Source organism: Coptis chinensis, chromosome 7 (genome assembly GCF_015680905.1).
Source record: "Coptis chinensis isolate HL-2020 chromosome 7, ASM1568090v1, whole genome shotgun sequence".
Taxonomy (NCBI): domain Eukaryota; kingdom Viridiplantae; phylum Streptophyta; class Magnoliopsida; order Ranunculales; family Ranunculaceae; genus Coptis; species Coptis chinensis.
This window is the reverse complement of record NC_141462.1, coordinates 76,450,083-76,594,261: the sequence shown is the minus strand read 5'-3', so window position 1 is coordinate 76,594,261 and position 144,179 is coordinate 76,450,083. Positions and strand designations below refer to the sequence as shown.

At 37.3% G+C, this 144,179-nt stretch overlaps 9 protein-coding genes, 2 long non-coding RNA genes and 1 pseudogene across 22 annotated transcripts; 6 read left to right on the top strand and 6 right to left on the bottom strand.

Moving 5' to 3' along the window:
- Nucleotides 1-27,877: 27,877 nt before the first annotated feature.
- Nucleotides 27,878-29,921, bottom strand: LOC147488985 (uncharacterized). Its single transcript, XR_015203287.1, has 3 exons — nucleotides 29,877-29,921; nucleotides 29,562-29,640; nucleotides 27,878-28,004 (listed from the first exon to the last, which is right to left on the bottom strand). It is a non-coding gene; the product is annotated as an uncharacterized LOC147488985 (long non-coding RNA).
- Nucleotides 29,922-48,948: 19,027 nt separating this feature from the next.
- On the bottom strand, nucleotides 48,949-49,947 carry LOC147488984 (uncharacterized). The gene has a single exon (XM_086574537.1). It carries the CDS (start codon nucleotides 49,945-49,947, stop codon nucleotides 48,949-48,951), a length of 999 nt encoding a protein of 332 aa, XP_086430663.1.
- Nucleotides 49,948-50,714: 767 nt separating this feature from the next.
- Nucleotides 50,715-67,342, bottom strand: LOC147488979 (uncharacterized). 2 transcript variants are annotated; one of them, XM_086573333.1, is made up of 7 exons: nucleotides 67,070-67,342; nucleotides 66,535-66,933; nucleotides 66,248-66,447; nucleotides 53,230-53,306; nucleotides 52,015-52,116; nucleotides 51,274-51,472; nucleotides 50,715-51,157 (listed from the first exon to the last, which is right to left on the bottom strand). In XM_086573333.1, exons 3-6 carry the CDS (start codon nucleotides 66,419-66,421, stop codon nucleotides 51,373-51,375), a joined length of 453 nt encoding a protein of 150 aa, XP_086429459.1. In that variant the 5' UTR covers nucleotides 66,422-66,447; nucleotides 66,535-66,933; nucleotides 67,070-67,342; the 3' UTR covers nucleotides 50,715-51,157; nucleotides 51,274-51,372. The 2 variants fall into 2 exon arrangements, with proteins under 2 accessions (XP_086429459.1, XP_086429458.1); XM_086573332.1 differs by having other exon boundaries at nucleotides 67,074-67,342.
- On the top strand, nucleotides 53,313-55,815 carry LOC147488983 (uncharacterized). Of its 9 annotated transcripts, XM_086573335.1 has the most exons (4): nucleotides 53,334-53,612; nucleotides 53,702-53,823; nucleotides 54,758-54,818; nucleotides 55,246-55,815. In XM_086573335.1, the coding sequence occupies exons 2-4, from the start codon at nucleotides 53,757-53,759 to the stop codon at nucleotides 55,463-55,465; spliced, it is 348 nt and encodes a 115-aa protein (XP_086429461.1). In that variant the 5' UTR covers nucleotides 53,334-53,612; nucleotides 53,702-53,756; the 3' UTR covers nucleotides 55,466-55,815. The 9 variants fall into 9 exon arrangements, 3 of the variants coding, with proteins under 3 accessions (XP_086429461.1, XP_086429460.1, XP_086429462.1); XR_015202569.1 differs by having other exon boundaries at nucleotides 53,325-53,823; nucleotides 54,758-54,811; nucleotides 55,249-55,815; XR_015202564.1 differs by having other exon boundaries at nucleotides 53,325-53,823; nucleotides 54,758-54,811; nucleotides 55,191-55,815.
- Nucleotides 56,393-57,106, top strand: LOC147488982 (SEC12-like protein 1 pseudogene; annotated as a pseudogene).
- LOC147488981 (protein FAR-RED IMPAIRED RESPONSE 1-like) lies at nucleotides 59,113-60,358 on the top strand. Its single transcript, XM_086571027.1, has 3 exons — nucleotides 59,113-60,101; nucleotides 60,187-60,257; nucleotides 60,342-60,358. Exons 1-3 carry the CDS (start codon nucleotides 59,134-59,136, stop codon nucleotides 60,356-60,358), a joined length of 1,056 nt encoding a protein of 351 aa, XP_086427153.1. The 5' UTR covers nucleotides 59,113-59,133.
- Nucleotides 61,800-64,043, bottom strand: LOC147488980 (uncharacterized). The gene is made up of 3 exons (XM_086572244.1): nucleotides 63,635-64,043; nucleotides 63,239-63,419; nucleotides 61,800-63,142 (listed from the first exon to the last, which is right to left on the bottom strand). Exons 1-3 carry the CDS (start codon nucleotides 63,781-63,783, stop codon nucleotides 63,116-63,118), a joined length of 357 nt encoding a protein of 118 aa, XP_086428370.1. The 5' UTR covers nucleotides 63,784-64,043; the 3' UTR covers nucleotides 61,800-63,115.
- Nucleotides 67,343-85,063: 17,721 nt separating the features above from the next.
- On the bottom strand, nucleotides 85,064-89,334 carry LOC147488978 (uncharacterized). Its single transcript, XR_015202422.1, has 4 exons — nucleotides 89,063-89,334; nucleotides 88,945-88,981; nucleotides 87,419-87,561; nucleotides 85,064-85,525 (listed from the first exon to the last, which is right to left on the bottom strand). It is a non-coding gene; the product is annotated as an uncharacterized LOC147488978 (long non-coding RNA).
- Nucleotides 89,335-90,137: 803 nt separating this feature from the next.
- On the top strand, nucleotides 90,138-99,570 carry IREG2 (iron regulated 2). Of its 2 annotated transcripts, XM_086570433.1 has the most exons (9): nucleotides 90,138-90,711; nucleotides 94,615-94,765; nucleotides 95,429-95,625; nucleotides 95,811-96,296; nucleotides 96,523-96,694; nucleotides 97,716-97,853; nucleotides 98,030-98,140; nucleotides 98,471-98,631; nucleotides 99,298-99,570. In XM_086570433.1, coding segments are annotated over exons 1-9 (1,740 nt in total). In that variant the 5' UTR covers nucleotides 90,138-90,388; the 3' UTR covers nucleotides 99,299-99,570. The 2 variants fall into 2 exon arrangements, with proteins under 2 accessions (XP_086426559.1, XP_086426558.1); XM_086570432.1 differs by lacking the exon at nucleotides 99,298-99,570 and having other exon boundaries at nucleotides 98,471-98,854.
- Nucleotides 99,571-99,587: 17 nt separating this feature from the next.
- On the top strand, nucleotides 99,588-101,585 carry LOC147488976 (copper transport protein CCH-like). 2 transcript variants are annotated; one of them, XM_086570435.1, is made up of 4 exons: nucleotides 99,594-100,015; nucleotides 100,100-100,158; nucleotides 100,300-100,375; nucleotides 101,090-101,585. In XM_086570435.1, the coding sequence occupies exons 2-4, from the start codon at nucleotides 100,150-100,152 to the stop codon at nucleotides 101,236-101,238; spliced, it is 234 nt and encodes a 77-aa protein (XP_086426561.1). In that variant the 5' UTR covers nucleotides 99,594-100,015; nucleotides 100,100-100,149; the 3' UTR covers nucleotides 101,239-101,585. The 2 variants fall into 2 exon arrangements, with proteins under 2 accessions (XP_086426560.1, XP_086426561.1); XM_086570434.1 differs by having other exon boundaries at nucleotides 99,588-100,158.
- Nucleotides 101,586-121,365: 19,780 nt separating this feature from the next.
- On the top strand, nucleotides 121,366-124,279 carry LOC147488975 (WRKY transcription factor WRKY24-like). The gene is given in 7 exon segments (XM_086570699.1): nucleotides 121,366-121,813; nucleotides 122,143-122,325; nucleotides 122,431-122,998; nucleotides 123,001-123,085; nucleotides 123,209-123,370; nucleotides 123,676-124,048; nucleotides 124,051-124,279. Coding segments are annotated over 7 exon segments (1,800 nt in total). The 5' UTR covers nucleotides 121,366-121,453; the 3' UTR covers nucleotides 124,120-124,279.
- Nucleotides 124,280-127,289: 3,010 nt separating this feature from the next.
- Nucleotides 127,290-128,058, bottom strand: LOC147488974 (protein EARLY RESPONSIVE TO DEHYDRATION 15-like). Its single transcript, XM_086570700.1, has 2 exons — nucleotides 127,707-128,058; nucleotides 127,290-127,623 (listed from the first exon to the last, which is right to left on the bottom strand). Exons 1-2 carry the CDS (start codon nucleotides 127,954-127,956, stop codon nucleotides 127,460-127,462), a joined length of 414 nt encoding a protein of 137 aa, XP_086426826.1. The 5' UTR covers nucleotides 127,957-128,058; the 3' UTR covers nucleotides 127,290-127,459.
- Between the last annotated feature and the right edge of the window lie 16,121 nt (nucleotides 128,059-144,179).

Sequence of the window (144,179 nt, the reverse complement as noted above, 5' to 3'; positions counted from 1 at the left end):
ATATTATGTCTCTATGGGGTTTTATAGTACAGTTTTGGGTGCTTATCACACCACCCCCAAACAACACTTTGCTTGTCCTTAAGCAAAGAAGAGACATTAAAATAGATAAGTGGCCAAAATTGTGCATTCTAAGTTAATTCTCGTTTCGCAAAGTGTGATTGCATTGATCGTATGCAATAAGGCCTTAAACCACTGAGAATTCCCTAGTAGACGAGTTATAGCCTCATGAGAGTTTTCTAGAGAAGATACTCATAAACTTCATTTATACTACAACGACTCAGTAACAAAAACTTGTTTCCTAAATTAATCTCAGATATCTATACATCTCCTTAGTGGGGAACGAGGATTAATTCCTTTGAAACTCATGTTAATATGCATTCAATAATTAAAACATCTACATATGAACATGCATACAGTGAACTTTACATTGAACTGCACAAACAAGGCCGTTTCTGGATCCTTTGGAGAGCGTACCTAAATGGGTTCTCATAGGTATGTGTCGAAACACAAATTCGCTCATAATTTTTCCACTCAGGTTTCGCTAACTCCAGTGTGCAGTGAGCACACATTTCCTCACATACTTGATGACAATTAGAGGAGCCGAGGTTGATCAATCATATCTACTACTTATTATCACACCATCTTACTCCTAATTGAGCTAGAAGTCTTTATTAGGTATTATGGGGCTTAGGTGGTAGTATAGAAGAAAATGGAAGTAGAAGATAAAAAATGATAAGTATGAGAAAATAAGGTCTTCAAGATATTTACACTCAAGAAATCATTGTTTTCTTTTCCTGCTTCTACCTGAGTTTTCCTACTTTGCTCTTAAGCCTTTGTACTTATTTCATTTTTTTTTAATTTTTTTTTCAAGGCTTAAGAAACATGATTCTATTTTTTTTCTTTCATGAAGCAGGTAACTAACTTTTATTTGGGACAAGTGTTTCTCTTTATTTTTCTATATTTCATCCTATTTCTCATACTCATAATTTAGGTAGGTTCTTTATTTGGGGTTAATAGATGGGTAATGAATTTTTGGTGAAAGTGAAAGGTTTGATGAAAGACTCAGTGGAGTGACTAGCGGTAAAATTTGTAACAGGTAAGACTTTTTACCTATGTCGATCCAAAAAAGGCCTAAATTCTCGCCTAGGGTTCAGATGATGATCAAGTAAGTAGACGCTTGATTTTCTCTATTCAGAAAAACTACTCCTCTGTGTCATTACTCACAAATCACTTATATCGAGGCTTTTGGTTAGATTCTCACAAGATTGATAGTTTAAGTAGACTAACCGTGGGTTCCAGAAACTTACTGCTATGTACAATCGATGATACCCAGTGCATGAAAAGATGTAAAAACTATTGCGTACGTATTATCTTAAGTTTCTTAAAAATGAATCCTAATTCTAATGCTAATGTGAGACTTCTAGACAATTTTCATCATTGAAAAGGAAACAAGACTTTGTCACTAAGTACATTTACTAACAAGAAAATAAAAACTATATACAACCTACAAGTTGCCTAATTTTTGCTACAAGTTTAAAGCACCCCCAAACTGAATGATGCTTAGTCCTCGAAGTAAAAATAGATAAAGAAATGAATTACCTGAGTAAAACAAAGTAAAACAATAGCACACTATATACAACTATATACAATTAGATATATGTACAATTCCCTACTCAAGTTTACCATCCAAGATGTGGTGATGGTCTAGTGTCTTCTTTAGTGAAATGCATTTCCTTAGCATCGCGCCAAAAGATAATGTTTTGCCAAATGGTGGCCTATTCTTGTTCACCGGATTCGTTCAAATGTTTCAACATCTTTTCATCGTCTGGATAACAACGAACATGTCTCAAGTATCGTGCAGGATGTTTCTATTGCATAAACCTTAATGAACGAATGACTTTGTTTGTCGGGCACATAGAATCTACCTTAACCCTACCATGAAAAAAGTAGCTAAAACCGTGGGAAATGTGTCTTCATTATTCGGCAAGCGGTTACAGGTAAAAGTATATACTGATACCAAACAGTGTGAGCTCATTTCAGATTGGAGATAACACAGTTTAAGATATCAAAGAATGTATGACCTTGAGCAAGCGCATTGAAGACTACATAGGTAGCATCATTGGCAGTCGAAAAATGTCAATCTCCCATGATGTTCAGAAGGACAAACAACATCGCATTCCCCACATTCATGGTCATGCTGGCTAAGGGAATGGTGATGTCTGGCCATCTGCCTAGTTTAGTTCATTCGTCTTTAATTTCAAGACCATCACTGTATGCTGCGCGAAAAGCAGGCCATGAAAATGAACGAGTAGAGTTTTGAAAAATGTATGGCCATGTTGTTGTTGGCTCGTGATATGGAAGGTCCAAACTTAGGGCAAGCGTTGGCTCAGAAAAGATATGGTGTGTGCCACCAACTTGAATTGTGAATCTGTCTAAGAAAAAGCCGTGAGCAGTGTTGAATGCTGGTGTTTCTCCCATATTGGCATAAAAGTAGGCTGCAAAACTTGGAGAATAAGTTTGGTCAGGGAGAAGAACAAGGGAAGACCACCCGATGTTAGTGATGTAATCACGGAAATGAAGGCTATACACATTGGAATCCATCATAGCCTGAAAGGATTGCTAAGGAATGAGTTTCGGAGATGCCATGCTTGATGAAGATGCTACGTGTGATGAAGAAGCTATATGTGATGGAGTAGAGCGATGGGTAATGCAAAGATTCCTAACAGACTATCAATCAGTGTACGTGAGGAAACGTCCAAAATGAAGTATTCACGTTGCGAATAACAACGTGAGAGTCCTATCGGAAGGAAATCAAGTATGTCGCCCACGCTTAATGGATAAAGATGTGTATGTAGAAACGTGTCTAATAAAGTTTGACTGGATGGATGATAGAGTATGGAAGAAGATCGACCCCTCAGAATCAAATTTAAAATAACATGTTAAAATTTGATTATTAGATATAACAACGTGAATTATGACAATCCTAGTAGGTCTAGCTTACAAATATAACAACAAAATTAATTAAAGGAGCACACGACGAAAAACTTAATTAACAATAATTTTTTTTTTTTGTTTTGTTTTTGTTTTGGGAAGTTGAGTTTTGTAAAAACAGAACGCAACCTTTTTTTTTTTTTTTAAATTTAGGAAGAAAATCATGGATCACGATGATGATGAGGATTATGATAGGGATGTAGATCGTGGACAACACTATTCAGTTCCTCAATTTGTTGGCTGAGCTGAAGTTAAAGGTCCCCCTGGTTGCTAGAGAGCGTAGTTTGATTCTCTATTAGGAGAGTGTGATTTTCCAAGGACTGAGAGTGAGTTTCCAAGATTGCCTCCTGATCAACATCATGCATTGCTTGACGTTCTTGGAAATCCATAAGATTTTTTATGATGATTTCCTGACATGCGTGTAATGCCCGCATGCCTTGGTGAAGAAAATTAATGCCATCCATAGGATTAAAAATGTTCTGCATGGCACTTTCATCAAAGAAATGTTCAGAGTATGAGCTTTGGTCTTCTTGTTTATCTGGCAGAGTATTTGGAGTCTAAAAACCAGTGGCGCATTCTGTGTGAATTACAGTAAGGCCCGCTTTTTGAAGAGGTATTTCTGGATAAAAAGGTGGATAACCCCAACGCATCATAATTTTCGTGACTAAAGTAGGCAGAGGTGCTAACATTTTTTTAGGCCTGGTAATCAAGTTCCAGAGATATTGAATTATGCAAAAGTCATCCCTATGATTCTACATAATCCAAAGTAGGTGGAGTTGAGGTTTTGTCACTTCAGTTGATGATGATGTACCTGCCACATTATGTCCTAACCAGTGGAGCACAACTCGTTGATTCTGTTTCAAGGAGCGTTGAAGAATAACGTGATAAAGCGTGGTCCGATTTACCGAGATACAATGGGTCTGTAGTATTTGTTTGACAGTATCAAATGGTGACTCTTGAATATGGAACTCCAGGTTATTCATTGGAATTTGAAGTATGTCGGAGATAATTTTCTTAGTCAATTCAAATCGTTGTCCATGGGAATGGAAATAGAATTTACCATGTTCAAGTCCGCTAAATTGGTAGAACATCAAAACCAATTCACTGGAATAAACAGCTTCCGAATGATATAGAAGAGGTATCCATCCTCGACGTACAATTTCGGTGTCAAAATATGGAGAAAACAGGCCGTCATCAAAAAAATTCAAAAAAAAAATTCTCGGGCACTATCTTTCGTGGTTGATCCATTTGAAAGAATAAGTGAGGGAAGGATAGTGGAGAATTCGTGAAATGAAAATGGCTAAAAAGAAGAGATTTATAGCCAATATATGAGTCTGTACGAATCATAATGCCACTTGCAGTTAGATACAGAATTAATATGTGAAAACACTAGTGAACCATGTGGTGTTGGTACGCATAATTATGTAACATCAACTATATGGGTATCCATAGTATGTCTTTTCATGTCGGATGTCCAAAACAATTAACGAGGTAGTAAATTGATAGAAAATACGGAGGAAGGTTTCACATGGCAGTTAGACCTACACGTAATTTCAGAATTGATGATCATACCTCAATAATGGAAGATGGATAGAATAATCGAGTTGCATCTTGCGACAATTGTTTTAGGTGTACCGTGATAGTGTGCACGATCTTTTTATGAACACAATGAGTTTAGATTGAATTATTTTTCGAAGTTATTGATTTTTCTTCCGCGGTTATGGATTTGATAATTTTTATGTTTATGATAAGGTGAAAATAATGATTAATACACACAAATATTAAATAAGGGACTTCTCCATTTAATATCGTAACCTGTACCAATGGTTTGAGAATTATTTAACACACCATAGTAATATACAAAGCGACAAAGGAAAGAGAAATGTAGGTTACATAGATCTAGATATTCCTCGAAAAGATGTTATGCATGATTAGCGGTATTACAATGATAAATACCGCTATCGATAAGCGACGTGAATGCCTCATCACGTTGCTCCTTTTCCAATATCTCGATCGGATTCATTATGTTGAAGAAGATGAGAATATGTGAAGATGAAGTTGTGGAGAGTGAGAGAATGGGATGAGTGAAGGGTGATGAGGATTGTCGGAATTTATAGGCTTAAAATCGACCGCTTGATATCCGACCGGATTGGGATATCCGGCCGGTTGGGATATCCGACTATTTGGATATATGACTGTTGGGCCTAGTGAATAATTCCAATTGAGTTACTATATGAAGCAGTCCGTTGGGCCTAAAGAGTAGGTCCAATGCATACAGGAATATATGTGAGGAAATGGGAGAGGCTGACGCGTGGGTTGTCTCGCGTGATTGATTTATTAGTTGGACTCATGATTTGGGTCGGGTTTGAAATTTTGGCCCAAGCCCAAATTAATTCTGAAAATTCCCATTATGTCCCGAAACTTCAAACGCGGAATTTTGATTCGTTTTAAGTCCAAATTGAAATTAATGAGGTGCCAAAACTATCGATTAGATACAAAATGCCATCCACGGAATATGGCAAAGGCACATTCAACCTTTTGCATTTTTATTTTTATTTGGGGGTTTGTACAAATTTACAAGGGGGATGAATGTGTCAACAACACCGACTTCAAGAAGAAAACCATTACAAAGAAAATTAGGGGCTGTCGCCATGTCACCGAGTGAACCCAATCCAGCCGATCCGGATTTAACCTTTATGTTTTGGGGGCCTAGGGTTCAGGATGGTACCATCCCCGACCAATGTGCAATGGTCTAATAATAATATTACCCTTAGTACATATGGTATATTTCGGATTCAGACCCGAACCGCAATCAAATAGAAAATTGCTAGGGGTTGGCCCGGTGAAATCCATTGCCCGCGTCTTAACTAGGGAACATCCGATGGTGCACAACACCTACTCTCTTTGTGCACAATATATGCTTAGTACAAAGGTGAAAATAAAAGACACCCAGTATATACATGTTGAGTCTTTTAACGCCGATCCTCAAGACGGAAGGTGGTTTTTTTAACGCCGATCCTCAAGATTTAATGTGAGTCTTTTTAATGTCAAATCCTCAAGACCTAATCCCAACCTCGTGGGAGCAATGGGTCGTCGACGAAGTTTTTCCCCGCTGAGCTGGTGTCATAAAAAAATATACCTTATACCGGCTCATATCGGATAGTAATTTAAGGCCTGGACAGAAAGGTGTTTGACAATTCATACACCACCCCATCCTTCGCGCACGTCGCTTTCAAGCAAAAGTACTATGACCATTACCTATTCAAGATGGGTGAAATTTACACCAAATGATGAGTTAGAGTTCGCGAGGAAGAGAATAGAAAAGGGAAGAGAATGAAGGAGTTGAAATTTTTGGTACCCATTGTTTACCAGAAGGCACATTTGCTCGATTATTAGAAGATATTTATACTTAGTTCAAGTAGAGTTTTGAGGATTAAGGTTTCAAGCGTTTGCAACCACACACTCTAGAAGATTTGAAAGAAGAAAATAGAAGAGGCCCCGCTAATTTAATGGCGACTTCCCGCCTTAAACACATGGAAGGAAATATACCAAATAATCTTTTAGTCTCTCAGATCGGATCTTTTAGAAGTGTCTCTTCAACATCCGGAGAGTGCAACTCATAATAATATTTAAAGCGTTGGCCATTTACTTGAAATTCTCTATCATCATTTAAATTTTTTCACGAGATAGCCCCATAAGGGGTGACAACAGAGACAATGAAATGACCAGATCATCGTGTTTTTAATTTTTCTAAAAAATGTGTAATCTCAAGTTGTACAACAAAACTTTTTAACCAATTTTGAAATCTTTTCTTAATATGTGATTGTCATGCACTCTTTTCATGTTGGCTTTATATGACTTCCCCAGAGATCACGCACATCAATCTCAAGTTCCTCAAGCTCAATTAACCGCAATTTTGCTTCTCACCCGCATTGGTATTATAATTTAGGCTTTTGATGGCCCATAGAGCACGATGCTCAAGTTCAACCAGCAGATGGCAATGTTTTCCAAAAACGAGGTGGTAAGGGGACATGTCTATAGGTGTCTTAAAAGCCGCTCAGATGCCCATAAGGCATCGATAATCCTGAGACCATCTTTTCTAGATGGATTAATTGTTTTTCTAAAATAGATTTAATCTCTATTAGAAACTTCGACTTGGCCATCGGTTCGAGGATGATATGGAGTTGCCACTTTGTGAGTGACTCCATATTTCTTTACTAATAATTCAAAAAATTTATTACAAAAATGTTTTCCCCCATCACTTATGATAGCTTTGAGAACACCAAATCGAGAGAAAATATTTTCCTTTACAAACAAAACTACAGTTTTATGATCATTAGCACGACATGCCATTGTCTCAATCCATTTTAACACGTAGTCAACAGCTACCAGTATGTATAGAAAGCCATGAGAATTTGGAAAAGGACCCATGAAGTCGATGCCCCCAAACATCAAAAATTTCCACAATTAAAATTAGATTTGGGCGGCATCATATTGCGTTGAGATATCCCTAGTCTGTTGGAGTGCATGCTTTGCAATGCTCATGTGCATCTTTAAACAGCGTTGGCCAATAAAATCCACATTGTAGAACCTTGGCTGCAGTTTTCTTACCACTGAAATGACCACCACAAGATTAGTCATGGCAGTAGGATAACACGCCATCAGGTTCCTACCGGAAATGCAATGACATATCGCTTGGTCAAAACAATACTTGAAGAGGTAGGGATCATCCCGTGATATAAAATTTCATGTGGATAAAAACTTTTTCCCCGCTCAGACGAAGTCTAAGATGAAGGAACCTCCTCGGTAACTAGGTAGTTTACTATATCGTAAGTATCAAGGAGATGAAAAACGGAATACAAGTGTTCATCCGAAATGAATCCGTGACGATGGGTTAAGCATCATTATCGACATCATTGACAAGTCGTGATAAATGGTTTGTAAACCACATTCTCGCAACCTTTTTATCTCTAATTTTAGAGTAAACTCTTGCAAGAGAAAGATCCAGCGGATCAACCTCTGCTTTTGCATCTTTTTTCGCTAATAGGTAACGGCACCGCATGGTCAGTGTAGACTATTGTGGAAGAACCAACTAGGTAAGGATGAAACTTATCCGTGGCATATACAACCGCGAAACTCTTTCTTAGTGGTGGTATAGTTACATTGAGCTTCATTAAGAGTTTTACTAGCGTAGTAAATGACAATTGACTTGTTCTTCTCACGATGCCCTAGACATCTCCAATAGCTTAATCAATCACTGGGCCACACATTAATTCAAAAGGTTTAGACTAATCGTGGTTGAATTATAGGAGTCAGTCAGGGGCAGATTTTAAGGTCTCAAAGGCTTGTTTGCAATTGAAAGTGAAGTCAAATACGACATCTTTGAGCAGGAGATTTGTTAAAGGTCGAAAGCAACCTTTGAGAAATCTTGAATAAATCTCTTATAGAATCCTGCGGTCCTAAAAATACACGTGATGTCGCGAACCGATTTTGGTATATGTGGAAGCAATTTTTCAATCTTAGCTTTATCGACTTCGATTTCGGGTCATTTGAAACAATATGACCTAGAACTATTCCTTTTGTAACCATAAAATGAAAATTTTCCCAATTAAGAACAAGATTTTTCTCTTCACAACGTACTAAAACTTTTTCAAGATTTGATAGATGCCTATCGAAAGAATTACCATATATTGTGAAATCGTCCATAAAGACTTCCATAAACGCTCAATCATATCATCGAAAATGTGAAGCATACCGATAAGAGCCCAAAACTGTAGTTTTAACCCTTTAACAATATCGCTTTGACCAATTATGTGATTAATAAGTAAAGAGTTAGTAATCGCTATCATGGTTCTTATGTATTTAGTGCATTATTTAATAATATGTGTATAAATGCGCCCTTTTATGAGATAAAGGAGCAATGGCTGGTTCATAAGAAGTTTTGTGATTAAATGCCAAGATTCAAGGAGAAAAAGCCTTTTAAAGCCTGGTCAAAGCTAAAAAGGTCAAGTCAACATGGGCAGAAATAGCGCACAAAAGTCAAAAACTTCCAAAGGCCAGATCTTTGGACTCAAACTTTGAATTAGGCCTACCTTATGTCAAAACAACTGGCTTAGAAAGAGCTTTCCAATGGTCCAAGTCTTGACCTAATTAGAGGAGCAAAAGTGGGAAAAAAAATCTGTGGAAGTCAAATCCAATTGAAAATGCCTCAGGATCGAAGAAATTGGGTTTTTGGCTCGATTTTCCGGCCCAAAACATGGCTCCTCAGCCCATGCACAAAAAAGTGAATCTGGTCTTCTCTTCTCCATTTGTATGGAGAAGACTTAGCTATTAAGAATAGTGAGATCTAGATTATAAAATTAGGTTAGACTCCATTAATTAGTTCCAATAGCTTGTTTTAGATCTAGTTTTTACCTTAAATTAATTAGTGTTAGAACAAAGTAGATTATTATTTAGAATCACTATGAGTTTTATAATAAAGTATTAGTTTTCATTTCAATTTAGTTATTGATTAAATTCTTATTTAGTTTTAGTTGTTTTAAATTCATAAATTAGGTTGTCTTCATTTTTATTCTTAGACTATTGTTAAAATTAGATTTATAAAGTATGACTTGTTATTATTGTTCTTGTGTTTGGAATAATAGTATAATGATATTAGGCTGAAACCTCCATTAGAGGAGGTTAAGGAAGCCATGTGAGGATGATTACTTGTTAGAATAGTTGTTATTTAGAATAGAAATTTCACATCTCATTACTCTCACCATTGTTTTTCAGGTTTGTTCAATTGAATTTGTTTAAGTCTTGAAAGTTAAGAGTGAACGACTGTACTCTATATATATTGCATGAATATATATGAGAGTAGGAAATAAAATCTTTGATACCGTAAGAAATAAGTTAGAGTAGTAATCTAGTTTAGTTTTTACTGGTTATCAAATGGCTTCCATCGCCATCTTAGTCCTCGTTCAAGACAAGAATTCAATTGCTTAAATTCAAAGGGCAATCCCCCATTCTCTACCCACCCACCCTTTTCATTTTTCTTTCTTTTTTTCTCATATTTTCGTTATTGTTCACTATTTTAAGCACAAAGCCTCCGCCTCCCTTCTCAGATAATGAATCATAGCAAAGAATACTGCGGTAAAGGTATTTTTAAATTTCCAAAATTCTAAAAAATTTCAGGTATAATATCTAAGGTGTTATTGATTTACTGGAATATTTTCAGAATTTTTCTAATTGTCTTACCTTGTGAACAAATACGATCTTTACATTTCTGCATTTCAGTTTTCAAACCGTAAGTTCTTGAAAAACAGACGAGTAAGGTTACTTAGGCAGTTCCAAAAATTCTAAACTTTTTACAGGAGTATATATCCTAAGTCAGGAGTTTTCAATAAAAATTTAACAAGCTTTTTATTTGTTTTGACCTCCTAACTAGTGGAGTGTTTCCAGTGTGTTTCTGGAGTTTTGCAAACACTTAATTTCAGGAACAACAGCCGATAAGGAAAGTTTGTAGAACTCCAATTGCTCTAAAAGTTTTACAGGAATACCCATGATCTGTCAAGAGTCCTCAGTAAAATTTTGGTTATTTTGGTCTTTGTTTTGATTGGTTAACCATTCCGTTGTTTGTATTGTGTCCGAAAATTGTTTCACAAACTTTGAAGATCAGTAGAAGGACTTTCATAGCTCCGATTGATCTGAAATTTTACAGGCTACTTTATAGATGTCTTAGAAAACTACTATAAAAATTTCATATTTTTTGGAGCGCGCCCCGCGCCCTAGATAGCCTATTTTTTAGCGCAACCCGCGCCTAAAACACTAGACATCATCCAAGGTTGAGCGCGCCCCATGCCCAACCAAAGCAAAGTTTGAGCCTCCGCGACTCGCCGCCTAGAACTCGAGTTTGACCTCGAAAGTGCCGCCCACCCAAGGCTAATTTCAAAGCGCAAACCCCGCTTAAGTGCATGTTCCTCGAAAGAAGGTCGGAGCGCACTTCGCCTAAGTGCATGTTCCTCGAAAGCAAGGCCGAGTGCACCCCCGCTACCTACCCAAAGTTAAAAGTGACCCTCGCCCTCTTGTACCAGCCCGATTTTTCATTGTGTTAGTTCAAGATTTCATTTCTTCAAGTTATTTAGTGTTTCTAACATCATACAAACACCGAGATCACGATACAAGACGTTATTCAAACACGAGCAAGAAGGCATTGTGTACTCCTTCTTCCACTTCGCCTCTTCATGGAGGAGTTTTAATTCTAGTATAATCAGGCTTGTTTTTCGTGAGACATAAATACCACACTTATCTAGAATTTCACACACTACACCTGCATCAATGGCTAAAAAAATAAGAGACTCATCTCTCGATTTTATAAAGCCCTAAATGATGGCCCTAAGTCGCATCGCTCTTGCACCTAGTGGGGATTTTTGAATTCCCCCAATATATTTAACTTGTTATCGGGTTTTTCATGGTTTAGACCACGAAGCCTTACTAAAGATACGCGCGTAGGGATAGAACAAGTTCTCACTACATTCTATCATCCTGGGGCGAAGTCCGACTGTTAAACTTAAGGTATTTTTTTTCACCCTAGCCTTACAAGGCAAGGCCTTGGTTAATCGCCCAAATCCCAAACTCTCAGGCACTCATGGGATCAACTTGTTCAATTGTTCATGGAACAGTTTTACCCACCACTAAAGACAGATGAAAATGCTTCACAAGATTCATTTCTTCCGCCGTAATCCTCATGACTCTTTTTCGAGGCCCGAATCATTTCACCGATTTTCTTATGAATGCTCGCGATCATAATCTCCATAAAAGACACGCTTTGTTCGCGGCTTTCAAAGCGGCTTTCACATCGCCATAAGGAGGTTCTAGATATCATGACTTGGGGGTAGTTTTCTTAGTAAAGGAGCCTAGAGGCTTATACATTCTTAGAATATCAATCTAAGAGGAACAACAATCGGGGAGGTAACAACTCTTCCCGCCCACTCTTTCTTCCGAGGTTAAACTCGATTCGAAGCTTAAAACTCTTATCGATGCCCTCACTAAAAAGGTAGATGTCATCTCCGTTAAACGACAACCCACTCCTGTCATGAACATTAAATCTACTCGTTGTAATGTTTGTTTTAGTCTCGAAAGCATTCCGACTTATATCATTCCTCTTTGTCTATGCACAACCACCACATTACAAACCATCAAACTTCCACCAGCTTAACTCAACCTCAAGGACAAGGAAACTTAGGTGACTTAATAGAGATTTAGTGCCCATGACCTTAATTATCAACATCAAGACATGAATGCTCAACAAGCCTTAATTCCAGTTCAACCATCTACAAATGAAATAGTAAGGACATTGTTAGAGAAACAAAATCAAATTATGCAACAAAACTCCAACTTGATGAAAGATCAAAGATGATCAAAACTCTAATATGATGAAACAAATGATGCAAATAATGCAGTATTTGTGCCAAAAGGTTATTGACATGTCTCCTAACCAAAATAATAACCAAACAAAGGTGAGTTTCTGTGTCAAGCAAAGGCCTAATCCTAAGTCAACAAACACCGCTAAAATAAAAGTATTCAAGTAATGGTAATATAACCCTCAGGGGACCCATAAGCAGTCACTACCCTTCATTCAAGGAGAGTAGTTGATAACAAAGTAGTTATGCCTAAAGACCATCCGCAAAACGTAAACCTAAAATAAAACCATATCAATAATCGCCATAGAAATTGATGATCCTACACCTAGAGGTTCCAATATGGACACCTAGATGGAAAACGCTAGAGAGACAAAGCAAAGACTAATAATATTGCTAAATATATAGATAAATCACCATATCCCCAAAGAGACTAGTTATGTCTAAAAAGGACTAAAAATTTTGATGAGATAGGGAAGTTGTTTAAAAATCGACTATAAACCTACCTTTTCTAGATGCTATAAAAAGTCCCACCGACACGCTTAAGTTTCTAAAAGAGTTGGCACCAAGAAGAGGAAAACCAACATAACCCATGAAGCATTCTTAACTGAACAATATCCTCTTTATCCTAACATAACGGAATTGTTAAGACAAGGACCCGGTCGCCCCATCAGACAATGCACCTTAGGTGATATCTTCATAACAACTGCAGATTATTAGACCTAGATTTGAAAAGTGTTAACTTACTCCCTTTTATTTATATAAACAACTGGGTCTAACAAAACTTCAACCAACCAAAATGACTTTGCAGTAAAATGATCGCTCTATTAAGCATCCCAAGTGGTGTAGTTGAAAACATTCTCAAGCATCGGCAAGATTTTTACTATCCAAATTTAACTTTGTTATTCTCGACACAGGGTTGCTCATGATTCTATTCCCATCATCTTAGGGCCCTTTCTTGGCAACTACCAATGCCCAAATCAATTGCCGGGATGCTCAATGACTCTTTCTTTGGAAATTTTTCTGTATAAGTTAATATGTTTAGACAAAAGCAGAGACAACTAGGTTTTCCCGTAGAAGGTGAAGTTAAGTCTATTGAGAGTTTGGTATATCATATTGGTGTTTCCCGACGATCTCTCGCCCCTACACTAGTAGATACCCTTATTATGGAAGAAGACAAAGATCACAATTTTGAATCCCTTGAACATAACCGAACTAGAGAAAGAATTTTCCACCCTGCCTTCGACACTACAAGAGATGGAGTAAAACCTCACAATGTATTTCCAGATACATGAATTCCTCAAAGATAGAGATGAATACCATAATTATATGGATGCTAATAACCTAGATGAGGAATTCGACGAAGTTTCTAAGAGCCCGTGGATGACTCACCCTCTTAAGACTGCCTAGAGCACCACCCTACCACCAACTACCCGAGCTAATCCCTCACAGAATCCAATCATTCTTGGGTTTTTTTTCTTTCTAACACTTATCCACATTCCAAGTATCTTCCACAACCATCTATTTTCTCACGATCATTCACTTGAACATCTTTTTTGTTCAAAAGAAAAGAAGAAACTTTATGCTCGATTCGGTTCTAGATCCATTAGAATTCACTTCCATTATACTAAGTCATGCCATAGGAAATCTTCGTGCTTAATTTGCTTTAATGGTGCATCCCGTGTTAACTATTTATGAAAAGATCCACAATTATTTAGATTATTGATATATAAGAAACCGTGATGTTAATACATATATATCACATTAAGCATGTGGAATCTGACTTTAAAAAGACCCAAGTTTTGTAATAATACCAACTTTCGAGCATATAGGCCAAACAAAAATTTTCAAACTTAAAAAGAGTTTTAATTTTGTTTGGGGTGCATGATTTTGGTATTTCATTTCAAATCTTTTGCCAATTCCCTTTGCTTGTCATGTTTACTCCAAAGATAGTTCTGTTAGTTCAGACGTGAACAGTTTAATCAGGTTTCATGTTATCATATCATTTTTACAATATTTCTGTTATAGGGTAATCCGCCAATTTTTGCCACGCTTCTATGGTAAATTATTTCCTTATCTCTTTACACTTTTAGGACAAAACATTCGGGATTATTTGTGGGTGGATAGAAACATTTGCAAAAAAATAAGCACTTTTAGGATGTAAATTATGCACTTTCTTTAAAAAAAAAAAATTAAAAATTAAAAATCATAAATATTGTTTATACTAAGCACTTAGTGATAATGGTATTGTTCCTCTCCATGATGATATTAGTCTAGAAATTCAATGAGTTTTGAATTAGATTTAATTTTGAAACATAGATTAATATGTAGGTAATAGTCTATGATCTTTCAAACAAACATCTCAGATGGCGACATCTTTGACAGATTTGACAAAGATTTTTCTAAGACGTTTTAGAGTAATACTTAATACATATCCTATGAGCATCTAGCCTAAAAGCCTCATAAGAATCAAATATCTCGGAATAATGACACGCGGAGAAGTAAATTCGAAAAGAGAAATCACACATCTACTTGCTTGATCACCACACCATATCCCAAGCCAGAATTTAGGTTCTCTTTGGATTGATATAGCCGTAAATTCACACCTATATGAAATTTATTATCCGCTAGTCAGCCTTAATCGAGTTTTTCATTAGCCTTTTCACAAAACCACAAATTCTTTACCCAATAAAACAAAGAAAAAAAAATCAACCTACCTATCCGATAAGTCCGAGAAATAGGATGAGTGAAGAAAATATAAGAGAAATGTAAAACAAAAATTAGTTAAGTTTCAAAAGAAAAAAAAGTTTCCATCTAAAGAAAATAAAATAAAACTCTAAAAATAGAATAGAATGAGTCAAAAAGCCAAAATAAAAGGCTAAGGATGGAAACAAAGTGTGTAAAAGAACAAGGTTTTCTTTTTTTAGTTACATAATACGAAGACCCTACTTTTCGTGACTTGTGTTTGAATATCCATTTCCTTCTTTTCTTTAATCCAACACCTACACCCTCGCATCACCTATCAAAGACCCCTAACTTAATTAGAATAAGCCGGTGTGATACAGTAAGTGGCAGCATGTGTTGACGGCCCTCGCTTCCTTAAATTATCATCAGATTATGAGGAAACGTGGTGCCTACCGTGACAATCGGAGTTAGCAAACTTGAATGGAAAAATCAAAGTGTTATGTGTTTTGACACATTCCCCGTGGAGAACCTACTTAGGCACGCTTACCCAAAAGTCTTCAGAACGGATCTTCCATTGCAGATTTCATATCATAGTCATGTATAGTTGTTTTTCTTAAGATGACGGATTGTTGTTGCATGTATTAGTTTAAATTTTGAATGATCATTCTTTGTTTAAATACTACAGATGTATGTATCATCGAGACATAAATATGAAACAATAGTTTTATTTCTTAGTCGCATGTAAGATGAAGTTTGTGAGCATCTTCACTGGAAAACTCTCATGAGGTTAGAAACTTGTCCACTAGGGAATTGCTAGTGGTTTAAGCGTCTTTGTCCATAGTGGTCAATCCAACGCGACTCGGCTTAAACGAGATTAGTTAACTCTATTTTTAGTCACTTATTCTATCTTCATATTTGCTCGAGGATCGCAAAATGCTATTTGGGGTGGTTTGATAAGAGCCCAAAACAGCTTTTAACCCCTTTAACAACACGCTTTTGACCAATTATGTGATTAATAAGAGTTAGTAATCGCTTATCGTGTTCTTAGGTATTTCTTGCATCGAGTGAATACGTAAGCAAATGCGCCTTTTGCAAAGATAAAGAGCAAGGGTTGGTTGCTAAGAAGTTCTGTGACAAAGCCAAGATTCAAGGAGAAAAGTCTTTTTAAAGCCCCGGCCAAAGGGAAAAGTCAAGTCAACATAGGCAAAACAAATGCGATAAAGCCAGAAAACTTCCGGTCGATATTTGACCCCAAACCTCTAATTGGGGCCTACTTTATGTCAAACAACTTGCCTCGAAAGAGTTTTCCAATGGTCCAAGCCTTGACCCAATCAGAGGAGCAAAAGTGGCAAAAAGTCCGTGGAAGTCAATCTAGGGCTGAGGCGCCTCAAGGACCAACTAAATTGGTTTCGCCCATTTTTCGCCCAAAACATGGCTCCTCAGCCCAAGCACGAAAAAGTGGATCTGGTCTCCTCCATTTGTATGGGAGAAGACTTAGCCTTAAGGATAGTGAGATCTAGATTAGGAAAATTAGGTTAGACTCCATTAATTAGTTTCAATAGCTTTGTTTTAGGATCTAGTTTTTTCAATTCAATTAGTGTTAGAACAAAGTGAGATTATTATTTAGAATCACTATTAGTTTTATAATAAAGTATTAGTTTTCATTTCAATTTAGTTATTGATTAAATTCCCATTTAAGTTTTAGTTATTTTAAATTCATAAATTAGGGTTGTTCTATTTTATTCTTAGACTATTGTTAAAATTAGATTTTATAAAATTTAAATTAAGTTATTAAATTATGACTTGTTATTATTGTTGTGTTTGGGAATGATAGTATAATGATATTAACGAAATAAGCACAATAACGCGAAAACAAATAGCCAAGACCGCATGAAAATGCGGACTTAATTCGGGTTTACAAGTTTTTTCATAAAGATCGTTGTTTAGCCGAAGTTGTTGAGACTACTCAGAAATCCAACCCGCTACACAAATACTAACATCGCGATGGTTACCCTAATTAGCACGGGAACCAGCTTGCTCAAGAGTATAGTATAACAACACAAGAAAAACGAATCGCCGGTTACCCCAGAAACCGGTTTTATATACAAAGATATAAGCCGACAAGAAACAAAACAAGATAAATTCACAGCCGCTTCCATGGGCACCCATACCGTCGCCAGTTCAAACGCTTCATCAACCTCAGCAGCCTTCCCTCCACTTCGACATCGATATCCCGGCCCTTTTAAACTCATCAACAAGATCAAATAGATTCCAGCTTCGGACACCACGGTTTCGGTATGATCAAGGAAGACCTTAATCGCCCCACCGACGTCTCCTCGTGACTGCTCCACTATGGTAACGGACGGCAATGCGGATGCATGTTCCTCCTTCAAAGCCTTGTACTCCATTTCCAGATCTCCGTGAAATCCGCAAGATTCGATCGTCATCGCCTTTAGTAGCGCCCCCGCAATTTTCTTCACAAGTATAGGTATAATCGTTGACTCCCACTTCCACAAGTATGCACGAACGTTACGCTTCAAATTTCCTTCTAACTTCCCGGATCTTCGGCCTTTGTCTTCGCAAGATCTTCGATGAGTCGAGCTTCATGTGCCTTCCGGACCCTTCGAGCTCATCACGCTCCATCTTGGCCGCGTCCCGCGTTTTTTTTTCAGCCGGCCAAAAGATTGACTCCTATCCGTTTCAAGCCGAATGCGTAATCTCTTTCAACTTTTGAAACCGACCGGAAGCCGCCACAAGGCACACACGCAAAATTTCAAAGCAAACGAATAGAGGTTAACATGCTATACTAACGGACGATAATTCTCATTACCCGGACATTATCGCTGATTTCCATCCGGACGATGGTATCCGCTTAGCTTCTCATCAAGTTCCTTGCGGTTCCCATCCGAGCGATCTCGTTTCGAAAAGCGGGCCGCCTTACGACTGGCTTTCGACTAAGCCGCAGATCGGTGCGCTTATTATTTTGTCCTCCGTTGTTTCGTCCAGTATAACAAATTGAGCCTCCGGCTCATCATCGCCACCACAACCGCTTTTCCACTTTCGCTTTACGGGGAGCCTTCGCCTTTCACCGGATCGGGTTCCCCGATTTGTCGAGGCGGACTAGATCCCGCGACCGAAGGTGGCTAAGTCCATGACTCGCCAGACGCCACCGACCACGCCCACCGCCACCACCACCTCCTCCACGAACCCTCCCCTAACGATGTCGCGATCACTTTTTAGCTCCATTGCGGCTCTGCTCCGCTTCAGCTCTTCTCTTCTCCGGCTACCCTCGAGGAGGAAAATAAAACTACGATCTCTAACTCCACAGAGCATCAATGGTCGATCCTCGGGATAAAAGCTTCGAAGCTACCTACCCGCGCCAGCTCCAACAACAAGACGCCTCCAGACGCCTAGCGCCCGTCTCGGTCCTCCCGTGTTATCGGATCACTTGTACGCTTCTCCATCACCCTTCGCGTCCGACTTAGAGCCCGCCTTTTTGCACCTTCCTTCTCCCCGATCGCAGCACCTCCTTTTTCCTCAAAGAAATGAGCAAACTCCGAAGCTTAGCTTTTTGTTCCCGGACTCAGCGTGCGAACCTTTCTATCTCCCCACGATCGATTCGAGTCGCGCGGGGAATATCCGCAAACAAAACAAAGAGATGAACCAGTTAAGAGGAGCAGTGGCTCACCCACTAAACAACAAAGAGGAAGCCAATCCTACCCAATCGCTAGACTACACATCCTAGTTCGCGAACCTACATCCACCGCATTAGTTGCCCACTAGCAACAGCCGCCCTCGTCCAGCCTCATTGCTTACACCATCGCTAACCGCAGAACGCGTCGGCATGGTTTGCAAGCTAAAGTTCAGATTACGGACCGCCTCATTACGTAATGCTCTATTATGTCGGACACACCTATGTGGAATTCCCACTCGCATTTAACAGATTGAACACCCCGAATAGTCGCGGTGTTGCTAACGACCGACATGGAGACTTCCCCAATAGCTCAAGAAGTCACAAACTAATTTCGAGCGGTAGGTAGATGAACGCTCTCCGACCTTCACATATGATTACTCCACCATTCGAGGCTTGTACCCCTCACTACGAACATTTTCACTCAACCTAGGTTCGATATATTTCAGGTCGGGCACATTAATCCCATAATTTTGCTCGCTTTCGCTCGGAAACGAAGCTGGCAGCCGGTGATTTACAGCTCTTAGGGGTGGGTCACCTGCTGACGTCATCCTCCTCGACCGTGACGTACTAGCCACCTCATCCTCGACCCGGATCGGCTATTAACCTCCTCTACCCTAACTTCTTCTTCCACTTCTGAGTCCGATCATCACGGGGCCGCTCAACGAATCCTCATCCTCTTCTTCATACTCTCCACAACTCAGTGAAACCTCCCGTACCTCTTCCGAACGAGTGTCATCAGAATCCGACATTGTAATATCACCTTATTCTCGAATCACCAAACCCTAAACCCTATAACCTAACACTGACCTACCAACTTAATAAACCCTACTGGAACGAGAAGAAAGCAAAGCGAAAATGAAAAGCAAAACAAGAAGCGAAGCACTCACCGCAAATCCCCTCGCCATGCGTTTTGCGGAAGAAACCTCGAAATGCCTTTTTGGTTGCCTCAATTTTGATTTTGCACAACCGCTGTTGTTCAGTTCCCAAGAAGTTATGATTACGCCTATGATATAGCCCACTGCGGTCCAAGGAACCGTTTTTCGACTTCGAATACCGCGGGCGACACGATTCTTTTCCAACCGCTATGATTACGTCGCGTGCTTGCAACACGCCAAAATTTCTTTCCGCCCGTTTCCAACTCGGCGGCATCCAAAACGAGCGATCTCCATAGCTCGTTCATCGTCACCCAAGGGTGGCGTCTTTCTCTCAGACGGTCGCTGATGAACCCAGACCATTCTACCGAGGGGGTTGGGGGAGCAATATCCCCACTAAGGAACATTGCAGTTTAAACACAAGCGACCAACGATCAATTTCAACCTCAAGACCGATCGTGAGCAACTCCTTACAAATAGGTGTGTTTTGCACGGCGCGCCAGTTAGCGACCTCAACGATCGACCTCCAAGACCGATCTTCGACTAATTTTACAAGTAGATGGTACGAACGAAGATACTTCAAAGACGAACACTTGGCCGTGAGATTTAACGCGCCCACGGATGTAATCATTGCAAAATCTTATTTGCATTTCCCACCACCGAAATAGGGACTACCGCGCCAACTCCCAATCGAGTATGACTCACACCAAAACCACTCAAAGACTCATTCACGATCCTCGCCCTACATTTGTACATAAAGGGTACACGCGTAATGCGGAAGGATCTCCACCCCGAGAATCCTATAAATACCATCTACTTGGAACTACGCCGGACTGATTCTTCTCTCCCCAACAAAAGGAAAAACGAGAAGATCGTGTGAGGAGAGGCTCCACAATACCGATTCGGTCCCCTCAAAGTTCAAACCCATCTCGTTCTTCTCAAGAATCGAGAAAGCTAAAACGCTCCTTTACTGGGGATGTGGAATATGCCCGAACTTTTCAGACCCAAATCAAAAGACAAAATTCCGCGGGTAGTGGTAAGCCAATGCAACGAACCGTTCATCGATGCAGATGTTGTGTCTCTCGCAGCAGTATACTTTTGGAACATTCTCTAATTTTCTCCAAGATTTAGAACCTAGTGTGAACACTTGGGCCTCCGTTATATTATATCACTTATATGATCACCATCTTGAACCCGGTTGAAATATTGCACCACCTTGAATTGATTAGTAGAGACAACAAAACCGAATCTTTGGGGCAAGGTAAGCAAACGTAGGTATAAGTAGAGAAGGTGAAATAAGCTCTGGCAGTTTTACAAATTCTCGTGTAGCGGGATTGCGGATGTACGTTTGAGTTGGTATGTGTAATAAATAAATCGGAAGCCGGGCATATTAGTCCATTTTCAAAAGTTTTGTAAACCACTCATGCACAAAACGTTCGGACAAACTAAATCGACCTTTGTTGTGGTGTTGGTGATAAAAGGCGTGTATCCGCTTTTTATAGGCATAAGTGCGCTTATTTCGTTTTCGGATGGTGTTAAGAAGGGGGGGATTCGGGTCCTGTTTATCAAGTTCCACAATATAAGGAGTTAATTCGCAGCAATAAGGTATGAAGAAAAAAGTGGATTTGGTATCTGCTTGGGTTGCTCTATTAAAGTGCATGGCAGCTAATCCGGGTCTATCTATTATATTACGCCATTCCTTACACACTGACCTGAATCGAAGAACGGATTTGAAAGGAAACATTGCAAGTGTAAAGGTGTGTTTTGGGTTTCTTGTTGGGACCGGGTTCGCTTCTGAGCGAACTGCCTACGTATCCTCTTGTTGGTTTTCCCTTTTCCTTTCTTTCTTTCTTTCCTTCTGGGGAGAGAGGAATCAGGCCCGACGTAGTTCAATCAGGTGGTATTTATAGGCTTAGGGAAATGTCCATCTAGAAGACATGTGTGTCTATGGTACACGTGTAAGGTGGAGATCGTGAATGAGTGTTGAGCTGGTTCTATTATAAGTCATGTGCTGATTGGGTGTTGGCGAGGTTACCCCTATTTCCCGGGGATGGGTAATGATTACCCCGATGGTGATCATTACAGGCGTTCGCCATGTGCTTTCATCGAAATATCTTAATCCTCCTTTCTCGTGAGGGTCGATTCTTGGAGGTCGCTGCATTGAAGTTATGCGGGGTGTTCTTGAGGGAGCTGCTCACAGTTCGCTCTTAAGGGTCGATGTCCTGAGTTTGCTTACGTTGCACGCATGCATGATAAGATATTGCTCCCCTACAGCAAGTATATCTGTGACTGTCTCGCTTGGAAGGTGATCCATTGTGGGCGCAGTTGCAACTTCAAAGTTATGAAGGATAAGATCGACTGAGGATGTTTGTGTATCAGTATGTGGCTGATAAGGGGGCTAATGAGTTGTATATATAGAGAGGAGAAAACCGAAGACGAACTGGAATAGAAGTCCAATTCAATTAAGCAAACCAAACCTACTGTCTCTATTATTATTATTATTAATGTTATTTTTTCATGGTTAACAAAGAATTTAGAATGAAAGTATGGATCGAATTCTCCTATAACTACAATTTCCTAAGTAGAAGTAGGAGACCAAGAGTTTTATTTATCTCATATTATCTTATCTTATAAAAGGGTACCCCGAAAGGTTTGCCCCAATTTCTAATTTGCTTTCCATTAGAAGGGTAATTAAGTAAAAAGAAAAACTATTCGAGAAACAGAAACAATTTCGCGCTGTATCCCAAATAAAAGAGAAGGAAACATAACTCCAGAAAACCTCGATCTCTTTCACCCGGTCGTTCTCTTTCACCATATCTGTCATAACTCTCCCTTTTTCACTAAATTATTTCGGTCCTACACTCATATATATATATATATATATTTTTTTTAGGTTCCTACTATCAGTGTTATCAGTGTTTTTATTTGTTATGCTTAAGGTTCCTACTAGATAGATACTAGTAAACGGGCACGTGCGTTGCACGTGCTAGGAAAGAAAATTTGGGAAAAAGAATGAACGCATGTAAATTAGAATAGTTAATTAAAAAGTTCAACAAAGAAAAAACACTTCAATACGCTAGTTGTATTCTTTGTTTAATTTGATTTTTGATGATGTACCATCAGTTCTCTTTTTTTTGTTGGTTTAAATAAGTAGGTAGCTTGGATAGAGAGAATTTGTAGCTAACTTAAATATTTACTTATTTATCTAGAAACGATTACATTTGGAAACAATTAGAAAAAATGCATTGGACACTGTTAATATTTGGAGTGAATATGTGGAGTGAATTGAATGTGTAAATAATAGTTTTCCGGAAGATGGTTGTGGCAAGAGTACAATTTAAAAGCTTTCAATATAATGCGGATTTTATTTCATGTGTATGGAGATTGAATGATTCAAATGACGGAGTGTTATTTTTTTCAATCCATCTGTATGGAGACGATAAAAGGAAGAAATTATAGATGCTAGCTAGTTGCATCGCTGAATTCTTACATTGGTTATTGGTCCACATTCTGACAATGTTATTAGCACCCAACTCCACATCCAGAACTTTGTTAGGTTTTGGGCTTCAACTTGATTAACATAATGCAATTGAATGTTGGTTCTTTGAGAGTTAAATTAAGTTTAATGATTGAGTATGTAGTTAGCAGCAGGTGTAGAGTGCACGATGAAGGAGTGCAGAGGCATTATAAGCGTGATCCATTGTGCATAATCACTATGTTATGCCTAGATGATTATAGAAACATTTTGTCAAGCGGCAACAATTTGATTATAGAAACACCCATAATACAGACTGGTGTACTGGGAAAAATTGTAGTGTTCTTCGTAAAAAAATAAATTGTTGGACTGATATTAAAAACTCTAATATTGCTTCCATTAGATGGAACTTTTGTATGTTAGAGGTGCCATGTTGAATAAAAACCTCATCTACAAATGTCTTAAAACGAGGTTATCTTCCATACATTGGTTTCTTATCATTTAGTACTTTGGAGTCAAAATAAAAAGTCTCCATGTTCAACAAAATTTTCACCATAGATATAACTTGACTATCTTTTGATTCCATGACTGAAGAAAATTTAAGGCAACAGAAAACAATAGTATAAAAAGTAAGTTTATTTATAGTAGTGCAAAAAATAAACAAACTACATCACACTTACACATGCAAGAAGAAAATAATGAGATTGGAACCTAAAAGCTTATTGGCAATTCTTTTTTTTTATGCACTTTCTATTCCCTAGGGCATAAAACAAAGAAGTAAACAATGGATATTTTCAACCTGTTTATGTTTTATATTTTGATTTTCGATATAACTATGACAAAAGTGAGAGACTCCAAGTTTTTTATGGGAGTTCTGATTAATCTTGGAACGAAAGTGAGAGAGGTTATGATTCCTTTACGGCTTGAAAGGTTTCATGGTGTTGAAAGAACTCTTCACCTACATGTAAATGGTCAATGTATTCTTCATTGTAACAATAAAACAATAAAGTTGAAGTATTCAAGATGACAGATGTTGAAGGAGATGGAGATGGATTTTTTTTTTACTGCTGTTAGATTTGAGAAGGTCTTTGAGCTAATGAAATGAGATGAAGAGTTCATGTTGTTCAGATGAGTATTTATAGGATTTGAGAACGGCGGTTGGTTTTACTTTTGTGAGTTAAAACGTGTAGCATAGCAGCCAGTCTTTGCTTGCAGTGCTGTCAAAATTTTGAACAATTCTTTATCTCTATTGGTGTCTTCAAATGAAACGGGTAAGAAACGAGAGGATAGCTGGATAGGGTGATGTATAAATTTGACTTCAACCTCTATGTATGTTAACTGCCAATGAAGACGCGTCTCAAAGGGAATGAATTCTAGTTAAACCAACTTAAGTCCAAAAACATACAATCTAATGAAAACATAGGCATAGCAACTAACGAACGTACACTTTTTTTTTTTTTTTTGTGTTAAAATTAGAAGGGAAAAATGTTGGTGGTAAAAAACCAGCAGGGCAGCTTTTAAACTGTTTGAAACTATTGTTGAAAATTATACAATGAAGGTGATATTTTAAACTGCTTGACCTTTCAAGCCGTTTCAATTGATAGCCGACCTTTTACAATGAAGAATTCTTAATGAGAGTATGCATATCACATTACTACAAAAGTGACCTATTGATGCACCAAAACAAAAGAGCTTTCAATTCACCTCAAGTGGTATGTAAGTGTTTCTTCGGTTTCCCAACATTAATGCACGGCAGAAAAACGCAACTCAATATTTCGATGTTTAACAAAATAATCATACACTGTGACTGTTACTTCAGCAGGTTCATCCCCATTTTCATCCCTCCTCTGCTTCAATAAGAATCTACAAAGGCACATCAAAATATATAAAATGCTGAAGCTTAATCAAGATAGATTATCAAGTACACAACAATATCAAACGGTCTGTACAATTTTCACATTGTTTGATCAAGAAGTTCATAAAATAAAGCTCATTAAGAGCTTGCGTTTGTTGATTGCAAGGAAGCTTATTCAATCCAGTGATTTTGTTCTCCATATTAGAGGGACTTGCCTTTATCCTTAGATTTTTGAGTGTTCTCTTAGCTTGTTAACAAAGACAAAAACCAAAGGCATTAAAGTGGCAAGATACTGTTAACCACTCACCAGATAATGAAAAACAACCAAGGTTACGTTTTCCCAGTCAATCTGATACGGATCCCTCACATTCTGGTTGGCAATTAGGAAGTCTACTACAGTTCCAGGTTGTACAATCATAGTAGTTTATACATCAACAATTTTCAACTTAATCAATGAGAAATATGAAGAGATAGGAATGAGATACAATAAAATCCTTTTGACCATTACTCTCAAAAGGATTTTCAACTTAGTTATGCCTGTTTTTTTAAACTGGTGTCAAAAGGCGGAGAACCCAAGATTTAACATTGAAATCCAATCAAAAACAGTAATTAGATACATAACTAATAAACATTCAAACTTAATTACCAACTAATTGGAACAGTCTAGTAAACATATTGAGTTTTTTCTATAAAAACTATCACACACAAATTAATATAATAATATTTTAGAGTTCAAAGCAACACAATAAAAAGCAAACCAGGTAACCAACTAACTTAATTGAATGGGATAACAATGGAACAAACAACGTTAATGTGGTTATAGTCTACTTGGGTTTACGCCTAAATATTCGCTTTAAACTTTTTCCGCAATTACCCAATTACTTTGCCTAAAACTGCTCTATGGACTATTAGCTTTCATAGTTCATCTCATGTGTACCCCAAATTCTGATCCAACACATCCAAGTATCAAACACTCTCATATAGCTAAAGCTATATAATTTTTAAGTGAAAATCTTTGTTTATCAAACCCCAATGAAAGTACCCATTAACATTGAAACTAAGACTACCAAAATGTTCTTAATATACTAATATAGTCTAATAAGATAATATATATCTTCAATTCCAAACTGAATCCAACATAGAGAGGAAGGATCATCTTACAGTTTTTTTGGGTATAACACCATTATACAAGAGCTAAAATTGTATCTTGGTGTGTCTCAATTCCAACCGGCGACACTGTATCAAGTCATATAAGGTGGATCATATCTAAAGCACTTGTCCTCCGAAGTCACTGGAAATTATATCTAAAGAGTAAAATGAAAGGAACCAATTATTTTGTACATAGAAAGAGAAAGGAATTGAACCTAACCTCTTAGTTATGAGTTTGTCTACGGAGACTGCGGTCATCAGCCAATGTTCTCATATTTGGTAGCATGGACATATTTTCCTCCATGTTTGAAGCTAATATTGTTCACTAACACAAAGAGAGTGAACAATATAATAGCTTCTATTGACAAATAGAGATACATTAAGTAAGCACTTCATACCATAACCGAACAAATTAATTGACACCATTGGACAAAATAAACAGGCAATATTAATTAACTTAAGCATGCAAACCGTACACAAAAAACCCATGTATTTGTCGTTTATAAGCTATAGTTTGTGTACAGACATATTAAACCTCACTTTTTTAATTAAACATTAAAGAGTAGTACATCTGGAAGGTCAATTGATTGATCGAACAATTGACTTTTAAGAAAAGGTTTTTACTCAGCAACATTAGTAAAGATATGACAACTTATGTAGAAACAAACTTGCAACAACCAAATACACCAGTACACCACCAGCATATTTAATCGGATTTAAACTGCACAATGTACAAAAGAAGCCTCTAACCTCTGAAGCTGCAATTGAACTCAAAAGCGAACTATGAATAGAAGTCATATTGATCTTGTTTGGCTTTCTGAATTTAGAAACGACCGGTCCTAGAACTGACGCATGAGATTATCGTACGATTTCCAATCAACCAACTATCTATTCTCCACTTGCTAAGTGCATGTTTTCCAATGAATCATTATCCTCTTTGAATTTGATATGCATCCTTTTTATTATGATTTCGAGGTTTGATCAACAACATTTCGAAGATGGACCCATATTCCTATCTGGTTAACTCACAATATTTTTCTATAAGTCTTTTCTGTGTAACTAATTCAATTTTAACCCTAAAAAATATTTTCCTTATGGTTACATGAAATCCAACATCATAAGCATAATGAATCCTTAAAAATAAAATGCATGTTAGAAAAAAAAAAAAAGTAAAACTAAATAATCTTTTAATAAGAAAGGCCATGACAGAGTAGTAGAGTTGTACCTTCAGTTTGGTTTATATGCCGGTGATAAGAAAATATAGGCAAAAAAAGCTTTATTGAATTAAAGAAGAAATAATAGCACTTGCACAAATAGGTTTGACTTTTGGGAGCTAACCTATTGCTGATCACGCAATGCTCTGAAGAAAAATATATCTGCTGTAAATAAAATCCAATCAAGTTCGCGATTTGCCTAAGGGTACCCGCAACATAAAAGTACTTTAATGTTATTTGGAGTTCATATTCAACCCAACACTCTCCACATTGATATAAATGTCAAGGCATAGCAATAGATTACATGTGCATATCTAGCTTGATGGAGAAATCCTCTCTTTTAACCACTATGAAGATGCAGCACATCTTTGCATTCCAATCCTTGCAGCCACAATTTGCCAGCCAAGCGCCTGTAGGACACGAAAAATTGAACAGCCAGCAAATGTTTGTTACCAGATGTCGAGCATATATACAGCTAGGATAAAAAGCAATTGGATGATATCGGTACATTTTCAAAAGTTTTTTTTTAAAGTAACATTATCTGGTATTGGCTATCACTGGCATTGCAAGGAATGCTGACACATGGAAAGCCATTAAAAACACTTATCTCGGACTTCAAAGAATGAAGCTTTGGGCATTCAATAACACCAACTGTAGGCCCATGATATCTGTCATAAGAAAATATGTGTGTTACAAACAGATTGAGCATGTACGATAAAACATAAAAGCATATCAACGGGCTATGTGAGTCATGATCATATATGTTATCTGCCAAAATGATATTGAAACAATTCAGTGTCTGCACAGTAAGCAAGAATTATTTAAGAATGTGACATCAAAGATCAACAAAGATAATACCACTGATATCCATTCCTTTCGCACCATGGGCAAAACCACCTAAGTAAGCTCATTAGGTGGCATTCCCATATCAGCATCATAAACAAATTGAAGGACACGGTAAGAAGTATTATGTAGCAAATAAATTAATTGTTTAAAACTGAAATCTACTACAACCCATTGGCTCGAATCCCAAAAAAATGGGAGCAAAGGACTTACATGCGCAGCACCATTGTTGCAAATGTATGGGCAATAATATCAAAGACAACTACCAATCAAAATTCTATACACACAACATATATAACATGCACATAAATCTAACAGACATGATATAAAAGATGCTGAACAGTAGAAACCGCAATAAAACTCGACATTTCTCTTAAAATATGAGTGAGAATATATTAATGACTTGGCTTGTTGTACCAGCCCTTTTAGAGCATGGTCAGAGTGCTCTAACCAAAGTTAATGCTTCCATACTCCATAGAAACGGTGCGAGTATAGCTAAACAATATGCGAGGCGCGGGCGCGCTCTAATTGTGCTTGAATAGAGCGCGTGCGTGCTCTGCACTCTGACATACATAAACAACTTCTAATATTTTCCAGCAAGACAAACCAATAAATAAAGTCAAGGAAAAAAAATTAGAACAGGATGACAGACATGAAAGTGGATAGAAACGATATCGCTGTACTGGACACAATAAAAGAGGACGCGAGGAAATTCAACGCGCAACACATTATTGCTTCAAGTTTTGATGAATTTGAATTAGAGGTTAGTATTCACAACTGAAAAAAGATAACAATGAAAAGAGAGGAAGAAATTAGTTTTAAATAGAGGGGATAATAAGACACTGACTTTCAAGAGAGAAGAACAATACCTGAGCGGATTATAGAGGAGAAGAACTAATGTTGAGATTCGAGAGAGATAGAGTGGTTAGGCTTGAGGAAACGAAGGGTTTTGACTCTTGGGATAACTATAGTTTTTTATAAACTTTAATTCTATAAATGAAAAAATTCTAGAGTTGGGATGTTTCACGTGCTCGAGTATGAAATTTTTTAAGAATTTTGAGGAATCTGAAATAAATTGATCAGGAACTTCATGAATAAACAGGGCAAAAATATGAAACCAATCAACTGTAGTCATTCAGAGCCCAAGCAGCAAATCTTTGATAATTTAATGACAATTATTGATGAAGCACCAACAGCCTTGCAACAGCAAATATGCTATTTGAACTTATAATTCATTTCTACAGTTTGATTCTTTGATCATAATGAGAATTCTCTTTATTAACTGCAGTTTCAGTGATATCACAATAATTGAATAATATAAAGAACTATTACTGCAGTTTCAGTGATATCATAATAATTCATAATAAGTATGGGAAACAAACCTGCAAGAAGGTCGCGCTTATCAACACTATAACTGAAACCAGTTCCATTGGGCTGGTCGACATACAAAAGGTTTGATGCCTGCATCACGAGTAGAATTTATGTTGAGATTGTTGGTGTACAGGACTATCACAATGCATTACATGGATGTATGCTTGATAGATCTTCGCAGCGACAGATTTTTTAATAGAAAAACAGGCAAGGATCTCTACTTTATCAAGAACCTAATTTCTATGCCCTGAGTCCTTACTATCATTTATTCTACAGTATGCCCAGCAGATAAAGTGAACCAAGAAATTAGACACAAATGATCATACCTTATCCCAACCATAGTGAAAGGTCCATTTTCATAGAAAAATGCCCATTTCACTACTACATCCTGGCGCCCATTCAACCATATAACCAAAGGATCCTTTTGCTGTTTCGGTGATTCAAAGAAGAAGTAAAACATCCTACAAAATTCAAGGGACCGCAACAGCTTCGAGGGAAAAATATATGAAACACAGGAATGATACAATCTGTGTTTACTAATATAATCGCAACCCTCTTCCTACAGAACCATTATAGAGCATACAATGATCTAGCGAATTCATTAGCAATTGTTTTTTTGTCGTTGAATATTTTGGTCTAATTAAATAAGTAGGTTGGACAGAGAAAGAAAATGTTGCTAGCTAAAAAAAGGCCATTTTTTTAAAAAAATTTAGAAACGTTCACATTTAAGTCGGATATAATATGTGGATTGAATCGAATGTGTAAATAATAGCTTTCGATAAGATGGCTATGTGGCAAGATTGAATGATTCAAATGATGGAGGGTTGAATTTTTTCAATCCATTTGTATGGAGGCGCATAGAACTGATAGAAGTAAGAAATTATTGATTCTAGCTGCTTCGTTGAATTACATCTAGAGTAAGCGGCATATCACTGGGACTGATCGATTCCAAATATTTCAAGTTAGTACTCAATAGCTGTATCAGAAGCTAGATAGAAACGAGCTAAAATTCAAAACACAATGTATGATTGGTCTGACAACCAAATAACACCCTAAAAAAATAAGAACATAACAAAATTTAAATGCTAATTGATAGTTAGACGTTATCAAAGAAGAATAAAACTAAGAGGATAAAAAGAAGAATATAAACATCGCCTCTTCCATCTCAGTTGACAGAAATGTGAATGAAGTAATGAACCAATTTTCTAGAATACAAAAAGAATGAAAAATTGAAAAATCGAAAACAAAAAGTAATCAAGGACTAAGTGCTTAACAATTTGCGGTGCAAAAATTAACAATCACAAAAGTAAAGAGTTCAGTAGTTTTACCCATTTTATATGGCGAGTTCAAAACCCCTGCCACGAAGAAAAATGAAAGGGATTGTTCTGAAATTGGAACAATCCCAAAATTAAAGTTAGAACCATGTAAAAAGAAATCCAAATAGAAATAAGTCTTGCATTTAAAAATGGGAAATTGGGAATTAAATTATTAAAGGTTGTAAGTCTTCATTGTAAAAAATAAAAATGGGAAAGGGAAATTGGGAAGTGAGCGAAGAAAGTGAGTTTTTTTTCTCAGATAAAAGTTGAGAAAGGAGAAAAAGAATTACCTGTTATCTCGACAAAAATTAGATATAAAAGACTCGGCACGCCATTGTATCTCTTAAGTTGGGAATGGGAAGTTAAAAACTGAACAGTGTTTATCGTTTTGATATTTTCTTTTTGCCGTGGAAGAAAAACGGCAGTCGGCTGTTAGGTGATTACGGAAAGACGACTGTTTAGAATTAATTATATTGTAATTACCAATTTGCCTTTTAACTTAAAGCCATTCCGAGAATTTCGTGGGTGAAATTTTCGGGTAGCCTTTTCATTTAAAAGATTGGACCAAATGATGAAAACTGTTGTTGCCAAAACCAAAATATGAAAAAATTCCATATAAAAACCCACATGCTAAAATTCAATGGAGGAACATAATTCACTCGTCGAACTCTCAAACATTTGGTCGAAAGCATTATTAGTCATTGTCAATGTTCCGAGATAATCAAAACTTAATAATTGAGTACTACCAAAACAAAGCTTAGTACTGGTATTTTATCTTTTTCTTGCATAAACACAAAATCCACTTCAATTCAATTCTACTTAATACCATTTCCAAATAAACGAAGTTTTGCGAAAAGTACCGAAGCCTCATAAGTAGATCTGAACTATGTTTCTTCTCAAACCGATGATTCCTATAACCTTGGAAACAGAGAATTGTATCAAAGAATAATCGGCTGGTTTCAGAATTTTTCTGATTCTTTGTAAAATCTGAAAACGGTGTTGAAACGGTGCAAAAAATTAGTGTGGTTTCCTACAAATTGGAAAAAGAGAATTGTATTGAAGAGTTTTATTTACTCACTTGCATTTATAACGAAGCAAAGAATGCCACCGGAATAATCGACTGGTCATCTTCATAGAATTGGTTGTGCAATCATGCGTGAATGTTTGAGAGAAATAGTTTCATACTTTCATGTCTTGTCATGGTCATTTGTATTGAGGGTCACCGCAGCTTCTGTTGCTATACTCTAAGAATGTCCACGAAAAGCAATTATTGTAGGGGTTACCCGCAATCTATGCTTTGAATCTTACAAACACTCCATCATATCAAGCAAATGATACTCGGTTTGTGTCCCTCTTGACTTGAATGAAACCAGAATGAATGAAAATGCTAGTTATTCATAAATCACAGGATAGTGACACCACGAAAAGAAAATATAGGATATGGAGTAATTAGAATATAAAGAATTAGTAGTGGGATATATGGGAGAGATTTACATGAATTAGTATCAGCTATGAAAAAGGACCAATGATGTATTATACGAAATTGATGGACATTACACTGCATAAATGTATTCGTAGTTGTCTTAGTCTAGGAGTGCACATCAACACCGTACTCAATGTTTTTAAGTCAGAAATAAATAAACTACTAATAAGAAATTAAGAGAAACTAAAATAAAATTTTCATAAATATTCAAAACCCCTGCCACGAAGAAAAATGAAAGGGATTGTTCTGAAATTGGAACAATCCCAAAATTAAAGTTAGAACCATGTAAAAAGAAATCCAAATAGAAATAAGTCTTGCATTTAAAAATGGGAAATTGGGAATTAAATTATTAAAGGTTGTAAGTCTTCATTGTAAAAAATAAAAATGGGAAAGGGAAATTGGGAAGTGAGCGAGCGAGTGAGTTTTTCTTTTCTCAGATAAAAGTTGAGAAAGGAGAAAAAGAATTACCTGTTATCTCGACAAAAAATTAGATATAAAAGACTCGTCGCCATTGTATCTCTTAAGTTGGGAATGGGAAGTTAAAAACTGAACAGGTGTTTATCGTTTTGATATTTTCTTTCGCCGTGGAAGAAAAACGGTGCGGCTGTTAGGTGATTACGGAAAGACGCACTGTTTAGAATTAATTATATTGTAATTACCAATTTGCCTTTTAACTTAAAGCCATTCCGAGAATTTCGTGGGTGAAATTTTCGGGTAGCCTTTTCATTTAAAAGATTGGACCAAATGATGAAAACTGTTGTTGCCAAAACCAAAATATGAAAAAATTCCATATAAAAACCCACATGCTAAAATTCAATGGAGGAACATAATTCACTCGTCGAACTCTCAAACATTTGGTCGAAAGCATTATTAGTCATTGTCAATGTTCCGAGATAATCCTTAAGGTTCCTACTAGATAGATATTAGTCGAAAAGTGATATAACCGAATCAATGGAATCATGAATTGTACACTGGTGGGAATTACAAAAAAATCTGCGTTTGAGCACACTATTTTCAACTGATTCTCACCGTTCAATTTGTCGAGTGATTTTTTGCTCCCAAGCTCCAAGCGAAACAGGAACCAGCCACGTGTCTACTAAAAAGAGATTGACAGTTATCAAATTCCTTCCTTTGAACAAATTTTCTGATTTGCCCCCACTAAAAATAGAAATAAATAAAAAGAAAAAGAATTAAAAAAATCTCATTGTAAAATATATATAGGAGTTCTTCCCATCATTAGCTAAAGATTTTTTTTTTTTTTTTTTTTTTTTTTAGTTTGAAAGAAGTGTCACTAGTTCAGCACTTCAAGTTTTTTTTTCCTTTTTTTTTCCTTAACAATTAAGACCAAAAACTAGATTTTGTAACTGGTTAAGTTTTTTTCTTTTATTTTTTTAAAGTTGGGGGTAAATCAGGAAGCATATATTAAGGTGGAAATTTGATAACTGTTGACCCCTTTTCAGTGGACACTTGGTTGGTTCCTGTTTCCCTTGGAGCTCTTGGAGAAAATCCTGCTTGGAGCAAAAAATCACTCCAATTTGTCTTCGAACGATTGACTAAGTATTTCAAGGTGATATGGTTTATTTTTCTTCATTTTTTGATAATCATCAAATTTATATCTCGCCTACGACAAAATTGTTGTTTTTTTGTATTTAGTTTCCTTTAATATTCTTTGTTTCCTATTGTAAAATTTTAAATTCTATGTTATAAATTCAATGTTTCGTGTTATAAAATTCTTAATGCATTGATCACTTCTACAGAGAATTGTCCTAAGTTTAAAAATGCTTTCATCACTATTGTGTCTTGATTGACATATTTCTTCCAATTCTATGCTCACCAGTCATGTTAATATTTTTCAATTTAAAAAAAGAATTGTGGAACCTTGACCAATGACCACACTGAATAATATGGTTTTGTTATAAACGAAAAAAAATCATTCCTCCTACTCAATTTCCATAACCTCCTAAGACAAAATTGTTGTTTTTTTGTATTTAGTTTCCTTTAATATACTTTGTTTCCTACCGTAAAATTTTAACCAGGGAGTGAATTTCAAGGACAAAAATGCCGAAAAAGTAACTCTCAAGGACCGGGTAGATAAAAGTTCAAATATACCCTTGACGCGAAATAAAAAACGGATCGGGTAGATGAAATATCAAGTATACCCCTGACTCGAAATAATTAACGGCCCGGCCCAGACGAAACGACCTGGTGTATTTAGTTAGTATGAACATTGAATGTTCATAGTCTTTGGGTATGAACATTGATTGGGTATGAACATTCAATGTTCATAGTCATTTGGGTATGAACATTCGATGTTCATAGTCCTTGGGTATAAACATTCAATGTTCATAGTGAACATTCAATATTCATAGTCCTTTGGGTATAAACATTCAATGTTCACAGTCCTTGGGTATGAATATTGATTGGGTATGAACATTCGATGTTCATAGTCTTTGGATATGAACATTCAATGTTCACAGTCCTTGGGTATGAATATTGATTGGGTATGAACATTGAATGGGTATGAACATTCGATGTTTATAGTCCTTGGATATGAACATTCAATGTTCATAGTGAACATTCAATGTTCATAGTCTTTGGGTATGAACATTCAATGTTCATAGTCCTTGGTCCTTTGGGTATGAACATTCAATGTTCATAGTCTTTGGGTATGAACATTGATTGGGTATGAACATTGAATGTTCATAGTCCTTTTGGTATGAACATTGAATGTTCACTATGAACATTGAATGTTCATACATCAATATATTGTATAAGGTACATTCACCTATTTGGATATGAACAATCATTGTTCATACACTAGCAGAAGGTATGAACACTCATTGTTCATAGTAAAATGACAGAAAGGGTAAAATTGGAAAATATGTATTTTAAATCTGGGTCATTTGTCCTTGAGGGTTATTTTCACGAAAGGGTATATCTGGCATTTAAAAAAAGTAAAATGGCCAGGCCAACTTATTTTGTCCTTGAGGGTTACTAAATTTGAAATCGTGGGTTCGTGAGTTACTAATTGTTAGAATTTGTCCTTGTGAGTTACTCACCAAAAACCGTGTCCTCTAGACTTCATTTTCTCCAAAATTGGGTGTTAGGCCCAATTTCTTGAATTTTAAATTCTATGTTATAAATTCAATATTTCATGTTATAAAATTCTTAATGCATTGATCACTTATACAGAGATTGTCTTGAGTTTAAAACTGCTTTCATCACTATTGTGTCTTGTGTAAAGGCTCGATTTGGTGTAAATATTTACAGGTCTTGATCGGGGAGGGGAATGTGGATTGTATTTGGTTTTTATTGAGTTCGCGTTAGATGCAAGCTGCCTACGTATCAAGTTCTTTAGCCAAACGTGAATCAAGTCAGACGTAGTTCCTCTTCTCTTTATATAGGTAAGATGTCCGCGCTTCCTGCTCTCCCGCGTCAGGTCAAGTTCAAGACTTGAGGTCATTTAATGAGCCATGATGGCGAGTTGTGGTGGAGTAATGGAGTGGGCATCTGGAGCTCCGGTCTTGATGGTGACAGCTGTGGTATTCGTTACTATCCGTTACTGCATGAGCAAGTGTGGACCTTCTGGAGGTCGCTGTAATAGTCGAACTGGTAGGACGATCTCTCTGAAGAGATCATGCTTTTGGTTCGAGTTGTTACGAAGCGATCTGGATTCGCATGGTGCAATGAAGCGGCCTGAAAGAGTGCTTGGTGAAGATCGGTTGGTAGCTTCACTTGTGCTGGACACGTGTATAATACTCATAGGATGTGGGTATTAGTTCCTCACACAACCCCCTCTCAGTAAGGTGTTATGTTTGGCAGAGCGAGCTGCTAAAAGAGTTTGATAGCAAGTGTATGGCACATGCGGGGATGTGAGTCGTTTTAACCAGGAATAGTAACCGCTTGTTTTGTGGAGATTTGAAAAGTCACTGCATAAGAGGACGTGTTGGTCTAGGGTTAATGTAAAGATTACACGCGTTGGGAACTGGACGAGTTTCTTGTATAAGACGCTTTTGGAGAGCTGAGAAGCTGCTGGCATCTTGATTTCTTCAGAGTTTTGAAGAGTATCAGGTTAGTTCTCTGCCATTTTTCTTTTCTCATTTGCTCTGTTGGGTAGGATTAGATACATCTTTGGTGTCTGTAAAGAGAAAAAAGTAAACCATGTCTGATTTGGATGATACTCGGTCTGACGAGTTGGTAGAAGAATCGTTAGGGTGGATTCAGAGTCTGTTATTGTTGTTTCAAGTAGTTCGGGCCCTAATGAAGCTTCATGTTCTAGTGGTTTACCTCCTACGATCGTAGGTACACGTGCGGTAAATAGGTTTGTAGAGTTGAGGGAGGCATATGATATAAACATGAGCGACCTGGAACTGCATGACCTGAGTTATGTGGAGAACGTCTTTAGTACAAAGTTCATTCCGAGGGGTTATGGGGTAGTTATTTGTGAGGGGCAACTGAGAGCTGGGATGAGGTTGCCATTGTCTAAGTTAACTTGTGAGTTTTTGAATTTTTGTGAGAAAGCACCCTGCCAATTCGTTGGCAATACTTGGCGTTTGTTTAGGGTTTTTGACATGTTGAACGATAGTGGTGATTATCGTATTAAGGTCCCTGATGTTGTTGAGCACTTTGTTGTGAAGCGTTTTCATGCCAATAACTTTAGTTTGTAGACCTTAGCTAGGAAGTCTAGCACTCTGGATGTGGTTAGTAATTAACCCTGGGAAAAGAGGCCGCTACTGGTGATTGGGAACTTGTAACGCCCGTATTTAAAATACCTATTTATTTATTAATTAATTAATTTATTTATTTATTTAAAATTCGCTGGATTGGATTTGGGATATGTGGGCCTGGTTTCTGGGCCCGAGTCTGTATTGGGCTTAGGTTTCAAACCCAAGTATATATTCATATTCTGGAGAATAGGGTTCTTAGATAATAAAATATAATAAAAATGGAGGCAGAGATAGAAACTGGATTGCTAGAGTGTTGGAGCTCGACGATTCGAACTATGATGAATTCGTAGGAGCTGTTAATACACGTGAGTAGTTATATTTTAAATATATTTCACCGAATCTACTGAAAAAGCTTTACTGTCAGAGTTTTGTTTCCGCTCAATATATTTTTATGGTTCTCATTACTGTCGATTTCTTTTCTGTTGACATACTGTATTGTGATTCTGTTTTGGTGTGTTATGGTTCTGTTTTAGTACTGTATATTATTTCGGGTTAACTGCCTTTACCATGTTGATTATTGTTTTAAGAACCAAGCTGTCTCCGGAGAACTTGTCCAAATCCAACGATAAAGATTGAGAAATTAATCGATTAGGGATTTATGTAATTAACTTTGTAGATCTAGATATTCAAGATGCGTTTTCGCGTTTTGGTTTGATGGCGAGTTGGTGTTGTCGGGTTGGGAGATCAGTGGTTAAACTGTCGGGTTTGAAATCGATGGTTTACTGTCGGGTTGTATGAGAAGATTGTAGTGTTGGATGGACAGTGTGTGTGTGTGTGAAGGTAAATGTGGTTGGATTGGTTATATTGGGAGGTTTGAATGCGGATTTGGGTGGGTCATTGAAGCTCGTTTCAAGCTTTGAACAGCGCTTAATGGCGTCGAGAAAAAAGGAACGAAATCCTATTGACTTGTTTGAACTCTTTTAGTTGGGATGGGTTGTTGGTGATTGGGTCGTGTAGTGAGGTGGTGCTGCTGAAGCTCCGGAGGAGCGTTAATGGCGGTGCGAATTCTAGATCTAGTTTTGAAGAAAAATATGGATTGAATGATTTGAGGATTTGGCGTTTATTAAAGTTGGTTGGGTTTTGATGGGGAGTCGAACCGATGTGATGAGGAGGTGAGGAGTGGTGGCCGGCGCGCGAGCTAGTGCTGGTGGTGGCTGATGGAGAAGATGACACTGTTGGTCGGTTTGGGCCTTGGGGCTTGGGCCTTAGGTGGTTTAGTTGCTGGGCCGAGATTTCTATTTTTGGTTGGGCCGGACCACATAGTTGCTTTGGGCCATTTTTCTATTTCTTTTGTTTTGGGCCAAACTAAGTAGAGTGTTGGGCCAGTTTCTATTTTCTTTGGTTTGGGCTAGATTATATTTTTATTTTGGGCCGACCCATTTGAATTAGAATGGGTCAAGGTGAGCCTTTAAATGTTTAGACTTTTGGGGCTGGGTTCTAAGGTTTGGGTTTGGACTTGGCTAGTTGGGTCCGAACCATTACCTTAGTCATGAGCTCTTGAGCCATGCACCTTTGACCTTAGCCATGAACCATGGCTATGACCCTGAACCTGTTGAACATGGAAATGACGTGTTGAGTTTGACTTTGACCATTGACCGTTGGCTGTTGACCATTGACTGTGGAATGTTGACTTTTTCCAGTTTTTCACATATTTAAGAATATGAACAAATGTAGTAATAAAATATTGTTGGAAATTGTATAACTTTGTTTGTCATTATCTAATTAAGATTTGACGTAAGTAGTGTGTAAAGCATATAAATATTGGCACGTAACAAGGGGAAAATTCTTATAAAACTTAGATATATACGTTTTTATGAGAATTAAATTATATACAGACTTAGATTCATGGACTTTAGTATTGGGCTTTGAGGGTGACTTGAGTTCACATAAATATATTGAACGAATACATTACATGATTGAGTACTATTATGAGTTGCTACTTAAATGAATGGTAGTATTTATGAAGGCTTGAGATATTCCATATGGTGTAGTGTAATAATATATGATCGCACGTGAAATAATAAGTTTCGAGATTTGATATAGAGATACTTGGATATCGGGCAATGAATAGTATTGGCGTGATAATGTGGATTGTATTATAACGAAACGTTGAGCTTGAGAGACAATTAAGTATAATGGCATGAGATAGAATAAGAATTATTCGAGATATAAAGGTATAACACCGAATAAATTACGAATGAACGAAAATCCTAGAACCTAGCTACCACAACTCATGTGATTTGCCTTTGTGATGGTATGTGATATGATTGGCTCTTCGGCGTTCGCTGAATCTGAATGGCCCTTCTGGTGTAAGTAATTTGATTGGCCCTTCTGGCATTTCAGTGAATCTGAATGGCCTTTCGGGCGTAGCCGAATAGTGGCAGTACTTACATAATGGCTTTCGTGTGAGGGTTACCTGGTGTGCGGCATCCCGCCCAGGGTAGTTACGTACGGAGTGGTTCATTATGTAAGGGGAGGCATGTGGATGTACATGTTCGGCGTTGGGAAGCGATTGTGGTAGCCAGGGAAACTAGGTAAGACATAGTTACGACGTGATTTTAGGTACACGCAAAGAAAACCTTAATTAATATAATTATGGTAATATGTTGGTTAATGATATATCTTTAGATAGATGATTGTATATGGTTTTCGCGAGGGGGTGGGTCAAACCGATTACTTGTGCGCAGACGACCCCACTCAGAATTGAGCATGAAATCGCGGTAAGTATAGAATATGCTTGACTGGTTATTAGTTTAGTTAGAACCTAAGGCGCCTCGTGGAGGAACTAAATGCCTTTTTATTATGCGTATGGTTTGTTGTGTGGTTAGTGAGAAGTTAAGGCACCTCAGTAGAGGAACTAACTGCCTTATGGATTGTGTATATATATGTATAAGTATATGTTGTATTTTAGAGCTACTCACACCAGCATTGTTTATAATGCTGACCCGATTTGCATGTTTGCTTATCGGGTATGTTCATTTAATGAACATAGTTGATAAGTCTTGACAGGTTTCATGTTGAAGAAGGTTGGTTGCTGCTTGTGGTTTGCATTAGCGTCGCATTCAGGATATGTTTTGTTTTCCCTTAAGGTGTAATAGATTTTTAGTTGAGACAAATGTTGTTTTATATTTTCAGTTGTATTTATAACTAAAGAGGGTTGAAAGGAGATTTATAACTTAATCAGTTTTGTGAATTTTGTAATGAAGAGGACTTTTGTTAATTTGAAATTTTTATTGGTTTTTAATTATCCGCGTATTTAAACTGATTATGGGTTTTTGGGAGTGGAGAGTACATCACACCTCGAAAATCAAAGAGTCGGGAACAAATATTGTTTTTCCAAATTCTGTCGAAATTCGGGGTGTGACAGAACTACTGTGTGGGTGGAAATAGTGTAAACACTAGGGTTTGTAATTTTGCTGGTACGTTTGAGTGTACTGTGTTTTGTTTTGATGTACTAATGTCGAATTTTGATTATGATACGCTTTTGTTTTGTTTGTGCAAAAGTCATTATTACGAGGCGTACTAAGCGTGGGGAGATCGAGAAATTTGCCCGTCATAGTGCTGAGAAACAGGAGAGGTTGCCCAAGGTAGTGAACTATTTTGTTGAGAAGGGAGGTCGGGAGATTAGGTTTAAGAGGAGGAAGCAAAAGAAGAGAGCTCATGGTCTGATTGATAGCAATTCGTCTTTGAATTCGAGTATGGATAGAGAAGATAGCGGCGTCATGACAAGAGATCGGAGGCAAGGAACCGGGGTCGGGGTGGTCAAGGACGAGTTGGTGGAGGCGCGGGTGCCTCTAGATCTGGTGGTGTGTCAACTAGGCATCCTAAGAGAAGAAGCGGTGGTGAAGGGCTTGACTTAGCGCCTAGGGAGAGGATTAGGGAGGGCTCCCCGCTGGAATTAGAGGATATTAGCTTTGTTGATCATGGGCCGAGTAGCTCGGTGAAGAGGAAGGTCGATAACTTCGGACCCCGTGGTTGCTAAGTTGGCGGGGATCGCTGACGCTCGTGGATTGTAGTGGGGGCATGGCGGTTGAGCGATCTACAGGGAAGGGGGAGGTCGGAGCTCAAAGGTCGATGCAAAGAAGTCTCGACCTTAAGCGGGCTTGACCTTGAAAATTTTGAAAAAGGTATGATCGAAGTTTGGTTGAAATGGGTGGTAAGGGGAAGGTCGCCGCTAGGGGACGGTGGTAAAGGCGACCTCGTGAGGAGAGGGGGTGACAACTTGGATCGCCACCTCGTCTATGTTAATGAGAAGGCAGGGGAAGGAAGCAAGCAGAGTTAAAAGGTCGGACTAAATGGATCGGCACCCATTGCTAGTTGTCTCTTGGATGGAGTTGTGTTGGATGGTGACAGGAAAGAGCTAGACGCTAAAGATTTGGAGGATAATATGAGGACCATGGACATGGCCCATTGCTTGGTAAACATTTAATCCTTATAATGCTCTTTTTGCCTTATGGCTAGAACTAATATTTATATTTCCTATGCAGCTGCTCGCTGGGTACCAAAAATTGAAGCAAATAGTTCAAATCAGCGAGGGTGAAAAGGGCGAGTTGGAGAAGGTGAAAGAAGAATTGGCTAATGTTCAGGTCGTTCAGGAGGCGGAGAAGAAGGAACTGGAGGAGCTCAAGAAGATGTATAACAGTGCCATTCTGGAGAGGTCGGTGATGGGCAACTCTATGGAAGAGCTGAAAGAGAAGTTGGCTACTGTGACAGAGTATGCCAAGACATGCAAAAGGGTTGCTCAGAGGGCTCGGCCGGGCTTCTTACAGTTTATTGTCAAGATTATGAATTTAACTGGAGCGACGCATTTCAATTGAATGAAGAGCATGAAAGTGGGGCTCGAGGTACAAGTGTGATTGACGTACCTAGAGATGCTAGTAATACTCCATCTGCCAGTACTGCGGTTGAGCGAACTGATGGGCCAGTCGACATTCTGGAGCCCACTGTTGCTGGTGATTTGGAGCCTTTACGTATTGAGGTATTGAGCAATCTTGTCTGATTTCTTCTTCTTGTTTAAGTGTTGTGAGGATTTTTTATGTGAATCACTTGGTAAGTATACACTAGAACTGGTTTCTTGGGAATGTCCAGGCAGTTTGCTTTATTATGGTTGTGGCATGGGCCCAATACATTAAGAGTTGGTTTCCTGGGGTGACCTGGGCAGTTCACTTTATTATTTGCGTTTTTGTTTTGATACTTGCATGAACTGGTTTCCCGGAATGTTCTGGGTAGTTCGGGATGGTTATGCTTGCATTCTAACCGAGTTGGTTTTATGGGATGTTCGGACAGCTCGGTTAGTTTATGAACTGGGTTCCTGAGTTTGTTCAGGCAGTTGACATTTTGCTTTTATAAAACGCATGCTTATTTTGCTTCCGTCTTTGCCTTCTGTTTTGAATGCAATTGTTTGTTGTTTTGATATCCAACCTTGAGTTGAAACTAGATGTGTATGTTTGTACATTCTAAGGAGATGGTGGCTCTAGGGAGTTCTGTAGTTACTTTTTAGGTCAAGGTAGTGTTGTGGCTCGAGAGAGCGTGTTGCTCTAGTGAGAGGGCTGTTCTAGTGAGTGTTCTTCCCTGAGTGTATCTTAGATGTACATGCCTCTACTTAGTGAGAAGTGGTGGGCTATGTAGTCCTAGAGCTCGAGTGAGCGTTTTACTCTAGAGAACGTTCTGCGCTGAATTGATCATAGAAGTGTACATCCTCAATTAGTGAGAAGTATTTTAGTTATGTAGCCTTTGAGCTCGAGTGAGCGTTTTTCTCTAGAGAACGTTCTGCGCTGAATTGATCCTAGAAGTATAGGTCCTCAATTAGCAAGAAGTATTTGAGTTATGTAGCCCTTGAGCTTGAGTGAGCGTTTGAGCTCGAGTGAGTATTTTGCTCTAGAGAGCGAGTTGCGCGTCTACCTGTGGATTTTGAGAGACTGCTGGGTGTTGATACAAACAAGGAATGTATGCATAGTGATAAGAGTAAGAACTCATGTAAGTAAAATCATTTATTGATAAAATTTCTTTAACAAGTAAGTATTCCAAGGACGTGGTAATGCTTGACCGTCCTGAGTTTTCATCCATATGCTCCATTGCTAATTACTCGCTCCACTATGTAAGGGCTTTCTCATGTTAGTGCCAACTTCGAGTCGTCATTAGTCTTTTTCAAGACTAGGTCGCCAGGTTGAAAACTTCAAGGATTTACTCGTTTGTTGAAGGACTTCCTCAGAGTCTGGTGGTAAGTTGCCACTCGAATAGCGGCTAGGTCGCGGTGTTCTTCCAGCAGGTCGACTTCTCGAGTGAGAATAGAGTTGTTCTGCCCATATTCAACGATCTCTGATTAAGTCGTTGTAATTGTCAACTTGGAAGGAATGACAGCATTTATGCCATAACATAGTGCGAACGGTGACTCACCTGTACTAGAGCGACTTGTCGTCTTGTAAGCCTATAGAATGTTCTCCAACTGCATTGGCCATTGGCTTTTGTTCTTTTCAATCTTTTTCTTCAAGTTCTCCGAAATTGCCTTGTTACTTGCTTCTGCTTGATCGTTGCTTTGAGCGTACTTGGGAGTGGAGAACACATGCACGATTTTCCATTTTGCCAAGAACTCCTTGAATATTTTACCCTTGAACTGGGAGCCATTGTCCATGACCAGCGTGTGGGGTAGACCGAACCTGGTGATTATGTTGGTCCATATGAAGTTCCTGACATTGGACTCTTTGACATGAGCCAAGGGGATCGCTTCCACCCATTTGGTGAAGTAATCAGTTGCAACTAGGACGAACCGAAAGTCTGTGTTTTTCTGTGGAATGAATGGACCCATGATATCCATGCCCCACATATGAAATGGCCAAGGGCTGGAAATGTTGATTAGCTCGCGAGCTGGCTGAATGATGTTGTGGCTAAATGTTTGGCACTTGATGCATTTCAGTACATACTTTTTGGTATCAATCTGTATTCTTGGCCAGAAGTATCCTTGGGAGATCATTTTGTGTGCCAAAGAGCGACCTCCTACGTGATTACCGCATTCTCCCTCATGGATCTCTGCGAAAATCATCTAACCTTGGTCTAGGCTTATGCATCTCAGATGTGGTCCTCCAACAGATTTTCTGAAAAGTTTGTCGTTTACTAGGCAGTAGCGACCTAATTGGTATTAGACATGTCTGGCCTTGGTGCGATCTTCCAATATTTTCCCTAGATGGATATAATCTATGATAGGTTGCATCTATGTTTAACTCATCTCGGTGTTAGAGAGTGGGCGTAGGTCGCTAATTTCTAGGACGTGTTCTGTTTGGTAAGTAGGACGGTCAATTACTTTGATGAGCAATTGCCTGGGGTCGCAGTTCAGTGTTTGGGTAGCGAGGTAAACTAAACTGTCGGCGTGGCAATTCTCTTCCCTTAGGAAATGGTGGATGGAGGCTTTCTTGAAAGTAGGAAGAATTTGATGCACAATTTGAAGGTATTTAGAGAGGTTATCTTCATTGGTGGCGTACTCTTTGGCGATCTGGCGAACTATCAGATTGTGAATCGCTGAATACCTTCATCTCCTGGATATTTAGTTGCAGCGCCATTCAGAGTCCCATGATCAGGGTTTCGTACTTAGCTATTGGAGGTCGCAAAGTCGATACGAACTGACTTTTCGACCATAGTGCCATCTGGTGACATTAAGACTACCCCGATTCCGCTTCCACCTGGATTGCTAGCTCCATCCGATCCATGAAGAGTGACCAGACTGAGTTGTCTAGTGGCTTAGTGGACGTGTTGTCCTCCTGTGGTTCCCAGTTTAGATCGTCAACTGGGAAGTCGGCAAGAAAATCAGCAACGACCTGTCTTTTTTGAGAAGTTCTCGGTGTGAACTCAATGTGATGTTCGCCAAATTCTTCTGCCCATATGGCCATGTGAGTTGTCTTGCTGGTTGTGAGGATAAACTTTTTCAATGGGAGTTCGGTGAGCACTTTTATTGGGTGTGCCTAGAAGTACGGTATGAATTTTCATGTTGAGTATAGCAATGCTAGAACGACTTTTTCGAGGTGGGAGTAGTTTTTCTCAACTGGCAACAGGGTTTTGCTTGTGAAGTAGATCGGCTTTTCTATAGTATTAATGCAAGAAGAAAGTACGCATAACCCCGCAACACTATAAAGTTCGATGTTTCTGGGGCATAGCACAAATTGAGGATTATAGTTAAAACCGTATAAGTAACTCAACTTCAGTCTCTGTAACATACTTCCTTGACCCTTTGTAAAGAGATCTTTATTATGATCAAGTGATAAGTCCTTTTCACAGGCCACCTCCACAAAATTGCGAGCATTGCTAGCATACAAGTCATGATAATGACATGCTCTATTTTGAACAAGAAGATAATGCCAATGAACGTTCGCATAACAGTGTTGACATAAACAGTTAATACCAATCTTGCTTCAGCAAACACATAGCGTACAATCTAAAACTAGTGGCTAAACTGCCCAGTAAGATGGTGAGGATCTGGGTCACAACTACTGTCCACATCGACCAACCATAGTCCGAAGTCCCTCCACAAAATTCTAAGGCAAGATATCTAAACGCAGCTTTTTTTTTTTTGCACGCAAGTAAGGAATAGTATTAGGAATAAAAGAATGTGTTACAGAGAGATAAAAAGATTACATTTCATCTGACTTAACAGAATCTAAAATAGGATCGAAAGGGGCACTCCACTCTTGGGACAAAACCTGGTCGAATGTCACTCCAAACAGCTTGTCTATTATCAAGAGTTGAAGCATGCCTTGCTGCAGCGTCAGCTCAAAAGTTAGCCAGCGAAAGGTATGGGTTATTAAGCCAAGAGCTAAGTTTCGAAGTGGCTATTTTCCATCTTGCTCTGATCTTCCATGGCGTGTTCTCTCCCATAAGGCTTTGAGCCACAGCCAATGAATCACATTCTATCCATAACTTCAGCCATCCTCTACGCACGGCATGTTCTGCTGCCAAGATGATTGCCCAATATTCTGCTTCAAAGTTTGTTACTACTCCAAGCCCTTGTGCAAGAACACCTAGTATCTGATTTTCTTTATCCCTAAAGAGAACACCCGCACCTCCATTACCTGGGTTGCCAATAGAGGAGCCGTCGGTGTTGGCTTTTATCTCCTCGTCTTCTGGCAGGATCCACTTGATTTCTTTGATTATAGGAACTACTGCAGGGTTGCAAGTGACTCCCAATCTGTGAAGGAATGCCAGTTCATGCACAGTATTATGCATAGTGGCATTGGACAGCCACGATGCTATTTTCACTTCCTTAAGAATATCTCTTTTGAATCGATCTTTGTTGAAAGTATGCATATCCCGGCAACAACATTAAGTTCAACATTTCTGCATAGTACAAATTGAGGATTATAGTTAAAACCGTACAAGTAAGCTTCCTTCCGTACAAATTGAGGATTATAGTTAAAACCGTTCAACTTCAGTCGTTGTAACATGCTTCCTTCACCTTTCGTAAATAGATCCTTATTATGATCTAGTGATAAATTTTTTTCACAGATGACAACCACAACACAGATCCAAAACACTACCAGCAGTGCCAGCATACAAGACAAGATTATGATATGTTCTATAACGAACAAGAAGATAAGACCTGTGCGGATCTGTATATAGATGTTGACTACAACAGTCACCACCAAAATGCTCCAGGCGACCATGTTTCTGATACATTCAGAATTTTGATTGATTCCAAGAGAAGGCATGAGAAAACCCATTGCTATACATATGAAGGTAGATCCAGTAAGCTTAGATAACTGGTCCTCAGCACTAGGCATAGGGGTTGTCAGATCCACAGGGATTTTTGAGGCTATAGACAGAAGGGTTAATGTGACCGAAGTTAAGTCTGCGAACAATCTGCATGGTAACCATCTCCTTCTATGCCGAAGGCCAGAGAGAATATCAGATAGCATGGCCAGGAAACATAGTGAAGATGCTGCTACAATGTACAGGCCAATAATAGGGACAGGAGAAGAATACTTGGAGTCATCCCTCTCTATTTCGACGCACCCACGCTTTGCCAACATTCTTGGTTGTTCTGTCATACAATCTAGAGTGGCATTCCATTTATTTTGCCAAATCACTTTGCTTTTATCCAGTTACTAGTTTTCAAGTCAAGCACAAAGACTTGCTAATGATCACATTCACATTACAGATTAAATTTGCACCAAGTAATATCATTTCTCGTGCAGGACACTGGACAAATAATCTGTTGGATCTTGAATCGGTTGTATGTCATGGACTCATGCCTAACAAGGTAATAACCATGGTTGTAATCTTAAGATCACGCCTTGTATTTTCCGAAGTCCTCTCAAAATGACAAGATTATTTCACATGAAAATGACATATTTTTTGGTTGTACCCCCTATAGGAAGACAACGTACGTTAACAGTTTCAGATAAGAATTCAAAATTTAATGGTACTACGCTAATCTAATAAGATTTTTAAAATAACTTGACCTTGGAGCTCTCGTCCTAAGTCTATATGAGATATACTTATGAGCTTCATAACAGATTCTCACTAAATGAAACATGTTTGGTAAGTGACAATTATAAACCCAATATTAAATACTCCGTATGAGATAAATAACTATTCTCACTGGCTATCACTTTGCTTAATTTCTCTAGTGAAAATAGCCATTCTTAGCTGATAATTTAGAAGAAATTAGATGGATTGACAGGTCGAGGGATTGATTTTGGCGTTTTGGATACACCATTTCGTAGGCCTTCCTAAGGAGAACTTACACATCCAAGGTTGTATGGAGTGGATTGTCATTGGTGCGGTACGAGTTAATCACTTTTAGCAAATCCCATTCGTGGATCAGTGGATGGTAATGCAAAGAAATAAAAGAACAAATATTGAATTATAATTGACTGGAAAAAGAATTAAAGCACCATACTACATTTTTTCTATTCACTATCTATTTGAATCACGACATCATCACCGGTGGGGAAGGTAAGCTATATCGACATCATAATATAAACTCGCTTCTCTTTCAATTTGACGAGTAGTGGAAGATCGAGTAGTAATCAAACTCGAGATATCACACCCAGCCGGGAAAGACCAATGAATTTGATCTTCAAATGATTCAATTTTGCAAAGGATTCCCAAGGAACGTCTTACCCTGTCGTCGAACTCTTCAGCAGGGCTCTCACTTACTTCTTTGTATAATGCATGTGGAAGTTGAGGCAGAAATGTGTACAGCATATTCACAAACAACAGTTCAATATAGTTATATAGATCTTCGATAGATGAGTAGTCATGGTCATTGCTGATGAAGTCCACAATGATGCCTACTTCATCCCATACAAAATCTGAAGGCAATGCAGTTTTCAGTTCTTTGATGATAGCAAGTGAGCGATTCAAGTCAAACTGAGATTGCGGTGTCTCTTGATGGGGAAGAGCGCTGCTGAAGTCCTTGCCCATCCATACAGCTCTTGCTAGTGTAGACTTTTTCCTGTTCCTGAAACTCATTGGTTTTATTCTATCTTCAATAAAATGAATGATTTCATTCGCTTCACTGTATGCTTGTACTAAAGATCCGCTAAGTTCGGATGGTATAGAAACTTGGGCAATTCTTGCAAGCAGTACCATAGTAAGAGAGGACACTTCTAGACCTTGATCTTCTAGTTCTATGGGTTGCACTCTGTGAGAAAGGAGTTGGGAAAGATGATTTGGAGACACGCTTTTGTTCATCTCCATACATCTCTTCATGTCCTTTACACTTTTCATCAGTACCCATTCCTGCAACCTCAACTCACCTTCATGAATCAGATGTTTATATTCGTCTATGTCTTCATCGTCTTTATACTTTTGCTTGAGGCATAGACCAAACAAGAACTCTAGAACTTTAAGCAGTGTCTTAATTGGAATTAAGAGGATAGAATTAAGCAAGATCACAAACATCAACATTGTGGAAAATAACACCATGCCACAATAATCCTTTTCGATTCATTTTCAATAAAGGATTCTTAAGTATCACAAACCTTGCTTCGGCATACACATAGTCATCACTCTCATCCAACTCCACGCATTTAGACAAGGCGTACAATCTAAAGCTAGTTGCTGAACTACCTAGTAAGATGGTCAGGATCTGGGTTACGACTACTACTCCCATTGACCAACCATAGTCAGAACTCCCGCCACAAATTTCCAAAGTAAAATATCTAACCGCAGGTAGTATTAATGCAAGTGAAGAAAGTACGCATAACCCCGCAACAATATATAGTTCGATGTTTCTGCATAGCACAAATTGAGGATTATAGTTAAAACCGTACAAGCAACTCAACTTCAGTCTCTGTAACATACTTCCTTGACCCTTTGTAAAGAGATCTTTATTATGATCAAGTGATAAGTCCTTTTCACAGGCCACCACCACAAAACAGATCCACAAAATTGCGAGCATTGCTAGCATAAAAGTCATGATAATGAAATGCTCTATTCTGAACAAAAAGATAATGCCAGTGAACGTTTGCATAGCAGTGTTGACATAAACAGTTAATACCAAAATGCTCAAAGCGACCATGTTTGTAAATGATTCAGAATTTGTACTGATTCCAAGAGAAGGCATGAAAAAGCCCATAGCTATGCATATGAAGACATTCCCAGTAAGCTTTGAAATCTGGTCCTCAACACTAGGCATAATTGTTGTTAAATCTACTGGGATTTTTGAAGCTATGGACAAGAGAGTCAATGTGAGTGAATTAAGTGAGAACATTCTACATGGTAACCATCGTTTTCTATGACGAAGACCAGACAGAACATCGTAAAGCATAGCCAGGAAACACACCAAAGATGCGGCTGCAATGTACAAGCCAATTATAGGCACAGGATAAGAATACCTGGAATCATCTACCACTACCTTGATGCAGCCATGCTTTCCCATCGTTCTAGGTTGGTTAGTCAGACAATCTAGCTGAGTGACTTTCAATTTATCTTGCCAGATGACTTGGTTTGATTGTTTTCTTTTAGTCAGGTCAAGCACAAGACTTGCAAATGGTCACATACACATCAGATGTCCGCATTTTTAGTGATCCTTTTAGTTAAGGACAAATGATTCGTTGTAATCTTGGTTATATTTGGTGGCATGTCACGCCGAACAAGGTAGTCACACTTAATTTTTAACATCATGCCTAGTTTTTTCAGAAATCTAATAACAAAGACAACATTCCAAATGAAAATGGCAACATCATTTTGCTGTATTTCATCATCTTATGGTCACAACTCAGTGAACTCACAACTAACCAGACCTTGGAGCTCTCGTCCTAACTGTTTTTGAGATACTGAATCCCACAGGAAACAACAACTGATTTAAAGCTACTACCAAACCTACCAACGATTCAGTTTTACAAAGGATGCCTTAGAACTCTATCATCAAACTCTTTGACAGGGCTATCATACTTCCTTTTATGAAGCACGCGGACAACAACTTTCCATACATAAAATTTCAAGTTATGAGAAAGTGAGTGCTCACAAGTCACAACTAGCAACCATAATTCCATAAACAGATCTGTACGAAAATGCAGTTTTTAGCTCTTTAACAGAGTGCCCTAATCTGTGGATCTTTCTAAAGGTTCGCAAAGAGGGATGCTAAAGGCTTAACCTGATCTAACTAATCCAAGTCCAAAAGAATATGGTTTCCCAAAAAAAACATTTTAAAAAATCCGAGTCCTATTTTCATTCATCAATGTGAACATTCAAGTGAAGCTTACAAGTATACTTGGATTTTCTTAAAACGTTGTGTATCAAACCAGACATATCATCCAAACTCAAAGTAACAACTAAAAAATATCCTTTGATCATCTGCCCTTCTCTTTTGGATTGTGTGGGAATGTGGTCTAAACGTCATTATAAGCACCGGGCACTTGGCAGTATCATTAAGTCAGACTGCAAATGCATTTCTTGACAGTATCTTACTAATCTAGATAGTATCTAATTCTAAGCACCAGGCTTCAAAATAAAACACTCCAGAAAGTTAAGCGGCTGGGAATAGGCTTTCTACAGGCTTTAATGGAGGACGGCAGAGAAGAAACACCTTTCCCGATGCCCTTTAACTTGGCTTCTGCCCAACCTTGGCCTATCCTGTATGCCTCGACCTGTCATCACATTAACAAGTCTTGTGACCAAAATCACCTTTTCTTGAAAGGGAAGATAAATTATAAAATATGAGTAAGTATATCATAGTGATAGAAGTCTTGGTGTAGATTAATACAGTATCAACCATGTTGTTGCCCTCATTCTTCCCTCCAATAGCATAAATTGTCTCTCCGATGACCGGCGGGAGGCGCCATAAAGTATCCCCTAGGTTGCTTCATTCCATCGCCTTCCAGCCATGCCATGAGCCCATCCGAGGATCAAAAACTTCAATGCTAGGAATATATGAATGTTCATTATAACCACCCAAAGCATATCTGCATTTAAAATCATCCATCAAATAGTTTTCCCCACAATGAGCCAAGACAGGATAACCAAAACACTAACACATCATAATACGGTCATGTGATTTTTGAATGAGCACATGCATTTATTTTATTTTTATATTCTATGAGATCAAGAAAGCTCACATTAGGCAAAATGAGCTAGTTATAAATACCATCCTATATTTCCCAAGATGCAGCATGAGCTAATACATAAGATTATAATGTACAAGTCTCGAAACAGATTCTGGTGGCTTGCGCTTAGGCTGTTCTCACCATGTAAATTTTCCTTCGACCTCTTTAAACTGAGGACAGGAGTATCAACTGCAAATATTCGAAATGAAACCCTAGTGGCCTAACATTTTCACTATCACCATTATAGAGTTGGCTGAGTGATGCCCAAGGACCAATATGTACAACGTTGAACCGGGATAGGGGTTGACAATAATGTATGACTGGGGACAACACTATCAGGATTTGCAATAAAGAGACATTCTCATTAGTTACTTTTAAAATAGGAAACAACATGAGCTTACAATTTTCCATGAAAAACAGTCAAGGTGTGACTCCCCCTGCACATGTTCATACTTTGAAGTTTGGACCAGGAAGCTTCCCTATGATCAAATCGTTCAGCCGATCTGCAACAGTAAAGGATTGAGTTAATTAGTAGGATGGATCTCCCATTCTCCCAAGTAATGGCGATGTTTCCGCTTGATTAATATTTAAATTTGATATATAAACAGGTGGAACTTTTTCTCCCACCATTTTCTAGTTCTACAGATTGCTTTGCTTTTTCTGCCTTGCTTGTAAATATAGCATTCTATTTAAAGGTAGCAAACTGACAATAACCTCAGAATTTTTAAGGTGGGTTTAACATAAAATCCAATTCCTCGGATGTCTAACGCCAGAAAGAGAAGGTAAAATTTTGTATGCCCTCCTATTCATTATGATATGGTAGAAAATCCATAAATTGGGGGTATAAACAGAAACAATGATAATGTTCGAATTGAAAACTGCATTAAATGAAGCACCAACTTGATGCCATGGGGTTGTGACCTACTCTCATTCACTTTCTATGTTCTATCCTTCTATGTAATGTTAGGTTTCCGCACACTGCCATGGGATCACACGCTTTATATGGCTGTCTTTCTATGTAAATTGTAATGTTAGTGTCGGATCTCACTAGTACTGATATTATCCTTATTTAATTATCCAAAGACAAGTGCGAAAAAAGGCATTGAAGGCCGGATGCACTTGGAGAAATAAACGAAGATGGGGGCGTGCAAAGCCCAAGTAAGACAACACATGCTGACACGTCCCACCATCCCTCACCTAGACTGAATGAGATAAAAAAAATACAAAGGTGATTTGTACTTGAGAGAGAGAGATGTGCACACACATGCACAAACACAGCCTCATGCTCTCATTTGCCAAATGAGTCGAGAGGAGATTTTTCGGAGGTCTATCTGTTCTAAATGAAGATACATATTTTACAAGAAGAAAAAAAAAATCAGCGCAAGCGAACATTAATCAGCTTACTAAAAGAGTTGAAAAGTTTTATAAACAATCCATTTAATAACCAGAAATGGAGCTGGTAGCAATTTTAAGATGAGCTAATTTTTTCAAGCAATGAACATGGTGGGTATCTTCCAAGGTCCCTAATAACGTCGTTGGTAGAGAAGGTCTGGAAACTTCAGTGAACTTAAAAGACATAAACTATCTAGAAGCTGGGGGAAAAGAAAGGGGCTTACTTCAAGTATGTGTTTCCATCATATCCGACCACAACATAAAGTGCACCATCAAGCTCTGCAGCAGCAGAAGAAAAATGCTGCAAAAGTGGAAGAAACATCTTATTTAGGCTGTGTTTGATAGCCCCATTTGTCATGGCAAATGCAAATAAATGGCACTATTCACTTGTTTGGCACTGTTTGATGTGTTTTTTGAGTCATGGCAAATTTTTTTTGGATTTGCCACAAATTGTCATTTGCCATGATTTTGGTGGCAAAATTTACTCTGGGGGAGCTGAAGTAAATTTTGCCACGACAATTTTGTACACAAATTTGTCATGATTTGCCACCAATCAAAAATGAAAAAGGAAAAAGCCTGATAATATTTCACTCTCTCCCCCTTTCTGGTTCGCAGTCTCTCTCTCAATAATCTCTCTTTATCTATATAAAAAAAAAATAATCTCTCTTTAATTGATATCGAACGTTGGTGTCGTAGGTGTAATCGTTCTGATCTCATTGGCGTTGTCGTTCGTAAACTATGCGGCGAAGTAATGGGAATTGTTGTAAACTTTCTGCTTACAAAATTGGGGTTTCTGGTTTCACCTTTGTTGCTATCTGGTATATTTTCTTTTACCTTACTTTTTTTCCCATGAAAAGTTAATTTTTTTTAGTTATGGGTGTTTTGAGCTATGGTGTATCCGTGTATGTTGCAGTGTTGAGATTTTTGTGCTTCTTCAAATGGAATGATAATGAAGTATTGTGAAACCACAATTAACTGTGATATATTTAAAGATTTGTTGATTAATTAGTAGTTAATGCATATTAGAGAGGATTAAAAATGCCTTAGAGGGAATGTATTGCCGCTGGTAGTGATTTATTATTGTTCAAGTCATGTTACTATAAGAGCATGTTTAATGATTGAGTTGTAAAGAATACATGTCAAACAATAGAAAGCCTAGATTTTTAATCTCTTGCGTTTGAGGGAAGAGCACAGCTGAAATATCGAGCGAAATAAGCATAAGATTTCTAGAAGAGCTTCTCCTATGCTTTCGGCTGTAAAGAACACATTACACAACGACAAACAAAAGAAACACTCTTTATTAAATCTCTTTTTGTGTTTAGGACCTTCAGACTCCATGGCTAATGGCAAGTTGCTTGAAAAGCTAAGTACAGTGTGGTTTGTTTAGATTCTCTTTAGAATTGTGAGAAATACCAAGCTTCTTTATCTGGAAGCTGATTTATTTGTATGAACTCAGCCATATATTCAAAACTGCTGACGCTCCTTTTTTCCATTTATATTATCTAATTCTTGATATATAGGCTACTCTTGACTACGCTCTTAGCTGTAGCATATTCTAGAAACTCAATGGGTAAGAAAAAACACTTGAGGCTTACCCTTTGACAATCGTATCAGGGCCCTGGGTTTTCCCAAGGCGATAAGCCTTTGCGCTTTGGCTTACTTTTTGAGGCTTACACTTGTTATTGAAGCACCTGCCTTAGGCTATAGCCTCACTATAGCCTCACTTTGTGTATGTGTGTTTGCTGCTTCCAGGTGCGTTGCCTCTGGCTGCTGCTGCTGCTTCCAGGTGCGCTGGTGGTGCAGTGGGTACTAGGTAGTGTATTGGTTAAGAGAAGTAGAATCATGAAAAAAAAAATGATACTAATTGGATACATTGCATTTGTTAAGAGAAGTAGAATCATGAAATTTATAGTAATATGAATTTTCTTTTCCTACTTTGCTGGAAACTTCCCATCACTCGCAAGCTTTTCTCAAAATTTTCGGATAATTGCATGTATTGGTAAAGATATTTCTTGTTTTATACTAGGATTTAGAGTGATGATTTTGGTGCACCTTGAATAATGGACTTGTAACGATTAGCAAGGCGATGCATTTCTGAATTTGTTTCTATAACTTTCTTAACTAGTCATTGTTTTGAGATGTTGAGATGTTGTGTTGATCTTTTTACAATTAAACTTGTGTTGAGATGTTGCAACTGGGAATTTGACTGGGCTATCCATTTGAACTGGAAAAATAACCAGTAGTTGTGGACTGGTGAGTGTGTGTAAGTGTGTGCTGTGGTGCTGTTGCTGCTGGGTGGAGTGTGTCTGGTGCTACTGCAGCTGCTGTTGTTGCTTGTTGTGCGTTGCTGTTGCTGGGTGGAGTGTGTGCTGGGTATTGTTGCCTGCTGGGTGCTGCTGCTACTGTTGTTGGGTGTTGTGCGCTGCTGTTGCTGTTGTTGTTGTTGCTGTTTCTGGGTAGAGTGTGTGCTGGGTGCTGCTGCGTGTTGTGTGCTGGGTGCTGGGTGCTGCTGCTGGGTGGAGTGTGTGCTGGGTGCTGCAGTAGTTGCAACTAGTAGATTACTACCTAACGGATCTTTAGCTCAAATGGTAGAGCACTTGGGAGATTGCATCTTCATGTATCCCAAGGTGGTGGTGGTTCAAATCCACCAAGATCCTTCATTCATTGGTCTTTTATTATGTAACAATGTTGTTAATGGATAAAATTATATGGTTGAATATGTTTTTAGTACTATTTTGCACAATAGTACATAAAAATTATTTAGTATTGTGTATGTTATCGTTGGTAGATTGTTGAGAAGTTTGCCGAGAGTGATCTTGTTTATATATATATATATATATATATATATATATATATATATATATACAGCCCCGCTCTTAAGCGGATGTACTTAAACGGACTTTATCTAAATATTGAAATTTCACGAAATAAAATCCACGGTCTTTCAAAACCCAAAATCTCTCTCTCGATCTCTCTCTCTCTTATTCTCTATCCCATCTCTTTCGTTAGAACATTCCTCTCTCCCTCCTAGCACTCTCTTTCTCTTTATATCTCCTGTTTTTCTGTTTATCTCCTTCTCATCTTATAGCAAGTCCTAAACAAAAAAAAAGAGAAGCACAACACAAGTTTTATCGCCAGATTGTGATAGGAGAGTCGCAATTTTTATTTTTATTTACCGCAGGTAACATTACATATGTGATCATTTACTAAATTGTATGTGCTCGTTGTCATTTCCTTAACTATTATGTTTATTATAAGTTATGTCATCTCTTCGTGCAACATCACTAATAAATCATCACAACAGCGATAGTTTGTACATGAAGGCCAAAACAATAATAAAGCACTTAGCATAAAATATATTGGTGGGATGCCGGTGTAGGTGTTTGAATGACCATTGGTGGGGAGGATGGGCATCTCAGAATATTTGAATGGCCAAACTGCGTATTCTTCTTGGCGTACTTAAAGAACACAAATCTGTCGGAGACATTGATTTTAGCCTAGACACGAGTTCTTAGCCGACCTCTCTCGACGGTTCTACACGCAGTATGGAAGATAGATGATGGTGTTCCATTGACATCTTTGACTTTCATAACTCAGATGAGAAGATTGAATGTTGTCGTTTCTTAAAGGATGGGAGCAAGCCATTCCTATTTTGCACCGTTCAAAAGGGTGACAAAGTAGTAAGTGCAGTTTGGGATATCAATACTTGGAACAGAATTGGGCACAAGAGGCTACTTAGAAAGCCTGCCGCTATCCTATCCATCAGCTGGGACGGGAAATATCTTGCATTGGGTAGCAAAGATGGTGATTTATTTGTTGTTGAAGTAAAGAAGATGGAAATCTCCCATTGTAGTAAGAGGCTTCACCCTCGGTATTTTTGCATATCATCACTTGAATTTTGTCCCTAGTGAAAGACTAATGCTTTCCACTTCTAGTCAATGGGGAGGCATGGTGACCAAATTAAGTGTACCCTTGACCGGAAAGAGTGGCAGATTTATATGGTCTTTGTTGGGACTCTTTCTGGCGTCGGCTATCTTGTTTTATATTTTCTTCGAATTTAGACTCATTTTGAAATTTCCCTCTTGGACATCAATCTACTAGACCCAAGTTTGAAGTTGTTTTTGTTGATCTCCATTCGGAGGATCGAATGTTTGGGGGCCTTTGGACCTTTAGATATCGACATTAAACAAAGATTGAAACTATTGCCGCTGATCCCCGGTTTTTGAGTGGATCGAATTATCGCGTGGGTCGGTGGGTGGTTAGATTTTTAGATTTGTAACATTTACACAAGTTCTGGGGCTAATGTTTGATTTTAGGATCGAACTTGGATGTGAGATGCGAGTTATGGTATAAAAAGATATCTTCTTTGCATGGAGGAAAAAAAAAAAGTGTAGGTGTTTGGCGTCCATGTCATATGGCTACCACATGAGCAAATGTCCGGATCGCATCATTACCCTGGATCGGGGAAGAGCTCGTCTTTGTGATAGGTCCTTGAAACGAGTGTGGTGCTGTCTTGGTGCTTCTTACATGATATTCAATTTTCTGGATAAAAACTATATCATTTTGTATTAGCTTTACATATTGGTCCTCTCATTTTCGGTCATGTAATTATTCTATTCCTACATTGTTTTATGCATTGCTTGTCGATGTCGACAATTTTTTTTATAATTTCAATTGTTCTGTTATTCCGCTTATTCAAACTTGGGTTTGTTATATATTTTTTTTCTAGGCTATATTGAGATGGAAAATGAGGATTTCGAAATTGAGAGTGGGAGTGTATGTGGGAAACCCAATCACATTTACAATCCCCAAGTATCATATGATACCAAACCTAGAAAAGAACAGGAGTTTGAATCACTTGATGATGTCTACAGTTTCTACAATAATTATGCCAAAGCCGCTGGATTCAGTGTTCGTAGTTGGTCTGAAAGGAAGAAAGATGGTGAATGTGTAAGAAAGGAATATGTGTGTTACAAGCAAGGAAAAAGTTCAGAAATAGCGGACGTTGATACAAAAAGGCGTCGGGGCAATGTAAAAGAAGATTGTAAAGCAAAAGTTGCTGTGACGAAGTCAAACTCTGGTACATTTGTTGTTACTGTATTTGTTGAAGGGCATTCTCACCCGTTGTCGACCCTTGAAGAGTACATCTTCTAAGATCTCACCGTGGTGTTTCGGTGCCCAAAATGTTTAACACAACAACTTGGCATGGTAAACATACCACAACATCAATGATTCAGTCTTCTTGGAGTTCGGTCGGGGGAGGGATAGAAAATATTGGTTTCACGACGAAAGATTTAAATAACCAAGAAAGGGACAAGCGTAATAAGATGAAAGGCCATGATGGAGATATGTTTTATGAGTTTTAGAATTGGAACAAGGGAGGAATCCTTCTTTCATTTTTAAAATTGAGACAAACGATGAAGCAGAGAATTACACGTTGTTTTTGGCTGATGCAACCTCGAGGCGAGCATACAAATTTTATGGAGATGTGGTTATCTTTGATACTACCTACAACACTAATCGATATGGCTTGATTCTTGCACGCTGTTTGGGGTTAATAATCATGGTCGACAGATTGTTTTGCTTGTTCATTTTATGTGATGAGACCACGAGAATCATTTATTTGGTTGTTCAACCAATTTTTAGAAGCTATGCCGAGGCAATCCCCAAAGATGATTATTACAGATCAAGATCCAAAGAATGACAAAAGCCATTTCTCAAACTCTTCCAACCACTTTTCACGGGTTTTTATTTATTTATTTATTTTTATAATTAATTTGCAGATGTTTTTTTTTTTATTTGTTTTACATGCTAAAGTTTTGGGTACTCTGTCAGCGAAGTATTGCGGTTGGCACATCTCGATGAAATTTTCGATGAAAATAGATTCATTATATATAGTAAGTACTACACTGAGTTTTCAAACTGCATTTGGGGATCTGAGATGAAAGATGAGTTTGACTTGAAGTGGAATGGTATTCTTCAGAAGAGTGGTTTACATGAGAACAAGTGGTTGGAGTCGATGTAATGAAATCCGATCACAATGGGTGCCCGCACATGTGAATCACATCTTCTCTGCAGGTATGTCAAGTAGTCAACAATGAGCGGAAAGCGCTCATTCATTTTTCAAAATGTATGTTTCAAAAGAAAATTCTTTGGTAGATTTTATGGTTCAGTTTGGTAGGGGACTTGTGCGCCAACGTCATGAAGAATTAATGGCAGATAACAAAGATATGATTGAGAAACCAAAAATGAAAATGCCCCATAGCTTTTTGGTACACATGGTTGATGTTTATACACATGAGTTATTCTTTAAATTTCAAGATGAGTTATGGGAGAGCTTGAATTATAGATTTGTACTTGTTAGTGAGAATGAGAAGTGTTGCGTTTATAAGGTTCATAGAAAAATGGCGGCCGAAAAGTCTAGAGTGCGGGAAATTTCTTATCAAAAAGATTTAGATTTTGCTTCATGCACTTGTAAAAAGTTTGAGAGCTTAGGGGTCCCTTGTAGGCATATTTTAGCTTATTTGAATAAGATGCATGATTTTGATAAGTTGCCGAATCAATACATTTTGAAGAGATGGTGTAAAACTGCAAAGTCAGGGGCAGTCATTGATGATGGTGGAATGGAGGTTCAAGATGATAAATTATACATCATGAAGCGGAATGAATTGATTCAAATGTCAACACTTGTAGTTGATAAATCCCTCGAAAGTGAAGAAGCAACTAAAGTGTTTACAGATGCTTTAAGTGGTGCACTTGAAAAAATTAATAAGTTGGTTGGTTGTGATACAAGTGTAGCAACACCACATGAGAAAAGTAGTCAAGCGTTTGGTTGTGATACAAGTGTAGGAGTTTCTGGAGCAAAGAGTTCTAATTTGGCAATTAATTATCATGAACCGAGTCAAGCAAGACCAAAAGGATGTGGAAAAAGACTTAAAGGAGATAAAGAGAAAGCACTCAAAAAGGCACAAAAATATAAAAGGAGACGGTGCAATGGATGTAATATGGTTGGAGTGTCACACGATAAAAGGAATTGTCCGGAGCTTAAAAAGAAGGGTAAAGAAGAGCTAAACAATGAAGAAGAGCTAAACAATGGGTAAGAAATGCAAAATTTTACTTTCTTTCTTTTTATTCCTATTAGAGTATTCACAAATTCTTTTCTTATGTTAATTGACTTGCAGTGAAAAAACTTGCTTGTACGACAAGGACGCAACTTACTCTACCACAGATGATGATTCTTATTCATCTTCGGGTAAATATACATTTTTAATTATTTTTTTATATGTATGCTTATTGTATTTTCATAGCTTTGAATATTCATATGTTTTTGCTGTAGGAATGTCACTTGATTAAAAAAGTTGCACATAATTAGATTTTGAAGGTCGCATTGCAAAAGGTTCTTGCCATTTCACGGGTACTTTAGGTTTGGATTATATGGAGGGTGTATGTCGTCGAGAACAGATGTGGAATTGTGGAATAGGGAGGATCATAAGAGATCCCGATGGAGAGTAGTGTTAGCTTACACTAGAGCTAGTGGTCCAAGGTGCATCATATATCGGGAACTTCGGTCTGAGGGTGTCGGTTACAACCACTGAAGGTGGAAGTGGCGTTGGATTCTATGAGGGCTGTTAACATCTTGAAGAAACAAGAAAGGGAATTATAGGATTTTGATTTGCTCATGCGTTACATATTGCTGTTAACATTTTTTTATTTTTTGTAATCCAATGTATTTACTGCAAACATTTCAACCATTTTATACTTGTATAGTTGCAGCGCCATTTTGGGTATTTGGAACGTCTTAATTATTCAATCGATCCCTATGGAGACGCCTGTGTTTCCAGCAGCGCAAGGTCAATTTTTCTCAATCGCCTGATGACATACTCGTATTACGTACTTAAATGTGTACAAAGACAATTTGGAAAGCTGTCATGATCATGGTTAAGTAGTCTCATAGGCGACAAAGTTGTATTACAATTTTGTCACAACAACTACGCAAGACCGAGTATCATACCTGTCCATTTTTGTTATCATCCTTTCCTTCCACACTGTGTTTCTCATAAAAATATCATGTGGTTTGACATACAAGTTGCAAACTGTTATCTGGTGAAAGAAAAGTGTGAATGAAATGATGGTTTTAATTGACAACAAGAATCTTAACATACTGACGAACTCCCCAATTCAACCCAAACCAAACCAATTTGCGTACATGAAATTCTGTAGAGAAATAATAATAGAAGAATACCCTTTGATTCCTGGGGCATAACCATGTTTAAGAGGAAAAGGTAGAAAAAGAAAAAGGAAACTAAACCAAAAATAAAACAAACAATTTTCCAGGACTAAGGAAGTTAAGTTGTCCTTCATCCATTTGCTACCGGTGCATCATTAGAAGCACTTCCTATGAACAATTGATGGCCCAGATTCATCATACTCGGCTTTTTGCAATCCACATCTGCAAGAAATTCAACATTTACTAGTAAAACACCGTCCACCAAGAGAGGCGTGATGTAAAATGAAAGAGGCGATTACTCTTTGGAAAGTGCCGAGATGCCAAAATAGAACCTCCAATCCACACTGTACTTCCTCTCGGGAGGAGCCACAACCTTGATCTTCATCTTTGCTTGGAGCAACGCCAATCCAAGCACACTCGAGCTTTTCCTGTTAGACCATCAGTAACTGTTACTTCAATCGTTTCCTTCTGAACTTCAGATCGATAACTAAGACATTACACCGCTAAACCATAGACATAACATAGAGAATGACACAAGCAATCGATTTAGTTGCTTACGGTTGTCCGACCACCGGCATAAAGAGAAACAACAGCCTGGATAGCAACATACATGGCAAGAGCATTGAAAGTCTCAAACATGATTTGGGTCATCTTTCCACTAATAATGTTTGATTATCAATCAAAACAAATTACAGGAACCCCACCTCCATGCAGCATTCAACCATATTCTGGCTGAAATGCCGGTATAGTCTAGCACATGTCCAACTATCACATATGTTGCTAGTTGACACTCTTATGAAAGTCCCAATTCACCCTCAACCTTCTGATAAGTGACTCAACATTATACTTCTATAATCACTAATCCAGATTACCAGGAAAAAGAAAAAAAGCTTGATCCCACATTCCCACTTCTCTAAATATGCTATTCTAGATGATCATAGCCATACAATATTGAATATTTGGAGATTAACAAAAGCTCAAATAATGTTTAAAGTGTAAGTGGGCAATATATTTTAATGTCCCATATTTAAAAATGAGGTAAACTTAACAATCTTAGGCTCTAAGCTCGGTGAAATCCAATAGATTTTCACGATCCACAAATGCTAGTACAGTTAGAAGAAAATCAAGGGACAACAGCACATGATCATTTTTGTTTTCTTTATAGTGGATGGGGATTAATGTAAACTGATGTCATTACAATTATATTTGTCTTCCCTCCACCAATCTCTCACTCAGACCCATAAGCTAGCTAAGCTTCCTCCTAGATTTGAGAGAGTGAGAGATGGCAGTTCTTGGGATCACAAAGTGCCAACTGTTTTATGCAATCAAGTTACTAGTCTTGCTTCAAATCAAAGTCATTTCCTACCAATACAAAGTTGGAGATTTAGATGCTTGGGGCATTCCCACTTCAGCCAATAAAAATGTCTACACTATTTGGCCCAAGAAACATAACTTCCAGCTTGGAGATTCACCATGTAAGTTCTCACTCTTTAGCTACTCCTAAGAGAATCAGCAAATACTAAGGGACAAAGATACCACATTGAGTTCACACAAACAACCAGAGCACTGAGACTATCTTCTGAACTACGGATTGCCAGACATTGTAATAAATTTGACGAGTGTATTAATCGGGGATAAAAAAAATGATAGGCAAATACGACCTAATTGAAATTGATCAATGAGAATGATGTGTTTCCATTCACCCAAGGAAGCAGACCCTTTGAAAAACACGATCTCTTGCCGACTCACAACTGGTTCTGGAATCATATTCAGAAGCAATATTACACAGCAATAAAGCAAAAAGCATACCTTCAAATTGTTGAAATGATTGATATTAATCTTGATGATGCTACTTCTGTGAATTTACTCCTATCAACCATCAGTTATGCTGACAACAAATTTGAAGGTTTCTGCAAAGTAAGAAATGCACTAGAAATAGTTAAGAAATCAATACTTAAGGATAGGATCAGCAACACCAAGTTTCCGCCAAAGGTAAGTGGTTTCACATTGGAAAGTGCCGGAGATTGTTTGGTCAAAATCGATTTCCCACTCTTAGTGCCATGTGATTTGATTGTCAGGTGTTCGGAAACTGCTAATTGTGCAATAATTCTTGCAAGCGGATCTCCAATTTCTGCAAACGGCTGATACACACTGGCAATCGATGAAATCAAGGTGCCATAGAATGTCCTGTTGGAGTAATGAGAAGGCTTACTTCATGGAAAAAGTTGTACCGTTTCGTATATGCATAATTGACACTAAAATACACAAGATCAGTTGAACTAGCAAAATATTTCAAAAGCAACTGCAGGCTCAAGTTCAGGGGAGCAATAACCAACTTAAGCCTCCAATGGTTCCAGACGGTAAAAGAAGACAGAAAATCATAACTAGTGATTGATACATACACTTCAGAAAAGGCGGGAGAGAATTTTGGGAGTGCTCTTGGGAAACCACCTATCATGTTGTTTTCAGGCGAAGAATCATAGAAAGGAAACGGATTTGGTGGCTTCTGAAGTTGTATTTCACCCTGGAGCATCTTCACCACACTGCTCATGTCAGGTCTATTTTGGTGCTTTAGTTGAGTACACCATAACGCAACTTTACATAATTTCTCTACATTTGCTTTATCTTTTTCGCCGATACTACATTCCTATAATAATTTGGTTTTTTTTTGGGTAAAACCACTATATATCCTTTGCTTCTTTTACGATTGTAGGTTTCAGTTGGAGTGAAGATGGAAGAAGAGAAGTTAGTTTATGTGGAAAGAGATGGGATAGAGAATAAGAGAGAGAGAGATCGAGAGAGAGATTTTGGGTTTTGAAAGACCGTGGATTTTATTTCGTGAAATTTCAATATTTAGATAAAGTCCGTTTAAGTACATCCGCTTAAGAGCGGGGCTACTGTTGCTGGGTGTTGTGCGGGGCTACTGTTGCTGGGTGTTGTCCGCTTGAAAGACCGTGGATTTATAGAATTTCAATATATATTGTGGTATATATATTTATTTATTTATTTTTATTTTTATTTTTATTTTTATTTTTATTTTTTTCTTTTCTTTTTCTTATATTTCATTGAGTTTGAAAACAAAAAAAAAACTAAAAGTTGAAATACTACTTGCCGTGGGAAAAAACCATGCAAATAAAACCATATACAAATAAAATAAATTTACAAATAAGAGAAGCTATCATTTTTAAATCTTAAATATTTTAAAAACACGAAAAAAATGAAATATTTGCCGCGGCAAATTTGGACAATCAAACAGCTGTAAATAGTTGCAAATCAGGACAAATGATATTTACCACAATATCATCAAACAGTGGTAATTTAAATTTGCCACAAGTTATTTGTAATTGTCACATTACAAATTTGCTAGTGGCAAATAGTGACAAAATTTGCCTTTGCCACAGCTCCAATCAAACATAGCTTTATATTCATGGTCAAACAAGAATTGAAGCATAACTACACAGGATTGTGTCTACACAAGCTATGCATAACTCTTGGAAAATAAGAAATTGAAAAAAAAAAAATCTTGTATGTTATAAATAAAACAATTCAGCATATAATTGTAGTAGTGAAAACTCGAAGTGATAATTCCCAAGGGACAGAAACTATTAAAGAAAGAAAGGGGTGCATCTTTTGGCATTTTCGTTCAAGTAAATGTAAATGTAAATGTTCCATGAGATTGCCAGAGGCCCACTGGTCAAGAATTGGGTTCAAGCACACTCTCACCTAGGTATTCCCACAAATAATTAGTCTTCAGACAAATCAAAGAGCAAGTGGTATAAAAAAAAATTCCTCTAATCAAATGATTGGAGTGTATATATATATATCTATGTGTCGAAGCAATAATACATACGAATTTCAAGAATAGCAAGTTCTATAAATTCTTGATGCGTGTTATACACACAGGAAGAATAAAAATACTCATAGTTGTACACTGATACATTGAAAAGAAAAAATTAGTGTCTTCAAATGTTCAAGACAGGTCGAAAATATAAATCGCTTTAGATGTCTGGAATGCAACATATGTATGAAACATGAAAAGACAAAGATTAACAGTCATGATCATAAAACATAAGAAAAGTCAGAGTTGTTAAGTGTATATCTTTCTCATATGATATTTTGTCAACATGTTTCCCCTTGTACAAGGTAGTCATGTGTTATTTAACTCGTAAACACAATAGAACATAAACGAAAAGGAGGCCTCTAAGAAAAGACTACAAACCAACCCGAAACTGAAGCTCCCCTGTTACTTAAGAATCCCACTCATGGATGAAACCCTTGGGATAGAAGTGAATAAGGTGCTTCTTTGCATTATATAATAAGGTGCATCTACTTCTTTATGAAACATATAATTTTCTAGATTTCGAACCTTTAGGCAATAGCAGAAGTCCCTTTACATGGCAAAGAAAGGGTATGGAAAAAATGTTTATGATAACAAAAGTTATTGCACCAACACCTATAAGATCACATAATTTTGGCACAAAAAGCTAATTTTGACTCTAATTGGCAAAATGGAGTGGGACAAACACGAGTCCTGTCAAATCTAAAACATACAAACAAATTAGGTACTTATTTGCTTTCACTTTTAATGTATTGTTTGTGTGTATGTGTATGTGTGCAACTGTGTTTCTTCTTCTACCATTTGCATTGCAGGGCAAGGGTTATGGTTTGAGAAAATTGAGCTTTAATTAGCTCTCCGTTCATTCACAAGGGTCCAACAGATGTATGAAGAACATAGCTTGGTCTTCCGAGCAAGACTTGCTAACTTATAGCACACTATACATGTATTTCACATACATATTTTGATCCTCAGACAAGACATGTTACCAGGGTACACTATTGAAGTATTGAGTAGCCTAAAAATATGTTAACGTGTGGGTACAGCATGCTTAGCCGTCTTGGCTGTTGTGTGGGGCAACCACCCTACCTAGATCATTGTACAAAAGAAAAAAAACGTACTTCATCATATTCCAATACAATAATCAGTCACGTTCAACAAAAATAGTAGATAAATATACCTGTTGTAGCATCGATTGGGAAGGAGTCCGCTTTTCAGAAGTTGGGTCAAACATTTCAACCTCCTTAAAACACTCTATGCCATTTCCACCACCGATTGCATATATCCTATTACCCAAAGAAGCACTTGCTAGACATCCTTTTTTCTCACGTAATTTAGGACACGAGAACCACATGTTACTCAACAGATCATAGCATTCAACTTCAAAAACATAAAACATAAGTGTCACTTCCTTGCAAAGCAGGAAAACAGAGAATGTGGGAGCTGGAAAAAGAGCAAAAGTAGTACCTGTATCATCAATGTCCAATTCACACAGTAGCAAAAGAAGTACACGTCTAGGATACTAGAGCAAATGATTGTTAGGTAAGAAAAATATGTCAAGAATGTAACCTATAAGCAATCCACTCATTTTTCCATAGACAATAAAGTTTTTCAAAGTTCGATAATACTGTAAAGGTTAGCAATAATTGGAGTTACAGCATAAGGACCAATAGTGTATCCAATTTCAGATGCTGCGAACTCAACTACCAATTAGGGAACTGAAAAAAAAACACAAAGCTATACAGCTATACTTTTAACAGTAAGAAAGTTTATAAAGATATTTAATATGTTTGAGCAGAAGTACCAGGTCCTTCTGTTATGGTGGTTCAGAGAAAAAGCCTTTACCCCTGCCAGTTCTTGCTTCAACTACAGACAACATTTGATAACCAAAAAGTTGGTTAGCCAGCTAAAGAGTGAGTATTGAAGTAGAAGAAGAAATATTAAATAAAATAAAAATGATACAGGAAGTCAGGAAACAAAGAGCATCAAGAGAGTTTCATACTTACTCAGATTGCGAAGGTGTTGTAGGAGAATGTTTATCCGAAAACATCTATGCTTTCCTCTGAATTTGATTTTTCCCTTTCAAAAGCCAATTGTTTAAGCTTAGTGAAAATGTGTTCCTCTTCATCTTCAGTAGCTTCTCTATCTAATTGTATTGTTGACGTCATCCTGAAGTCCCTTCATCTTCATCCCAACAAGACGGAGTAGATGAGCTTTCTTCCTCCCAACTAGCCTCAGAAACACTATACTTTTTATCATCCGCCTCACAAGTCTGTTTTTTCAAATATATATATATGAGGGCTTTTTTGGCCAATGGGCCATGAAAGTTTGAGGCCTTTTTTACACCCATACGTTGCATTGCTTGGCTATAAAGTTTGCTTACACCCAACGGGAATTTTCTCTCTTCTCCACCTCTGATTCAAGTAATCAGTAAAACCCCCTTTCACCCACTATCACCCCTCACAAACCAATAATTCGCCATGAGTACATCACCTACTTCTGACCCAAACCCTCAACCACCACCTTCACCTTCACCTCAACCACTAAAATACCCAAGAAAACGAGGAAGAACACTTAATTTCAGGTTATGATAAGAGGATTACGATCATGCAAGAAATTGATACAATAGCAAGAAACAAGAAACAAAGAAGAAAGGAAAACAAAGATGAGGAGGATGAATTTAAAAGGAATGCCAAGAATGGCAATGCATCATATCCGAGGGCAGCCTACCTTGAGAACTTACCTTGTGATATACTTGAAGAATTTTCGGTTTTACTGTCTCACAAAGAGTTGGCGAGGTTCAGATCCATTTCAAGAAGTTGCCTCCAAATGGTAGACAGCCTCTCTTTTCGCACCAGACACTTGATGTCCTGCAGAGAGTTGTGTGTAATTGTTGAGGGTTCAGTAAAAAACAGATTTGGATTATATCTCGTCTCATATGGCACCCTAATGGAGACCTTACATCACCCTGGAAGCAGTGAGCTCAAGGTCTATGGAATGGTGGAGGAGAAGTTACTCCTCGCAAACAAGAACACTGACGCAATTCAACTATGCGACATGATTACTGGGGACGTAACTGCTACAGGGTGTACCAAGGGGCCTTGGTATTCCCTGTGATCGAAAGGGTAGTACAAAAGTGCTAAGGGTATTTAAGCAACCAAGATCCCGATATTTTCGCTATGAGATCTTAGATCTTGTAACTGGTGAATGGGGATCTCCAGTTTTGGTCAAGCATGAATTTCTGGTTCGAGAGGCACTGGTATTCAATAGCCTTGTGTACAGTGGCGGCCCTGAGGCAAAGTGAACCCAATCAGTTGCTTTGGGCCACCAAACTAAAACAAAAAATAGGGGCTACACTATTATCGGCACAAAACAATAAACTTTCCAATAAAGAGTTTTAGTTGCCACTTATTTATGACAAAAAAAAATAAACCAACCATATTTAAGAAAAAAATAAACACACGATTTCAATTAATCCCTCAATACTTGAGAACCCAACTTCTTATATTAAACTCTTTGACATTACTTACCCCACTCGTTACAAACAATAAAAAAAAAAAACAGAAAACATTAAACCAACTCACAATTAAAAAACCCAAACTTTTATCTATATTTAAAAAAACAAATAAAACTTTTATGTCAAATAACAAAATCATTTCACTCGCTCTCTCTTGGATTATATTGAATAACACAAGTTTAAAAAAAATGATAACATTAACGCATATAGGGCCACATTCTATTGTCTAGTTTTAGGCCACCAAGATGTCAGGGTCGGCACTGCTTGTGTATTTTATAGTTTCTTCCAACAAACGCGAACTACATGTTCTCTGCGTAGATACTATATCAGGAGGACATTCTGTTAAAACAACAGATGTGAAATGCACATACTACGATTGCATACTGATATAACTCTAGGGGGTGGGGTCATCTGCATATGCGCGAAGAGGAAGAGACTTATTGAAATAATCAGAATGAGTGATTCTTTTATTCTGGAACAGTTGCCAGGGGTGAAAACGAGAGAAAACAAGATAGCAGCTGTTCGTTTCATCTACGGATGAATTACTCATACATTTTTGTAATGTACTTTGGCATTCATAAGTTCAACACGTGGGCTCTACACACTCAGTGAGACAAACTCAATCATAGTATTTACTATAGAGTCATGCTTCATCCGTTGAGCTGCACAACCCCTCCAACAAAAGGTATCAACAGGCAGGAAGAAGATGAAGAGGAGCTAGTGATGAGTTGTGGAAAATGAGATTCTAGATACGAGTGTGGAACACAGGTCTCGTGGGTCTACATTGGGTATAATGAGCAGCAGATCAAGGTTTCTATATTCTGTAGTGTAGATCAGTTTTCTCATGTATGTGATTCTTCAGTAAGTGAGTTGAACTATAGTTTCACTGTGGTTGAGTGGTCCAATTAATTTAGTTTGTTTTGATTTTGACTCCTTTACTTTGTTGGATCCTTTTATACATATTTTGAAAGATATCAGATAATGTTTTCCACTTTATCCATTTTATTGAGAACAAACGGCATGCAATGATAGCCTAAACAACTTAAAACGAGCAATGTGAGTAGAAGTGTGTTCAGACGCATCTACAATTATTTGCAGGAATTCAGACTTTTCATGCACAGAACAATGTGTGATCTACCACAGCTCTCTACTACTCCCATCTACCATAACCCTAAGGCAGCCATAAATTTGCGCATCTTATTTTGTAACCAATCAGTCAGATAAACATTAATTTGCCCATTTATCTCTAGAGCTCAGCAAGAAGGGCCGAGATCTTGGAAGCAGTTATGATATTCCTGACTGCAATAATAAGTGCCGTCTCTTTCAGTATATGACAAGTCCATAACCTGAATTGCTAAACAGAGAAAGCAAATGTCTTCCCTTTGTGTTGCGCTTGTTGGGCCAGTAAAGTATACGACAAGAATTACATTAGTTCACCAAACTCTACAACTGAAAATCCTCAAAATTGATATAGTAAGAGATGTTCCATCAAATGTCATTACCAATCATTGTCCTCTATAAAAGGTAATTACATTACCACTCTGAAGTCTCAACCATGTATGTAATTGTTATCTATACAATGCAAAGGTGTTAGAATATGATTTCGGTGGTTATATATATGATGATGTATTCTTCTCCAAGATGGAGGCAATATATAAAGGGATTACAATCCTAAACAGGAGGAAACAATCTTACAAAGAAAGAAACTAAATCTATCTTATGAATAAGGAAACTAAATCATCTTGTATACTATAATAAGATCAATCTACTATTTACAGCTCATGTTGACACTCCCCCTCAAGTTGAGGCATAGATGTCTATCATGCCCAACTTGTCAATTATACCATGGAACATCTTTTCTGAAACTGCTTTCGTAAGCACATCAGCTAACTGGTTCTCGGACTTGACAAATGGAAATTGTATAACCTTTTGATCGAGGTTTTCCTTGATGAAATGACGATCAACTTCAACATGTTTGGTGCGGTCATGTTGTACAGAATTCTGGACAATCTCAATGGCTGCCTTATTATCACAATGAAGATTCATAGGTTTTTCATATGCAATACCTAAATCTTTTAGGACACTCCTAATCCATAAAAATTCACATACACCTTGAGCCATATCTCTGAATTCGGCTTCTGCACTTGATCTCACCATAACCTTCTGCTTCTTGCTTCTCCAAGTGACAATATTCCCTTCCACAAAAGTAAAATAACCAGATGTGGACCTTCTAGTTGTTGGATCACCTGCCCAATCAGAGTCCATGTATCCTTCAATGTTCGAGGTACCATTTTTTGAGAACAACAACCCTTTGCCCAGAGCATTCTTCAAGTATCTCAAGATACGATATACCGCATTCATATGCAGTTCACTTGGTTCATGCATAAATTGACTAATGACGCTCACTGCATATGCTATATTCGGCCTCGTGTGTGACAGATATATTAATCTCTCAACTAACCGCTGATAACGACCCTTGTCTGTTGGAGCTTGATCTGGAAAAAGTCTTAGCTGATGATTCATTTCTATAGGCGTTTCTGCTGGTTTGCAAGCAAGCATTCCAGTTTTGGTTAAAATATCTATCACATATTTCCGTTGTGAAAGAGAAACCCCATGTTTAGATCTTGCAACCTCGATCCCTAAGAAATAGTTAAGCTGCCCCAGATCCTTCATTTCGAATTTAGTAACCAAATACTCCTGTAATGCATTCATTTCACATGGGTCATCTCCTGTCAGGACCATATCATCAACATACACGATTAGAGCTGTTACCTTCCCTTCTTTGCATTTTATAAACAAGGTATGATCTGAATTACTTTGCTTATAACCAAATGCCTTCGTTGTGGAAGAGAACCTCGCAAACCAAGCTCTAGGTAACTGTTTCAACCCGTACAGTGACTTTTTCAGTTTACAAACTTCTCGTTTACACAAAGAACTACATCCAATGCCTGGGGGCAACTCCATGTAGACCTCTTCCTCCAAATCTCCATTGAGAAGAACATTTTTAACATCAAATTGTTTTAGCGACCAGTCTCGATTTGCTGCTATTGATATGAGAATCTGAATTGTATTGATCTTTGCTACCAGTGCAAAAGTCTCTTGATAATCTACCCCATACCTTTGTGTATATCCCTTTGCAACTAACCGTGCTTTATATCTATCAATACTTCCATCTGCTTTGAGCTTCACAGTGAACCCATCTACACCCAATTGTCTTCTTTCCAACGAGTAATGGAACAAGTTCCCAAGTACCATTACGTCGTAGTGCCTCCATTTCTTTGTTCATCGCCTTTGTCCACTTCGGATCTGTCAATGCATCCTGCACACTACTAAGAATAGATACAATGGATAATTGATTAATAGCAAGTGCATACGATCCTGACAACCTATGGAAATACACATGATTGCTAATTGGGTATTTGATCTTTGCTTTAGGATCAGGTTCATATTGTTTCTTTGGGACTCCTTTATTTGATCTTTGTGAATATTTAGGAACATCAGACATATTAGACACATTAGACATGGGATTATGTGTTTCATTCAACTCATCAAACACATCAGACAACTTATCAAGTTCATCAGACACGGGATTCGAAATTACCTCAGGAATAACATTCGGGGATTACCTGAGGAAGAACATTCTGGGTTGATTCTTCAGTTAATGGTGCAGACATGGTATAACACCCCGTCTTTTAATTACTTTTCCTATAATAATATTAATATTAATAATAATAATAATAATGTAAATAAATAAAACAGAGATAGGATATCCAGTAGTTTCGGATAAAAGCCCGTAAGTAAGTAGATAAGTCAAAAACCCTTGTTTTTCGGGGAGGTTTTAAAAACTAGAAAAAAATAGAGTTTTCTCACAAGAGTTTTCTGGGGGGGAAAACACAGCGAGGGTTTATAAAAAAAATGTGAGTTTTACTTGAAAAAGTTTTGAACGAGGAAGATTATCTTTTTCGCGCGATGAGACGCGTCGGGCTTTCGGGGGTTTAAGCTTCGGGAGAAGTCGCTTCGGTTTAAAAGCGGTGAGTAGTCGGACGATCTTTTTAAATATTTGTTTTCGCTACCGTAATCTTGGTTTTTTTTTTATTATCTTGTAAACTCTGTTAAAGGGTGCCGACTCGTTAATGGTGCCAACTCTGTTAGATACCATTTTGAAACACCGCGAGAAATAAACTAGGGACTAATTTTGGCATTTAAACCGCCGGTCCGGACCGGTGGTTAATGGCGTCGCCATCAGCACCAAACCATTTTTTTTTTGTTTTTATGTTTGAAGTATGTTTTTATTTGATTTGTGGTGATGTTGGATTGGTTAGTGTTATAATTGTTGGGTTTTGGGTTGTTGGTGTCGCGAGGTGGGGTTGCTGAAGCTCCGGAGGAGCTTCAATGGCGACCAAACACCAAACCAAACCGTCCTGCATTTTGATTGTTTGGATTAGTGTTTTGTTGTTTGGGTTTTGTTGGGAGATTGTTGTTGGGTTGAGGTGGATGTGTTGGTGGTGGATTGGGTGCTGGAGAGGAGCTGTCGAAGCTCCAAAGGTTGTTAATGGCGTAGGTAGCGATTTTTACAGTATAATAGAATCATGATTTGATGGTATAGGTAGGTGGGGGTTTTTGTGGGGATTAAAACCGATGGGTTCCTTTTTGTTATAGATGGCCGGTGGTGGCTACATCGGTGGTGGAGGCGCTGGTAGAGGTTTGTGAGGAAGGAGATGAACAGTAACAAAATCGACTTTGGGCTTGGGCCAAATCGTGGTGGGCTCATATCTTTTAACTTTTGGATTTTTATTTTTGGCTTAAGTTTAGACTATGGGCTTTAGGCTTTGGGCTTTTGGGTTAGAGGAGTTTAGGCCGGGTTGACCAATGTTGACTGTGTGACCAGAGTTGACTGTTGACTGTTGACCAGGGTTGACTTTGACCAGTTGACCCAAATTTGACTTTTTCCTAAAATTATGATTTGGTCTATTAGGATAAGTCTAGGACTATTAGCATGTTTGACTTAGGCTGGGACTATTACACATAACTAAGACTTAAAACAAAACATTCCAATGAAGCCACCACCACCACCACCGCCAACAATAACCTGAAGATGTGAGGAAGGAGTGACAAGAGAAAAGGAAGAAGAAACACCACCGGATGAGTCACAGAAAGAGCAACTTGAACAAGTTTCCTCTGCAACTCAAAAGTTGATGAAGCTAATGCTTCTAAATCTCCGAATCTTGCTTTCCACTCCATACTTTCCCATAACTCTTGCGGACAAAAGTGAACACTCCCATTCTTTCTTCTTCTAAAAAAACAAAATTGTTATTATGACATGATGGTGAAATTCTCAAACCTCTTTTGTCTCAAATCTCAAGACTTTACAAACAAATTTAGTGCAATAAGATAACTACTACTACACTTAAATTTATGAACAGGCCAAGTTCATCAATAAAACAAGTGTTTCTTATCTAACATGCTTTTTTTTTTTCGGCCAACGAGTGGTTAGGGCATTGCCAAGACATCAGTCTAGTAGCAATGACCAAGAACTGACAATGTCTTTCTTCACAATTGAGCACTTCTTCACTTCTATATGGTAGACTGATGATTCACTTTTTTCTGTCCTACTAACTCAATACAAGGCCTATTAGCTGGAACCGCCAACTTTGACAAACAACCCGATCAACTTACGGTCATGAGGCGCAACTAATATCCACTATCGATCACCCCCGCAAAAACCTTCCCAACAAAGATCTAATCTCACTCATCGATCACCCCGCAAAACTAATACAACACGCTTAACGCTTTATGAGTTTACATTCGTTTTAGTAAATATGGTCGATTGGTGGGAAAATATATCCTAGAAGATAAATGTAATTACGAGAAGGTGGAAGAGTTGTTGGAACCTTAGAAGAAGAAGCCGTTTGAAAAGAATTCAAGCAATAAATTCAATAATTAAATACTACGATTTTGAAAATACTAATATTAAATAAGTATATACATAGTTCGGGATATTGTAACCTTCCAAATATAACTACTCAATATGTAGTACCTACCTTGTGATTGAGGTTTAGGCCATGTACACGTAGTCTTCGTGATGCCCCGTTTCAATCGCAATTTCCACACTTGGCGATTCGAGATCTTCCTTTATTTTTTTATCGAATTCTCCGTAGCAACAAAACCACACACACCTATATTAGAACAAAAATTGAGAATTATATTGAGCTTTGGAAACCAAAATTGAGCAAATGGCAGTACCTACCACTCGTAGAATGTATCTCCTCTTCTTCGCTCAAATCGGCTGATCGAGCACATTTTCTCACAAGTTTTGAGTTTGTACTTGGCCCTATTACACACATATAGCATTGTAGTTATTAAAAAAATAGAAGTACTAGCAACGCAACATGTTTAAAAAGTATAGTTCTTCAATAATATAGATACTTGTATTGGAAAAACTAAAGCGGTGAACATAACTAGTTACCCCCAATTTGTCGATGTAATTCTGGGCACGTGGGTTTTGTATGCCCAACAACACCACATTCGCCACAACTTTTCTTCCTTGTCTTATTGTGTCCTTTAAGTCTTTTTGGTCGACCCTTAGGTGCTACCTGGGGTGGATCACGTATCAGTTCTAAGTGGGTCGCATCTCCGTGAGTATCTGATGGCTCCTCAACGGGAACTTGAGGATTTTCTTCAGCAGTTGATGGGATCTCTTTTGACATAAGATAAGAATGTAAGAAATCTTTGAACTCTTCACTAGCTTCTTTAGTTTTGGAGGCCTTCAAACAAATATTCTTGCAAATCTCCATAAGCTCACTATAACAAATAGCATAAGTTGCTTCATTATGAACATTAACCAAGAAATGCGGTAGGGAATGACCGTTTTTCACATGTCGGCGGCCCACCTCAATAAAATGCAACTAGAGGGTATTTCAGCGACGTCTTCATTTTTTAAGACGGAAATGATGTGTCGGCATGGAAAAGCAAATGACTCAAATAGACCACAAGAACACTTCGCTTTTTTATCAACAACATTGTATTCCACAATAGACTTGCAGTGCCTATACAAATGACGATGCAAAGTGTAGTAACGAATATTGTCACCTTGATGATCCTTCATTGAATCAACAATGTATAATGCATCTTGCTACAATTGCATCTTAAACACATTAAAAGCTGCCCGTGTATAGATGGAGTTCGCCTGATTTTCATACTCAGTCAGGTGGGTCACAATTACCGGCTTGGTTGTCAGAGTGATAACTTCTTCTTCGTGCTCACGGTGCCGGATCTTCTCAAGTGCTAGCGCCATTTTTCCATAGAGCTCAACCATTTTTAAACCAGGCTTTACATGAAGCCGTATAACAGAGTTCATGCTTTCACAACGTTGGTTGGTTCTACAACCACCAAAGAATGCGCCTCGAAGATATGCCTCTGCCCACCTCATCCTCTTTTTGTATATCTTCTTCACCCACTCATGGTCATGGACCTGGTGTGCTTCTAACAAATGTTCCCACATTTGGTCAAACTCTTCTTCTGAACATTTCATAAACATGAGTGAACAAAAGTCCCTTTGAAACCCAGAGACACGGACATTGTCAATACAATTTTTCAGAACGTGCCAAGCACACATGCGATGTCTAGCACTAGGTAAGGTAGCTTTAATAGCCTTGCGAATTGCATAATCACCATCTGTTATGACCGACTTAGGTGCCTTACCACCGCCATATTTGTAAGAAAATGCTCTAACGCCCAAATGTAAACCGCCTCGACTTCACTAGTCATAACCGCAAAACCAAATACAATAGTTTGTCTATGATTGTTCACTCCAAAGAAATACGACAATTGGCATTTTGTATTGATTTGTTCGGTATGTTGAATCAAACAATAACACATCACCAAAACAGAGTTTGTAATCTGCGACGAGGCGCCGAATTTGCCCCGGAACAATCGACCAATTGGCTAAGTTCATTCAAATTTCGTATGAGTAGTAAAATTCTGGATCAATCTTCGACTTGTTTTTCATGCAGGAAACAAGTGTGCTAGCATCTCCATTCATATAATAAATTTTCCTCATCCTGGTCATATAATTATACAAATCCTTTCTTATGTAACCAACTTTACAAACTGGCCAGCCCTATAAACAAGGAAATCCATCACTTGACATTGTCTAATGCCCACATCAATTAGACTCTTTGCCAAAGCCGCATCTTCACTGCCCATCTTTCTATGTGAGCGACCAAATATCGAACTAGGATAAGGCACAAGTGGATGAGTGTGTTCAGCAACAAACTTATTAACAACCCACATATTGCATTTAATATAAAAAAATCACTTCAAAAATCGCAAGACACTTGCATCTAGACAACTCACGTTGTTTCCTTTTGTGTTCCATATTCAAATATTTCACCTTTCTCTCACCTTGGCACGAAAGCACACAAAATTTCTTTTTTAACCGGGATATCTTTATGAAATCGGGTAAACACCCTTTATGCATTACACTAAACCCAACAACCTTGGCATACTCATTGTAGAACTCAAATGCCTCGTTCTTTGGTTTTAAAACGCATTAAAACATGATTGCATTTTCATCTAGATCTTCCCCTCCCAACTTACCACTGAATAGATCGAAATCATTCTCATTAGTTTGTTCACTTCTTGCATCTGCTTCATTTGACTGTCCTTCAAAACCTTCAATTTCACTAACACTATGGTCATCTGATTCATCTTCGTCTTCCAAACTCACATTGGTTGAACCTTCCACAATATTTATTTCGGTGTCTGAAGAATCACTTTCCTCATACGGACATGTGTCGTTACACATATTTGTAGCCCAATCTCTGTCTTCATTAGAGATATCCACCATCACTTGATCACTATAATATGGTAATAATATAAATATGCATTCATTACTTCTTGCACTATAAGTGCAAAATAAAATAAACAACAAATAAAGAGTATACACGTGAAGCAACATTAATTTGAAGTTAAAATTTCATTTTAAAATGAAAAATAAAACAGACAATAGCATTTTAGGTTCACAAATAAATAATTAAAAGATTCACCTTTGTGTCATGAAGGGACAAAAGGTGAAGGTAAGTAATGCGTAACGATAATTTAAGCAACGGAAGCAAGTAAAAAGAAACTAGCAGTAAAATTAAACTCTCCTTATTATGTGACATAAGAAGATAAGCAAGTTCAATATGTGATTAAACTCCCCCTATGGAGCTCAATATTTACATGTCTTGAATCCTAGAATTGAAAATATGATCAATTTCAATTTTCAAGGAGTAGAATACCTTCATAATTGGCAATCCGGCCAGGCCAGGAATCTACTTATAATTTATAAACTATCACTACTTCTCTCATTATTACGTTGTATAGTACTATAGTTCTTTCAAGATGTCATTCCAGAACTATAAAAGAGGTAATACTATTCCAACATCATTTTTTTTTTACATTTATGCTAGAAAAAATGACAATTTAGTTTCTCTGGTCTCAAGGATTGTTTATGCTCTTGCATGTGTCATGTGTGCCACTAAAATTATAGGATCGACTAACAATGCCAAAGATAGATGATATCGGGATGAAAGTAAATCGGTTTAACCGGTACACTTTTAACCGTTTAATTGGTACACTTGTTTAACTGGTCCACCCTCCCCTCCTGTGTATGCCTATGCCGAATCACATTTCTAACTAATAATTCTTTTTTTCTCAGCCACTTGCTCATTTATTTCCTCGCATTTTTGGCCATGAAGCATCGGGGTTCAGATCTCTCAACTCTTTTTCACTTGATCACATTATTACTGTACACACTTTAGCACAATCACATAAATATTCTAGATTATAATCGGTACCTACTTTAACTCAATTTTGCAATCCCGCCATTTGTCATCGCGACATCTCAAGAGTTTACAAACAAATTTAGTGCAATAAAATAACTACTACTACACTTAAATTTATGAACAGTGCCAAGTTCATCAATAAAATAAGTGTTTCTTATCTAACATGCTTTTGCTTGCCAACAGAAGCAGGTTAGGGCATTGCCAAGACATTAGGTCTAGTAGCGATCATCTGCTGTTAGCCTTAGTAGATAGTACTATCGCCTAACACATTTAATTGTGGATTCGATGGCATCGGTGCATTTATATAGAGGAAACCATGATATATGTGTGAAAGTCATAAACAAGCAAGAAAAAGCAAACCATTGAACCAAAATATACATGTAAAAACTTGTGTTTGCCATTGAAGACCAAGCACCACCATATGTAAAAATAACAGATATTTTGAAACTAGATATTAATTCACTAATCAATCCATAGAAAAATTTCTTAAACTAAGCCTAAATTACTAAATACTCATATCCAAACCTCAAGGAGTATTTGAGAGATGCCCAATCCAGAGTTTGAAATCTGAGAGGATTTCTCTTAGAAGATAGTGAAAAAGAGAAACAATGGAGATGAACTCAGTTTAGTGGAGATGAACCCTAAAAAAGAGTATGAGAGTTTACTAACCTTTGTTTTCCTTTTTTTATTCGAACAGCCCGAAGTAAATAGCGAAGTATTTATTTGACTTTCCAATTTCCACGATGGTTATTAGGTTGGATTAGTTTTTGGGTAAATTTGGTATTTCATATATTTGTTTTTTTTTCCAAAACCGGTTTATCCGGTTAACAAGTCTCATCTTTGGATCATGGATTTCCCAACAAAAATCAGATGTGGGGCTGAGATTAGTGCACATTGGAATGCATTGGAATGCCTGTGCATGGAAGCAAACCTCTTTATTTATTTATTATGATCGTTAAATGTTATATTTCATCTCCAATAATATTAAAATTGTTACAAACAAGATAACTGGCACTTAGCGAGCAACTAAGAGTAAACCATGTGATGGTTGCAAACCATGTGACGTCATGTGCGATTGCAAAGGCGATTCGAAGGGCGACTAGATCTTACCAAGACTCCTCTTTTATTACCACTTAAGGTAACGTTTCCCTCCTTCTCACTACCTTATCTATTCTTTTCCTTCCACTTATAGTAACTTCCAATCCAACCTATTGCGATCTGATCTAGACTATAAGTTTTTAAACTCCTCTATAGTGTTTGTTCATTACACTATGGTGGATCCTTCTATACCTCAAGTGAGGCAAGCTTCCTCGAGTGCACACCCTTTCTCTTGGAGCTCAGTGTTTAACGACAAAAGCTCTAACTTTGTCAATGAACAACTTGAGTACTTAGAAGTTGAGACAGAAAATGATATATCCAAAGTTCCTTCTTTTGTCTTGGAAGAAGGAATCGATGTATGGGGAGAGTATTTAATAGGCCATTTTGTGGATAAGCGCATGTCGTTTCCTCTTGTTAAAAAAAACCCTTGAGAGAGTCTGGAAAACAAAAGCCAACTATGTTATCTCTACGGACAAGGATTTTTACTAGCTATTTCCATTTTTCTGATCAAGATGACAGAAAGAAAGCTCTTGAGAGTGGACCTGTTTTTGTGGCTGGTAGAATTTTCATCATCAAACCTTGGGCTGAAGATCTTGAAATTGGGGGAGAACACTTGAAATCTGTCCCCATTTGGGTTAAACTTTTTGATATACCAAAAATCAAGAGGACCAAACAAGGTATGAGTATGATAGTAAGCAGACTAGGAAAGCCTCATTGTTGGGATGCTGCATCTTAAAATAGATCTCGATTAGACTATACAAGAGCTTGTGTACAAGTACCAGTGGATTCTCTATATCCCACATATATGAGGTTTGACCTAGGGGAAGGAAGAATAGTAACAGTGGGAGTGGAATATACTTGGAAGCCAAATTCATGTTCTCACTGTAAAGTTTTTGGTCACATCAATGCAAAATGCCCAAAACTTCCCCCGAGAGCAATTCCACTGAATTCTTTACAGAGCAGGCCAACTGTGACTCAGAGAAATAATGTTTCTAATGCTCAAACCACCTAGCAACAGGTTGGTACTCAGAGAAATAGATTTGAATCTTCAAGTAGTGGTGACCACTCGGTCGAAATCTTGTCATGTCATGAAGAAATGCATTAGTTCAGAATAATATGGTTCAGAATAATGCATTAGTTCCCTATGTATGTCAGGAAGTGGATACAGAGACAAATCGTGTGAGTGAGGAAGAAACAGTTTCAACTGCTATGGTGATTCACAATAGTCATGTTCAAACCCCAATCTCTCAGGATTTGCTTAGAGTGAGTTTAGGGTCGGCTCCTCAGCCTCGAACTCCAAAGGACGATGAACCAATTAGATTGAGTAGAGCACAATCTAACATAAGGGTGAACTCTGCTCCCTATTTGTAGAGAGCAATTGAGAGTAACTTTCATTTTATCTCACCAAGTGTAGTGGTATGTACACACACGAAAATCGATATTGCACAGGTGAAAGGTGGTGTCATTGGGGACAAAAGAGATCTTGAGGAGAGCATTATGGTTACACCTATCCAGAGTCACCAAGATAAGATTACTTATCTTCCCCAACTACCCAATAGCCGAGAAAGAAATGTGTATGAAGGGTTAGTTGCTGAAAATGAGGAGGTAGATGATATGAATGACTTATCAGATTATGAGGAAGAAATATTTAATGACCACTTGCATAAAAACAGGTCGAGGCATGAAACGACTTCAGAGGATTGGTCAACTGTAAAGCCAAAAAGAAGCAAAACAATCTATGAGCAAGCGTTCTTCTGGAGAAATTGAGCCTACTCTCGCAATGATGAAGAAGGTAAAATCACTAACCAAAAACAAAAAGAGGTATCTTGAGGATTATACGAAAGAGTTTTGGAATGACACTTTGGGACTCACATACGTGTGTTGTGCTTGCAGGTGTTTTTTCTGTGACTATGAGGAAACGCAACTTCATCTTAGGAAAGATCACCCTAAAATAGTAAAGCAATTGAAGGCTAAAAAGTAGGAGATCAAATGAGACAATTCCTATGAATACTTGCTTGTGGTATGTGTAATGATTAACCTCATTTGTGTGAGGGCTTCATGCTTGTTGTAGTCTTTGTATACTCCCTTTGTCTTTGTTTGGAGGTTGTGGATTGAAGGCAGATGGTCCCTCAGGCTATGGTTGATGGGGTTGTTGATTGTGGTTTGTTTGCCAGTGTTTGTTCCTGCGGACTTTACGTGTAGGGAGAAATCCCAAGTGTTTAAGCTTGATGCCTTATGTTATGTGTACTTCCTTCTAATTACCATACTCTTAGGGAAGGTATCTAATGTTTCTATATGTGATATAAACAGGTGGGGGTCTGCCTTAACCCCAACAAACTTTTCAAAAAAAAAAAACTAAAAGTAGCTAACTACATTTATATCTGAATTATTCCATTTATCTGAGGCTCATTTTGACTTATTCTTATAAAGTATGTATGTATCTCCATCCAGCCATGGCCTAGCCTGAGTAGCCATGAACAGGGAAACATGCTACTTAACAAACATGCATCTCGCACAGGTCTGCTACATGCGAATCATCTTTATGTTTATCCTACTGATGGATAGTAAAAGTGTTACAAACAAGATAACTAACACTTAGCGAGCAATTAAGAGTAGCTAACTACATTTATATTTGAATTCCATTTATCTGAGGCACATTCCAATTTATTCTTATAAAGTATGTATCTTCATCCAGCCATAATGGCCTGAGTAGCCATGAACAGGGAAACAGACTACTTAACAAACATGCATCTCACACAGGTCTGCTACATGTGAATCATCTTTATGTCTATCCTACTGATTAATTGGTTCAGCGTATGCAACTTGTGGATGGATTAGAGAGGCAAGGAAATTTTTTAATGACATGCCTGAATGGGGTGTCATATCGTGGAATGCCATGTTAGTGGGTTACACACGCCTCTTTCAATGGGAGGAAGCATTGGACTTCAATTTTTCGATGCGTAGAGAAACAAACAACGTCAACTCTTTCACTCTCAGTCTGATTCTTAACATTTGTGCAGGGCTATCACATATTTTATTGGGAAAACAAACTCATGGTTTTGCCTATAGACATGATCTTCACTAGAATACATTTGTTGCTAATGCAATTCTTGACATGTATGGGAAGTGCGGGAGTTTGAGAAGTTCAAGGGTTTGGTTCTCTAAAATAGGTCACTTGAGAGATAGAGTTTTGTGGAATGCTTTCATCTCTAGTTATGCTCGTCATGGTTTGAGTGAAAAAGTATCCATTGTTTGGGAAGATGATATTGGAAACAATAGGAACTGAGCTTGATTTCAGCACTCTCTTAGCAGCTTGTACGTGCAAATATCTTTGCTCTTGATCAAGGGAAGCAAACTCATGTCTATATGCTCAAAAATGGTTTCAATATAGATGTTGTTATCAGAGGAGTATTGGTTGACATGTATTCCAAATGTCGCTGTCTTGAGTGTGCTATAAAGGTTTTTGAAGAATCATCCTCGAGTGATGTGATCCTGTGGAATTTGATGGTTTTGGGATGTGCTCATAATGGTAAGGGCTGGGAGGTTCTTGGCCTTTTTGAGTCGATGCAGGAGGAGGGAATCAAGTGTGACAATGGCACCTTTCAAGGTGTTTTCCTTGATTGTATAGGTGAGGGATTTGCTGATTTGGGTAAACAGTATTTCGATTCCATGAGCAAAGACTTTTGTATTGTATTATTCCTCGATTGGAACACTATGAGTGCAGGATCAAGCTTAATAAGCACATAAATGTTACACATTCATGTCCATATTTATATTATACTATCTAGTTAATTGACATAAGTTCCTTTGATTAGTCAGTTTTACAGGAATCGACGTGAATACGACAAAATGGACTGAGACTGGGGACTTTACGAGGTTGTAAGATCCTCACGGCTTGATCACAGAGAGAATACACAAAACAAAGTTGGAAATAACATGTATCAGAGATTCTAAAGAGCTACTCAAAGTTTGAAGTGTTGTTGTCAAGAGGTCAGAGGGCGCGCGCCCTTTATTTGGCATATTCGAGAGCGCACCTGCGCCCTATTCTGAATATCGCAGAATTACAATGATTTCCATAACCCTTCACAGTTCACACTCACCACTCAAAACTCAATTTAGACAGTTCTAAATTAAGTAAAAGACAAAAGGGAGGTTTCGAAAAGGGATTCCTACTCTTGGGCATGCCCTAAAGAAACCCTATATAAACAAAGGAAGCAGAGAGCTCTCACTCTCTCTCGCCCCCATCACATAAAATCACATAAGCATCCGAGAGCTTGCTGGAGAAGAAGAAGCAGAAGGAGGAAACTTGGAGAAAAAGAAGTCAAGCCGCAGATCACCATCGTCGACATGAGTTCTTCTAAACCTTGTTTTACCTTCATTATTATGTATAGCTAAAATCTAAGTCTAGGGCATATAAAGCCTTAGACTAGACTAATGTTTTGTATTTTTAGAATAGTTTCAATGATTTTTAATACGCTTATGTTCAAACAAATCTTTTGAGTTCACATCTAATAGTAAAATTTTATCTTTCATATTATATGTCATGCATCCATTATAGTTTGATAGTTGTCGCTATTAGATAAAGCTTGTTTTAAATGTTAATGTCAAAGTTAGATATTACTCATGTCATAAAAAGATGAGTAATCTTTTGAGTTTAATCATTAGTGTTGAATTTCTAGAAGATACATGTTAACTAAGATTTATCACGTTCATATCATCGAGAAAGCTAGGGTTACATTTCCTTCATGCTACTCTTATAAATTATGAAACTTTTGAATTGATTATAAGAATACAAACAATGGTCAATCTAAGGTGGATTCACGGTCCTAGAATTCTCTCCACGTAATAAAACCCAAGTCTTTATAGTTAATTGCTTTTGTAGTTTAATTAATTAGGTTTTAAGTAATACCAATCAAAACTCCTCAAACAAAATATTGTCGGATTAGGTTATCATTTTTATGATAAGTGGATTTTCTTAGGCCAGGATTGTTTATTTAATATTGAAAAACCCTGTTTATTATTATTATTTTTTATTGGAAAACTTGTTTTATCATTAACTTATATATATATATATATATATATATATATATATATATATATATATATATATATATATAACAAACTTTAGAAAGGGATAACAATAACACTATTGACAAAAGATATATAGACATTTGAAATGAATAATTATACTTCCAACTAGCTAGGAACATTCAAACAACATGAGTAACTAACAAAGTTTTTTTACCAAAAACAAATAAACTAAAAGTTCAGGCAAATGCATTGCGGAAATCCTACTATTTGGTTCTAAAAATGGCTAGTAAAAGCTGATCTCTATATATATTATAACTACGATTTTGGAATGAAAAGTTGTTGGTAACAACATTAGGCTGCTCAGGGAGGCTGCAGGGATTGTTATATTTAAAGTAAATACCTTAGCACCTTATAGTCAGAATCCCAATTGATACAAATACATATACATGTCTTTAAGTTCTGCAACACATGGATTTAACAGTCAGTTGTCTATATACAACACTATGTTGGTTACCTTAGACAATTGAACAACAAGCCACCAAAATATTTCACCAATAAAAACAAAAACATCAAACTATGGTTGGATCATGGCACAGTCGCTGCATGGACTCAACTGAGTTACATCATTATGACAACAAACAACTTGGGAGGTGCATAATATAACATGATTTAAGATTCGCATCAGACCACATGCACATATGCATGTGTTTCCATTTTAATCATTGTTGAAATTGTCTTATTTCATCTACCAAGCAGTCTAGCATCTTTTATACTTGAAAATTGATGCTTGAAGATTCACCGCATTTGTGTTGTTTTCCATTTTAATCATTGTTGAAATTGCCTTATTTCATCTACCAAGCAGTTTAGCATCCTTTATACTTGAAAATTGATGCTTGAAGATTCACCACATTTGCGTTGTTTTCCATTTCAATCATTGTTGAAGTTGCCTTCTTCTGTCTATCTAGCAGTTTAGTATCCTTTATATCTGAAAATAGTTAAATTATAACATGTTAATATAAAATGAAATCAAGTCGTACCGTACCATAAAAAAAAATACATAGGCCCATATGGAAATACATTAAAGGTTTCAAATAATTATCAAAATAATCACAGGACATATAGCTAAATAATTTATTAATAACTATAATTTTCCAATTAATCAATATGGTGATATGGAGAACTTGAGAAAAGGTGTAATATTGCATACCTCTGTAAGTTGAGTTAAAACTTGCAATCTTTATGAAACTTCACCTTGCCATTTAGTTAGGTTTTGCTTATAAGACCTCACATTCACTTGCTTACTATTACTACTACAATACTATCAAATGTTGGTCTTCATACTAATTTGTCAACCATTCATTCATGTGGCGTTGTACTTTATGCATCTACGCTTCTATTAATTCAATATAAATACTTTCGATCTTCATCCATTGAAAAAAGAAAAGAAAAAAAAAAAGAATCACCTAGTGTTTTGAAAATAATGTAAACTGGTGAACCACCCGTGTTGCTAAATTATAAGTGTGAGGTAGAATTTAAGGTTTTTCACATACTCGGGAATTTTAGCCAATTAGTTCATTTATATCCACACTCAAGCTTATCAAAACAACACACACCATGTACCTTATGCATCTACGCTTCTATTAATTCGATATAAATACTTTAGATCTACATCCATTGAAAAAAAAAAATGAATCACCTAGTGTTTTGAAAATAATGTAAACTGGTGAACCGCCCGTGTTGCTAAATTATAAGTGTGAGGTAGAATTTAAGGGTTTTCACATACTCGGGAATTTTAGCCAATTAGTTCATTTATATCCACACTCAAGCTTATCAAAGCAACACACACCCTGTTATTATATATTCTTTAACTCTGCCATTCTAACCTTAAACTTACAAATATAAGTATTCTTCTAAACTTTTCAAGCACTATCCAAATTACAATATAACCAAAATGTGAACACATTACTCTAAAAATTGGTTAGCAAACTATAATTGTTTCGTACTTATCAGTGTTCTCACTGGAATTGACTAAATATTCCTGTATCTAGAAAAGATTTCATAGATGAATGATCAGCACCAAATCATGGAATGTCTAGAAAGGATACAACATAATAAACCAATAAGGGGCTAGGCTATGAAATCGCTGAATATTATCAGTCCATCATATTGTTCGAATATGTTTCCTACAATAATGATACAATATTAGGTGTGACTTATTTATGTTTTTTCTTCTCGACTACTAAGGAAATGGACTTGATCTAATTGTATCATTGAAAAACCTTGCCTGAAATGTATCATCTAGACACCATCTATACTTGCCAAGTTCACTCCTAAACAAAGACAGATCCAAAGATAATGATGACATTGTCATATGCAAAGCAATCAACCTTAATCCTAATAAATACATACTGTGTTCCAAAAAAAAAAAAAAAAAAAAAAAAAAATTGCCACATAGTCACAACAATTAGGATGATAACCACACCTCAAGTTCTTATGTTCGTTGGTGACTACACCTTGATCATTTGAGAGTTTAGTTTTTTTTTTTCCATTGTACAGTTCTTACTTTCCTAAAAATTGGTTCCCATAAAACTTTATCATGTATTCATAGGGGTTTTATAGTATATTTCAGCTTTACTGAGTTATGGTCTGAGAGTTATATTACTTTAATTGTTTAAGTAGGGTAGCAATATATATACATATTAGACTAAGACTTCGAAATCCTTATATGGACCTACTTATGGTGAAATTGGAAAAAGAAAAGCAATGGTTAAGATGAATAATTGGAGGTAGATTGAATATTAAGTTAGGGCATAGCATAATAATGTACATGGAAAAGTAATTATAGTCCTATAAAATCCAAACACTAACAATGTGTTACCTTTGCACTCGCAGACTTTGTGTCACTAACAGCTATGATTGGCAATGTCCTAGTATGGTATCAATAAACACAAATAAGGATTTCCACATTTATTGAAATTTGCCACCATGTAGTTTACATTGGATTTTCCCTGCTTCAAATACCTGTATTGGACAAACAATATTTTCTTCAGCATTCTCTTCGTGTCTATCTAGAATGAGGCATAAAAGGGGAGCAAATAGACAGGAGAAAATGCATTGCATATATTGAGGCAATTAATGTCAAACATCATGCATTATGAGACTAAAACTTCTTACAATCCATGAACCCCTCGAATGAAATAATAATTTTCAATATGATTAATACATGGGCCCTTCGGTTTTGAATTCTTATCTTGTTTTAGGTTATTTAAAGATGACTATTATATGCATGTTAGCTTCCTATAACTCATCAAAAATTTAGCAGATTCCTGCAAAAAAGAACTAAGCCTTTTTTTTACAGCTTTTATTTGTATCACACTCACCTAAACAAAGGACCAATTTTAATAATCGATATCTCTAAATGCCTAAGTGCATTTTGTGAATTGGGATCAACCATTGATGCTTCAAACTCCATATAAAAGAGATAGCTAGTCAAAATAAAAAACTTCAAATCAGAATAGTGTCTCATTGAGATGCTATAATGTGGAACCATTATCACTATAAATCTTCATTGATATGACATAGCTTTAAGTAAACACTCATCATCAAAAGATATCATGAAAGAGATATAGAGTATTCATTTCAAATATTTTTTGTTAAAAGAAAAATGTTATCCAACTTCAATCTGAAACAACACTAACTAATGAGCACTACAATGACATAGGAATAGTAAAAAATAGTTTAATGTATCATAGTGACATCATTTTAATATATGGGCATTCAATACAAATACAGTACAATGCTTAACACCAGAATTCTGTCAAATTTATGAAAATGTATAAAAGCTCGCAAGTCGTGTATAATCTTGTGAGTCTTCTATTACATGATAGCTTCAAGTAAACATTCCTAGAAGAGGCAAAAATTGCAACTGAGAACGTTTGCTATAAACCAAAAAACAAAAAAAAATCCATTAAAATCAAAATCTTGCAAGCTAATTAAGAAAGTAAAAAATTTAGAGTATTTTATCACAAATGCATACAGTCACAAGTGCTAATTACGTAACTTGATCTAGGTAAGGATATCTACCTATTTATTGGCCATATTAAAACCTTCGAAGTGATATACATACAAAAGAAATGTATGAACTGAAAAAAATCAATTACCCATTTTGTTGTTGTCAAACTCTTAGAAAATATCAATGCATTAAAATAGCAACAAATATCAAGGTAATTAAAACAACGTATCCTCTTTAATTAGTTGCATATATGTACTTTTTGGGTCAGGGTGGTCTCTTAATCACATACTTTAATAAGTTAAAGACCACTGAAGAAAGAAATCAATTGATTAGAGGATAATGCAATGATTATGTGATGTTGAATGAATAACTGTGTAGGGAAGGCAAAGTACCCGGTTTGGAGTTTTGAATACCCATGAACTGTGTACTCTGCAAATATTCAATAATTGAGTCTGTTAAAGATAAAAAACAATTAAGACCTAAACAAAATAGAAATTAACTGAATATTACTTGAGACAATTGATGTGAATTACGGCAATTTTGTTATTATTCTTGTTGTTTGTGAGAGAGAAAGGAAGCCTTTATTTGTGTTTTGGGAAGAAGAAGGGGGTGTGGAAATTAGTTGAGAAGAAAACAATCACTTCAATGAATCCAAAAACAATATGGATATTGCCTTATTTATTTCTTCTTCCTATGTGCGTTGAAGATAAAAGATCAATAGAGTTAGAAATTCGGGGTTAAATTTTGAGATGGAAGATCAATTAGTTTGAGAGAATAAAGGGTTTTTTTTTTAAATCAATTTTTGTATTTTTATGACCTGTAGTTATATCACGAACCATAATCTTGATTGGCGTGGAATTGTTTTTTTCTTAATTATGCATATCTCAAGAACATCTAGAGAATTTTGACCAAATCCGGCGTCTAATATAATTCAGAGTAGGGACCGATTTGCAATTAATCACAATTATGTCATGTTTTTTAATTAATATTGTGTCCTCACTTAAAAATATTGCTGACATGGCTTCCTGAAATTTCTTACGAGCATTTTCAACTACTGTGCAATCATAGATTTAGATTTAGATTTAGACTTGTTAAATAAAAGCGGTCCAGAAAATCATGAACAAGCTCATATTCTCTTTCATCTTTTTTGTTTTTGATTTTCGAACCGTTGGATTACACTTTATCTCTATTCCTATGAGAATATCCTCTGGTAGCTGGTATAATAAATAAGGACGGTGGTATTTACACCCATAAAATGGGACTGGCACCTCTTTAGATTATATAGATCACCAAATAAACTGTTCAAACCACTTAATAAGATGGTCAAGACACTATATAATATCCAAAAAAAGTGTCAGTCTTATTTTATGGGGTGCCGCGCCCATAAATAAAATAGAATTGATGGGTCACTTAATATCCAAACACACATTATTTTAAAAAAGAATAATAAAAATGACATGTCATAGTTTTTTAAACAGTATCTTTTCACTTGTACTTCTCATCCAAACGGGCACTAAAAAGTCTTCACGAACCACTTCAATTTCTTTACAAAGTGTTAAAGCTATAATTTGGACATATGCATCTTGCCACATATTAGAAAACAAAAAGAGTATCTTAGTAGAGAAAGTTAAAAACAAAGTCATCGATTGTTTTTAGCACGTCAAACTATATCAAATGATTATTTTTGTCTCTGGCTAGATGTACTTTCTACTCACAGATCTACCTAATCTTTCATTTATTTACCCTAGATAATCCAATATTACTAAAAAAAAACCCAATATTAGTCGGATCTTTTACTGTACAGTATTATTATTAATTAAAAATTTACCTCTCACCATGACGCACCACCATCACCATCACCATCATCACCATCATGCATCAACGTCGTCTCATCATGGTCATCATCATCACCATCATCGTCATCACCATAATAATAATAACGCGATACCTTTCTTTCTTATAAATACACTTGCAAGGACAACTACTACTACTACAAGCAGTAACGAGATAGTTGAAACAATGAGGCAACCCCTTCTACTTGGTGATTCTTCTTCCCAGCAACAACAAAAACAACCAGAGCACTTGCAAGAAAAGACCAGTTACTCTACTCTTATCAAATATTTGTACGTGGGACATTTTCTTGCAAGATGGGGTGCAAGGTATGTATATATGTTTCCAGCATCTTCATATATATATATTTTTTTGTGATATAATAAAGATCATAGCTTGTTACATTCTTACTTATTCTTTACCTATGGCATCATCATAAATAATTTTTTTTACATCCTCTGTAAAGGAACTGGGAATTAACTCTATGTAGCTAACTGTCGGAATATTACTAGCTAAAGCATCGGCTAGCTTGTTTGCTTCTCTGTACACATGAGTGATGGAGAAGTCTTCTAGTTGCTCCCTCATCTGATTAATACTCCTCATCATCTTTTCGGCCTGCCATGGGTGCTGCCCTTTGTTTCTAAAGAACGAAATCACTGTGCTGGAATCAGTTTGCACTCGTACCTTCTTGATGCCATGCCTTACTACCATTTTCAGTCCTTGCTCTACCCCATTCAATTCGATCAGTTCAATAGAGTGCTTATTTGATCTTCCCTTGCTCGCCACTATGACCTGCCCATTTCCATCTCTAGCTACTGCTGCCCAACCCCCATTCATCCCTTGCAAACTGCCATCTGAATTTAGATTTGAGATTCCATTTTCTGCCCTTTCCCATTTACATGTCTTGTGCTGACGTTGTGCCGTGTCGACTTTTACATTCCACGTCTCTTGGAAGTGCTGCTTCTCTGGTCCTTCTGGCATCTTTATCTCCATTGTTTGTATCTTGATTCGCACATCCCTTAGTATCCTTGCTGCCACTCCATCAGCGTAAGTTTGTTTATTCTCAAATATTCTCTCATTCCTCGTCTTCCATATCCAGTAGTTATATGCATTCCACACCAGTCGAGTCGCATCTTGTTTTGGCCCTTTCCCTGCTGTTACTCTTCTTACCCAATCAATTTCCTCCTGCCATGAGTTTGCCATTGTTCTGTGATAACCCATTTTGCCCAAAACCGTGTACCACACTGCTTTGGAGAAACTGCACTCATGAAGTAAGTGTTCCTCAGTCTCCACTTCTCTCCAGCAGTAAACGCATAGATCAGTCGTAACCACCTTGAACTCCTTCATTTTCGCTAGCGTTTTTAGCGCTCCACTAACAGCCATCCAGCTTATGAAAGAATGGCGAGGGATGCGATTTGAGAACCAAACAATGCTACTCCATGTTACTGCCTGTCGCACTCCTCTCATACCTTCATATGTATCTCGGAGATTGTACTCTCCCTTAAGCGACGAACTCCAAACTGCTTTGTCTTCGCCCCCCATTATCTCAACCTCTTCCTCAACATCTTCTACTATCTCCTTGATCTGATTCTTTATGTAGTCTGGGAACACCCAGTTCCCTTGCACTATGAAGTCTGACACCTTTGCATTAAGGTGGCAGAGAGATCTGTAGAGAAAGGCTTGTGGAATTTTTTTTGTTAACATACCTTTTGGGTGCCAGGGATCTAGCCAGAAGCTTGTATTTTTCCGTCTCCAATCTGATTCACTGCTATCTGAGCTGCTTCTGTTCTACCCTTTAATAAATTTCGCCAGCTCCATGAACAGTTGTGTGGAATCTTCAGCTGCCAGAATTTTCTATCTTTGATTAAGTTCTTTTGGATCCACTCAACCCATAGATTGTCTGCCTTTGTGATTATCTTCCAAATATGCTTCATATTCGATGCTTGATTCACCTTTTCCAGGTTGCGAATGCCCAACCCTCCTTCTGCATAAGGATAGCAAAGATCCTCCCATCGAACCAGAGCATGCGACTGATTGCAATCAGGGCCTGTCCATAGAAAGTTTCTGCACAGCCTGTTTATGTCATCTATAATCTTCTGAGGTACAATGAATGATGCAAACCAGAACACACTCAAGTTATTTAGCACTGCCTTGATGAGCTGCAGCCTTCCTGCATAAGAGAGAAATTTTCCCTTCCAGCTCTGAATTCTTCGTGTAACCTTTAGGAGTAAAGGACTACAATCTGTGGATTTCAATCTTGTAGTAATCAATGGGAGTCCCAAGTACTTCACAGGTAACTCTCCTCTTGGGAATTGCAGAGCCCTCTCTATATCTTCACAACTGTTGTCATCCACTCCTGTTAAGTATATCTGGCTTTTCTGAGTGTTTACTTCAAGCCCAGAGCATGCTTTAAAAGTGTTGAGGTTCTCTCTCAACTGCATTGCCGTTTGAACATCTCCATGCATGAACGCCACCAAATCATCTGCAAAAGATAGGTGAGTGATAACTGGGTTTACACACTTATAATGCAACTTATACAAATTATTTGTTACACTATGACTCATGATTTCAGAGAAAAGGTCCATGACCATTACAAAAAGGTACGGGGATATGGGGTCGCCTTGTCGTATTCCTCTTCTTCCCTTAAAGTATCCATAAGGGGCTCCATTCACCATTATAGAGTAATGAGCTGTTTCCACACACTTCTTTACCCATTCACAGAACCTTCTTGGCATACCAATCCTTTGGATAGCAAATTCGACTGCTTCCCATCGCACTGAGTCATAAGCTTTCCTCAAATCCACTTTCGCAGCACATCTAGGTGGATGTTCATCCTTATGGTAGTTATGCAGCAATTCGTGCGACAGTAATATGTTATCTTGGATGCTCCTCCCCACAATGAAAGCTGATTGATTCTTGTTTATGATTTTGGGCATAAGCTGCTTCATTCTTCTAGTCATTACTTTTGTGATACACTTGTAAACTACTCCGCAACAAGCTATTGGTCTGTACTCTCCCAGAGATGAGGGATTCTGAACTTTAGGCACTAGTGTTATGCACGTTGAGTTTACTTCCTTCAGTAGCTGCCCTGATGTAAAGAAATTTCTAACGGCCCTTGTGAAGTCATCCCCAACTATCCTCCATGCACATTTGAAGAAAAAAGAAGAAAATCCATCGCTCCCTGGAGCTTTATCATTATCAATATCAGCCAACACCTCTGTAATCTCATTTCGTGTAACTTCCCTTTCCAGGTCCTCTGCATCTTCTTCACTAATTTGCTGCCTTGCCCCGATATCTTGAAAGATAGAGAGATCAATGTTTGGCAACTGATCTGGGCTATAGAGCTCTTTGTAATACTTTACGCATTCATCCCCAATTCCATTCACATCTTGTATATAATTTCCATCTCGATCCTGTAAGCATGTTATTTTATTTACTACTCTTCTTGCTTGTACCGACCTGAAAAAAGTACTCTGTGTTGTTGTCTCCCACACTAATTACTTGATCCCTCGATTTCTGTTTATAAAACCCTTCCTCTGCTACAGCTGCTTTCACATGTATTCTGATGGTTTCCCTTTCTTTTTCAATGAGCTCTCGATTCAATGGCTGTACCTGTAGCTCAGTTTGCACCTGTTCCAGTTCTTTCTTTGTTTCGAGTACTCTATCCTCCACATTCCCTATTCTTTCTCGATTCCATTCAATGAGTGCTGCCTTTGTGATTTTCAGTTTCTTCATTAGGATATACATAGGATTTCCCACTACTGAGCTACCCCACGCTGCCTCCACTGTCTGCATAAATCCTTGTTCCTTCCACCAGAAATTAAAGAACTTAAAAGGTTTTTTCTTCTGATTTATCTGCGTGTTTGAGCTGACCACCATTGATGAGTGATCTGAAATTGCCCCTGGGTTTAGAAATTTAGCTTCGTAATCCCCAAAATCACTCACCCATTCTGCATTAGTCATCACCCTATCTAGCTTACTACTTATTCTATCCCTTTGCTTGTTACTCCATGTGAAAGTGTTCCCTTTGTATTTCATATCCACTAGGCCTGCCGAAGTTACACAATCCGTGAAATGGTATGGCCTTACCTCTGCCCCTCCTACTTTCTCCTGTGGACTAAGTATAGTGTTAAAATCACCAAGTAATATTGGACTTTGTTTAATGACACCCTTTGACATGATATTAGACCTGTGTCATTTGATCCATGGACTATGTTGTTTGTTGTCTGCAGAATGTGGGAATTCTCTGTTGCATTATACATGATCAATGTATGGCCGGATTCTTTACTGTTTACTGCTCTCTATGGTGTTGTGGAAGCTGCCTCTACGGCATTATTTGGTCCAATAGTCGGAAGATGGGTGGATCGATTCACTTATGTGCAGGTATGCTAGAGTTACATACTTACATAGTCTACTTTAGTTACTGTATGACGAATAGGGCCCCAATTCCACAACAGATGTTTGGATGACCATTCACTCTGAGTTTAAGAAAAACTTATGAGTATGTTATAATCAGATTAACATCCATTTGTAGATTAAAAGGCCTGTGGAGTTTGGAGCCTGATAATACTGCACTGGTCGTCGAATTAATGTGTGTTGAGTATTTTGCTAAATTCTTAGAAAGTTGGTGTTAACACCCCTGAATTTTTTGTGTCGCGGATTTACATCAAGAGGCGACTAGACTAGTATATAGTGTGAAGGACTTGAAAGGTGTTTTTATACCTCCCTTGTATGGGTTGTCATTTGTTAATTGCTACTTACCCTTTGGACTGGTTACAGTAGAGATCGCTTAATAGTATTTAAATTGGTTATGTTGAGAGAATAATGATGACTGATAGCTGTTACTGTCTTCGTAGAGAGTCCCACTTCAAATTTGAGGGGAGACAAGATTTAACCAATTTATTCAGCTACAATACTAGCTCAAGTAGAACTCTTTGCAATTGTATTCTGTGTGAAACGGCTCTTACCAAGTAGGTCGTTAATGTCCTTTACATTTCAAACTTTTGTCCAAGATAAAACTAACATTTTAGTGTTCGTATTGTGCAGGTTCTTCGGATGTGGTTGTTCACTCAAAACCTTTCGTTCATTGTAGCTGGAGGCACAGTAACTGTATTACTAGTTTACTCTAGCTTGAGGTTTACAAGTTTCCCGGCTTTTATGTCACTCATAATACTAACCAATATCTCTGGCGCGGTTGGTGTACTTTCAACTCTTGCTGGAACTATCTTGGTTGAAAGAGAATGGTAAGTTTATCTCTGCAATGATAATCGTGTTCTACTTTTTTATTTCTTTTCCTCCATTCTAATTCATATCCTAGGAGTCACTAGTCAGAAGTGTACTGATGTTTCAATTATATATGATTGGTATATTCCCTATTATTTTGATATATTATCAACTGTAACTCAACTGAATTGTATTGGAAACGCAGGATTGTTGTGATTTCAAGTGGGAAATCACCGGAGACACTTACTGAGATGAACTCGGTTATTCGCAGAATTGATCTAGCCTGCAACTTATTTGCTCCTGTTGTTAGTGGATTTATCATCAGTTTTGTATCTCTTAAGGATTCTGCAATTACATTTACGGTCTGGAACCTTGTATCTGTTTCTTTGATATACTGGCTTCTAATTTCTGTATACAATGGAATACCAACTCTATCTGAAAACAACGAAAAAAGGAAAGCCAGGCATTCACAGAATGACACAGTCAAAAGTTCATCAAGTTTAGAGGGAAACAAAAAATTTCTTTCTCATGATGAAACTGATTTGGAATCAGGACAAAAATGTAATTGGAAAGAGAAGTTGGTTGAACAATTTCTAAGAGTCCCTTACGTCGAATCCTGGACTGTTTATTTGCAGCAGGATGTGGTGCTGCCAGGAATAGCACTAGCTATACTGTACTTCACAGTCCTAAGGTGAGACCTCGTCCCATATCGTTAGTGCCTCAATTTATGAAAAGTAAGCTTCAAGCCTTTCTTTTTGGATTACGGATAACTAGAGTTTTAGGAAGCCAATCAAGTTTTTCGTTAGCTTGACGTATTTGCGTGGCAGGTCTTTGAGTCCAGTTTCGTGTTGCTATGTAACTATCATGCTATGCTGTTGAGTTTCTGATGTTTTAAAAAACTCTGATTCCCATTGCAGTTTCGGCTCATTGATGACGGCAACCTTAGAATGGGAGGGTACACCTGCTTTTGTTATTGGTAGTATGCGTGGAGTCAGTGCTACAATTGGAATAGCTGCAACTCTTCTGTATCCAATATTGCATTCACGTATCTCAACTCTGAGAACAGGACTATGGTCTATCTGGATGCAGGTAGCAAATTCCGTTGAAAATATGACCTTGATAAGTTCCTTAATTGCTACTGTCCACCTAAATTACTATAGAATTAGCTTGTTTGTTATTTATTTCTAATGTTTCGTACATACATGTTTTCTTGTGGAAGAATGTTGCAGTTGTAGAGAGCTGAGGGTAAGGATATTAAAAGCACTTGAGCTTGTGGAAAGTATTTGGGCGGTCACAAGAAGTGCAATTAATCAACAGAATTCTCCAAGTTGGGCTTTTGTAGGCTTTAACTAGATTGTGAAGTGCTACGTCTTGCATAAATGGTGTATTATATATATATGCTAACTCATTTTAACACCCAAGAGGAGCATCTGGGGTTTAGAAGCGCTCCTGCCAGTTTACTAATAGTCACAACGCAGGAAAAAATTGAAAGGGGTGATGTAGCGCAGAGGGGACGAGAAACCCAACCTAAGATCTAACCAAATAATAGTTTGATGGTCACAACAAAAGTTCAGTTCCACACATCCTTTGCTGAGCACCATTAGCTCTTTTAATGGTTGGAAAAGCAGATAATGTTATAAGATCAAACAATTGGTTTGGTATTAAGCTGATCACTTTCCATTTGCCCATAATATCTCATATCAGAGCAGGATTAACGCACTCGTATACAATGGAAAATTATTCACCAACTGTTTTCTGTCTAAAGACATATCATGCACTTCATGTTTGAGATATGTTAGATATAGTCGAGACACAGTTTCACAGCATTAACTACTTTCTGGTGTGTTGTGTGATGAATTGTGTCTTTGTCACACTGAAGTAGCAGCATTGCCATCGTGAGACCATCCACTAGGTTTGGCATGTATCTTCCCATCTGTTGGACAAAACCCACTGGAGGAAAAGTATTCCCGCAGCTGAAACTTGGGATAATATTCGTTTTGTTCTTGTTGTTCTGTACATATCAATAAAGTTTTGCAAACTGTCCTGATCTAAATCTTATAACAAAGTCTGTCAGAGTAAACGGATTCACATTTTTGTGGTTTTTCTGCAGTGGACCTTTCTCCTGGTATGTGTCGCATCTATATGGGTTCGAAACAGCCGTTTATCAGCATGGTTGTTGATGGGTGGTGTTGCGACATCACGTCTGGGGTTGTGGATGTTTGACTTGTCTGTCATGCAACAAATGCAGGTATAACTGTCTTATACAAGTGTATTAAGCTCCTATTATGTGAAAGTAAGCCATTTTCATTTGTTTTAATGTGATAGATAAGTGCCAAGGGATCTTGATTTCCTAGGCGCTTCTCAACAATATTTTTTAAATTTACGAGAACAAATTGCTAAGTGATAATTGATTTTTGTAATCAGGATCTTGTTCCTGATTCTGATCGTTGTATTGTGGGAGGTGTCCAGAATTCGCTTCAGTCTATGTTTGATCTATTGACTTATGTCATGGGAATAATCATCTCGAATCCGCAGGTGAATTTAGCTTTCTATAAACTTCACCTACAATTGAAAATTAAAAAAAAAATAAAAAATAAAAAAAACTACTGTAGTTGATTATGGTCTCCCAAATAAATTCTGCATACCTCTTCAGTCATCTCGATGGACTCAGTGAGGTTTGAGTTGGATTAGCTCCACTTTGAGTTCACAGTGTACCTAAGAACCAGCTGTGTTAACTGTTGGATTTTTAACTTTATGTACCATTATATATATATTTTTATCTTTGTTGTTATTGAAACCGAGTTCCTATTATGTATGATAACCATACTAATTACCATCTTTTTAATTACGATTTTTCCTGCATAGGACTTTTGGAAGTTGACGATATTGTCCTTCGCCTTAGTATCACTTGCTGCAATCCTCTATACCTTCCATATATACCGCGTTCGAAAGCACCTCTTTCACTATGAAAAGCTGTTGTCTATGATCAATTGGTGGTTTGAAAAACCTCAGGGGACAAGGAAATGGTAAAGGATTTACTTTTAGTTGTGTAGAACAGTAGAAGTATTGCTTGCATGGTGAACAGGCGTACAGCTTAGTGCAACAAAGCAGTGAATGAACAACAAAACAACTTGGGGTTTTCAGTTGTTTCTTTTTTGTAAATGGTACTATAAACAGCATGTTCATGTACTTACGAGTACATGATAGAAGGTGATTTTCAATGAAACATATTTGAATTCACATTTAAAAGCTTAGTTTTGGTTTTGTATTGTTTGTTAGTGGATCGAAACTTTGGTATATAGAGACAAGGTTTAAAAGGTAGGTATGTGGGCAAGGAAGCAAAGCTACTTTTTAGTCTTTTGAGCTAGTGTATAACATGCACCATTCATTCTTTCATCGATTCAATTAAAGAAAGGTGTATTCCATCTTTTATCTTAGCTTTCAGCTGGCAGAAAGGCATTTGTGTGTGATGAAGAAGCCATTAGAAACAGCACAGAAGAAGTGGTGGCGTGCTAGTTTAGCCTGACTCGACTCCTTTATATTATTATTATTGTTTTTCTTCTTTTATTTAGACTTTGGGCCTTTTAATTCATGGCTTGAATTATTTCGTTGTCTTTGATTGCATTCTCCTAGCATTTGGAAGTTTGATTTGGTCATTTATTGAATAATTGTTGATATCTACTGGTATACAGAGAGCCGAGCCAAGTCTACGCTGTGGGATTTGATTGTATAGAGGCCAAGTAACGAAGTGGTGAACATAGGTGGTGGAATAATTCAATTTATGATTTGATCGAACACATTTGGTCAGCAAGAAAAACTGTAGTTCTACTTTTTTAATACTCTTTTCAATTTCGTTTAACAAGTTTCTTTAAGACTTCGTTGGACTGTAGAGTGTACACCAATTTACTGACCTTATTGAGTTGAATCAGAATTTCTTCCCAGACAAATGACAAATATTAATACCAGATGCTGCACTACTACCATCTTCGTAAACATCATTATTATTTATTAGAAGTTCTTCAACTGATGTCAGTATGAAGTAGCATGTTCGCCTCGTGCCGTAAGTTATGACTTTCTGGCTTTTTACAAACAAGTAGGAATAATTGCTCCAAAATGATGTCTAGTGATGTGCTTACATTCCAATCCTGTTGTTAAGAGATTTATTTGTTATTTGTTATGCTTAAGAAACTTAGTAAGTTGCATCAGATACAACTTTTCAGGCTAGTCTCTTAAAAATTCAGAGTAGCAGGTCTTACATGATTAGCTTTGTTGACTAATGTTACGAAAGAATCCAAAACTAAAACCGTGTCAATCCTTTTCAACTTTATTCAAAGTACTTGATCATCCACCAAGAAAAGAATCTGAAGGCACACCAGTAGTTGTTTCCACTCAAAGATTTCACAAGGCCAGGTACAGAAAATGCTCCTCCCACTAAAAGGCATAAATTGCCATACTTCTCTTATATAAATCGAACCTTTCTGTTCAAATTCTTAGCAAATTGAAAGGACAAACTCACTCCAGAAACACCACACTGGGCAAGAACCATGGCTAATGTAAGTACAGTTCTCTCTTTCAACTCTTTCTTTTATTGCAGTTTATTCATTTTTCTATATTAGTTTGAGAGTGATCAAACTTCTTTGTGTATGTGTATCAAGAAAATCATGGTGATATGCTTCTTTCCTTTCTTTGTGTAGGTGGTAGAGTTGAAAGTTGGCATGCATTGTGAACAGTGTATTAAGAAAATCATGAAAACCATTAAGAAGATTGAGGGTATGTCTTATCTTTTACTGTCTGGAAGAAGTCTTGTTCTTCCATCTTTATCGCATTCAATAGAAATAGTGTCAATAAATAAACGTACTCAAGTCTATGTACCATTCAAAAGTTATTGTTCCACCTGATTTTCTTATATTAAAAATTACCTGGTGATATGCTTGAACATTTAACTTTCTTTATAGGCTTAGCATAATTCATGTGCACACTAAAACAATCTGAGTGGTGGTATGCTGTATCATCATATTGAATACATGGCTGGTATATGAGATTGAATTGAGACACTGAATAGATGTGTCAGTCAGATCGCCTGTATTACTTGCTGAAAACTAACTCTGTAATTTGGTGCGAGCTTAAGATTGAAGGCTTTCACTTACAAAATAATTGTGGAATCAATACACCCTTAAGTCTGGCCTTGGTAAAACTGAATTTAAGCATTTAACCCTAAGTCTGAATTCAAAGGGATATTGAAAGATTTAGTCCGTGAAAGTTACTTGAATTTCGTTTTCACTTGATATATATTCGTCGTCCTTCCAAAAAAAAGATAAGGTCGAATGCTGTCAGTGGTGTGGTGGTAAAGGATATCTGGATCAAGTGCCTTCAATGAATCCTCGGCACTTGAGTTTCTATGCTTATGTTTAGTTAACCAGTGTTGTTCATAGTTTGCATTCTTATGTTTAAGCTTATTGGACTTCGTGATCTTGTTACTTGCAGATATTGAGACTTATGATCTTGATGTGAAGCTCAACAAAATCACTGTGACAGGAAATGTTACATCAGAAGAAGTCATCAGAGTACTCCAGAAAATCGGGAAGACTGCAAGCAACTGGGAAGAAATTCAATCCTTGTCGGACTTACAGTGAATTTGCAAGGTGATCTGAAGCTCTAGTTCTGTATTCTTTGTATTAATACTGGAACTCTGCCAGAGTCTTCGACAAACATTGTGATACTTGAGCTTTTTGGCCGAGTCTTCAACAAACACAGTGATACTTGATCTTACTAGCGGAGTCTTCAACAAACTAAGTGATACTTGAGTTTATTAGCAAAGGAAGCGAATTTAGTTTGTGCAAGTAATTACTAGTATTTACTTTGTATTCTCAATGCAACTCTTAATATATATTTCCCTATAGGAATACAAAGATGTAAGTAGGAAATGCTTGTTTGTCTCCTGATATCATGCCAGTAATCGAGTACAATGTTTAAGGAGCTATTAACCGTACCTCTAGATTTTTGCTTTTGCTTTTGTTTTTTTCTTCATTTTTTCTGGATATTGAATGCATCTTTGTAAAATTTTATTACAAAATGGAAGGACAAAAAAAGGAGGGGGGGTCAGTCGATAAATTGGTTTACATATGAGTATATAAAGTATTAAGCATAGTTTGTTGATGTGATCGCAATAAGGTAGATATCGACGTCCTCCTCCAACATTTCAGAGTTGCCAGAGGGCTTAACCTGAGGTGAATACTGGATTTACTGGAATTCAACACCTTGTTATTACCTTATCCATGGACAAACACCCTTATCTTGGGGAATTACTCTTGTTTTCTTCCCTATGGGTGCTTTCATGTCTGCTTTTTAAGACTGTAGTATTACTTAGCTTAGAAAGTCCGACTTTGATGGCTTGCAATCTCCCAGAGGCAGGCCTAGGTGCCTAAGTGCCTAACCCCAACGAGAATAGTGCTTCTCCATCATATGTTGTTGTTCGATGATCGATGATGAAGGCTGTCCTTTACTTCCTAGCTTCTTCCTTTTTTCTTACTCTTTCTTGTTCAATGGTGAATGCAAAGCTATGAGGGAATTTGCCTCCACAAAGTCCACATTCCATGAGTCAGTAGTTCAATATTTAAGATTGTAAAATTTTCATATTGCTCTGCAGTCTTGTCATTATACGAAGCATGGCGCAATTAGTATCATCTTGCTTTACGGAACCAGGCAATGCCTCGTCTTCAAATGTCTTCAGGTCTGTCATATAAACTCGATTTCTTTTCCTATTTTGCCAAAATTGCATCTTCCTTGTACCTGTTTAATGGTTGTTAATTACATGATTCCTATATAGTTGTACTGTGGTAATTTGCGCATAACTATGCATATTGAGTACTTCGTCCAGAAACCTATTTGATTCTTCTTTTCATGAAAAGCAGCATTTTGTTGGTTAGTAATACTCCAAATTTTAAGGAGTGTTAATGATTTATACAACTGTTGTCCTCCTGAGTCAATTTGAGTTTTCACATCCTTCTAATAGTAGAAGAGCTACTTTCACCACATTCAAACAGGATTTCATCAGTGTCCTAAGCAGAATTCACTACACACGTAGCATTTTTCCTGTGGCACTACACAGTTTTATCTGTCTCACGGGACTAATATCAATTTGTATGATGACATTCACAATGCTCGAAGGAAGTATCAAGTAAAGGCATTCAAAGTCAAGATATAAAAGGGGGTTGAAGTGTTGAACCCCTGCTAACAGACTACATTAAAGCATATTTAATTACACACCTGGTCTTGAGAATAATTTTGATGATGCATATCATAGGTTTGGACTCATTAAATGTGTGCTACCATTTGATAATGAACACAATATATGCTTTATATGCTTTAGTCCGCTAGAAGTTGAGTTCAACGATTTGTATTATTAAATATATAAGTTGTTGTCGTGTCAAAGCTCAGAGACGAAACTGTGGAAGTGTGGATAAGATTTTTAATAATACATCAAATATTACTGCTCATATCTGGTTCATTGGAAAAGATTTGAAGCCAAAAAATGGCCACGAAAAAGGTGTTTTAAGGTTTACTTGGTCTTTGGAATCAAGCTTTATATTAAGTACAGTTTTTTCCCTTAAACGATATCTAGTTTCAACTTTTTTCCCAAACTATCTACGCCTCTAGAGTACTTCTTATTTTCTTAAGGTCAAAGAAAAATAAGTTTTTTTTTTTTTTTTTAGTGGTAATGCAATAATGCATCCTAATGCATCAGTAATTAGCTGTAGGTTGCACTGTATCAACTCCTGGAAATGTTTGGTAGCTTCAGGTCATTGTGACGTTGGAAGTTGCAAGGCAAATCTATAGAATGTATACCTTTTCACAAGAAAGGAGCGTATCTCGTGTGGTACTATGCGTCACAAGTCTTCCAGAATGACAAGAGTGGTTTCCCAGAAATACCATCGCTTATTGTTCAAAATATCTTACTACAATGCCATTGGTGAATTCTGGCGCTTTGTGGAAATAAGTGGACAGGTATCTGTTAAACAAAGTTGTCGATCAATTTTGGTGTTTTAGAGCATCTTTAGGAGTGATATCAACCTAGCACCAAACACCAAATTTCTAACAATTTGGTGTTTTTTCAACTTCAGGAGAGCTACATGTTGATGAAAACACCAAACCAAACACCAAACACCAAACCAAATACCACGGCCAATATTTGGTTCCAGGTTTAATGCTGTATCAAATCACTCGCGAGGTTTTCCAAACACTGCGTGGGCTTGGGCTTCTAATTGGGTTTATATGGCGCGGTTTTGTGCGATACATGGCGCGGTTTTCTGAAAACCGCGTAAGCTTGGGCCTGTCAGTTGGGCTTTAGTGGCGCGGTTTTGGCAAAAAACGGCGTGAAGTTATATGGGACGGTTTTGCCAAAACCGCGTAGTTGTTTGGTGAAATTTTGATGTTACTCCTAAAGTTGCTTGGTGTTTTTTTGGTTTGGTTCAAAATTTTGGTGTTTTTTTGGTAGCTCTCCTAAAGATGCTTTTACACTCAGTACTCAGTAGCTAGCTAGTAAATACTGATCCCAGCAATCCTTTGGGTAGGCTATTTTACTAACCTCTTCATACAATATTACAATATGTCTCACAATGTTTAAAGGCAGTTTTCAAACCAGATTTTGATTTTCTCTATAATTGAATACAAAGACTAAAACCTAATTAAAGTTAAAATTGTTAAAAGTAATCTTTGTGTTGTAGAAATGTACAGTACATTTTGTAAGGAAAGCTTTCCTTGATAGAGCTTGAATGTTTGGAAAACCAATACTGCTATTCTGTTTTAAGTGAATGCATCAATCATCATATTGCTTTTATTGCGGCAAGAAAGATGGAATTTCCCTCCAATTATTTTAATGCAAAATCTAGCATACACATGTTGTACCTGTGCTCCAGGATCTGGGCCCTCTAATAACCAAAGGGTGAGGAGGGTGAGGGTAAGGGTGTATTGCCCCACAAAGTCTATAACTAAGGGACGAGATGATTGCACACGCATACATCCCGCGTACTCTAGAACTGCTATTATTTTAATAATACATTACGAACATTTAAATTTTCTTCTCTTTTTTTCTCTCTCTTTGTACATTTTGCTAATTTTTCTCTCCTCCCCCCCCCACCCGACATTTTTTTTTTTTTTTTTTTTTGAAAACCCAAAAAATTTAAAAATTCCTCAACATATAAGGTTTCACCCCTTCAAAATTTTGGAGAATAGAGTGTACTATTGCCCCCTCATATACCTTACCCCTTAACCCAAATTCCTGGCTTTGTCCTTGCCCAAACGGGATTGTGATTGTGAAGCAGGGGAAACTTTTTGGTAAGTCGAAAACAATATGGCAGCATGCAATTATATTTTGAGACCAATAAACCTTTTATTTTCTTCTTCGGATGATCGAGTTAGAGCATCATCAACGCACTGCTAAAAACCATTTTTAATGTGACATGTAACAATTGTGAGGGACTAATATACAACACCAACATATATTATACACGTGTCCATCACAACTCATAAGGGCATCTCCAATGGAGAGTGTATATATACACTTCTACATAAGTGCCACATAGGTGCCATTAGGATTTTATAACCCCTCTTGCACACTAATAGTTTCCACACCCAAAATGGTATCCAATGCAACAAAGCTTAAGAGTTTGTAAAATTAAAAAACGGATGAAAAATGACAGTCAAAGTCCGTCACAAATAGTTTAACTAAAAAAAAATAAAACGCACGTCACTTTGCAGATTTTGGGTTTAATCTCCTGGTTGATACATAGCTAGCATAAAAACCCCATCATTATATACTAACTCATAAAAACCCCCTATTTTTCTAAAATATCCAAATTGACTAAAATACCCCCCACACATAAAACCTTATATCTCAAATTTATCTTCTCTCTTTCTTCTTGCCACATCCTCTCTTCTTGTAAACCCTAGATATCCTGCAAAACTAAATTAACATAGAAGATAAGATGACAAAACAACCGAAATTCTTCTTTTCTTTCTCTCAATCAATTTCTCTTGAAATTTGTTATTCTCCAACCAAACAAATTAGATTTGAGAAACAATATCAAGATTTGGAAATTTTGTTTCTTCCACTCAAAACCGGATCTGAGAATTGTCTACTTTTTCAATTCAAAAATGAAATCTCTTTGAATATTTTGAATATGAAAATCAAGTTTTTTTCAATTCAAAAATGAAATCTTTTTGGGCTGTTGTTCATTTCAAATAATTTTGCATAAGTTATGATCGACCTGTTTTCTCTATGAAAATTTAATTTTTCATAGGTCAAGTTATTGTGTAAATTTAAATTTACATATATAGATCAAGTTACTATGTAAATATAAGTTTTCACAGCTCCAGTAACTAGGGTTGTCAATAGATCGGTTTGGGTCGGGTTTTGAAAAATTCGAACCCGAACTGATAAGAAAATTGGGAACCTGAAACCGAACCGAACCGAAAAGATATATTGCAAATCGAACCTGAACCGAAAACTATAAAATCAATTAAATCTTAAATTACATTAATTAATTTTAACCACACAATTGATAAATACATACAAAATTAATTATAAATATTACTTAAATACTATCTTATCGGTTCGGGTTCATATCGGTTCGGTGGAAGGCAAACCCAAAACCAAACCAATATCTTATCGGTTCGGTTCGGTAGAGAGCAAACTAAATTATCAAAATCCAAACTGTTTTTTATCGGTTTGGTTCGGATCGGTTATCGGGTTTTCGAAACCTATTGACAGCCCTACTAGTAACTATGTAAATATAGTTTTACATATATATGATTATGTAAAAATACATTTACATATATTTTGTCAGGTGTCGAAAAAATTTCAATTCCAAAAGTTACTATGTAAATTTAAGTTTTCATAGCTCCAATGACTATATAAATATAGTTTTACATATATATGACTACGTAAAAATACATTTATATATATTATGTCAGGTGTCGGGAGAAATTTTCAATCCCAAAAGTTACTATGTAAATTTAAGTTTTTATCGCTTCAATGATATATATATATATATATATATATTTTGGGATTGAAAATTTCCTGACTATATGTAAATGTATTTTACATATATATATATATGTAAAAATACATTTACATATAGTCGGAAATTTTCAATCCCAAAAGGGTAAAAAAGGAAATAAAATAAAATGGAAAATAAAAACAAACCAGATTTTATCTCTTTTTTGGAAAACAGGGAGGTTATTTAACAAGACCTAAATAATAAGGAGGTTAAGTGATATGGGTAAATGGGAGGGAGTTTATACTCAACCGAGTTAGAACCAAGGGGCTGAGCCTCATTTCTTGCGTCACTTTGAGTAACGTCCGTGTTTAACTAAAACTGACCCAACCAATAAATGATGGTCTTTGCCCGTCGCAAACGTTGCAATTCTATAAAAAAAAAAAAAAAAAAAAAGATGTGAGTTTATGTAACGTCCAATTTTTTTTTTAGTTGGGACATTACTTCAAGTGTCGCCCTAGATGTTTATTAACTAATAGCCGGATGAGGAATTCCCCACCCCCTCTATTAACTATTAGTTTATCATCTAGGATTTACACCCCCCATTAGAAACATATTTTTTACATTTAGAGTGTAAATTTTACACTTTAAACAATTTACACCCCCCATTGGAGATGCTCTCATATAACTATATCAAGACCTGCTAGGTCGCTCATACCAAGACCTACCAGGTCGCTCATAAAGGCCTGCTAGGTCGCTCATATCAAGACCTGCCAGGTCGCTTAGCCTGGTCTTGTAACGCTGAAAGAAGGAAAGACAGCTGTTACAACAATTCTATAACGGCAACCATGCACTCATTTATCCTCAATTTAAGCTCATTCAAGAGCCTAATTGACCAGAGGTCACGGGCTATAAATGACGAGGGAACTACCAAAGTGAAAGGAGGGGGAGCTTCATGCTCACATTCTCCATCTCCAATTCAATCACTCAACATGAACTACGTTCGACTTAATTCCAGTTCAACGGAGAACTGGATACGTAGGCAGTTCAATCATTCGAACTTAGTCATAACATCATCTTCCCCAATCATCTAGATTCGTAAGGTCGTGACTAAAATGCACATTTACATTGGCACCATTTGTGGGTCGAAACTCTTGAGAAAACTACACTTTTCACTTGTTATTCTCAAGCCCACGAAGTATAATGATGGTCGTTCCGAAGAGATTAATCAAAAAGCTTGTCTTGCTTAATTAATCAATACATGAAAGACAAGTTTTTCCACTATCTAACATGTGTGGTATAATACTATATATTATCTCCTGACCTCATATATCTTTGTCCATAGTTGACGTAATGCTGCCGACTACAAACCTTGATCGAACTCAGTAGGTCACTTATGCCGCTAACATTCTTTCTTCGTATAAGCCAAATCTATTGCATGTACCACAACTGAATTGATCTTGCAGTTTAGGTGCAATTCTTGTCGCTCGACCTTTAAGCTTAGTTCTGGTCACATATTGCATACCATGTGACCTCATCCCTTGGACTTTATATCGGTAAGATATAATTAAACACTTGTAATTTTGAAGTGTGACAATGTTATAGGATCGAGCTAAGCTTCTATGCACCTGTTAAGCTTATGACTGTGTGAATCTTAGACATTACTTATATCGACTTTTGATCTATTCAGTAGATCATTAAAGAACACTCAAACTAAAATACTGCCTTGCTACAAATCATCCTTGTGCAGGACATTCTGTTATAGCTACTCATAGCTCTTTATTCTTCATTGTTTATTAGTATTTCTTTGGCATGAGCGAGCGTTACGCTATACTTTCTATTTATAGCTTGAATAAATACAGCTTCGATTCCATTAATTCCACAGCGCCCATGAGTGTTCTTCACCATCAGCGCGTTACACTGTGCTTAGACTCAGGTTTCAGCCATTTCAAAGTTGCATGTGTTAAGCACAACAATAAATTTCTTCTGTTGATAACCAGAGGTCAGCAACCTTATCAGTTCCTAAGGTGGATCTTAAGCGATCGGAGCAGCTACAATATTTACATGACGATTAATCTAATCAGACCACAGCTTGCATATGATTCGAGCAAACAACGTGCATAATCGTACTGTAGAATTTGTATTTACACCACAAGTGTCAAGTTAAGAAAACATGAGCACTTGTAACCCAAATATTCAACTGGTCATGCTGGTCATGCTGTGGGTACCTTTATATATCTATTACTAGACAAGTTTCTTTTTTCCTGATTTACCACGATCAAACTTTGATTTTATAAAGGTGTATTAACTAGTAAAGCAAAAAAGTAATAAGAATTGAAATAAAACTTATTACTGAAGATTGTGCTCGGCACAATTTCCTTTAGACAAAAAACGCCACCGGTAACGAAGCTGCCAACTTCAAGCGCATGCCTCCCAGGATCAAGGCCCAAAATTTCGATATCGGTTCATATATCGGTGTACCCAAAAACCGAGATATATCGGATATATCGGATATCTCGGTTTTTTTGGTGACTAATCTAAAGTTTCTAAAATCTCGGATATCTCGCCGATATATCTCGGATATATCGGATATTTCGGAAATTTCAATATTAAATTATTAAAAATTGGTTAAAAAGTCAACCGATATATATCGATTATCTCGGAAATATCGATTATCTCGGCGATATAAACTTTCATATCGGAAATTCCGATATATCTCGGAAAAAATGGGGTTCAATATTCGGTGGATATATATCGCAAATATCGATCTCGGTGTACCAATTTACCGAGATATATCGGCGAGATATCGGATATCTCGGCGATATTTTGGGCCATGCCCAGGATACAACAGTGGAAGGGTAAGTCACCAGCAAATGACAACCCCTGGAACTCTCAGTACTCCAGACATGGTTTCCCCTGCGTGACGTGCACTAAAGTTTTCTGGAGCTCCCACCTCCCGAGAGCCCCCAAACCAAGGTGGCCTTGTGTGCGCGCGAGCGCCTCCTTGTATCTCTCTACACTATCCCTCCATAAGGACACACAGCAATATAAACTCAAGTGACTTAAGTTTAGTAACTAATGTGGGACTAAACCCCCCCACATTAGAGAGTAGTAGAGACATAAGGTCATGGGTTCAAATCCATGAGGACACAGTTTCATTCAAGATTCCAACAATCCCCCACATGAATGAAATTATAAAGAAACAGAAGAAAAAACAAGAATATATGGAGTATGAAGAAGTTATGAATGGGCTGAAGGTGTCATACGACTTGAACCTTCGCTTGGTGTTTGTCTATCGGGATTACTAGTTGACCAATGACCTTAGTCTTGACCAGTGACCAGTGACCTTAGTTGTATTCATTGATTGTACGAGTGTGCTTGGACTTGCATTTGAATACTTATAGAAAATCTACACCTGTTATATAAAATTTCTAACTTTCGTTTGCAGGAGGGTATGACGTACTTAATAATATTTTGTGCAGGGACGCGGTCCTACCATTATACATAAGTGGATATCGGTAAGATTTAATTCAATTACTAAGTTATTAAGATGGGTTATTATAAAGAGTTTATAGAATGGAAGTTTTGCTTGGGAAGAAACTATGCCGGGTGAAATGACGGAACTACCTGTCTTCTAAGCTGAAAATGATTAAGTTGAAAATCATTACACCCCATTGGAAAACCAGCTATAGAAAACATTAAGAGTATTCACTCATCCTTGAAAAGATACAGAAGGTACTACTACATCATAGGGATGGGTACAGAGTTTTCACTCTAGGTGTAGTACCCCCACAAATCATGCAAATAACTTGTTTCCCCATTGAACCTTGATCATGTGATCTCCATTCATAAAGGTTAGGTGTCAGTTATCGGTGATTTACATAAATAGGCTTAGTATTTAATAGACTTTAGCCCCATCCCCCTCGATGTACTAAAAACCAGCTCTCTAGCCAGGCCTTTAGTTAAATGATCAGCTAAAATTTCTTTTGACCTCACAAAGTCAATAGCTATGATCACATCTCTTAACAACTGTCACACAGTGTTATGTATTCAACGAATATGTCGAGATTTCCCATTATAGGAAGATTTTTTTTTTTTTTTTTTTTTTTTTTTTACACTATCCCTCCATAAGGACACAAAACAATATAAACTCAAGTGACTTAAGTTTAGTAACCAATGTGGGACTAAAGCCCCCCCACATTAGAGAGTAGTAGAGATAGTTTCATTCAAGATTCCAACAATCCCCCACATGAATGAAATTATAAAGAAACAGAAGAAAAATAAGAATGTCTGGAGTAAGAAGAAGTTATGAATGAGCTGAAGGTGTCATACGACTTGAACCTTCGCTTGATGTTTGTCTGTCGGGATTACTAGTTGACTAGTGACCTTAGTCTTGAGTTGTTCAACATATATGTAATCCAAGTCAACAGGTAACACACATAAGTTCAAAAATCATCATAGAGTTCCCTCAGTTGTGCTCGTATAGCCATGAGCTTCCCAGGTTTCATGAGTGTTTTAGAGAACATGCCTATAAGTTATCATAGGAAGCGGCTTTACTTCCTCACTCATATAGGTGCCTCTATCAGGAGTGTACTGTATCATTACACCCCACTGGAAAACCAGCTATAAAAAACATTAAGAGTATTCACTCATCCTTGAAAAGATACAGAAGCTAAGGTATTACTACATCATAGGGATGGGTACAGAGTTTTCACTCTAGGTGTAGTACCCCCACAAATCACGCAGATAACTTGTTTCCCCATTGAACCTTGATCCTGGGATCTCCATTCACAAAGGTTGGGTGTCAGTTATCGGATTTAAATAAATAGGCTTAGTCTTTAATAGACTTTAGCCCCATCCCCCTCGATGTACTAAAAACCAGCTCTCTAGCCAGGCCTTTAGTTAAAGGATCACCTAAATTTTCTTTTGACCTCACAAAGTCAATAACTATGATCCCATCTCTTAACAACTGTCGCGATGGTGTTATGTCTTCAATTTAATATGTCGAGATTTCCCATTATAGGAAGTATTTTTGGCCCTTAAGATAGCAGCTTGGCTATCACAGTGAATAGAGACAGGTGGAACAGGTTTAGGCCAAAGCGGGATATCCATCAAAAAATTCCTGATCCACTCTATTTCCTCACTAGCTTTATCTAAAGCTATAAACTAAGATTCCATAGTGGAACGGGCAATGCAAGTTCGCTTAGATGATTTCCAAGACACTGCACCCCCTGCCATAGTGAGCACATAGCCACTAGTGGATTTAGATTCCTGAGAATCAGCAATCCAATTGGCATCATTGCATTCCCTCCCTCAAGCAATGACTAGATATCCGCCATAATGAACACCATAATTTGAAGTATATTTCAAATATCTCAATACTCTGATAAGAGCATCCCAATGCTCATTGCTGGGATTTATGGTGTATCTACTAAGTTTGCTTACGGCGTAAGCTATATCTGGTCTAGTGCAATTCATAAGATACATGAGACTGCCTATAACCCTAGAAAACTCTAAAGGAGATACACCTGATCCAATGTTTTTTGTCAAATGTATACTAGGATCATATGGTGTTCTGACAGGTACACAGTCAAATTGATTAAATATTTTAAGCATTTTCTCTACATAATGAGATTGAGTCAAAGTAATTCCATTGGAATTATACACTATCTTAATGCCAAGAATGACATCAGCAATACCCAAATCTTTCATGTCAAAATGCTTACTCAAAAAAGATTTAGTCTTATTGACGGTCTCTAAACTGGTTCCGATGATCAACATGTCATCCACGTATAAATAGATAATTACACCAGATTGTTTCTCAAATTTACAATAAATGCATTTATCTGCCTCATTAATACTAAAACCATCAGAGATTAACACACTGTCAAATTTCTCATGCCACTATTTTAGAGCTTGTTTGAGACCGTAAAGAGATTTCTTTAGTCTACAAACTTTTCTCTCAAGGCCTTCTAAAACAAAACCTTCTGACTGATCCATATATATCTCCTCCTGTAATTCCCCATTTAGAAATATCGTTTTAACATCCATTTGGTGAATTACGAGATTACGAGTAGAAGCAAAAGATATTAACATTCTGATAGATGTAATCCTTGTCACAGGAGAGTAAGTATCAAAGAAATCAAACCCTTTTCTCTGTTTATAGCCTTTTGCTACTAATCTTGCTTTATATTTATCAATGGATCCATCTGCCTTAAGTTTCTTTCTAAATAACCATTTATTTCCAATAGTTTTACAACCAGGGGGCAACTCAACCAGCTCCCAAGTGTTATTGGTTATAATGGACTCATAATCACTTAGAATGGCCTCCCTCCAAAATATAGCATCAGAAGATGACATGGCCTCTGAATAGGTATGAGGATCATCCTCTACCAAGAAAGTAAGGAAATCAGGTCCAAAAGAGGTGTTAGACCTAGGTCTCTTGCTCCTCCTGAGTTCAATTTCATCTTCAGCAGAAGAATCTTCTCGAACTCTAGGATCAAGTCTTGAAGAACTCGGAGTCCCTCCAGATCTCTCAATAAATGGAAATTTATCCTCAAAAAAGACAACATCCCTAGACTCAATAATGGTATTATCATCAACAAATTTATTTTTAGATTTGAAAACTAAAACACAGAGGTATTTATTCTATTGCATACCCAATAAAGACACAATCTACAGTTTTAGGGCCAAGTTTAGTCCTCTTGGGTGTTGGTATAGACACCTTAGCTAAACACCCCACACTTTAAAGTATTTATAAGACGGTGTCCTATTTTTCCACATCTCATATGGAGTTTTATCTGTGTCTTTAAAATGTATCTTATTCAGAATATAACAGGCCATTAGCAAAGCCTCACCCCATAGGTTCATAGAAGCCCCAGAGCTACTGATCATTGAATTGAGGCTTAAATACATAAATATGCAACGTACTTAGGTCCTATTAACACTTGTATCAACATACATTTTTTTTTCACAAACGTATCAATGTACTATGCCCGATTTAACAAAAATAGCAATCCGTTAAGTTTCGTCAGTTAAGTGATGATGTGTCATTATTTTTTCAATTTCGTTTTATTTGTATTTTCCACTTGGCATGCCACATTAGCATTTTCTACCAACTCAGCATTTCCACCTCAGCATTGCCAACTCAGCATTTTCGTTTTTTTAAGTGACTGAAAAATAAATTAATAAATTTTTTTTGAATTAATAAATATATAAAAAAGAATAAATTAATAATTATATAAAAAATAAAGAAATATATAAATAATATATTATTTTATTTATTATATATATTTGAAAATTATAAAAAAAACTATAAATTATAAAAAAAAGATTATAATATAAAAAAAAGAAATTAAAAAAATATATAAATAAAAAAATATAAAAATAATTTTTTTATTATATATATATACAAATATTTTTTTTTTATTATTTATAGTTTTGTTTTTATAATTTTCAAATATATATAATAAATAAAATAATATATTATTTATATATTTCTTTATTTATATATATTTATATATTTTTTTTTTTATATTATAATATTTTTTTATAATTTTCAAATATATATAATAAATAAAATAATATATTTTTTATTATAAAATAATATATATATATATATATATATATATATATATATATATTTTTTTTTATATATTATAATTTTTTTTATTATTTATAGTTTTTGATAATTTTCAAATATATATAATAAATAAAATAATATGTTATTTATATATTTCTTTTATTTTTTATATAATTATTTTATTATTATTATATAATTATTAATTTATTCTTTTTATATATTTATTAATTCAAAAAAATTTATTAATTTATTTTTCAGTCACTTAAAAAAACGAAAATGCCGAAAGTTGAGGCCGAGGTGGAAATGCCGAAGTTGGTAGAAAATGCCGATGTGGCATGCCAAGTGGAAAATACAAATAAAACAAAATTGAAAAATAATGACACATCATCACTTAACTGACGGAACTTAACGGATTGCTATTTTTGTTAAATCGGGCATAGTACATTGATACGTTTGTGCAAAAAAATTCTATGTTGATACAAGTGTTAATAGGACCTGAGTACGTTGCATATTTCTGTATTTAAGCCTTGAATTGATCATATCTTTGAGAGTCCTATTTTTCCTCTCTGCTATCCCATTGGATTGGGGAGCATAAGGGGCCGTGGTCTCATGTACAATACCATTATCTTCACAAAATTTATTGAAAGGACCAGAATATTCACCTCCTCTATCAGACCTAACTATTTTTATTTTCTTGTCTGACTGGTTCTCAACTTCAGTTTTAAAGGAAATAAATCTAGCTAAGCTATCATCCTTACTCTTAAGAAGATAAACATGGCAGAAACGTGAAGCATCATCAATGAATGTAACAAAATATTTATTACCTCCTCTAGTCATGTAACCTTTAAGATCACATAAGTCAGTGTGAATCAATGCCAACAACTCGTGTTTTTTTTTCTACCTTTTAAAAGGTTTCCTAGCATATTTAGATTCTACACATACTTCACATCTCTTGTTTTCAGAAATAGTATTCTTGGATATGTTGCCTAGATGCATCAGTTTTTTAATCGAAACATTATTAACGTGTCCAAGTCTACTATGCCACAGATCAAAGGACTCAACCATATAAGAAGAAGAAGATGCTTTATTAAATTCAAAATCAGTTACATTGAGCTTAAACAAGCCTTCATCTAAATAACCTTTACCCACAAAAGTTTCCCCCTTAGTCAGAACAAATTTGTCTAACTCAAAGACAAGTTTGAACCCCTTCTTACTTAAAAGGGAACCAGAAACCAGATTTTTCCTAATATCAGGAACATAAAGAGCATCCTTCAAATTAAGAACATTTCCAGAAGTGAACTTCAAATTAACAATCCCTTTTCCTTCAACTTTAGAAGCAGATGAGTTACCCATGAACAGACTTTCTCCTTCTCCCAGAGGAGTGAAGGACACAACTGCACTTTTAGTGCCACAGATGTGTTTGGTAGCCCCAAGTGTCCCACCACCCGGTCCGGTCATGTTACTCACCAAGTTAACCTCAAGAACTACTGTGAGAAAAGTTACCATCCCGAACTACATTTGCTTGTGCATTATCTTTCTTCCCATCATTTGGACCTTTTTTGAATTTACAGTCCGGGGCTATATGACCTCGTGATCCGCACACATAGCAATGAATTTTAGAATTGTAAGGTTTCTTTTTAAAGTGAGGTTGGGACTGTTTATTCTTGTTCACATATGGTTTCTTTTTGGCTTGGAATTTAGATGATTTAGACTTAGAAGAACTAGCAGTGTTACCTTCAACCAGGTTAGCCTTAGCCTTCATTTCTGAAGTCTCCAAATTGAGTTCAACCTTCCTATTATCCTCCTCGATCCGAAGGTTGACGATCAGATCTTCTAAGGCCATCTCTTTCTTATTATGTTTAAGATTGTTTTTGTACTCCTTCCACGAAGAAGGGAGTTTCTCAATGATGGCAACAACCTGGGAACCTTTACAGATTTTATACTCTTCCTGCAGAATCTCATGAACAATGATTTGCAGCTCCTCCACTTAAGAAACAACAGATTTCCCATCTTCCATTTTGAAGTTCAGAAACTTTCCTACAAGAAATTTTTTCGAACCCGTGATCTTGAGAGCATACTTTTTATCAAGTAAATTCCATAACTCAGTAAAATTCGGACACACAAAGATAGACATCATATAATTCAAAGAAAAAGATATCAAGTATATAATTTCGACATAAATAATCCTTCTTTTCCCATCTTTCCACACCACCAGAACGACCATGTTCTTCTTCATCGTCATTTGAAATGGGTTTTTCAATCGAAATCCATTCAACCAGTTTCAAAGTAGTCAGATAAAAACACATTTTCATCTGTCATCGCTTGAAATTTCTGCCATAAAAAATCTTAGGTTTGACAGACTTACCACTGGGTTTCTCCATTTCAACAGTATAAAGAACAAACGAGCACAAATACAATACTAGATAATAGTTTATTTTTTCGTCTTAAGATTGTATTAACTAGTAAAGAAAACAGTAATAAGAATTCAAATAAAACTTATCACTGAGGATTGTGCTCGACACAATTTCCTTAAGACGAAAAACGCCGCCGGTAACGAAGCTGCCAGCTTCAAGCGCACGCCTCCTAGGATACAACAGTGGAAGGGTAAGTCACCAGCAAATGACAACCCCTAGAACTCTTAGTACTCCAGACATGGTTTTTATTTGAGAAGAGAAATTAGATATATTTTTCATTATTTGAAAACGGAAAAAAGTTTTGGTTTATAGAAACTTGAAGACGCAACAGCGCAACTGAAGGCAAGGCAAGAATCATGCACGCACTATCCTAGGGCAAGAAAAGCGCATAGCTGTTTTTGAAACCAACAAAAAGAGATTTGCAAAAACAAGCCCAGTACTCGCACCCACGCGAAGCCCAAATGGGTGGATTTGCACCACACCCTGCGCGCGATGTGTGTGTGTGTGGGCACACGCGCACTAAGGTTTTCTGGAGCTCCCACCTCCCAAGAGCCCCCAAACCAAGGTGACCTTGTGTGCGCGCGAGCGCCTCCTTATATCTCTCTACACTATCCCTCCATAAGGACACAAAGTAATATAAACTCAAGTGACTTAAGTTTAGTAACCAATGTGGGACTAAAGCCCCCCACATTAGAGTGTAGTAAAGACATAAGGTCATGGGTTCAAACCCATGAGTACACAGTTTCATTCAAGATTCCAACAAAAGGTCAACACTTTGGTAAGGTGTCATGCGACCTCAAACTAACTCGCCTCTCCAGGTTGGACTTGGCCATCAGCTTGCTATGACTTGGAAGATCAACACTTAGAAAGCAACCTTATCAATCCTAAGGGTGAGCGACGACCTGAGCAATTACATCTCTCAAATCCAAAAGACGCTTTCCAGCCATTACTAGACTGCGTATCACGGATTCCAAAGAGCAATCAAGAGACCACCCAAGTTGTAGAACTCTTGCTCAAACATATGAAGTTCACACAGGAGATCAAACTCTGCCTTAGAGATAGAAATCTATTTTTAAGCTTGAAATTTACTGATGAGTTTGCAACAGGCTCACACTGGAAAATTCTTTGCACTGTTATGAACACAGGTCACTCACTATTAGAACTGGGGCTACAGAAGAATCAAGTGCTACTTGTCTTTAATAGAGACATAGTTTTCTTATAAAGGAGAACCTGCGCAACTGGTCTTCTTTCTACCTTGGGTACACTCACTTAAGTACCCACCTTACAGATTGTGCACAAAGATTGACTCCCCTCAACGTGCCATTGTTCGATTAAACTTTGATACACATCTCCGAAATTACCATTTATTTTGTTCTAAATACTTTTTTTTGTATTAGTTCAACCTACTACAGATCGATCAAGCTCCAAATTGGGGGCTAGCCACAACCGTCTCCGAACTGGGGCTAGTCATTGCCATCTAAGCATGTTCAATTCAGTTATTATGCTCTATGCATCTCCAGAATTACTACTGTTAGTTCGTACTAATTCTTTGGTGATAGCTCACATTTTTTACAGGTCAATCAAACAGAACGCTCACATGAGCACTCCTAGTCCCTTGACCTATGCTCACTCAGGCATAACACTTACTTAAGCACTAAGGGTCCCTCGACCTACGCTCACTCGAGCTCAAAGGCTATATAGCTCAAACACCTCTCACTAATTGAGGACCAACACTTCTAGGATCAATTCAGTGCAGAACGCTCTCTAAGAGCAAAACGCTCACTCGAGCTCAAAGGCTATATAGCTCAAACACCTCTCGCTAATTGAGGACCTACACTTCTAGAATCAATTTAATGTAGAACACTCTCTAAGAGCAAAACGCTCACTCGAGCTCAAAGACTACATAGATCAAACACCTCTCGCTAATTGAGAACCTACACTTCTAGGATCAATTCAATGCAGAAATTCGAATCAAATGCTCTCTACAACTACAACTTTCTCACTAGTAGGGGACCTATACTCTTATGATCAACTCAGTACAAAACGCTCACTTGAGCTCTAATACTCTCTTGAGCTACAATTTTCTCACTAATTGAGGACTTACATTTATACAATCAATTCAGTTCTTGTCAAAACAGTATTACTTGCATCTTCAATCATTATGTAACCCGTGTGTTTCCCACGTGTAGAGTTAGCCTCTCATCAGATCGTCCTACAAAATAGGAACGACTTAATGAGAGGGGCTGTGTGAGGGACTAATATACAAATTATACATGTGTCCAGCACAACTCAATATATAACTATATCAAGACCTGCCAGGTCGCTCATATCAAGACCTGCCAAGTCGCTCATACCAAGACCTGCCAAGTCGCTCATATCAAGACCTGCCAGGTCTTGTAACGCTCAAAGAAGGAAAGACAACCGTTACAGCAATTCTATAACAGCAACCATTCACTCATTTATCCTCCCTTTAAGCTCATTCAAGAGCCTCATTGATCGGAGGTCACAGACTATAAATGACGAGGGAAATACCAAAGTGAAAGGAAGGGGAGCTTCATGCTCATATTCTCTCAATCTCCAATTCAATCACTCAACATGAACTATGTCCGACTTGATTTCAGTTCACCGGAGAACTGGATACGTAGGCAGTTTGATCATTCGAACTCAGTCATAACACCATCTTCCCTAATCATCTAGATTCGTAAGGTCGTGACTAAAACGCACCTTTACAACAATGTTTTTGGCAATTTGAGTACCAACGCGCTGTTAAAACCTCGTTTTTATCTCAACAATTGTTAAATTTACAACCAAAATACTCACAATTTTAGTAGTGGGTTGGACGTGACAAGTTTTTCCATCCCACAAATAAGACAGGTCAAGTTTTGCCGTGCCATCCAAACTTTTTTTATATTTTTTAAAATAAAAAATTGAAACGGCTAGATTTTGTACCGTTGGGCGCCAAAGAAATGAATGGAATAGTGGACGGGACAAGTTTACTCGTGTAAAAAAAAATTAAAATTGGGATAGGACAAGTATTCCCGTCCGAAATAGAAACAAAAAATTTGGAAAAAAAATGCGTTGGTACGTAATGTGATTTTAGCAATTTTTACTAACACAAAAAGTTGATGTGTCCCAATTTTTTTTAGCAACGCGTTGATGATGCTCTCAGGAGAGGAAAAATTCATTTTCAATGTAAATAGATGAAAACATGAATTTGGTAGCAATTATGATCCAATGGTGCGGCAAAACACTAAATACCACAAAAATTGTGATCCAATGGTGCGTCAAAACTCTAACCCATGAACGCTATCGGTATAAATTTTGTTATATATACCGCGAATTTTAATGATATAGCGTATGCTCTACACGCCAGAACGAGCGGCGGCCAAAGAAATAAATCTACACACCTTTTGTGGGTGTGTATAGCGGCTAGAATTTCCAAATGACTTGGACAGCGTATGTCGTCGGTGGAGTACGTATCGTTCTATTTTCTAGTACCGTCTCATGTTTTCTTTGTACTCTGACGATGGTCTATGCCCTGTTTGCAAAAAGAGTAGACTGGATGCTTTCGGAGACTATGCAATACATTGTCGACACTTTTCAGGTTTCAAATACCAATCTAGACATTTTATGTGATGCATTTTGGAGGGCTGAGGTACAAGTGAAGAAGGAGGCTCCCGTCAATTTTCTCACTGATCCGAATGAGGGAAGATCGACACTTCAACCTGCGGATGTATTGATCTACAGTAGGTCTGAGGGAAGGCATGCGTGTGTTGATGTAACTGGAGCCTCTCCGTTGGTAGGGATTGAGAATGGAGTCTTTGAGGTGGGTGACACAGTTAATAGAGCAGCGACAGGAAAGATTGAGAAACACGAGGAAGTTTGTAGGGCTAACCAGTATTGTTTTATTCCGCCTCGGCCAACACTTTTGGTTTTAAGCACAACAAATCTGTTGAGCTCCTTAAGAGATTGCAGTAAAGTTATGATCAGAACGAATGATGTACCGGTTCTAACGAAGTTTGTATTTTAGGAGAATATGATTTGTCATTCAGAAAGGACTCGCGGCGCAGCTTGTTGTACGTTTGTCCTAATTATTTGTAAAACTCGTTATCATTATCAATAAAATTTTAACTAAAAAAAAATGTGTTTTGCACCCGCCATTGCCATGGCGGCTAAAATCGAAAAAAATAAAATTGCTTTAAATTTAACGCTAAAACCCATTGGAGCACATAAACGCCACTAACCCCATCTATTGTAGTATTGTGATTTGGTGTTTTCACGCACCAAACCATAGGACTCAACGAAAACTTATTATCTTCTCGTTCTTGTTATGTACGGAAAATTACCAAGTCAAAATGTACTCGGATCCAGCTAAACTAGGAAAAACACCATTGCATGTCTGCATTGGCCTGAAGACCTATAATTGAATTGACCTGCATAATAAATTAATAAGTGCATCACATATTCACATTTCTTCTAGTTCAACTTACTCTACCGAAATTGGTACAATTAAAGGGTTGGTATGGTCATTTCAAAGTCAATAAAAGTCAACTCCAGAAAAAAATAAAATAAAATAAAATAAATACTAATGTAAACAATGTGGGTAAAATGGGAATTTCAATTTACGTACTAAAACTAAACATGTGGACAAGCCAATCTGAGTTCAGCCGCCTCTCTTCAGTCAAACATACAACATTTGACCAAAAAATGAAATTCAACAGTCAAACTCGCTCTATAACTTCCAAGAAGATGCTATGGCTCCTTTACTTCAAGACGTGTACATTTTTTCTTCTCTCTTATTCATTCATTCTTCTTCTCATTTCTTCTTTCAAACTCTTCTTCACACCAACTCTCTCTCATGGCCTCTTCAGCTGGAAGTTTAGAAACATCAGCAAATTCCCATCCTACTTTTTCATTCTCAACTCATCAATATATGAACTCATCTTTCTCTGACCTTCTTGCTAGTGGTGGTGGGGGTGGGGGTGATGCAACTGATAATAACAACCAACAACACCACCATATGATGAGAAGAGGTGGTGGACTTAGTGATAGAATTGCTGATAGAACTGGTGCTGGTGTTCCAAAGTTCAAGTCAATTCCACCACCTTCATTACCTATTTCACCTCCTTCTGTTTCTCCTTCTTCTTACTTCTCTATTCCAGCTGGTTTAAGTCCTGCTGAACTCTTAGACTCACCTGTACTTCTTTCTTCTTCTAATGTAAGTGTCAGAAGCCTTGATTAGCTTACTTTTTATAGATTGTTTCCGTGTTTAGAAATCTACTTTTTGGTGTTTTATCTCTTTTAATATCTATTTTGACAATTATTAGTCAGATCAGTTATGAGTCAGTCTGAAAAGCAAGATTTTTTGACAAATATCCAATCATTTACTTTAACTGTTTTATGACTTATTTCTACTTTTGAAACATGTGTCTCCCTTGTTTTTGTGTTTTTTGCTTCTGCAAACTGTCTCTAGTGTTTTAGATTGGATAAGTGCTCTCGACTTCAATCTGTACTCATTGGTTTTCTCTGTTTTTTTTATGTTTGCAGCTTCTACCGTCACCAACTACTGGATCATTTCCTGCTCAAACTTTCAATTGGAGAGCTAATTCTAATAATTTTCAGCAAGGGGTCAAGCAAGAAGATAGGAACTACTCTGATTTCTCCTTTCAACCACAAACAAAATCGAATACTGTGTCGTCTGGATCGATGTTTCAATCCTCTATGTCTGCGGTATTTTTCAATCTCTTGTAATGAATTCATTCTATACTCTCTTCAGTTTCATTTGTTTCAATTTTACCATATGGTCTAAAGTACTAGCTTGATGTAAACTAATAGGGAGAAGCGTATAAAGGACAACAACAACAACAACAACCATGGAGTTTCCAAGAACCAAGCAAGCAAAGTGATTGCTCTGCTGGAACTAAGGCCATCGTAAAGTCTGAATTTGGTCCATTACGATCACAAAGCTTTACGCCGGAGAATTTTAATGCACAAATGACTTCTCAAAGTAACGATGCATCTCAACCTGATTATAATCAGTACTCTCAACCTACACAAACTCTTAGAGAGCAGAGAAGATCAGAAGATGGCTACAATTGGAGAAAATATGGACAAAAACAAGTCAAGGGGAGCGAAAATCCGCGAAGTTATTACAAGTGCACTTTTCCAAATTGTCCAACTAAGAAAAAAGTGGAGAGGTCATTAGATGGACAAATTACTGAGATTGTGTACAAGGGTAGTCATAACCACCCTAAACCTCAGTCTACTAGAAGATCATCAGCTTCTTCTCAATCAATTCAAGCATCTATGCCTCCCACAAATTCGGAAGTCTCTGATCATTTTGCAACACATGGAAACTCACAACTGGATCTTGTTACAACACCAGAAAATTCTTCAATCTCAATTGAGATGATGAATTCGACCATAGCTCTCAGAGGAGTAGGTCTGGTGGTGATGAATTTGATGAAGATGAACCTGAAGCTAAAAAATGGTAATACTTCTAGCTTAGCACTCATTTATGGCTCTTCTTTTTCACTTTGGAACTTATTACGTATCATATATGCTTGTTATAATGTAATACTCATAAATGGTTGATTTCCTTTTTGTTTTTCAGGAAGAAAGAGAGTGAAAATGAGGGTATCTCTGCTGCTGGAAGTAGAACTGTGAGGGAACCTAGAGTTGTAGTTCAAACAACCAGTGATATTGATATACTTGATGATGGCTATAGATGGAGGAAATATGGGCAGAAAGTAGTAAAAGGGAATCCCAATCCAAGGTGAGCATGCTTCGTGCCTGTCTAACTTAATTTTGAGAAGCTTATTGTCTTTCAATTTCATTATTATACTTCAAGTATCCTAGACAATGAGACGGATGTATCCATTGCAAACTACCCAGGTCACATAATCAACATTGCCTTTTGTGTGTTTTGGACCTTTTCCTATGTTTACAGAACATAATTTTTTCACGTGCTGATGGCGAAATTCTAAATTAAACTGCCTTAAGATGAACATGGTGTCTAAAAAAAGACACGGTTTCCAATTTTAAATTTGTTTTAACATTGTTTTGGTTATCTTATTTTAGGAGCTATTACAAGTGTACAAATGCTGGATGTCCAGTTCGAAAACACGTTGAGAGGGCATCGCATGATCTGAGAGCGGTGATCACAACGTATGAAGGGAAACACAACCACGATGTCCCAGCAGCTCGTGGTAGTGGCCACCACAATGTCAATAGGCCAATTCCTGATAACAGCAATATGACTATGCCCATTAGGCCATCGGTTACGACAACTCAGTCTAACAACAACACAGGCAACACATATCGCAATGTGAGGATTCCTATGTCCGAAGGACAAGCACCCTTCACTCTAGAAATGTTGCAGAGCCCAGGGGGATTTGGCTTCTCAGGTTATAACAATTCAATGAACTCATTCATGAATCAACCTCAACAAATGGACAGCAGTGTGTTCCCAAGACGAAAGAAGAACCACGAGACGACATGTTCCTCGAGTCATTGTTATACTAAATTGCTTAATCAAAGGGGTAAGGAAAAGTCAACTTATACAATAAGATCACATCTTTATTTAATTTCATTATTTAGGTTTGTTTTGATGTATATTTAATAGGTTTTGGCTGTAAATTTCAAAAAGAAGTGATATAAAAAGATGTCTAGTATCATTTGTTCATTTGTTTTGAGGCCTAGCTTTAGCTTAGAAGTTAGAAACAAGGCCTCTCTCTCACTGATGTATCACATGGTAGAAAACATATAAAGAACACAAGTTTTGCTTCATTTCCTTAACTTGTTTGTGCATTGTTGACAAAATTGGAGTTTGCTATATTTAAATATAGATTTTTTACGAAATGGTGCAAGATGGACTTTTCCATCTATGTCAAGCATAGTTCAAAATGCCGCAATATGTGCCAATGTCTGGGGAATCAGCACGATACTCTACAGTGTCGGCTTAATTGATGTGTCGATATTTTGGGCAGTTTGCGTTGAAATGTCTATGATGGCCATTTTCCCTGGCTAATCAGTTGGTCAAAATTGTCAATTTGGGTATCCATTAGCATCAACACCGACTAATTAACATCAATCCGTATTCATTAACATTGTGGTTTTGATGTTCAATTATGTTATGACGTGTATCCAAGTATCTAATCCTCGTTTTAGATTATTAAAAGGTGATTAAGAGTAGTTTAATGCATTATTTTGCTGGTTTCTGAAGTTTAAACCAAGTCAAAGATTTTGAGCTGGTCTGTAACTTGTTGAACAAGTTGGTCTAAGTCATTCATGACATCCACATGCTACGTGGACTTTTTGAGTGTCAAATCCCAAGATTAAGATGACACTTATTTTGATTCTCAGATGATAAGGGACCATCAAGTAAATTGAGTTGATGTGAACGTCAACTGCGAATGACACGGTAGAACAAAGATAAGATGGTGTTACTTCATAAACACGACTTTGTTAATGTAGTGGTTGAGCAAGGGCCACCCAAACAACCGACATTACCACATAAGGACAAATTATAAAGAGAGGACTTTGTCTTGAAAGAGCATCTTCTCCAATGTAAAAGGCCATGCGCCTATGCGCATTGGTGATTTGGTCTCGACCATTTTATATCTCCATCATGCCATACATGGAACCGGGGGTGCGTGAAATGCGGTCACAACCCCAAAGATTTGGAAAAGGTACATAATGATAAGTAATTTGTTTGAAAAATGGCTAGACTATAAGGATTCACACCTCCAAAAATTTTACAAAAAATTCTACTGCCGCACCCTCTCGTCTTACTCCCTAGTTGAGAGTTGCATATACTCTTGCACCCCATAAATTGAATCTTTTTTTTTGTTTGAAATATTTAGAGGGTTAAGGTAGTCTCACACCGGTTACATTAAAGGACCCTAATCCGAAGGTTTACATTGTCCGAAGGCTCATCAACCCCGAAAAGAACCTAGCCCAAAAGCTTTTGTTGATGCGCCAGTTTTAGTAGACCCAACCACCTAGGCCGGCTCTGAGTTCTTGGGGACCCAAGGCAAGCCTAAAAAATGGGGCCTATTCAAACAAAGCTATTTTTTTTTTTTTTTTTTTGTTGTATTGTCATAAGCTGGTGTGTTTGGGTTAGTGGGTTTGAGCTCTCCACTGTATTTTGAGGAGCAGGGTTCAAACTAGTTTTTAAGAATCTAATGAAGATGTATTTGATTATTGGGCTTGGACTATGTATATAGGTTTAGAATCTAAAGAATAGAAGAGGATTTAATTATTGGGCTTGGACTATGTTAGTTATTGGCTTGGGCTAGTATGACAGTTTAGACATATAAATAGTCTTTATTGTCATTTTGGGGGCCTTTTTCTGGACCTAATTGCGGGGGATCTAGGCGGCTGCCTAGTTGGCCTTGCCCCAAAGTTGGCCCTGCAACGACCTCCATCTTGTCCATAAAGACTTACTTTCGCTCTTCGGTCTACCCATCATAACAGGGCCCATACATTGAATTTTGGTTCCGGGTCTGTCTCCAACTTTCCATGGAGGTGCAAATGGACAAAATTGGCTAGCTAACCAAAGTTTAACCCGGCCCATGGTTTACAAAACTGTATCCAAATCCTAGCTAGAGTGCTAGACACCCTAGACTCTTAGCCTGCAATGTTTGGCCCATGGTCCAATAAAAATTGGAGAGTTCAGCGGAAGGCCCACAAAGGCACAAACATAAAGTTATTGCATTTACTCGCACAAGACCCGTTATAAGAAAATATCGGAGGAAACACCCTTATGATTAGTATCTAGGAAAAATATATAGTGTCCGATGAAAGAAAACTTGACGGAACTGCGCAGTGATTTTTCGGGTGAATACCATATGGATGCCGTGGAGATCATCATGTTAGAAAATCAGTTCGATTTATAATTTCTAACCTCGTCAGATGAGGATGAAAATTCATAAATAGTTGACGACCGAAAATGACTAAAGCTGTTGAGATTTGCAATATCAGTTGGTATGGTTACAAGTTTCAAAACAAACTGATTTTTTTCATCCTCACCATAATTCTCAGCCTAAATCCATACCTTTTTCTTATGAGAATAAGCTCTGCATTCATGTTGTACTGTTGTATACTACTAGTCTTAGACTCTTAGTAATATGCCTATGGTGAATGTTCAGCTGGTAGCAACAAAACTCTTTAGTTCTGCTTTAAAAAACAAATAAAGTTCGAACTTTGTCTACTACTGTATTGATAATTGATACATGAGTCGTCATTCGAAGAATCGAAGCCCATGACCCAAGTAAGTTGGGTTCTTACTTCATAGATAAGGATTCGACCTCCCTCTTTTTGATCTTTTGTACTTTGAATTTTGATCCCTAATTGCTGTGAACCCTAAATCCCTAATTGCTGTTTGTCATTATATTGACAGTATTTGGTTATCAAAACAAAAGTGTTCCTCCTGTTCATCGAAGGGTAGTGTAAAATAATATATATCTTTGAGGTTTGCTTCAACATGAATGCTTCTTCCCAATTGGGAAAACTCACCAATAGTGGCAATGAATAACATGCCACATCTTAGAAAAACGAAAAAGAAAATTCCAAATTTACATAAAATATTACTCAATAATCCAAAAAACTACCATGAAAAATTCCAAATTTACATGATCTTATCCTCTTAGCAAAAGCAAATCAATATTTAAAAACAAAAATTCTCATCAATGTCAAGCAAACACCAATCGGAGTTTTTGTTTCCAATTATTTATTTCAATTTCAAGAACAAAACAAACTACACATATACAAAGTTAGTGCTGACCATGTACATGAAAACACAAAATGAACATTCTCCGGTTCCACTTAAAAACTGACTAACTCATTCTAGCTGACTCAACCTTCACCTAGGCTGCTGAATCGGTCTTGGATTCACTTTCACGTTCACAAACTTGGGTACTTTCTCAAAATACTTTGGATTCTCAGCAACCCCACCTCGAGATCTGCGGTATTTCATCGATCCCAAGGACACCAACTCGGTAAAGTAGTCTTTCTCTTCTTCATCATCTACAAAACACACAATAAAACAAACTCAGTGAGTTGACTCAAAAGAAAAAGAGGACTGGATCGTTAGTAATAGGAAGACTTACGTTTGTTGGTGTAACCATCAAAGACAGACTCAATTTCCGGGAGGACAGGTTCGTCATTTTGAGAAAAATCAAGGTCATATTCGGGATCTTGAAAACATTCTTGGAGCCAGTAATCACGGAACCAAGCTGAAGAATTGACAAGTTCCCACCATTGGTCGGAAAAATCCACAACTTCCCGATACGCCCCTGGTATGAACATAGGAGCGTTTGGGTTCAAAGAAGACGAATTTGGTCGAGAAATTACTTCCATTGCCACTCAAAGAAAAATAGATACCAAAGCTGCACGGGTCACGTCTGAAATGCTAGTGTCACAATGAGTGTATTTATAAGGAGGGAACAATTACTTAGGTCGTGAGTTGTGTTATATTACAAGATTGACACTTAATAATTCATTTAATAATGGTTTTTTAATCTAGAAATTGAGCTGTAGACACATTTTTTTAGGGGTAATTTTCCAATTAGTAACCCATAATGTCAATCTGTTCTCAAATAGTAACCACTCTTCAATTTTGACTTTTCAACCACACTTTTAACACTTTTGCCCTTCTCCTTATTTTCAAACAATGCCCACGGGACATGCAACACTCTCTCCACCGCAACACTCTCTCTCTCCTTATTTCAAGTAATTTGATGGGTGGATAGATACCACGATTATCTTTAGAGATGAAGAGATGCAAATGAACGGTCATTTTAACGATTCGTGGTTTAAAAGCCTCAAGATTCGTAAACATTAAGATGGACGGTTATTGACATTAACACTGTTCATATACTATTTTTATTATAAAAAAATTATTTTTAATAAGAAAAATGTAGAAATAATAAGATTCTTGTAAAAATAACATGAATAATGATAAAAAAAAACATGAATAATAGATAAGATTCTTGTAAAAATAACAAGATAAAAATCATGAATTAAACCAACCCATGTATTAAACCCTTAAAACTAAGCAAAATCTACACAAAGATTAGGACATGTTCCAGTTCTACAACTATCATCAACAAAAATTGCAAAAGCACTTAAACTAAGACAAAACATAAACCCCAACATAAAAACCGAACGTAACATAACAACCCTTAATCTTCATCGCCTTCATCTTCCTCCTCGCCTTCATCTTCCCTCTTCTTCATCATCGCCATCATCCCCGTGAATCGAACTATCATCATCATGTTGGTCTTCCCACATGTAATCGTAGAGGGTCTTCAACAAAATAAGGATCATGCATCTCTTCTTCTTCATCGCCTTCTTCTTCATCAGTGTAGTCATCGTAGAATAACTATCCCACATTTTCTCGTGACTCGCCACTGAGTAATCGGTGGTTTCACCGGCTTGAACATCCGTGAAGAGGCATGTTGATAACTTTGGTAGATTTAACTTTGGTAGATTGTTGCTTTGGTAGATTGTTGCTAATGTAAATAATATTAGAATGTGAGAGAGATCAAATTTTAGATGAGTATTTCAAAGATAAATGTTTGCGGGAAACGAGGCATCAGAATTATGTGGGGTGGTTAGTTTTCTTTTCACCTTACCGTAAATGGTCATCATGACACACAAACAATGAAGGACAGCAAGACCAAAATTAATTTAGAAAATGAAGTGAATTTTGACCCTTTGTCAAACCCAATGTAATTCGTTTGTTGCCATATTAGAGGACATGCAAGTATGCAACTCGACTAAATTACCCAAATTAACCCATAAATGGACCCTAAATAGATTGAATGAATAATTTGGGTACCCATAAATAATTATCAATATACAAGAAAGTTAATCGATAGTCTTAAGGCCACAATATAGTTATTCATCGACGCATCTAATATGAATATCATTATTTTGGCGGAAATTTGAGGATTGACATGTGTCCCCAATTTAAAGGCAATCAAACCCTTTTTTTTTTTTTCAAATACCCATGTTTATTTCATGATATCTAGTGGCAAGCATGCTTCGCATGTTAAAAAAGCTTCATGTAGAATGTTAATCTTTATAATCGAATTTATTGAATTTTTTTTTTTAACCTTATTAGAATTAATTATTTAGACAATGTATAGTAAAGTTGCCGATAGTTCTAGGGTAGGAATGTGTTTGTTCTTTTGATAGAGGAATCAACATGGACATCAAGATTTTTGGGGAAATGAAGTTGGGTACCCAATGAAGTCCGACACGCGGAGGAAATGACCTTGAAATGTATGTGTCACATTAACCTAAAACTTAAAGAAATCAATTGGGAATTGTGGGGAAAAACGGCCCCAGTGAAGCTCAATTAAATTTGGAAACCCTAATTTTTAGTTTCACTTCAATCTCCATATTATAACCCCACCCTCATTTTATCTTTACTGGTTCGAATTATGGTGGAGAAATGAGGAAGCTTAACCCGACATGTAGAATGTCATTAGATAAAAATGCAGTAAAATTATTTGGTGGATTTAGTAAGGAAGAAATGGAGGATTTTGAGAATTCGCTTTTGAAGCTTTTGCAAATCCAAAAATATGCACTAAACAACTACTCTAGTTTGTGTCATAGTTAGCCATAAAGTTGGTAGACTTTGCTATTGGATTGGTAACAAAGATTTGGTATTCAAGAAGAGTGATGTTGCATTGATTATGGGTCTTAGTGTAAACTCTATTGCTAACTCATTCTACACCATCGACGTGAAGAACAACACATCAGAATTTCGTGCTAGGTTTTTAAAGGAAACACCATAGTGAGACGTAAATATTAGATGCTTTTAGTGGTGGCAAAATCTAGTGGTAGTGAAGATAAAAGTGATATATTTAGGCTCAATAGGTTGATGTGCCGCTCCAAGTTGTGCTTCCGGATCTTCTAGGACTGTAGATGGAAGGTATGTTGATCTGGCAGAGGACCTAGGCGCTTTTGATCGGGTTTCCATGGGGCACACCTTGCTTTGAGATGTTGGAATACCTTGTTTGGATGATATTTACAAAAATGTGTTAGCCGGAAGGACTCCTTTGCAGTTTATAGTTGTGTTATTTGTTTTGATATTTGGGCATACCTTCACATCCCCTTGGGGCTCGTAGGGCATTAAATGGTAAATTCCCAAGAATACTAGATTGGGTTCAGCTTGCCTCCCAAGAACTTACATCTCCGACACGGAAGAAGAAGCTCGAGCCTCTTAAGCGGTAAGGTTGTTGCCTTTCACACTTTGGATATTGAAGAAGAAGAAATGAATGAAGATGTAATGAAGGTGGCTTTCAACCAACAGCCACACAAAGCCGCCGGTTTTAGAGGAGATGCTTCGAGACAGCACACCTACCGAAAGGCCTTGTAAGCATATGATTGAAACTCAAGATTGTTGATTATAAACTCGCATTGCATTGTTGATTATAAACTCTGATTGTTAATTATATTCGCATTTGGATACATTAGCAATGCATTTGACATCATTGCATTTATAAGAAAGGTTCTTAAACTGAAAATATTAGGAAGTATATATTACATTTGTGTTGACTCACAGGATAGGTTCTTAAACTTGATATATCATAAACTCTATGGTAGTTTTATGTTAACCGATAAGATAGGTTAAGAACCTGGATATATTAGGAACTTTATGTTAGTGCTCATAAGGTAGATAGGACTCATAAGATAGGACTCTATGATACACCGCAATGCTTACTTCAACTAACTTTTTGAATACGTTAGGGTGGCTCTCGGAATGACATCAAGTCTGAAATTAGGGATGTATGGAGACAATATTGCAAGGGGTTTTACTGGGGTGGGAAGAAAAGTGGATTGGGTGAACCATCATCATCCTGGGGGTTGTGAAGGGACCAAGAACAAAGAAAACAAGGGAAGAAGCTCGCCTACACCAATGTTGATCTTTGTTGTCAAAAACCTACTACACGGTTTGTTAAGAATAAGGTTAAAGCCGTTGTGGAAGAAGTCGCGGTCTACCCCACCTTCTAAGAGGAAGTCATCATCCCCACCTTCTAAGAGGAAGTCATCATCCTCTAAGAAAGTAACATTTGATCTTTCACATGAGGTTGAAGAAAATAGAAAAAGATGAGTGAATGCGGGGTTTAAAATGGTAAGGAGGAGGGTGAAGAGAAACATAGTATGCAAAAGTGAGAGTCCAACCACCAAGGTTAAGTAAAGTAGAGGGTCAGAAAGGCTAGCAAAAGGCAAACAATTTTGAAAAGAAGTCAAGTCAGTTGAGAAAAGAAAAGACATGGAGGCTAAGAGCAAGGAAGCTAACAAACTAAAAAGAAGAAGAAATTTGATTGGTTTAGGTGAGGAAGAAGAAAATGGAGAGGAGAGGGTAGTGAAACCGATCTTGTCGCAGCGGCGGTGATGTTTTGAGAGATATTAGTGAAGAGTTACCCAAGACTCCTCATGATGACGGTGATGGGGAAGACCATGTACATGGTTTTTTCCAAGAACCTAAACATGAACATGAAGGCCCTTATGATAATGATGAGGGTGCTCCAGAGTTTTTAGTCGAGGAGGTTGAAGAGAGGGTTGTAAATACCTACAAATGTCAAGAGTATGTGGTTCAGGAGTCTTTGAGCAATGAAGTGCAGGAAGAGGGTGTGAAAGAGCCTATTGATGAGAATGTGGTTGGCCAAAGTTCCCTAGTGGAAGTCTATAATATGGATGTTGTTGAGCATGTGCCATTTATTAGTCCCTTGGACATTGCTCCCAGTGATGGTCCCCGCCTACACCTAATGTTGATGTTTCCTCCAATGATGATGTTGATATTGATGGGAAGAAGTCCCCGAACTCAGAAATGGAGAAGGTCACATTTTCTCGCTTTTACTTTTTTGTAAGATCGACATAACCGACTTGCTGTATTGTCACCCACAACCGCCAAACCTTTGAGGTAGATAGTCGACTAAAATCTATTGTTGTTATGAAATCTAAAAATGATAATGTGATGTTGGGAGAACGGATAATGATGTAGATGATGATGATGCCTTGGAGGGGAAATGGTGGTCCCCGATGTGAATGCGCATAGAGTCAAATGGCAATTGAAATGGAAAAGAAAACTGGAAGAAACACACCAAAGAAGAAAGAAGAGAAGGGAAGGGATGCAAGGTCAGGTCATGGGAAGAAAACATTGACAGGAATGTGATGAACCGATCAAGTCCGCTCCGCCAAAACATTTATCAAGAAAACCACCACCAAAGGTGACCTCCTCGTGACTACAATGCTATTGGAAGATGTTCACAAGGTTATGCATCCACAAAAACTGTTTAGATGCTAGAGTGTTTGGATACAACCGGTCTATTTATTTGCAAAGTTTCCATTCATTGCATGGAAGAGAGTGGGTAGATGGGGAGGTCGATTAACAACTAACATATTATCTTACATATTAACTAGCAAAGAACTAACATATTAACCATCCATCAACTAACATATTAACCATCGAACTTCCTCGTGATAATAATGTTTAAAATTCTATGACTCGTGATCACCATATATGTGAAGTTTGTTGATCGTGGTACATCCAACATTGTAAGGAAAATGGCATTCCGAAGAAGAAACATATACTATCATTGAGGATGTATACTTTTCTGTAAGTTGTATCTCATTGGTTGATGGAATTTGTTTTGTATAGTTCACTCCATGAATGAAGTACTTTATGATTTTGTTGATGTAGAAATTCATGAACGAGAGAGTATACAAACTTTAAGAAGAAGATGGAAGACCAAACCTTCAGTGGTGCAACTCCTGATGACAGAGTAGATAGTGGTGCGTATCATCCACATGAAGTTGTTAAAGAGTACTTAGACCCTTATGAAGGAAGAATTAGAGATCAAGCACACCCATCCAGGGCAATGGGTCTTGTCATTCCTCTTCAAGTTGAAGGTAGCCACTGGGTTCTTGAAGTCTACAATTTTGGAAAGAGAAAAATCTACAACTATGATTCTCTTGGTCTCAAGAAAGTTTCTGATGAGCAACTTGCTATAGAGACTTGTCTTACTTATGTCATGAGGTGTGCTGATCCATCGTCACCTCATGATTTGGGAGCTCCTTGGGCTCGTGAGTTTGTGCCTGTTACTCAACAACCAGATACAAATAGTTGTGACCTATTTTGCCTAGCCTATCTAGGATCTGCTTCTCTCCGAGGGGTGTACCGAGGAAGTAAACAAAATAGATATGCAACCCCATCGAATGAGGAAGAGGATTGGAATGGATATAATTAATTGTGGGTTGAATCCAGATAATCGTTTCAAAAAGCGGACAAAGAGCAATTGGAGAAGAGTTTGGAGGATGCTAAAAGAAGTCGTGAGTAGGGGAATCACTATGAAAAACGGCTTGGTGGATGCTACTTCTTCTATTTTGTGTTTAGTGAAACAAATAACTTCTTCTATTTTGTGTTTAGTTGTCTAATTTTAGTATGGTAATATCATTTTGTGGTGCCGTTAATATCATCGACCTACTTAATTTGTGATGATGGAATTTGTCATTCATTGCTTCATGCTTTCATGGAGTGATGAGTTAAGTTTTTAGTGAAGCATTTTTATGGAATTAGTTGTCGATAGGTCCCTGCAATGCAATATGGTTATTGGAATATAATGTTTCATCAAACATTTGTGTATAGTTTAGGCGGAAATGTTTCAAGGGAATAGTTTGGCCAACACCACTCAAAGGAAAATAGTGTGTTTCCTTTATAAGTACAAGCTGGGTTGCCTTTTTCTTGGTCCATCCCATTTCTCTTTCTCTTTTTTTCTTGTTCAAAATGGGTGGGGGTGAGGATTCTACCAAGAATAATACAAATGTTGGTTCATCATCAACCAACTATAGCAAATGTTTTGAGTGTGGGGAAATCTGGGTAACCGGAAGATCAACCGTCCATGGGCAACTACACGACCGTCGCTATGCTCTGGCAATACGAATATGAGGTATGGTGTAAGTACAAAGCCACATAGTCCGGGAAGAAGGTTTCTCATGCAGGGGCGATCCATGCAAGGGTTTTAAATGGATAGATCTAGAAGGTGAAGGGACACATAAGGCTAAAGCACATGCTAGTGAAGCAAATGTGACAAAGGAAAACCAGTTGCAAATCACCATTGATGGTCCTATTAAAATGAAAATAGAGGGCAGTGTTGATGATGTTAGCCTACTTGTAAAGAAACTATCCATTAGAGACTGATATTAATAGTTATCAGTGTTGATGACCATGTCATTGTTATAGTTACTGATATTAATAGTACAAGAAGATGTCCGTTCAAACCAAATTAATTACGAAACTAAAATTGCCAACCAAAACTATCCAAAATATCAACCCCGAAGTAAAGCCCCGAAGTAAACTATCCAATTTACCACTAACATATATGCAACTGCAAGTGCCAATTTCAAACAAACAAACCAAATCTGGCACTATTGGTGATTGGTTAAAAGAAAGATCATATGTATTCTTCATATGCAAAATCTGGTGGAATCCCGGTGAAAAATCAATCCACTCAAGATCATCATCGGGCAACCGTGCAAGTTGCCTTATCAGGTCCAAGACCACCAACGCGCATTACACCTTCTTCTTTGCCTTTGGGACTCCCCTCTCCTTTAGAGCTTTCTCTTTTTACGTGGTCTTCCGGGCATCACCTCATCAACGGTGGACGGACGATGATGCCATCATAAACCCAAACCCATCGTTTCTTTTCCTCTTAATGGTGTCCGGTTCTCTCTATATGTATCCATCATCGTTTCTTTTTGTGTACCAATGCAAGCAAAAGTCATATGCACATAGCTTACGGTGATCGATTGCCTTCATAGCATGGCTACAAGGAAGACCAACCTGTTGAAAGAAACCGCATGTGCAAGTCCCTCCAAAAGGTCTACGGTGTCGATGACGGTCTAGTGATTGCACGTGAGTAAACGTGCTTTCACTTCCCTCCTCATTCGTGGAACGTCTACTCGAATATCTCGACGAGATGAGCACTTCCTCGGTGATTTGGTCGGGTTTGTCTTCGGCTTTGGCGCCATCACCCGGTAGTCATAAAATGTTTCATTATGTTCAACCTGATACCATTGACAAGAGATGTCACCGGCATAGCTCTCTCTGGAAGTATCATCTTGTTCCAACTCTCTATGTGATTTGTGTAGCAAATGCCATACCTTCTCATTGGAGCAAAAGCACAACACCACGACTCTTTCGAATCTTTACAATCTTTGCATAACCTTTTGTCAGGCCGGACAATAAATTTGGCTCATAAGTCTTACAAATTCTGCGCACTGTTCATAAGTTTGGTAGCTCTCTTCACCTTCCCTTTTGTCTCTTGCTTAGTCATACAATTTGAAATGTGTTGTGCACAAAAGCAATGGACCGCGATTAGGAAGTATTTTAGGCACGGCTTGAAGAATGCTTAGATGCCTATCGAGAGAAGAACAAAGTTTTGCTCGTCCCCAACAACAAGGTCTCTTAACTTTTCCGAAAACCAATCCGGTGGTCATTATTTTCCTTTGGGACTATGGCAAATGCAATTGGAAACAACGTGGCTATCGCCATCACCAGCGATAGCGATTAGTATGATTGAGTTGTACCTACTGTCATGAAAGTGCCATCAATCATAATCAATGGACGAAGACATCTTTTGTAAGCTCGGGTTGACGCCAGTAGCTCACAAACAAACGCGTTCAAACTTGTGCTCAGGGCCGATGACGTTTGCAGCTTCGGTGAAACAATCTGAATCCACTCTTTTAAGTTCTTTACAATAATTTGGCAATATTTGGTACGACCGACTAAAGCTTCCCACTTATCGCAAGCAAAAAGCGGAACAAACATAAGTTAGTTGTTGCTACTATCGTTCATTAGTTCTTGATATAACCAAGGTAGTTACCTTTTTGCATTGCAATTTCTTTTTTGCTTTCCAAGCAACTTTATACGACACATTTGTCGGTGTAAAGCGTCCTTAACCTCCAATGCAGAATCGCTGTTTTGAGCCATATCAATATTGTCCCTAAGTTTCGATTTCACAACTTAAAACCCATTTTGCATCAATTTTGTTTATTAGTTGCAATTGCTTTATCTTGTGAACATGTATGTGCTTCTTCCTCGAAGGTTATAATAACCCATATATCGTAACCGGTGGTCGGTTTTGCAAACAAATGAAATGTGCAAACCGAGGAGACTTACACTTCATATAAATCCTACCTCGGAGAAGTGCTTCTCGCGACGATGCAAATCAAACATGTTTGCTATTGCATATGACTTCATGTCTTTTATAAGATCATCCCGAAGTAAGATAGTGTTGTCCTACTTTGGGAGGAACAAACTTGAGGTTCACATGAGGAGGAGTTACATCCACTTTAGGCGGGTGTTTTCGGACTATGGGGAGGCGAAGAGGATCATATCCTTCATGTAAGTCTTTTGAATTGAGATCTTTCGCGACCGAATAAGCGAAGCATCAACCATTCCATTTGTTTCAATATCGGGTTCACTTTGGCCTTCCTCATCATTAACAATCATATTAGGTTCACTTTGGCCTTCCTCATCATTGCCGGTCGTAGGCGTGCCTCCCCCAAAAAACTCTTGACTACGGTTAGGAGTAGACCATACATCACAATCATCATCCAATAATTGAACTTCATCATCATCATCTTGATTACCACCATTTACTACTCTAACTTCATCATCCGGCTCCATCCTTTACTTGTACTACTTCTTCTTCAAAATTAACTTCATGTAGTATTTCAACTTCATCATCATCATCACCCTCATTATTGTCAATATTTTGATTCATGGAAATTCTATATTCCTCGGGGACGCCCTCGTATCACCATATGGATTTTGGGAATCAAAGTTATCATAATCAGTTGATCAAGATCCGTACACCATCTTGCTCATCACCATCATTGACCGTCCCCGTATTATATCGATGAATTAGCTCCCCACTATCGAAGAATGGAACTATATGTTACCTTGCAAGGCTATAAAGTGTACCTTCCACAAAGAGAGAAGGCGGTGTGACCGTTTCTCTTTTCATCTTGAAGGTTCGAGGTGTAACCGGAGGAAACACCCCTCGGACAAATATCTATATTTCAATGAACACTCGGTAAGTTCCACACCACTATCGGTGACGGGTAAGCTATCATCTATCAACATATCCCATTGATATCGAAGACTTACATGCCATCACCTTTTCGAACGATGACAAGCCGTGAGGTTGAATGTGTTCTTCGGCGTCGGGGAATCTCCACATCTTCCCATTGATGAGTCCCCACTCTCCCACTCCGGGGTTGGTCGAGGGACTTTCGGAAAACCAAAGATTCATAACTATCGGAAATAAAGCATGTACCCACCCTCACTAATAATGACCTAACCAAATGGAACCGCATTACTTACCAATTGCTTCATCGACAAGTTTAAATTGGTTAATAGGTCGCTTCTGACGAGCTAGCTCCTTTTATTTCAGAAAAGAGTGTTTCACAGGAGAAACAATGCTTGGAGTCGCGTCTTTCTTAAACAACTCAGTAGCAACTTCTTTCTTCTTAACATTAAGCTGTCCATTGCTTACCACTTCTACTTCGTTGATAACCCAAACCACCATTGTTTTTCTTGGAGACTTTCTTTGTTTCATAATCATGTTCAAATAATCTGTTTCTTCATCAATTCGACACGGGGACTTCTTCGTCAAGTATCTTATAGAAAAAGTAGATCTCTTTTCGACAACACACCTTCCACGGTACTTCATGAATCCTTCAAATGAAATACCCCCATCACAAACTCTCAATTTCACCTCGCCACCAACATACTTCATCCAAACCCATACTTGTCCGCTTTCATCTCCCTATTGAGTGAATAAGAACATCCAAAGAAGTACCTAACCGGTAAAGTATAAAAAAACCAAAAAGCGATGGTTACAAAGAAGTACCTAACCATAAACCATAAAACCGAAAAGTAAATTCAAACATTTAAGCACAAACTAGTTAAACTAACACTTTTGGGACATTTATGACAAAATCTATCTTAAATGCCTTAATATTAAACCCAACATTAAATATAGAATCAACATGGAAACCACCAACATTCTACCACAACTATATAATCAACAAGCATTTATGCATGGAGACGTCATAGCTGTCTTCAAAACCCTCTTCCTTGAAAGATGAAACATCAAACAAACAAAACACTAAACTACGTGGAACAAAACCGTAGACCCAAGGCCCTAGATAGCTTAAAAAACAACAAACTATACCTTTATCATGTGAATGTGTCATGTTTTCCATGTCAAACCTTAAAAAATACAAAAAGCAGAGGGACAATGACGAGGAAGAAGAAGAAACAATCAAGAAAAAAACAGAAACTTTGAGCTTTTGTCCTTATTTTTTAGGTTGGCTCAAAATACGAGGTAAAAGTTGTAAAAGATAATCGACAACCAAAATCACCGAGAGTTGCCGATAGTTTATTAGTTAGTTGCTTCTTCATTATAGCAAACATGATACTACAACATGTTTTGATTAACGTGTTTTCTTGATCAAGATCCAACGGTTTGTCATCATCTGTAAAGTCAAACTCATCAGGTACAATATGACAGAGTTATGCGCAGTAGGTAAAGAGGGGAGAGAGAGTGTTGCATGTCCACGTGGGCATTGTTTGAAAATAAGGAAAAGGGCAAAAGTGTCAAAAGTGAGGTTGAAAAGTCAAAATTGAAGAGTGGTTACTACTTGGGAACAGATTGACATTATGGGTTACTAATTGGGAAATTACCCTTTTTTTAGTGTGCTTTTTGTCTAGAGAAAGACTAATATTATCTTTTGATTCTACTCCAATTTTAGCAACACGTCATTTTTTGGGTGTATTAACTGTTTTTAAAACTTTTTATTTCTCTTTTTTACCATTTCATTTGTAACTGTCAATTTCTTCTACAAATAAATAATACGAAAATCTAATGTGCGCAAGCTGTAGGTGTGTATGTCAATCGAGGTACTGCAATCAAATAATACAATTGTCTTATAAAAAAAAATCATTTGTCCTTTCACAATTTCACAATTTGAATTACATCAAACAAAGCTTAAACATGTTATTCAAAATTATCGTAGATGCATTTTAAATTGTTAAAGCTGTATTGAAATTAGTTGTAATCAACATATTTTTTTTTTTGTTTTTGAAGTTAATGTTTTTCATATTGTTTTGGTCTCTCCAGAAATTCATCTTACTTTTTAATTGGAATTTTGTAGATTTCGGATGAAGTTTTTTTTTTGTTGGTAGTTGGCTTTTTTAGTTGGGACTAATAAAAGAGGTCAGAAATGTAAAAGTCAGTTTGAAATTTGAGACAGATGTCAAATTTTAGTTTTTATGGAAGAAAAACAAAAAAAAAATTACTATTTCCTCTAAACTTACGAAATTTGTGTTTGTGTATCTATACCCAATTTTCTGGTTTTTTAATGTTAATATTTTGGACAGCAGGGGTAATGGTTGGAAATTTGGAATGCTGGACAAGAATATCGTGTAATCTACGGTCATAGATTGATACGGTTAGAAATTAAAGTCCAAACTGGTAGGCTGTTGGTGGGACCATTTTATGCAACTGGTTTTACTTTTAGGCACGCGGTATTATAATCCCTTTTCGTATTCTAGTAGGCTGATATCTTTTCGAGTACTACCGTCCAAACCATGGTGGCAACGTCACCAATGTATATGGACATTTTCTTTTTCAGATAGATATTGCTAAATAATAAGAGTATCACTCATGCACTCCCAATTTTGTTAACTTTTTTGGTACAGTTATGCAAATCAACTATATACCACGGCCCCAGTGATCTGCCAGTGATCTGTTGGTAGTATGGTTGGCTATTGGCTAGTTCGGTGGTAATGGTGAAAAAAAACTAACAAAAATAAACTAAAAAAACTATCTAGTGTAGGTATATAGTTGATATTTTTCTATAATTTAGACCATGATCCAAACCAAACTAGTGATCGAAAATTCGAAACCACTGTTATCATCCTCAACCAGTAGTTTCACCACGGTCCAAACCAAACTAGAGTTTAAGAATTTTCATTAGGCCCAGGCTCCAGATTTTGTGTGGCCATAGCCAGTCAACAACATTTGAGAGGGTGCACACTTTACCAGTAGACATTGTGATTGAGGGTACAAAAAAGGAGATGTGTCCCAAAGTTTTCAATAGACTCGTGGTAACAAGAAAAGAAAATAAGACATGGCAAATTACATCTATTTTTAGCGAGGATATTTAATTTTGGTTATACTATGTCCTGATGAAGTCAGGAACGCTGAATCAGGAACACTTGCTCTGTATTGAAACGGGCGTGGTACCATAGTAGGTTACCAAGTTTTTGGCCTTATCCGCCTTATCCTACAGTTAGAAAGCAACACATCATTCTTCTTATCCTTAGTGACACCTAGTCACATGATTATTGATTTTTTTGTCTGTTGAAAATAAATTTCGGGATTTGGGGCATTTGTCATATGAGAATATTATATCTTGTCATCCACTTCAACAGTTACACTGTATTCTACATTCCTACCAAACAGGAAAAAATTACAAGGCCCGACCACAACATTGCATGCGCAAATGACAAATGCTCAACGCATTTTTTTTCGCCTAACTAAAAATGCTCAACGCATGGAAGCGATATAGAAGATACGAGTGTACAACTTCCATTTCGAAGTGTCAATATAATAGAGACTGCTCAATATGTCATCTGGAATAGTTATATATGACATCAACGGCTAGATGCTCTTACTGTGTGCGCAGTGCTGTACTGTACTTGTTTGTTTGTTTCCTTCAGAGGAAAGGAGAAAGAAGTACTCAGATGAAAGAACCCAGGGCAGACCTAAAGGACTAAAGGAGGGCTAAGTTGGGCTAAAGCCCAGAGTAAACATAAAGGTATGATGTTACAATTGGGCTTAAGTCCAGTTATTCCAGGCGAAGATTTCACAAACGCCCAATTAAGTAACCACTTCATCCGAGCTCGGTCCATTGTGAATTTTAGGTTCAACCCCTGATCACGTACTTAATCAGTTAGTCCTAATTAGCCTCTTCGGAGTCTTGGCCAAGATTGTCAGACACTCAGACCTGAAGTACTTCCAAGCTTCCCGTCGTCTGAAAATCATGTACCAAGGCCTTGGAGGCCCAAAAGGAATCGCCAAGCGACAAATGTGGTTGGCAGTTGGGCTTATTTGAGCATCTATGTCACTGTGGCGGCACTGTATAATGTCTACGACTATGATGATGGTCTGATGGATCATGTACTCGTATCTTAAACTTTGAAACTATGGAACAAGCTAGACGGAACAATTCAATAGAACTTGTGTAAGTACTAAAAACTAGTAAATCATTTGATCCAATACCAGAACACCACATGGCATCCTATGGAAGACACATGGCAACAGAAGGACATGATAATACGTGGCTATAGTAGCACTTGACAAATGTCACTTTCCTACAATATGAGGTGGAATGACAAACATGACATTGCATGATCTAAATACATGAGCTGACAATTCAAAGCAACTTGACCATCCACACCAACATGAGGTGGAGCCCACAAAGATATCTACACAAGCTTCGAACACTGTTCAACATTCAAGAACCTACCTCTGCTGAAGTGCAAGATTACGGTTTATTTCTTTTAATGAGATTCTAATAGAGTCAAGTAAATCACTAGCTAATTTTCCTCCGATGTCGATGCCTCTGTTAACTATCAAATGGAACTTAGTTGTTGCAAACCGTCTCATATGGGACCAACAACAATTTCAGTTTGAACATCAAAATGAAATTGCACATAGCAATAGGGTACTCCTTAATGCAGAGCAAGACTTTTCGTATAAAGCAGTGATAGATTAAGTTTCCCAAAATGAAGGGAAGCTATTCTTTTTGAATGGAGCAGCGGGAACATGCAAAACTTTTGTCTACAACACAATCGCTGCTACGTGTCGTGTTGAGGGGCATATTGTTATTATGGTAGCTTCATCTGGAATAGCTTCATTACTGTTGGTAAGCGGTCGTACTGCTCACTCAACTTTTCACATCCCAATAGATATTCTTGATACCTCTGTTTGTGGGTTCAGTAAGAATTCAATGCATGCCGAATTATTCAGGGAAGCTAAACTTATTATTTGGGATGAAGTCCCAATGAAAAACAAGTTTTGTGTGGAGGCGGTTGATCGGATTAACGGGATACTCGCGACAATAATAAACCTTTCGATTGGAATAACAATGGTGGTTGGTGGTGATTTCGTCAATGTCTTCCGGTTATACCCAAAGGGATTCGAGGAACAGTTATGCGTGCTTCCTTGCGTCTTTCTTCATCCGGAATCACATTCATATTCTAACTCTTGTCTAAAACATGCGATTGGAAAATGGAAACTCTGCAAATATCAAGGTTTGCAAATTTCTTAATGGAGGTACCAAACTTTGCATTTTCCCTTCTCTTTGTTTTCCTTCATTCTAATATTCATTTGCATCCTTACGTGGTACAATTTTTTATTCGTACTAATATCATTAATATTTTCTCCTTGCCACGCTTAGGTAGGAAGTGACTCAAGTGAGACGGTTGAACTACCATTAACAATTCGACGGTGTGCAAATCTTCATGATCTTATTTCTACTACATATATCCTCAAATTTGAATCAAGCTACCCTTTGTTATACCGAATATTTAACTGAGCGCACAATTTTATCAGCACGCAATGATGATGTTAATGACATTAATGTAGCAGCTTTAAATATGTTCCCAGGGGAAAATACTCTCTTTCTAGCTACAGACAAGATGGCAGACGAGGATGCAACCAATCCAACAAATATTAATTAATATCCAAATGAGTACCTAAACTCACTTGATTCATTTGGCTTGCCACCGTTTTTGTCTCAACCTAAAAAGTTGGTTGCCCTATAATGTTGTTGCAAAATATTTCTCCCAAAGATGGATTATGCAATGGAACCCGCTTTGATGGTGGTCCAATGCCGCCACATGTTTTTTTGCAAGAATTTTAACTGGTGAAAAGGCGGTAGGTAATCATGCATTTATTCCATGGATATCTTTGTCGCCGTCATCTTCTGATTTTCCTTTTCATATGACGATAAGACAATTTCCTGTACGTGTTGCTTATTCAATGACTATAAATAAGTCATAAGGACAATCAGTGAAGTATGTGGGAATTGACCTTCGCACTAAGGTTTTCAGTCATGGTCAGTTATCTGTAGCCCTATCAAGGTGCACTTTTTCAGACAAAATCAATATTCTCCTCCCTCCAAAGTCGAGAAATCATACCCCAAACTTTGTATACCCAGAAGTCTTACTATAATTTGTAAGTTATTTTCCCATTTACTTTTAGTAGTTTCTCATTGACTTCATAGTCATCAAATTTATACATACAATGTGTATTGGCTCTGACTTGGTTAATGTGCTTCATTCTATTTCTATTTATGCAGGTTTTACGAGTTGAAGTGTATTTCCATTTTGTCCATTTTTGCAGTGGAGACTTATTTATGCACCTTGGTTAGTGACTTTTTCACTAATTTGTATTTTTTAACCTTACATAAGCTGAATTTTTTGTTCT

Coding starts and splice junctions, on each gene's coding strand:
- LOC147488979 (XM_086573333.1), bottom strand. CDS start 66,421: ATGTGGTTCTCGTGTCCTAAATTACGTGAGAAAAAAGGATGTCTAGCA. Junction 52,117..53,229: donor GATGGAAACACATACTTGAA/GTAAGCCCCTTT, acceptor TTACTGTTGCAG/ATCGGCTGAACGATTTGATC. Junction 51,473..52,014: donor ACTGTTTTTCATGGAAAATT/GTAAGCTCATGT, acceptor TTTTAAATGCAG/ATATGCTTTGGGTGGTTATA.
- LOC147488981 (XM_086571027.1), top strand. CDS start 59,134: ATGTATGTTTCAAAAGAAAATTCTTTGGTAGATTTTATGGTTCAGTTT. Junction 60,102..60,186: donor GAAGAAGAGCTAAACAATGG/GTAAGAAATGCA, acceptor ATTGACTTGCAG/TGAAAAAACTTGCTTGTACG.
- LOC147488983 (XM_086573335.1), top strand. CDS start 53,757: ATGGGAATTGTTGTAAACTTTCTGCTTACAAAATTGGGGTTTCTGGTT. Junction 53,824..54,757: donor TTCACCTTTGTTGCTATCTG/GTATATTTTCTT, acceptor TGCTGCTTCCAG/GTGCGTTGCCTCTGGCTGCT. Junction 54,819..55,245: donor GGTGGTGCAGTGGGTACTAG/GTAGTGTATTGG, acceptor AAAAATAACCAG/TAGTTGTGGACTGGTGAGTG.
- LOC147488980 (XM_086572244.1), bottom strand. CDS start 63,783: ATGAGCAGTGTGGTGAAGATGCTCCAGGGTGAAATACAACTTCAGAAG. Junction 63,420..63,634: donor TCTCCCGCCTTTTCTGAAGT/GTATGTATCAAT, acceptor TTACTCCAACAG/GACATTCTATGGCACCTTGA. Junction 63,143..63,238: donor AATCTCCGGCACTTTCCAAT/GTGAAACCACTT, acceptor CTTACTTTGCAG/AAACCTTCAAATTTGTTGTC.
- LOC147488974 (XM_086570700.1), bottom strand. CDS start 127,956: ATGGAAGTAATTTCTCGACCAAATTCGTCTTCTTTGAACCCAAACGCT. Junction 127,624..127,706: donor TGATGGTTACACCAACAAAC/GTAAGTCTTCCT, acceptor TGTGTTTTGTAG/ATGATGAAGAAGAGAAAGAC.
- LOC147488976 (XM_086570434.1), top strand. Junction 100,376..101,089: donor AACCATTAAGAAGATTGAGG/GTATGTCTTATC, acceptor TGTTACTTGCAG/ATATTGAGACTTATGATCTT.
- LOC147488984 (XM_086574537.1), bottom strand. CDS start 49,947: ATGGGAAAGCATGGCTGCATCAAGGTAGTGGTAGATGATTCCAGGTAT.
- IREG2 (XM_086570432.1), top strand. CDS start 90,389: ATGACGCACCACCATCACCATCACCATCATCACCATCATGCATCAACG. Junction 94,766..95,428: donor ATCGATTCACTTATGTGCAG/GTATGCTAGAGT, acceptor CGTATTGTGCAG/GTTCTTCGGATGTGGTTGTT. Junction 96,297..96,522: donor CTGTACTTCACAGTCCTAAG/GTGAGACCTCGT, acceptor TTCCCATTGCAG/TTTCGGCTCATTGATGACGG.